General features: G+C 42.9%; 1 long non-coding RNA gene across 1 annotated transcript; it reads right to left on the bottom strand.

Moving 5' to 3' along the window:
- Positions 1-72,612: 72,612 nt before the first annotated feature.
- On the bottom strand, positions 72,613-118,666 carry LOC132884516 (uncharacterized). Its single transcript, XR_009654469.1, has 3 exons — positions 118,463-118,666; positions 72,775-72,884; positions 72,613-72,676 (listed from the first exon to the last, which is right to left on the bottom strand). It is a non-coding gene; the product is annotated as an uncharacterized LOC132884516 (long non-coding RNA).
- Positions 118,667-144,179: the final 25,513 nt, after the last annotated feature.

The raw sequence follows: 144,179 nt of genomic DNA, 5'->3' as shown, positions 1-144,179 counted from the left end.
ACTTCTGGGTCATTTCACTCTGTTAGGAAGCAAAACAGACTATTGGAACACAGCCCTTGATTAAAAATCCAGATCTGTAAATCATGTTCTTGGTCATGTGATGTACTGTCATTTGTATTTCTTGATCCTAGCTCAGAATCATGGGAATTGAAATTTTGCAGCTTCAGCAGTGACAGGTGACATCACATCTTTTCAGTAGCATGCAACTTTAACTATCTCCCCAGTATAGCCATCACTTGGACCACTCACAGCTTTTAACTGACTTTTCCAGCATACTGGCAATGGAAATGCAAATAGGATTGCAAAGGCATTAGCTTTGGCCAAATTATAGCTTGAGGATGAGAAAGTGCAATCTTAAAAGGAAGGATTGCTATTAGTTTTTCATCATGGCACAAGCAGACCAGTTTAGACATTGAACATAAAATTTCAATTGGACTTTGCATTTGCATTTTAATTTTGCCAGCCATTGTACATTTGCCACAGTACAATGATTTGCATAAAAATGCAAATGCAAATTTACACGTTGCAAAGGAATTTTATGAAAGTGACAGATTATGTAAATGAATTTTAAAACATGGTACAGATTATGTGCACTAAATGCAAATACATGTTTTGAATGATCATTTTCTATTTTGCATTTTAATTTGAATAAAGCCTGGAAAATGCTGACTTTGTTACTGATTAAAATAAATAAATAAATAAATAAATAAATAATAGAGGGTCCCATATACGATTCGTACATTGGGGGAGTGCCTGTTAGAGAGCACACTTGTCCTGGGCCATCGGCATAGTGAGGTAGGGTGGCCAGTTCCTTTCCTCGCCGCCTTACTTCCCCCAGTGTTTCCACCAGGTCCCCATTCACTGCTGGGTGGACAGGGAGCGAGCCCCAGATCCCCGTCCAGCCGAGGCTCGAACCGGGGACCGTTCGCTTAGTGGTCAAGCGCTCTAACCACTTGGCCACTTCACCTCCTAAATAAATAAAACTCTGATTGAATGATCATCATTCTGATAATTCATCATATTGTTATGCACAGTCAAAATGCAGATCATTTATTTGATTCATCTTCATTAAATCTTCTTACAATTTCTGTCCATCTCTGATGTTGATATAATTTCTCTATTCAACATATTTCTAATTTTCTAATTCAAGACCCATTTTCAACATTTAATATCTCATCTTGAAAATAATTTATTAATTTAACTTTGAATCAGACACTCTCATTTGAGACATATACAGATAAAATTATAAAACTCCCATATATATATATATATATATATATATATATATATATATATATATATATATATATATAATGTGTGTGTGTGTGTGTGTGTGTGTGTGTGTTTTATTTTTCATAATTCTATATTCCGAGGCAAAACCATCTCTCACAGCTATTACAGCCAATAGTTGTCGTGAACGGTTTTGCGCTCAGGTTTCCGTCGGTGGGGGGTTTATAGCATCAACAAAGCTGACTTTGTTAGGACTGTTAATGTTATAGTCATGTTGTCTGTTGTTGCCCGGACAGGGATGGGTTCCCTTTTGAGTCTGGTTCCTCTCGAGGTTTCTTCCTCATGTCGTCTGAGGGAGTTTTTCCTTGCCACCGTCACCACAGGCTTGCTCATTGGGGCTAGATTAGGGATAAAATTAGCTCATATTTTAAGTCATTCAAATTCTGTAAAGCTGCTTTGCGACAATATTTATTGTTAAAAGCACTATACAAATAAACTTGACTTGACTTGTTTTTGGATTAGTGGCTTTTGATTTTATGACAGAGGAGGTTTTGTTCATTTCTCTTTATAGAACTACTCTATCAGTTAGTTTGGGAGCAGTGGTAGTGACTGTTTTGAGGTATTGCCACACACTTAATGGAATTAAGATTAGATTTGTGATTGATCAACATTTCTCAAATAGGGGGAAAGATTTATACCCAGGATTCACAGTTCCTGCTGCTAACAAAATAAATAAATAAATAAATAAATAAATAAAATTTTAAAAACAAAGTGGCAAAACTATTTTCAGACCTAATAACATAAGGCATCAATTATTTTTTCCCACATTTTTCTAAATTTAGTTATTGACCTGTGTATCCTGCAACTTTCAGTTTTATTCTTTTAAACTTCACAGTCTGACCGTCATTCCCTCACCAGTGTCTGGGTTTTTTTTTTTGTTTGCTTGTTTTGTTTGTTTTTTTCTCTCACTTTCTTGAAAATAAAAAGACAAAAAACTTTACTCTGTCATGCTATGGAGTGAAAGTTACTATTTTGCCTCTGACTGCTACATACGTACACTGAGAGGTGAAGTGAATTACATCGATTATGTTGTTACAATGGCATCTGGCAAGGGGTAGAATATATTCAGTAGGAAGAGAACAGTCAGTTCTTGAAGTTGATTTGTTGGAAGCAGGAACGATGGGCAAACGTCAGGAACTGAGTGACTTTGACATGGGCCAAATTGTGATGACTAGATGACAGGGTCTGAGCATCTCCAAAATGGCACATCTTGTGGGATGTTCCTAGTATGCAGTGGTTAGTACCTACCAAAAGAGGTCCACGGAAGGACAACCAGTGGACCATTAATTCTGGCTAAAACAGAAAGGTCACCAGTTATCCTTCTTTGGATCACTTTTGGTAGGTACTAACCACTGCATACCAGGAACACCCCACAAGATGTGCCATTTTGGAGATGCTCAGACCCAGTCATATAGCCATTACAATTTGGCCCTTGTCAAGTCAATGTTATTCACTTCACCTGTCAGTGGGCAAAATGATTGATATGCTTCACTTTATTAAATAAAGTACATCCAATCCAGGGCGGCACGGTGGTGTAGTGGTTAGCGCTGTCACCTCACAGCAAGAAGGTCCTGGGTTCAAGCCCCGGGGCCGGCAAGGGCCTTTCTGTGTGGAGTTTGCATGTTCTCCCCGTGTCCGCGTGGGTTTCCTCCGGGTGCTCCGGTTTCCCCCACAGTCCAAAGACATGCAGGTTAGGTTAACTGGTGACTCTAAATTGACCGTGAGTGTGAATGGTTGTCTGTGTCTATGTGTCAGCCCTGTGATGACCTGGCGACTTGTCCAGGGTGTACCCCGCCTTTCGCCCGTAGTCAGCTGGGATAGGCTCCAGCTTGCCTGCGACCCTGTAGAAGGATAAAGCGGCTAGAGATAATGTGTGTGAATGTGTGACATCCAATCCACTTGCTGTTAATCTGACAGTATAGATTTAGTGTTTCAGACCTGTCAGTCTTCTGATTCATGTTCTTAGTATTAACACTTGATCTAAATTACAATCTTAGCACAGTATATTGAATGTTCTTAGACTGTAACAGTTGTTCATTATATTCAGCCTTTTCCCCCCAATAAACTATGTTCTGTGTATGTGTGCGCGCGCATGCATAATCTGCACTGTCTAATTCAGTTGAGCAATTTAGAATCTCCCTTTCTCTCTGAACTAAATCAACATGAATTTCTAAATGTAATTACCTTCTGAGACTGAGGAGATTACACATGTAGGAAAAATGCAGAAACTCATTGCACACCATTTTGCAATATTTTTCAAATAAAGTTAAAAAAAAAGAATAAAATTGTCCATGTGTGTGTGGAGTGTGTTCTTTCTTTTCAAGAATATAATTTCATAAGTGAGATTTTCAGTGCTTACAGTCCCTCTGATCTACAACTTGTATAAATTTAACATTGAACATGACAGTCTCCCATAAAATTATACGTGTGGGCGCAGATACGAGCTATTCCAGTGCAAATATTCAACTGTGGTATTTGACATTTTTCTGACACAAATAAGGGGCTATTGAAAACAAGTTGCAGAGGTTGGATAATAAATGTTATAGGTCCTTGTATTTTTTTTTCTTTTGATATTTGAGGTTACTGTAAAAGGTGGAGCTGACGCAATGATTATAGTGAATGGTGGATGTCAGATAAAGATAGGGTAACACTTTAGTTTTAATTAATGCATCCAATATAAGTATATTCCCCCCAAAAGTGGAACATCTTTTTCGGCTATATACTGCATTTGAAGTGGAAGATGTGGACTTCTTGTTAGGGTTTTGCTGGGATTCTAACCTGATTCGCTGGTGTGATAATCCAGCAAACCCCCACTAGGCCACCAGGGGGATAACTCAAATGCAGAGGCATGAGGCAGAAGTAGAAAAGTATCAAAAGGTTTATTTACAATATACAGTCCAAACGAAAATAATCCAAAACGCTCAGAAGATGAAGGGAAAAATAAGAAATATCCAAAGTACAAAACAAAAGCCAAAAAAAACAGAAAAGAAAAGGCAAAAATACCAACGCTCAGAAGATCCAAAAACACAGTAAATACTAGGTCCAAAAAGAAAAGCAAAGTGCAAAACCAAAAAGACAAGGAACACGGTACAGAGGAAACTGGAGCTAAACATAACAGCACAAAGACTCCGTGACAAGAGGACTGAACTCAGGGGTATAAATACACAAACTAATTAAGGACAGGGAGGGGCAGGAAACAGGCAATAAGACAAAAACAAAACACAGAACACAGTGGTGACCTCTAGAGGCCAAAACAAACATGACCAGAAAAGGAAATAACAGTGGCCTCTAGAGGCCAAAACAGTCCCAGTCCTAACAGGACCCCCCCCCCCCAGGAGCGTCTCCTGATGTTCCCAGGATGATCAGGATGGGCCGAATGGAAGTCCTGACAAAGTTCTTTGTCTAGTATGTCCCGAGCTGGGACCCAGCAGCGCTCCTCAGGGCCATAGCCCTCCCAGTCCACAAGATATTGGAGACCCCCGCGAACCCGGCGGGAGTCCAGCAGGCGGCGTATGGTGAAAACAGTCTGACCTTGAAAGATGCGGGGGGGCGGGAGGTTCCTAGGGGCAGGGGCATACGTGGACGTCAGTACGGGCCGCAACAGGGAAACATGGAATGTGGGGTTAATCCTTAGCGTACGTGGTAACTGGAGCCGGTAGGAGATAGGGTTAACTCTGTGTACAACCTTGAAGGGGCCAGTGTAGTGAGGAGCGAGCTTGCGGTTCTCCACCCGCAGCAGAAGGTCCTTGGTGGACAGCCAAACACGCTGCCCAGGGCGGAAAGTGTGAGCAGGTCTCCTATGGCGGTTGGCCTGAGTCTGGTTGGTACTGGAGGTCTGGATGAGTGTCCTCCTGACCTTGCTCCAGGTCTTGCGACACCATCTCACGTATTGGTTGACCGAGGGCACCCCAGCATCCTCCTCCTCGTCCGGGAACAGAGGTGGCTGGAACCCGAATTGGCACTGGAACGGCGACAGCTTGGTGGCCAATGACTGCAGGGTGCTGTGGGCATACTCAGCCCATGGCAGCCAGGTGCTCCACGATGTCGGGTTATCCATAGCCAGGCCTCGCAGGGTGGTTTCCGGGTCTTGGTTGAGCCTCTCCGTCTGGCCATTGGACTGGGGGTGGAACCCAGAGGAGAGGCTGGCAGTGGCCCCGATGAGCTTGCAGAAGCCGTGCCACACTCGGGAGGAGAACTGGGGCCCCCGGTCAGAGACGATGTCCTGTGGAAGACCAAAGACTCAGAAGATGTGATTAAATAGCAATTTAGCAGTGTCAAGGGCAGAAGGGAGTTTGCACAGTGGTATGAAGCGGCAGGCCTTGGAGAATCTGTCCACAATGACCAAAATGACAGTGTTACCTTGAGACTCAGGGAGACCCGTGATGAAGTCGACCACCACGTGGGACCAGGGATGCCGGGGAATAGGCAGAGGATGCAGGAGACCCTGGGGATGCTGTCGCGGGTTCTTGGTTCTGGTGCAGACCTCACAGGACAGGACAAATGACCTTACTTCCTTCTCCATGTTAGGCCACCAGAAGCGTCTTTTCAGGAAGTCCAGGGTCCTCTGAGCTCCCAGGTGGGTGGTGAGAGGGGAAGAGTGACCCCACTGGAGAACCTTGGCCCGGGCTTGACGAGGGACGTACAGGAGGCCCGGTGGCCCTGTCCCAGGATCAGGGTCCCGGCGTTGAGCTTGTCAAACGGTCTCCTCAATACCCCAGTGGACAGGAGCCACAATCCGGGATACAGGGATGATAGGCCCAACTTCACTCTCCCTGTTGTTGGGTGAGAACAGCCTGGAGAGTGCTTCCGGTTTGGTGTTCTTAGAGCCTGGGCGGTATGATAGGGTGAAATTGAAACGGCTGAAAAACAAAGCCCACCTAGCCTGTCGTGGGTTCAGCCTCTTGGCTTGCTGGAGGTACTCCAGGTTCTTATGGTCCGTCCACACCAGGAATGGATGTTGCGATCTCTCCAGCCAGTGCCTCCACTCCTCAAGGGCTCGTTTAACCGCTAGCAGTTCCCGATCCCCCACATCATAGCGGGACTCCGCAGGGCTCAGGCAATGGGAGAAGTAAGCGCAGGGGTGCAGCCTCCCTTCCAAGCATTGAGAGAGCACCGCGCCGACACCACTGTCTGAGGCGTCCACCTCCACGATGAATGGTTGGGAGGTGTCCGGGAGAACCAGAATAGGTGCCGTGCAAAAGCGGTGTTTGAGGTCATTAAACGCCTTTTCTGCCTGAGGGGACCAGACATAGGAACCACCAGTCCTTTTGGTAAGGTCCAACATAGGTGCTGCTATGGAGCTGAAGTTCCTGATGAACTTGCGGTAGAAGTTAGCTAATCCTAAGAACTGCTGAACCTCCTTAACGGACTTGGGAGTAGGCCAGTCCCAGATGGTCAGGGTCTTGGCTGGGTCCATTTGGAGTTGCCCTGTTCATACGATAAATCCCAGGAAGGAGACCTCGGGGACATGAAACTCGCATTTCTGGGCTTTAGCAAACAGATTATTCTGTAAAAGTCTCTGGAGGACTTGGCGGACATGGTGGCGGTGCTCCTGTAAGGTCTTGGAGAATATCAGGATGTCATCGAGGTAGACGAAAACGTATTGATTAATCATATCCCTCAAGACGTCGTTGATAAGGGCCTGAAAAACAGCTGGTGCATTGGTGAGTCCGAAGGGCATGACCTGGTACTTGTAGTGCCCTGACGGGGTGTTAAAGGTGGTCTTCCACTCGTCTCCCTGTCAGATACGGATGAGATGGTATGCATTCCGTAAGTCCAACTTGGTGAAGATGGTGGCGCCTTGGAGCAGGTCGAATGCTGTGGACATCAGCGGAAGGGGATAGCGGTTGCGCACGGTGATCTTGTTCAGGCCCCTATAATCAATACACGGCCAGAGCCCCCCATCCTTCTTGCTGACAAAGAAGAAGCCGGCACCAGCGGGTGAGGTGGAGGGCCAAATGAACCCAGAGGCCAAGGCCTCCTTGATGTACTCCTCCATGGCCTTGCATTCTGGCTGAGAGAGGGAAAACAATCTGCCACGAGGAGGGGTAGTCCCAGGGAGCAAGTCGATGGCACAGTCGTAGGCATGGTGCGGAGGGAGAATGGCGGCCCTGCTCTTACTGAAAACTTCCTTGAGATCCCAGTACTCTGTGGGAACTTGAGATAACTCGGTGAGATTGGGAGGCTCGGCAGGAGACACAGGAGAGGTAGAGAGCAGACAAGAGGCATAGCAAGCAGGACCCCACTCCACAACCTGGCTAGTGACCCAGTCTATATGAGGGTTGTGGCGGGTAAGCCAAGGAAGACCTAGAATAACTGGGAACTCAGGTGAAGGAATCAGGTGCAGGGATATTTCTTCCTTGTGACCTTGAGACTGGAGGAAGACTGGAGAAGTAACTTGGGTGACTCTTCCATCACCTAATGCTTGGCCATCGAGGGCAGACACAGACAGTGGGACTTCAAGAGGCGCACTTGGGACATTGATGCTTTGGGCGAAGTGGATATCCATAAAGTTTCCAGCTGCCCCTGAGTCTAACAAGGCTTGACAAGAGTGGACGGACTCACCCCAGGAGATGGAGACCGGGATGTAGATTCCTTGGCCAGGGAGTCCGGGAGAGAGGGTAGGCCCTGTCACAACCCTCCCTCGGCTGGACGGGGCGGTCCTTTTCCCAAGAGCTCGGGACATGATGCTCGGAAGTGACCAGGCTTGCCACAGTAGATGCAGCACTTGTCCCTCCTTCTGCGCTCCCTCTCGGCTACGGAGAGACGAGTACGGCCAACTTGCATGGGCTCTGGACAGTCACTGGAGGAGGTAGACTGGCTCCAGGTAGAGGCAGGGAGGCCGGGGAGGCTCAGGACTTGGCGGTGTTCTCTCATCCTGTTGTCAAGGCGAGTAGAATGTGAGATCAGAGTTTCGAGGTCACTTGGGCATCCGATAGAAGCCAGACCGTCTTTGATGGGGTCAGACAGACCATGGTGGAAGGTTGACACCAGGACAGTCTCGTTCCATCCACTTACTGCTGCAAGGGTCCGGAACGAGATGGCGTAGTCTGCAACGCTTCCCTCCTGTCGGACAGACATGAGCTTCCTGGCTGCATCTTTACTGATGTCTGCCTGATCGAAGACCAGAAGCATCTCCTCCGTAAATAGCTTGAAGTCAGAACACTCGGGTCCCTGTCTTTGCCAGATAGCTGTTGCCCAAGCTCGTGCCTTACCAGCTAACAAGGTTATCACAAAGGCAATAACAATAACAAGGTTATCACAAAGGCAATCTTGCGGCGATCCGTAGTGTAGGTGGTAGGCTGGAGCTCAAAGGTGAGTTGGCACTGGGTAAGGAACTCCCAGCACTCACCGTGCTTGCCGTCATACCTCTGTGGTGCAGGAAGGCTGGGTTCGCGAGGTGAAGGAGGCAGCGTGGCGGGAGGCACTGGAGCAGGAGCCGGATCAGGAGATGCAGGCAGAGGTGTCAGCTGTGCCAGGGTTTTCCCAATTTGCTGAAGCAGTTCCTCGTGGCGAGCAAGGGCTTCACATTGGCTGGCGAGCGTACGTCCATGAGCATTCCGAAGCATGTCAAAGCTGCCATAATTCCCTGAAGGTTGGCCGGGTAGACAGTTGAAGCAGCCTCTGCTGAGTCGGTCATGACGGAGTCTTTCTGTTAGGGTTTTGCTGGGATTCAAACCTGATTCGCTGCTGTGATAATCCAGCAAACCCCCACTAGGCCACCAGGGGGATGACTCAAATGCAGAGGCATGAGGCAGAAGTAGAAAAGTATCAAAAGGTTTATTTACAATATATACAGTCCAAATGAAAATAATCCAAAACGCTCAGAAGATGAAGGGAAAAATAAGAAATATCCAAAGTACAAAACAAAAGCCAAAAAAACAGAAAAGAAAAGGCAAAAATACCAACGCTCAGAAGATCCAAATACACAGTAAATACTAGGTCCAAAAAGAAAAGCAAAGTGCAAAACCAAAAAGACAAGGAACACGGTACAGAGAAAACTGGAGCTAAACATAACAGCACAAAGACTCCGTGACAAGAGGACTGAACTCAGGGGTATAAATACACAAACTAATTAAGGACAGGGCGGGGCAGGAAACAGGCAATAAGACAAAAACAAAACACAGAACACAGTGGTGACCTCTAGAGGCCAAAACAAACATGACCAGAAAAGGAAATAACAGCGGCCTCTAGAGGCCAAAACAGTCCCAGTCCTAACACTTCTCACCTATGTGCATCTCTTTACTTCCTGTTGTACTGCACCTCATTTTTGCCAGGAAAGTACCCCAACCAACACAACCCATTGGCAATAATTACAAAACAGTCTCTTTTTTGTTTCTACATAATATACTTGAATGTGTTGTGCTCACTCAACACTTCTGTTGTACAATAACCTGCTCAACCAGTACAGCTTCATGGGCAGCCACTCCAAAAATACTACCCTACTGTAGGCACTGTGAAATCTTCAAAAGCTTCCAAGACATCTTTTAAAAACTGAATCTATCGACAACTTTTGTTTCAATAAACCATCACATTGTCCTGATGTCTCCCAAACCTTGACACCATGAAAAATTATCATTGAATATCCTACAAAGTTTCCTGGAGGAGCAAGAAATCGATCCATCCATTATCTGTAGCCACTTACCGGTATCCTGTTCAGGGTCACAGGCAAGCTGGAGCCCATCCCAGCTGACTATGGGTGAGAGGCGGGGTACACCCTGGACAAGTCACCAGGTCATTGCAGAGCTGACACAAAGACAACCATTCACACCTACGGTCAATTTAGAGCCACCAATTAACCTAACCTGCATGTCTTTGGACTGTGGGGGAAACCGGAGCACCCAGTGGAAACCCATGCAGACACGGGGAGAACATGCAAATTCAACACAGAAAGGCCCTCATTGCCTGCTGGGCTCGAACCCAGGACCTTCTTGCTGTGAGGTGACAGTGCTAACCACTACATCACTGTACTGCCCGGGCAAGAAATCCATCAACCGCAATTCAATTTAAGGCCAACAATGGGTCAGCTTGACAACAGTCTAAGTGTGCTATGGACAAAAAGTGCCCCAAGTCGATGCAGCCATAATTAAGGTTTTCATAACATTTAGAATGTAGAGCAAAAATAGTCCAAGGCCAACCAGCAATATATAACACGTGGAACTTTGGTTCTAGTGTCAACATGGCTTTTCATCCACATCAACCCCCAAGGGGCATGCAAGCGGTAAGTTTTGACTAGCAATAGGCACTCACTCACTTACTAATGTCTTCTTCCTATTTATAAGCAGTCTTAGTTGACATACTTTCTCCAAACATGATAGCTACAGCCAGGATGTCATGAATGGTCTTTCTTGAAATATATATATATATATATTTTTTGCAACTAATGTGAGACTCAACCAAGGAACCAGGGAAGCAACATACCAAGAAGATAAGACCATAGATATGACAATCATTAAAAATAAATGGTGCAATATACTATTTGAGGGAAAATTGGTTCTGCTATAATTTGTAAGAAAAAAAAGAAAAAAGAAAGGCAAAATGAATAAACTTATGAGTTTATGACTCGTTTTACGAGTCCCTTTTCTGGGTCCAATGCAGATGTAACTCCTCCTCCTCCGCCTCCTCCTAAACCTCATGCTAGCATGGAAGAAGAAGAAAAAGAAGTCATTGTTTGTCACATGCACACTCAAGCACAGTGAAATTCATCCTCTCCCTTTAACCCATCTGAAGCAGTGAACACATGCATGTACACACACAAGTCAGCAATGAGCACACACACATAACCAGAGCAGTGGGCAGCTATGCTACAGCTAGCTATGCTACAGCACCCCGGGAGCAGTTGGGGGTTAGGTGCCTTGCTCAAGGGCACTTCCGCCCATGTCCGTCCCCACATTAGCCTAACTGCATGTCTTTGAACTGTGGGGGAAACCAGAGCACCTGGAGGAAACCTATGCAGACATGGGGAGAACATGCAAACTCCACACAGAAAGGCCCCTGTTGGCCACTGGGCTTGAACCCAGAACCTTTTTGCTGTGAGGTGATAGTGCTAACCATTACACCACCATGCCACCCACCATTGAGCCCACTAGTGCCACTGAACTCTGCCATCTCTCACAGTCTTGGCTGAGTGCCGGGATGCCTTCCAACCTCAAATTAATCTACTGGAGGTTTTGATGAATTCATCATTCCAACAGGCAACCTCCCCATTGAGATCAATAGATGAAGTGGACTGGCAGCAGGCATCATGAGAAGTCTTTGGAGACCACTCTATAGATGATGTGATATCTCCCTATGCACTAAGCTATGGGTCTACGATGCTGAGGTTTTGTCTGTGCTACTCTACGGTGCCAAGACCTGGCCTCTCAGCAAGACCATGGCCATCCGTGTTCTCGGCTTCAAGACCTGTGCCTTCAGGACCATTGAGGGGATGCACTGGTATGGCCATGTCTCCAACAAGCAGCTCCACCAAAGGACTAACCAACCAAACATCCTCTGCACCAATCGCACAGCACCATTTTCATTGGCTCGGACATGTCCTGAGCTGCACAGATGACCACCCCACAAGAGCCACTTACGAGTTTTATCTGCCAGTGGTGGGATGGAGAATGCAGATGTAAACAGCCAGTAAAATATCTTCTAGTCTACAGAGAGCTACATGTCTAATATGACTAATATTTTCTCCCAACAGAAGGCTTTTCCTACCTAGCTTCCACCTGGGTAGTAATTAGCTCATCTGGTCAACAGGCCGAGGAGTTTATGTCATCATGTCTTGTCCGTCATCCATACGTCATCCACATTTCACAAAAATTGCTGCTTTTCTCTCAGTTCTTCACAAATTTTAATTCTTTTTGGCAGGAAGGTAGGTCTGCCTGGGATGCATATAGCTTCCATCCATCCATCCATCCATTATCTCTAGCCACTTTATCCTGTTCTACAGGGTCGCAGGCAAGCTGGAGCCTATCCCAGATGACTACAGGTGAAAGGCGGGGTACACCCTGGACAAGTCGCCAGGTCATCACAGGGCTGACAGACACGGACAACCATTCACATTCACACCTACGGTCAATTTAGAGTCACCAGTTAACCTAACTGCATGTCTTTGGACTGTGGGGGAAACCAGAGCACCTGGAGGAAACCCACGCGGACACGGGGAGAACATGTAAACTCCACACAGAAAGGCCCTCGCCGGCCACAGGGCTCGAACCTGGACCTTCTTGCTGTGAGGCGACAGTGCTAACTACTACACCACTGTGCCGCCCCAGCTTCTATCCAAATTTGCATAATTGCAATTAATAATGAAGATATGGAGTAATTGAGCCCTAATGAGCAGTTTCCACACAAATCACTTCTTCTCCCTCATTTCTTCACCGATTTTGATTCTCTGGCATGAAGGTAGGGATACCCAGGGTGCATATAACTTCTACCCACTCCAGAAGGAACAATCTAAACACCCAGAGGAAACCCATGCAGACACAGGGAGAACATGCAAACTCCACACATAAAGGCCCCTGTCGGCCATTGGGCTCGAACCCAGAACCTTTTTTGCTGTGAGGCAACAGTGCTAACCACTATACCACCATGCAGCATTATTTATTTATTTATTTATTTATTTTTAATCTATAAAATAGCTCTTGGTACAGCACAACTCGCTTTTAATCTTGTACTTGAGCAGTGATATGAGAGGAATCTGAAGTCTTGGATGAATCTCTGATAATAGTTTGCAAACCCTGAATAGAAACCTCAATTTCTTGATAGTTTGGTGTTGGGATCTTCACTTGTTTGGAAATTGCTACTGAGGAGGAAACAGACTTCTGGAGGTGCACAACTGTATTGAATTTATGTATGTCTTGGGTGAGTTGTTTTTATTTTCCCAGGCTATCAATGGCAAAAATGCAGTGCCCCTAAAGACCAATTAGAAACTTCTAAAAGTCATGAGATCTTTTTTTTTTATCTTGCAGGTTGATAATATAAATATATAGGTACTGCCTAAAACTGGAGCTCCTGATAAGTGTATAAGCAAAATTAACCTGAATATAATAATAATATTATAGAATATGAACCATCAGATTTTGTAGTGTTGTGTATTTCAATGAATAAATTGCTGCATTGTTGTGACAGTGATACCAACAATGAGATACACATCACAGTTACAAATGTATATTTATTGCTTTCTTTGACACCATATGCCATGCACAAGAAACAACACCATGACATTGATTATGGTGTGACTCTGCTGGGTGCCTGGTGGACAGCAGTGAACTAGCACTTTCACTTTACATCATTACTATAGAGTTACAATCAAACACCAAACTTGATGTCAAACAGTTGTCTGGTTACATCTTTCACGTCCACACACTTTGGAGCTTGGAGCATACAGCCACAGATTGTAAAGCGCACACATGCCATTAAGACTAATTAGCATGCACCTGTTACTGATTAGAGCACAATCTCAGTGCATACATATAAGGACTCTTAGTAGCACACAAACTTTGAAAAACCTTGTACCGTATTTTGTATCACTTTTCTGGTTTTGACCCTGTTTGTGTTTTTGGACTTTGAGTATGTATTACCTCTGATATCCTGTCTGTGCCTCGGCTGACCATGGCCTATTTTTCGAGTCTGCCTTTGTCTAAGTTTTGGATCTGTTTGTGAGCGTGTTTTCAATACAACTCTTCCTGCACTTACATCTGTCTACTGCCCTTTTATATGAAACTGTTGTGAATACTTTCTGTACAATGTATTAATAAATAATCCCACATTATTTTTTAAAAGCAAATTAAAAATAAGTGCTGGATGAAAACCCATCTATCTTATGTAAAAAAGCTACAAATTCTGTTGTCTGGTGGTCAGGTGTTTATGAGATATGTTGCCTTGCACTTCTGATCGAGTTCCCTGTGGTGGTACACGGATGTCATATGGTCAAGCCATCAAAAATCAGGTATAGTCAAGTCAAGTCAAGTTTATTTGTATCACATTTTTAACAATAAACATTGCCGCAAAGCAGCTTTACACAATTTGAACGATTTAAAACATGAGCTAATTTTATCTCTAATCTATCCCCAATGAGCAAGCCTGTGGCGATGGTGGCAAAGAAAAACTCCCTCAGACGACATGAGGAAGAAACCTCAAAAGGAACCAGACTCAAAAGGGAACCCAACCTCATTTGGGCAACAACACACAGCATGACTATAATATTAACAGTTTTAACAAGAAGTCAGTTTTGTTGATGTTATAAACTCTTCATTGATGGAAACTTGAGTGCAAAACTGTTCATGACAACTGCAGTCCTAAAGTTAGCAAGTCAACTGTAGTCCTCAGCCATAAAAGCATTACTGTAAGAGTCCAGAGCGACCTCCAAGTGTAACTTTCAACTGTCCTCATGGGGCTGTCCTCCACAGGAGCGATGCGATGAGACTCCAACCAGACACAGGGCACCAGGATGGATCAGGCAGGTCCGAGGAGCAGAAGAAGTCAGCATCTCAATCCCAGGACCAACATGTAACTCAACCAGACACAGGGGGCTCCACTCCAGGCACACTTAGCATGCGCAAGGAGCTCAGCTAAAAACAGTCATTACATTAATGGTATTTAGCAGGTGCACTTACCCAGAGAGACTGGGTATGTACAACATACCCAGAGCAGCCTGGGTTAGGTGCCTTGCTCAAGGGTACTTCAGCCATTCCTGCTGATCCAGGGAATCAAACCAGTAACCTTTTGGTCACAAAGCTGCTTCTCGAACCATTAGGCTATAGGTTCCTGCAATCAGCTTGATGTATATAGACATTTGAGCCACTGGAATTCTGACCTAGAGAATTAAATCTAAAAGAAATCTGTCTTTAATCAATTGTTTTACCTTTGATCCATCCAACCATTATCTGTAGCCACTTATCCTGTACAGGGTCGCAGGTAAGCTGGAGCCTATCTGAGCTGACTATGGGCGAGAGGTGGGGTACACCCTAGACAAGTCGCCAGGTCATCGCAGGACTAACACATATACCCCTTTTCCACCAAATCAGTTCCAGGGCTGGTTCGGGGCCAGTGCTGGTGCTGGTTCACAACTCGTTCAACTTGCGAGCCAGCTGAGAACCATTTTGCTTTTCCATAGCTCGGGGTGCTAAGGGGAGCCACGTCATTACATCACTGTATATGTCAGTTACATCGCTGCGTTTGCATAAACCTTGGCGCGAACATCCAAGCAACAACAACATGGAGAAGAAGAAGCAGCAACAACAACAATGGATGACTTCGTGTTTGTACAGCTGCTGCTTCTGGCTTTATGGTGCTTCATTGGGATCAGAAAACGGCTGATCCAATATGTTTGTCTTGATCGGCAGGTTTTGATTGGACGGCGATTACGTTCTAGGAGACCGGTAATAACCTAATAACGTTTTGACTCTTACTTACACTGAACGTGAGATGGTTATGTTAGCCTTTGTTATGAGCTAACGTTAGCCGGTGTTATGTCCCTGCTGGAATCGTCACAAATTCACAAACATATTACTGGCGATTTTTAAGTCGCCGCTCATATCTACCACAGCAGTAGATATGAGGATGCTTAGCTCTGTAATTAACTTAACTACTGAAGTGAATGTAAACAAACTGCATGGAAATACAAGTGAATGATTTATGTTTAACCTTGTTTCTTTAACCCTTATGCCTCACTAAGGACATTTTTGGCTTGTCAGTTGTTAATTTTCTTTATTATTTTGACTGTGTTCATACATATAGAAATATAATAAGGTCAATGGAATATAAAGTATGGCAAATGTGCTGTACATTAACTCCACAAGTAAATGTAACACTTATGTTTCCAACACTCACACATGCACATTTATTTCTCAATACACATCCCACTCTAATCTAAGGGGAAAAAGAGGCACAAGGGTTAAGTACCATGATGAATATTTGTTTGAGTATTGATGACTCTCCACACAACATGTTTATTTACCTATACATTTTTCTCTTTACAGGTAATCTTGCGACTGATGGCAAGGCGGAGATCACATGTTGTCTGGGCATACCCAAGATCTCGCTACTGGTGGGACACAATTGTTCCTGATTTCACCTCTCACCAGTTCATGCAGACTTTCTGTGTCCCAAGAGTCGTTTGAGTATATCTGCAGTCGGTTGAGGCATGTCTTGGGGAGAAGGAACACAAATTACCGTTTGTGTGTCCCAAACCAGAAGCGGGTGGCTATTGCCATCTGGAAGCTGGCCACTGGCAGTGAATACAGGACCATCAGCCATCTTTTTGGAGTAGGCGTGAGCACCGTCTTTAATTGCGTTCAGGATTTCTGTAACGCAGTCATCAAGGTGCTGCTCCCTGTCCACATGACATGCCCTGATGCTGAGAGGTTAGCAGAAATGGCTGCTCTCTTTCAGAGTCTTTGGAGAGTGCCACAGTGTGTTGGTGCAATAGATGGAAGCCACATTCCCATTATAGCACCAGAAGAGTATCCCCGAGACTACTACAACCGGAAGGGATGGCATTCAGTTGTTCTGCAAGCAGTTGTAGATGGCAGAGGTTTTTTTCTGGGATGTGTGTGTTGGCTTTCCAGGGAGTGTGCATGATGCAAGAGTCCTAAAACAGTCACATTTGTGGGAAGTCTTAAGTGATGGAGAATTTCTAGGTCAAAGCAAAGTGACCATCTCTGGCTGTGAGGTTGGACATTACCTGATAGGTGATCCAGCCTACCCCATGCAGAACTGGCTGATGAAACCCTTTTCTGACACTGGCAGACTGACCCCTGAACAACACACCTACAATTACAGACTCAGCAGTGCATGATTGGTTTTGGAAATGGCATTTGGGAGATTGAAAGGATGGTGGAGGTGCCTACTAAAAAGAAATGACTGCAAGCTGGAACTGTGCAAGAAAATGGTGCTGACCTGATGTGTCCTTCATAACATCTGTGAGGAACACAGTGACAATTTAACTGAGGAGCACCAAGACAGACATGCCAACATCCAGCCTCCTCTTCAGGCATTACCTGAACATGGCAGTCAAGAAGGGGCTGACATTAAAGCCACTTTAATGGCCTACTTTAACAGAGGGAATGAGTAATTTGTTTGGTTATTTTGCTATTTACTTCATGTCAATGTTGTTTAATTGTTCAGTTCGATAAGTTCATAGAAATGAGTCATTTATTTGTAAATAAAGTGACTGAAAATGGTAGCTTGTTGTTCTTTCATTACTTGTTTTCACAAGCTCTAACTAGCTTTACTTGTACTTATTACACAGTTAAAATAATTTTACATCACTAGTGAAAACATATACAAGCAGACATGTCTCTAGAAAAAAACATTTATTTACATAGTGCGTAGAAACACAACATAAAGTGACATGAACAGTGCAAGGGTGCAAAACAAGAAAAGTGGTGTGATTATTTTCTGGCTTGCGTCTCCATTACAGACACCATGCGCCCCATCATACTGAGGAATGCACTGTTGTCTGCCTCCAGCTTGTGCAGCAAGGCATCGTTCATTTCCTTGCTGTGCTGCAGGAACCTCTCGTCCGCCCGCTCAAGGTATTCCAGGAGCTCAGTGCTGTCTTGCTTCCTCTTAGCTGTGTACAAGAACAGAATAATGAGTTTAAAAGTTTTTATTAAGTCATAAGTAAATTAACACAGGTTCAGCAATACAATAAGAAACATGTCGGCTCAGCAATAAGAGCATTAGTTAACTGTTTACGGTTGGTAGGGGATTTTATATGAATGACTGGTCACTTATTACAGCATGTATTTACAGTGGGGCAAAAAAGTATTTAGTCAGCCACCAATTGTGCAAGTTCTCCCACTTAAAAAGATGAGAGAGGCCTGTAATTTTCATCATTGGTACACTTCAACTATGAGAGACAGAATGGGGGGAAAGAATCCAGGAAATCACATTGTAGGATTTTTAATGAATTAATTGGTAAATTCCTCAGTAAAATGAGTATTTGGTCACCTACAAACAAGCAAGATTTCTGGCTCTCACAGACCTGTAACTTCTTCTTTAAGAGGCTCCTCTGTCCTCCACTCGTTACCTGTATTAATGGCACCTGTTTGAACTTGTTATCTGTATAAAAGACACCTGTCCACAACCTCAAACAGTCACACACCAAACTCCACTATGGCCAAGACCAAAGAGCTGTCAAAGGACACCAGAAACAAAATTGTAGACCTGCACCAGGCTGGGAAGACTGAATCTGCAATAGGTAAGCAGCTTGGTGTGAAGAAATCAACTGTGGGAGCAATTATTAGAAAATAGAAGACATACAAGACCACTGATAATCTCCCTCGATCTGGAGCTCCACGCAAGCTCTCACCCCATGGGGTCAAAATGATCACAAGAGCGGTGAGCAAAAATCCCAGAACCACACGGGGGGACCTAGTGAATGACCTGCAGAGAGCTGGGACCAAAGTAACAAAGGATACGATCAGTAACATACTACACCGCCAGGGACTCAAATCCTGCAGTGCCAGACGTGTCCCCCCGCTTAAGCCAGTACATGTTCAGGCCTGTCTGAAGTTTGCTAGAGAGCATTTGGATGATCCAGATGAGGATTGGGAGAATGTCATATGGTCAGATGAAACCAAAATAGAACTTTTTGGTAAAAACTCAACTTGTCGTGTTTGGAGGAGAAAGAATGCTGAGTTGCATCCAAAGAACACCATACCTACTGTGAAGCATGGGGGTGGAAACATCATGCTTTGGGGCTGTTTTTCTGCAAAGGGACCAGGACGACTGATCCATGTAAAGGAAAGAATGAATGGAGCCATGTATCGTGAGATTTTGAGTGAAAACCTCCTTCCATCAGCAAGGGCATTGAAGATGAAACGTGGCTGGGTCTTTCAGCATGACAATGATCCCAAACACACCGCCCGGGCAACGAAGGAGTGGCTTCGTAAGAAGCATTTCAAGGTCCTGGAGTGGCCTAGCCAGTCTCCAGATCTCAACGCCATAGAAAATCTTTGGAGGGAGTTGAAAGTCCATGTTGCCCAGCGACAGCCCCAAAACATCACTGCTCTAGAGGAGATCTGCATGGAGGAATGGGCCAAAATACCAGCAACAGTGTGTGAAAACCTTGTGAAGACTTACAGAAAATGTTTGACCTCTGTCATTGCCAACAAAGGGTATATAACAAAGTATTGAGATGAACTTTTGTTATTGACCAAATACTTATTTTCCACCATAATTTACAAATAAATTCTTTAAAAACCAGACAATGTGATTTTCTGGATTTTTTTTCTCATTTTGTCTCTCATACTGTAGTTGTGGTATACCTATGATGAAAATTACAGGCCTCTCTCATCTTTTTAAGTGGGAGAACTTGCACAATTGGTGACTGACTAAATACTTTTTTGCCCCACTGTATATTATAAAGTCACACTATTAGGTATATATCCATGTTTGCGTAGTATCCAGTGAGACAGACTACTGGATACTCAGCACAACAACTTACCAGGTCTGGTCTGCTGTGATTGTCCTGAGTTGCTGGATGATGCAGGAGAGCTGCAGTGAAGTGGAGACATCAGGTCCTCATCCTCGATGGTGGACAACTCTATAAACCACATAAAAACAGCCAGTGTTGGGAAAGTTCACCTTCTACATGAACTATTTCAAAGTTCAGTTCACAAATGTTAAAATGAGCTAGTTCAGTTCATAGTGAAAAATTTTGAACTAAGTTCACAGTTACAAAAATGAACTAGTGAATGAAACTATGCGTCAAATTTCATTATAACATTATACAAACAAACATTACCTGAAGTAGCTAGTAACGGTCACTCACTAAAAAACTTTATGCAGGGCGAAAATGTTTGAAAAGAAACTTACCAGGCTCTGATTGTGGCACCATCGCCTCCAGCATCGCCGTCGCTGAATTTAAGGCTCCAGTGGCGTTATTTGCTGGTCTATCGCCGAGGACCGAGTCCAGAATATCGAAGTGGGGGTTCTTCCTCGGCCGCCCGTTGCCACTTTGACCAAGGTCCTTTTTTTGGTCCCTGTAGTCTTTCTTCAGTTTCTTTAATTTGTTGCTTATCTGCTCAAGAGTACGTTCATATCCTGCTGCAGCCATCTCTTTTTGTATTTGGTAAATACGGGCTTGGTCCACGTAGCACCCTCCAGTTTCGCCTGGACTTCATCTGTGGACCATATCCCTAGGAGACAGGTTGTCTCCTCCACAGACCACTGCTGCTTTACTGCATCCATGATATATCGTCGCTTAAAAATATCTCGTCGCTTAAAAATGGTGACCTTTCACGGTCTTGTTAATTGTTGTTGGTCTTAACAACTCCGCCCCCCCTGCTGACGTAAGCGGTTCTTTCCTCTGGCCCAGCAAAGAGTTGGTGCTAGCCTGGAACCGTTTTTTCTGGCCCCAGAGCCAGTTCTTTGTCAGAGGAAACAGAAAACCCGGTTCCAAACTAAGCACTGGCCCCGAACCAGCCCTGGAACTGCTTTGGTGGAAAAGGGGCATCAGAGACAAACAACCATTCACACTTATGGTCAAATTAGAGTCACCATTTAGTCTAACCTGCACATCTTTGGACTGTGGGGAAAACCAGAGCACCTGGAGGAAACCCACACAGACACGGGGAAAACATGCAAACTCCACACAGAAAGGAGTTTCTCATCAGCCAGGAGGCTCAAACCCAGGACCTTCTTGCTGTGAGGTGACAGGGCTAACCACTACACCACTGTACCTCCCCATTGCTGCTGATCTGGGGGGGCAATCAAACCCCCATTAGATGTCCTAATTGTAGGGGGGAAGAGGCAATGAATGAATGAATAGCTTTAGCCTTGGCCTCTTTTTGGTCTCAACTGGATGTGATCATGTGTAGGAGGCCCGTATGCATAGCTAGCCCTGTATGCTTGGCTGGTGGGATGCTACTTTGCACTTCCTTATTCTTCCTTTTCTCAGAAGGCTTCCATCGAGATAAGCTTGTTGAAGAGCTACTTTAGTATGCACACAGTTATGCAATCCAGTGCTATTCTACTGAGCAATGATACCACAATGATGATATAATTGATCAAAAAGGCCTTGCATTTCCATGAAAATTCACATTTCTGGATTTTCAGATTACACAGAATAACTCACAGCTGGTTCTCAGGCATGAGGAGTGAGTTAGAGTTTTCTTTTTGAGTGAAAACTCTAATTTATATGTAATTAATAAACAAGAAACACAAGCTGCAGGGCTACAAATATCTCATGATTTATTGTTTTCACACACAAATTGAGCAGATTAAATTGTCAACTCCTCTAATTTTCCAATTTTAGTAAAGAAAACAGAGTCAGGGCTATGTTTCTGAATTTTAATATCGTTAGGCGTTTGTTTCAATTCTTGATGCACTCTAAAAACGATTCTTCAGCCCTGTAAAAATTGCTCATAAAAAAGAGAAGATTTTACCTAAAATGCTGTTATGTGAACTTGGTTCAATTAAAAGAATAAGTGCAGCTCATTGTTTTGTATGTAAGTGTCTTTTAAGATTTTGCATAAACATTGTCTAAAATTTTTAATCAATACCTACGTTCAGGAGATTTTGGAACACTCAACTAAATATTTCAAGATCTTCTGAGACCACACCATGAGACCATACTCCATCAACTTCGAAGCATTTGGACCATTTGCCATGACACTGAAAGGAGGAATTGCACAGGTCAGAGCACATCAGACTGTTAAGTTTAATGTGTTTACAGTTATGAGGGTTTTTTGTTGGCTTGTTTAAAAAAACTGACATGTAATGTTTTACAGGGTGTTGTTTATTTACACCAAAAGGTGTTTTGACTGTAAGGCTGGCTTGGCAGGGAACATGAGGCAGCCTAGGCTAGCAACGTGGAGCTAGCGCTCATAAATTAGCAAATCTAAGTGGGGTCAGTTTTTCAAATAATTAATTCAGTCTTTTACCAGAGATGTTCTTAAATACTTAGAAGTTAGAACTTCTCGGGTTTTATTTGTTTATATCGTGAAGTCGGTCACTGATGTAAGTTTGCACCTGTGTGTTTTTGCTAGATAACAGTACTGTTGATCTAGTTTTCTGGATACGATAATTTGAAAGGTACTAAGTCGAAATGAAACAGCTTAATTTTACTGGCTGGAGAAACCTATATATTTAAGAAAAGACATGAAGTGAAATTCGGATTTTTTTTAGTAAAGTCAGCTTAATTTTATGTGTAAAAATGACACAAAAATGTATGCATTTTCTACATAAAATTATGGATACAAAAATGTTGTACGAATTTTGAAGTAAAATTAGACAATCATTTTTTACAGTGTATGTACAGTGATGAAAAAAGACCACTTTTAATGGCAGCCAGGGGAGAATAAAGAGGTGCCACCGCAGACATACATTAGTGGAGTTTACCATGTGCATGTCTTCTGATTCTCACTTCCTTTCATTGCTCAGGCAACCTTGCCAATCCGAGAGCTGAGGAAACTGAGAACCCTGCACTTTTTGCCGGTGAATGCTCCTGCCCGCTTACACTGCTTCTGGAAGATCGCTGAAAGACCCAGAAACAGACAGCACCCGCCAGCGACCTCGGGGTCCCTGGCACTGGCACTGACTGTACCACTCACACTCCCGGCACTTTCCCATCCCTTATATTTTATTAAAAAAGGCATGTCAGTGTTTCTGGGTTCTTCACATTGCAGCTGTGGGTGTTACATTATATATACAGTGGTGCTTGAAAGTTTGTGAACCCTTGAGAATTTTCTATATTTCTGCATAAATATGACCTAAAACATCATCAGATTTTCACACAAGTCCTAAAAGTAGATAAAGAGAACCCAGTTAAACAAATGAGAGAAAAATATTATACTCGGTCATTTATTTATTGAAGAAAATGATCCAATATTACATATCTGTGAGTGGCAAAATATGTGAACCTTTGCTTTCAGTATCTGGTGTGACCCCCTTGTGCAGCAATAACTGCAACTAAACATTTCCGGTAACTGTTGATCAGTCCTGCACACTGGCTTGGAGGAATTTTAGCCCATTCCTCCGTACAGAACAGCTTCAACTCTGGGATGTTGGTGGGTTTCCTCACATGAACTGCTTGCTTCAGGTGCTTCCACACCATTTCTAACTGGATTGAGGTCAGGACTTTGACTTGGCCATTCCAAAACATTAACTTTATTCTTCTTTGACCATTCTTTGGTATAACAACTTGTGTGCTTAGGGTCATTGTCTTGGTGCATGACCCACCTTCTCTTGAGATTCAGTTCATGGACAGATGTCCTGACATTTTCCTTTAGAATTTGCCGGTATAATTCAGAATTCATTGTTCCATCAATGATGGCAAGCCGTCCTGGCCCAGATGCAGCAAAACAGGCCCAAACCATGATACTACCACCACCATGTTTCACAGATGGGATAAGGTTCGTATGCTGCAATGCAGTGTTTCCCTTTCTCCAAACATAATGCTTCTCATTTAAACCAAAAATTTCTATTTTGGTCTCATACATCCACAAAACATTTTTCCAATAGCCTTCTGGCTTGTCCACGTGATCTTTATCAAACTGCAGACGAGCAGCAATTTTTTTTTGGAGAGCAGTGGCTTTCTCCTTGCACACCATTGTTGTTCAGTGTTCTCCTGATGGTGGACTCATGAACATTAACATTAGCCAATGTGAGAGAGGCCTCAGTTGCTTAGAAGTTACCCTGGGGTCCTTTGTGACCTCACCGACTATTACACGCCTTGCTCTTGGAGTGATCTTTGTTGGTCTACCACTCCTGGGGAGGGTAACAATGGTCTTGAATTTCCTCCATCCGTACACAATCTGTCTGACTGTGGATTGGTGGAGTCCAAACTCTTTAGAGATGGTTTTGTAACCTTTTCCAGCCTGATGAGCATCAACAAAGCTTTTTCTGAGGTCCTCAGAAATCTCCTTTGTTCATGCCATGATACACTTCCACAAACATGTGTTGTGAAGATCAGACTTTGATAGATCCATATTCTTTAAATAAAACAGGGTGCCCACTCACACCTGATTGTCATCCCATTGATTGAAAACACTTGACTCTAATTTCACCTTCAAATTAACTGCTAATCCTAGAGGTTCACATACTTTTGCAACTCACAGATATGTAATATTGGATTATTTTCCTCAATAAATAAATGACCAAGTATAATATTTTTCTTATTTGTTTAACTGGGTTCTCTTTATCTACTTTTAGGACTTGTGTGAAAATCTGATGATGTTTTAGGTCATATTTATGCAGAAATATAGAAAATTCTAAAGAGTTCACAAACTTTCAAGCACAACTGGAATTGTGTGTTATTTTTCTCACTAACAAAAAAGTGTTAGATCTGTTTGTATGCTGCATTGAAACTCTAAACACATTTTTTTTTATCTAGCATCATGATGAATGTAAGCAATAAACAAATCTTTCACAGCAAACTGTCCTTTGTGATGCTTAGCAAGCGATATGGTTCTGTTTGTGAGTTTCAAAACTTTTTTTCTTTCAGAGTAGACACCTATACCATCAGCATGTGAGCATTGTGTTTTGATGTAAGTCATTGTTCAGAGGTGAGCAAAAAAAGAAAAGAAAGTTACAGTATTTCAGTCTCTCTCTTGGGCCCAGCTGTTTTATGATGCATTTTTACCACACGATATTTACTGTTTAATTACATTTAATGGTAATCGGTTAAATAAACTGTCTTTAACCCTCATCCTACCATGCTATTTTACACCTTAATCTTACCATGTGGGGTCCGTTTGGACCTCAATACTTTTCTTTAAAATTAAAGCTTATAAAGACAAAATCACCAGATAAGTTTTGTTCAGAACATCTTGTATTAATAACAGCAATACACTAAAGGGCCCAAGGCATAAAGAACACACTTAACCTTCATCCTACCAGCCAATTTTACATACACAAACTACCAGGCAGGGTCCGTATGGACCCCAGGAGGGAATACCTTGAAATCAGTGCAGTAAGAACCAATTCAATGCAGCAAACAGACATAACTTTATTGAAGAACAAAATCCACTATGGCTGAATATCGATGATGTATTATAAATGCAATAACATTGCAATAATATTGCAATAACTAGCATACATGTAGCAAATTATAGCGCCACAAAAAAAATTGGCATTATATACATGATTTTTGCAGCTCATGCAGCTGTAAAACATTCTGGATTACAACTTAGGTCTTTTCTTACAGAATTTAAAACAAAAAAGTAATTGTAAAATAATTTAGGGCTTTTGTTTTGCAGCCTGTGCTTATTGCAGCAGTGGGGTCCACACGGACCCCAAGAAGGAATGCCTTGGTAGTTTCATTATGGAACATAAAAGAAATAAAAGAAGTTAACTTTCAGTGTGCTATTCAATTATAAAATGAAAGACAGATAAACTTTACTCTGGGGTCCGGTTGGACCCCAGTAACAAATTAATTATACCTTCACAATGCAAAAAGCTGATCTTCCGGTGCTTTAGTGTTTTAATTAAGACATAAATTCCGACAAATTCATAAAACGGTGAGGCAGTATGTCACATATTTTTAAAATGGCAAACAAACATATAGGTGCGGGGTCCAGATGGACCCCACTTGGTAGGACGAAGGTTAATCATAAAGCATTATATGAGCAAATGAACTGGATAAAATAAACACAAATTCTGTTTTATTTGTGTGGCAAGATGGCGGCACGTACACACGCAGCGGCTCCTCTCTGTCCTGACAGAACGGTGTTTTTGTGTTTTTTATGTTTTAAAACAGCGTGTATCTGTTCATCTTTGTCGCGTCCATCAGTCTTAAGTAGGGTGACCAGATTTCCCGAGTCTAAAACCGGGACACTTTGCGTGTGACCATGATACTCGTGCACGCACACGCGTTTTGATGTAAACATGTGCCGGCTCAAACCATGGCTCAGACAGGTGCTTTTATCATTTTATAGAAGCTCACTTTTATCAACATTTCAGAGAATAATCAAGTATTTTCTTGTTATCTACATGTACTTCTATCACAATTCAGTTAAACTAAGAAAATCAGACAACAGATGTGATGATGGGGAATAGGCCAATAGCCTAAATTTCAACTGATTTATTTCACCTTTGTGAAAACGCCAAGAAAATGCATTGCTTGCATATTAATATCAACATTTTATGCAATTAACTTTTTTTTTAAACAATAGGCTATGCATTGTAAGAGGAACGAGCGCATGAGCCTCACCGTTGTCACCTCCGAACCTTTACCCCAAATGCCTCTGTTTAATCTTAACCAGTATAGGCTATTAACTATTTTGAAAACGTGAACCCTGAGTTGACAACAGCATCAAACAAGTCAAGACAATCTGTGATACAGATTAAAGACAGATGAAACAGTCTGCCCTCCCCCCCACCCTGGACCCTTTCCAGTTTGCATATCAGTCCAACCATTCAACCAATGATGCCATCTCCACTGCCCTCCACTTAGCCCTCACCCACCTGGAGACAAAAGACTCGTACGTCAGAATACTGTTCATAGACTTTAGATCAGCATTCAACACAATCATTCCTCAGCAGCTCATTCATAAACTGGACCAGCTGGGACTCAACACCTCCCTGTGCAACTGGCTGCTGGACTTCCTGACAGGGAGACCACAGGCTGTACAGGTCAGCAGCAACTCCTCCAGCACCATCACATTGAACACGGGGTCCCCCAAGGATGTGTGCTGAGCCCCCTCCTCTTCACTCTGCTGACCCACGACTGCACACCAACATCCAGCTCCAACCTCTTCATTAAGTTTGCAGATGACATGACTGTGGTGGGTCTCATCAACAATGGCGATGAGACAATCTACAGGAGTGAGGTGAGCCGCTTGGCTATGCGGTGCAAGGACAACAATCTCCGCCTGAACGTGGAGAAGACGAAGGAGATTGCTGTGGACTTCAGGAGAGAGCACACCCAGCATGCTCCACTAACTGTCAATGGTGCTGCAGTGGAGAGGGTGAGCAGCACCAAGTTTCTGGGTGTGCACATCTCTGAAGACCTGCCCTGGAGCAACAACACTGCATCACTGGCCAAAAAAGACCAATAGCATCTGTACTTTCTCCACAAACTGAGGAGAGCAAGAGCCCCGGCCCCCATCATGCACACATTCTACAGAGGCACCATCGAGAACATCCTGACCAGCTGCATCACCATGTGGTATGGCGCCTGCACCATGTCCTGCTGCAAGACTCTGCAGCACATCGTGAGAGCAGCTGAGAGGATCATTGGTGTCTCTCTCCCTTCTCTTATGGATATCTATAACTCCCGCCTCACCTGCAAAGCCATCAGGATTGCAGGTGACCCCACCCACCCATCTCACAGTCTCTTCAGCCTGCTGCCATCGGGGAGGAGACTGCGGAGTCTCCGGTCCAAAACCAGCAGGCTCAAGGACAGCTTCTTTCACCAGGCAGTCAGGAGGCTCAACTCCCTCCCTGTTCTGCCCCTCCTCCCCCCTCTGCCCCCTGCCACAGATTCTGCCCACACACCCTCCTGCCCCCCCTTCAGCATCTGACATCATGTCACCCTCACAGTTCCTCCCCCAACACACACACACACACTCTCAACATTCATTCACACACTGAACTCAGGGACTGCACGTTTCACTTTACCTCGCTCATTTGCACTATTCCGCACTACCTCACCTTAACAGCCATTAGTCTATTGTTTATACTGTTTAGTTCATGTTTAAGGCCCGGTCCCACTGGCCGATGGACACAAAACGTATGCAAAAAGGACACAGCGGACGAGCAAAATTTCGGGGGTGGCTTTATCCGTTTTCATCCGCTCCAGAAATGGACAAAATTGGCGAAAATTTGCGAAAACAGAACGGAAAAGAACGGACGTGGGTAGTATATAGCGGGGATGTTAAACGCATGTTCATAGGAAGCCTAGCGGATGAAAGTGGATGACAGCTCCGAAGGGGTTACCGGTGATAACTGAGAAGCGGACGCATAGCAGAAAGAGCGGATGCATAGCGGATGAAGGGGATGCATCACGTACGCCTAACGGAAACAAAGGGGATGTTGCGCGGATGTTTATCGGATGCAGACCGTTCACTGCGCATGCGGGGGGTATGAATTGCGTCTGCTCCGCGGATATAAAGGGATGCAGCACGCACACCGTCAGCATAAAGCGGAAAGACGTGCTGGCGGCTACATCGAGAGATCCTGATGATTTTCTCCCATTTTTTATACAAAATATCGATTGTCCGCTAGGTGTCCTTCTACATACTCTAGACATACTCCAGACATCCTAAATATACGAGATACATCCCAGATATAAACGCTTTGTCCGTTTTGAATACTTTATATACGAGATGCATACGCTTACATCCTTTCTATTTCCGTGCTACTAACGATGAATAAACGTTTCATGTACCTTATCTTTCCTCCCTCTTTCCGTTTTCAGCTGCAGCGGATGTGAGTTGCGAGGATGCCCAGAGGATGCAGAGAGGATACAGCAGACGTTTAACGGATGATAACGGACATAGAACGTTTGTTGCTCGTATATGTCGCGGATTTACATCATACACAGCGGAAAGTTCATCCGTTCTAAAAGTTTTGTGCAGCTCAAAACTTTTTGCGCGGATGAAATCACAGTGGACGGATGCTCGATGGATAGAGCGTATGAAGCACGTATGCAATGAGTACACAACGGATGCATAGCGTTTTCCAACGGATGGCAAAGATTTTTTTACGTTTTACATCCTCTTTGCATCCATAAGTGCAGTGGGACCGGGCCTTTACCTGCTGTACCTCAAGTGCCCTTGACTGTTTATTTTATGTCCTTTTGCTCCAATTTATTTATATACACACAGTGTATATATACATATATGTGTGTGTGTGTGTGTGTGTGTGTGTGTGTGTGTATATATACCTGTGAGTGTTTAATCTATGTCTATTTCTTATCTAGAGTGTTTACACTGTTTATATTGTTTATTTCAGTTATACTATTTTTATTTATTGCATTGCCTGTTTGCACCGTGGGTCAGAGAGGACTGAAAGTTCATCTGTGCTGTATGTCGAGCATGTATAGCATATTTGACAATAAAGTTGACTTGACTTGTAGGCCAAAGAGCAGAGAAAAGACTTTGTGAATGAGTCATGTTTTGTTCTCCATTATTGCCTGTTTAAATTAAAATCTGACCCATTATTGTATCTGATGTGACACAGCTAGTCAGCTATTTGTTGACTTCTGATATAGATAGCAACTCTGTTACATTAAAGACATGGAGAATTCAATTTACATTACATTACATGGCATTTAGCAGACGCTCTTTTCCACAGCGACGTACAACGAGTGCAAAAGTCAGGTACACAAAGTGATGAATTTCTAAACAAGAAAGTTCTAGTGCCAACTGAAGAAGTGACAGCAATACCTATTGTAATATGCTGTTGAAATACCAGTACTCAAATGGACAAGAAACCAAAACAACCATATAAAGTACAACTAAATAGAACTCAAAACAACTAACCCCAGAATAGACAGGGGCTTGGCAAAGTGGCTTGGTAAAGTGACTACACCTCACAATAACTTGGATACAATTGTTTGAACTGATCATGGAATTGCAGTTGTTTAGAAATGGCTCCAAGAGACATTCTGGAGTTGTGTATATCTGCGATCCTCTTTCTTAGATCTGCACTGAGCTCCTTGGACTTTCCCATTTTACTGTGTGTTGTTCAATCCAATGAGTGCTATAAACAAACCCTTTTTATGAAGGCACAGAGAAGCTACCAGCTGTAGTCAATCATGATCACTAACAGGAAGTTGAGACCTCAACTTGGGTTGGTCTAGACCAATACGCAGTGACACAGTGGGCAGGGACGCAGGGGAGTGGTGCAGCCTGAAGAAGTAGGTCTTCAGTCAGCGCTTGAAGGTGGTCAGGGAGTCAGCAGTTCTGACCTCAATGGGAAAGTCATTCCACCAACAGGGAACCAGGACAGATGCAGTCTTGAACAGGCTGGGCAGGAGCGGAGAGGAGGAGGGGCCAGGCAACCAGTAGTCATGGAATTTGTTTTTCAAAGAATTCAGGTTGTCTTTCAGCTGTTAGCTTGTTGTCAGCAATATAGTGGGTGTGATTCTGAAGGTCATGCTTAGGCTAGTTCTCTGATAATTTTACTAACTACTTTGGATCCATTCCTTAACATTGCTACTGCAATATCTCCCTGGTAATTGTCAAGAAACACCAGTTGTACACCAGTTGATCATGTCCTCTAACAGGCTGGGTGTAGACTGGAACTGGATAATCTTCAAATAACTGCACTAATTCATTTTGATAAATGACAAACTCTTCTCAGGTTTAGGTACTCAGATCATGTTTTAGGTAATCATAAAGTATAATGCAGTTTATTATATTCCCTTTTACATTTTCTTTGAATATTGGTTGCTATAGTTCAACAGGTCATGCTGCATTTGGTGTTCAAACATCTTAATTTGTGAATCCCTTCCTCTGTTTAAATTTAATATAGGTATCAAGCAAGTCCCCAGATATACAGTAGTGATCAGAAGTTTGCATACAGTACAGTGACATGAATGTCATCTTGGATATGAATGTCATGGCAATATTTGGGCTTTCAGTAATTTTTTTTGAACTGTTATTTTTTCTGTGGCAGAATGTAGAGCATACATCTTTTAATTAAAAAAACACGAGAATTTGGTGCACAAGTTTTAATTTTCTTTGGGTTTTCTGAAATCAACACAGGGTCAAAATTATACATACAGGGTCAAATATTTACATACGCTCACTTAGATTATTAATTCAGAGGTGCTGAAACTTCCAAAATGTCTCTTATCTTGCCAAATCCGAGGTCTCTTAACTTCCTGTTTGTGATCATGATTGACTACAGCTGGTAGCTTCTCTGTGCCTTCATAAAAAGGGTTTGTTTACAGCACTCATTGGATTGAACAACACACAGTAAAATGGGAAAGTCCAAGGAACTCAGTGCAGATCTAAGAAAGAGGATCACAGATCTCAACTCAACTTTATTTATATAGCACTTTAAAACAACCGTAGTTGAAAACAAGGTGCTGTGCATAGACATAAAACAATTAAAAGCAATGAAATAAATAAAACAGACAGTAGAACAGTTGTTTCATTGTTTTTAAAAACAATTAGAAACAATAAATAAAAGCAAACCATAAAACACTTAAACAAGAGTAGAGTCTCATGTGGAGTTAAAGGCCAAGGAGTAAAAATGGGTTTTAAGACTGGTTTTAAAAATGGACAGTGAGGAGGCTTGCCTAATGTGCAATGGTAGCTCATTCCATAATTTTGGAGCAGCAGTGGAGAAAGCTCTGTCCCTTCTGAGCTTCCGTTTGGACCTCGGTACCTCCAGGAGCAGCAGATCGGCTGAACTGAGGCACCGAGCAGGAGCGTAGGGTTGAAGGAACTCAGAGAGGTGGGGGGGGCGAGACCATTTAAAGACTTAAAAACAAATAAAAGAATCTTAAAATGGATTCTAAAGTGCACAGGCAGCCAGTGGAGGGAGGCCAGGATGGGAGTTATGTGCTCCCTCTTACGTGCTCCAGTTAGGAGGCGAGCGGCTGCATTTTGCACCAGCTGGAGACATGCGAGGGAGGACTGGCTGTCTCCAAAATAAAGTGCATTACAGTAATCCAGCCAAGATGTTATGAAGGCGTGGATTACTGTCTCAAAGTGCGTTTGTGCAAGGAAAGGCTTCACCTTTGCCAGCTGCCTAATTTGAAAGAAGCTGAACTTCAATACGGAACTAATTTGCCAATCCAATTTAAAATCACTGTTCATCTTAAAACCCAAGTTTGTGACTGTTGGCTTTACATAGTCTGCCAAAGGGCCCAAATCAATGGGCAAGGGATCAATCACAAGATCCGCTGGGGCCAAACACCATCACTTCTGTTTTATTTTCATTAAAATTTAAAAAGTTCAAGGCCATCCAAGCCTTGATGTCTTTGAGACATGACAGAAGTGGTGTGAGGGAGAAAGCATTTTTTTTTCTTTAGGGGCACATATATCTGACTATCATCTGCGTAACAATGAAAGGAGATGCCATGCTTTCTCAGGATGGAGCCCAGGGGCAATAAATACAAAGAAAAAAGCAGTGGCCCTAAAATGGACCCCTGTGGAACCCCATACAACAGTGGAGCACAGCTGGACTCCAAATTTCCAAGGCTTACGCTCATGCTTCTGTCAGCCAGATATGATTTTAACCATTCCAGAGCAGTACCATGAATACCCACTAGGAGGTGTAACCGAGCCACTAAAGTGTTGTGGTCCACAGTGTCAAAGGCCACAGTTAGGTCCAACAGAACAAGAATTACATGGTCACCAGAGTCATTAGCCGTGAGTATGTCATTAAAAACCCTTAATAAAGCTGACTCTGTGCTATGCAGAGTTTTAAAACCGGACTGAAAGACCTCCAGGACACCATGCTCATCTAAAAATGACTTCAACTGAGCATGAACAACTTTCTCCAAAATTTTTGAAATAAAAGGCAGCTTAGAGATGGGTCTGAAATTGACCAACACACTACGATCAAGGCCAGGTGTCTTAAGTAGTGGTTGCACCACTGCATGTTTAAAACTCAGGGGGACAACACCAGAAGACAGACTGTTGTTTATGATAGCCAGGACTGACTGCCCTATACTAGGAAAAACCTCTTTAAAGAGACAAGGAGAGACAGCGTCACAGGGAGAACCTAAAGGCTTAATATGGCCGACCAGATCTTCTAAAAACAACAGAGACACAGGCTCAAACTTATCAAGAGCTACAGAACAAGGAGGAGAGTCCGAGGGGTCTGATGCAGGAGCTGAGATGAGAGCCCTAGCAGTAGCAACCTTATCAATAAAGAAGTGGAGGAAGCTATTGCACATTTCAGGAGATGCCTCCACGCTGACAGGCTGTGGGGCATTAAGAACAGTGTCAATGGTCTTAAATAGCACTCGTGGGTTTTGATGATTGGACTCAATGATATTTGACAGGTATTGTCTTTTGGTGTTCTGGTAGCATTGCCAGCAGCTTTTTAGGATTTGGAAGGAAACCTCCAGCCTGTCCTTCTTCCACTTTCGCTCAGCTTTGTGGCACTCCTGCCTAGCCGCGTGAGTTTCCTCATTGAACCACAGCTCAGATTTAGTTTTGGACTGCACAGTTTTTATTGGAGCCACAGAGTCCAGTATGGTATGGCAGGAGGAATGAAACCAGGAGTTGAGCTCCTCTGTGTTAACAGAGGCAGGACAGTCACAGAGCTGATCAAAAGCAACAGAGAACTGACCAGCAGTACAAGAGTTAACAATCCGATGTTTCTGAACAGGAGCGCCAGTTTTAACCTCAGCACTGGAAAAGGCAACTTCAAACAACACAGGCATATGATCAGAAATCATGCTGTCACAGATCTCCAAGTTACACACAGATAGACCATAAGAGAGGACAAGATCTAATGTGTGTCCTTGTTCATGTGTGGGACCAGACACACACTGCACCAAATTAAATGACTCAATAAGGCCTAAAAACTCCTTCACCAACAGCTTTTCAGGACAATACACGTGAATATTAAAGTCCCCGAGAAAAAGGGCACAGTCATACTTAGGCATAATTTCAGCCAGAAGAGCAGAAGAGTCATTCACGAAGTCCTTGTTGTATTTGGGGGGTCGGTAGATGACGGCGCACAGCACTGGGTCGGAACTACCCACCTCAAATAAAGTCACCTCAAAGCTGGAGGGTGGGGATGAGATGGTGCACTGTTTACATTTAAAATCGTTGTTGTAAACTGTCGCCATTCCCCCTCCACGACCCGACATCTGCTGGTAGTTGAAGTAAAAACAGTCAGTGGGTAAAAGTTCAACCAGAGCACTGCACTCACCAGCACTGATCCAGGTCTCTGTCACACAGAGGAAATCCAGGTCACAGGAGCTAAAGAAATCCCTCAGGAGGAAAGTTTTGTTCGCCAGGGATCTAGCGTTTACCAAGCCAATCCTGGTGAGAGCTGGAGCCTGTGGTCCGGTGGATTGGGGAGCCTGGGGCAGCGTCCTCAGGAGCCGGTGGTTTACCCCATGCTGAGACAGCTGAAGAGGGCAGCGGATATACACAACTCCAGAATGTCTCTTGGAGCCATTTCTAAACAACTGCAATTCCAAGATCAGTTCAAACAACTGCATTCAAGTTATTGTGAGGTGTAGTCACTTTGCCAAACCACTTTGCTTCAAGTAAACCCAAACTGTCACCCTCAGCTGAAAGGAAATTGGTTTGGATGGTCAGGAACAACCTGGGAACCACTATGGCACAGCCCTTCCAAGAACTGGAAGCTGATGGATCACAGTCTACAGTTCAGATCACCATAGACTAAGAGACTGTTATCCAAGAAATAACCAACTGCTCCAAAATCAACACCTTCAAGCTTAATTAAAGTTTGAAACTGACCACACAGACAAAGAAAAAGCCTTCTGGAGGATAGCTGTATGTTCAGATGAGACAAAGATTGAGTTGTTTGGCCACAATGACCACCATGTACAGAGGGACACTGTACCAGCTGGTGGTGGTGGTAGGATCATCATGCTCTGGGGCTGTTTTGCTGCCAGTGAAACTGGTTCATTACACAAAGTGGGTGGACTAATGAAGAAAGAGGACTACCTCAGAATTATTCAGCATAAACCATCAGAAACTTGAACAGGACTTGAGAGTTACAACAGGACACTGAACCCAAACATGCATCAGAGCTGGTTGTGGAGGATAAAGCAGGCTAATATTAAGCCTAATACAAGTCCTGACTTCAATCCTATTGAAAATATATGGACTGTGCTTATAAGTCGAGTCCATGCCAAGAAAAAAAAAAAGATAAATAGATAAATAAATAAATAAACTGAACTCTACCAATTCTACCATGAAGAGTCATGAAATATCCAACCAGAATTCTGCTAGAAGCTTGTTCATGTTAAACAAAAATGTTTGGTCAAGGTGAATCTTGCAAAGAGACATTTTAGGCAAATATTAGGTGTGCTGTATGTATATTTTTGAGCCTGTATGTATAACTTTGACCCTGTGTTGATTTCAGAAAACCCAAAGAAAAATAAAACTTGTGCACCAAATTCTAGTAATTTTATTTTTAAATTAAAGATATATGCTATACATTCTGCCACAGAAAAAAGAACAGTTCAAAGAAATTACTGAAAGCCCAAATATTGCCGTGGCATTCATATCCAAGATGACATTTACCGTATGTCACTGTATGTAAACGTCTGACCACAGCTGTATCTGAATGGCCCTGCATGTCCGTGACTGTGACCCCATGTGGGTAACCAATAAAAAGGTCATGCTACATCATGCTCGTCTTCTTTCTCATTCTGATCTTATCAATGATTTGGAGAAGTGGATTCAACATACTGAGTATAGTGCATTAATCCTTGGATAATAACCCCAACCTCTTGTGTATTTCAGAACAGGCCCAGTGGAACTGGCAAATGGAAATGGTCAATGTCCAAAGTCCCTGGAACCTGTACCTCAGCAACAGACAACGTCCATCTCTCTGAAACAAAAGCATATGACACAACAGATTGCCTTTAGGCACTCATCTGCACCACCAAATAAATCCTACTGAGGTGGGTATCAAGATCAGATAGAGGGGAAAAAAATGCAGTTTAGTACAAGAGAAGCATATAATCAAGCTTAAGGATTTACTAAAAGTGGTGGTTGATCCCAGGATTGGATCTGAAATAATGCTGCCGATTGCAAGATCATTCTCCTTTCTGTGACTGAAGAATTGGAGCTTGATAATCACACATCAAAGAGCTGGTCTGAAGTCCCTGCAATGGCAGGTACTGTGTACTCCCCTACAGTGTCTTGCAAAAATATTCATCCCCCTTGGTGTTTGTCCTGTTTTGCTGCATTACAAGGTGGAATGAAAATGAATTTTTGGGGGGTTAGCACCATTTGATTTACACAACATGCCGACAACTTTAAAGGTGAAAATTGTTGTTTTATTGTGAAACAAACAAACAATAATTAAGACAAAAAAACAGAAATCTGGAGTGTGCATAGGTCCCCCCCCAAAAAAAATAAAAAATAAAATAAATAAATAAAGGGAAATAATTTGGAAAGCCACCTTTTGCTGAAATTACAACTGCAAGTATCTTGGGGTATGTCTCTATTAGCTTAACACATCTAGCCACTGGGATTTTTGCCCATTACTCAAGGCAAGACTGCTCCAACTCCTTCAAGTTAGATGGGTTGCATTGGTGTACATCAATCTTCAAGTTATGCCACAGATTTTCAATTGGATTGAGGTCTGGGCTTTGATTAAGCCATTCCAAGACATTTACATTTTTCCCTTAAAACTACTCTGGTGTAGCTTTAGCAGTATGTTTCAGGTCATTGTCCTGCTGGAATGTGAACCTTTGTCCCAGTCTCAAACCTCTGGCTGACTCAAACAGGTTTTCCTCCAGAATTGCCCTGCATTTAGTGCCATCCATCTTTCCTTCAGTCCTGACCAGCTTTCTTGTTCCTGCAGATGAAAGAATTTCCCCACAGCATGATGTTGCCACCACCATGCTTCACTGTAGGAATGATGTTCTTAGGGTGTTGGGTTTGTGTCACACATGGCATTTCTCATGATGGCCAAAAAGATCAATTTTAGTCTGATCTGACCAGAGAATCTTCTTCCATGTGTTTGGGGAGTCTGCCACATGCTGTTGGGCAAACTCCAAATGTATTTTCTTAAGCAATGACTTTTTTTCTGACTACTCTTCCATAAAGCCCCACTCTGTGGAATGTACAGCTTAAAGTGGTCCTATGGACAGATACTCCCATCTCCGCTGTGGATCTTTGCAGCTCCTTCAATGTTATCTTTGATGTATTTGTTGCATCTCTGATTAATGCCCTCCTTGCCTGGTCTGTGAGTTTTGGTGGGTGGCCTTCCCGTAGTGGTGCCATATTCTTTCCATTTTGTTTTAATGGATTTAATGGTGCTCTGTGGGATATTCAAAGTTAGGGATATATTTTTTTATAATCCAACCCTGACCTATACTTCTCCACAACTTTGTCTCTGACCTGTTTGGAGTGCTCCTTGGTTTTCATGTTCCTTGCTTAGTAGTGTTACAAAGTCAGGGTCCTTCCAGAACACATTGATTTTATACAGACATCATGTGACAGATCATGTGACTGACTGATTGCACACAGGTGGAGCTTAATCAACTAATCAACTAATATTTGGACCAGCTCTTATTTAGGGGTTTCATATGAAAGGGGCTGAATGCCTATGCACACTCCAGATTTCTGTTTGTTTTTTGTTTGTTTTTTCCCCATCTTAATTGTTGCTGGTGCCATAATAAAACAACAATTTTCACTTTTAAAGTTGTAGGCATGTTATGTAAATCAAATGGTGGTAACCCCCCCAGAAATCCATTTTAATTAGTGTGCTTGTAAAAGCACACTATTGTTCTTCTTAAGTTTTATTTTTATTATTATTATTCCATATCACCCGTTTTTTTTTTTTGGATCCACTAGGACTCCTAGGGCTTTCGAGATAGAGACACCGTTCCAACGCTGAAATGTAGGGCCCGATCTGGAATGGCGTGCTTGTTAAAATGGTTGCACTACCCCTTGTCATTCGTTCGGTAATCCCGTTTTTCGGCAAAATTCTGTGCCATTGAAATGAATGGGTAGAACTTTGGAGTGATGATGTCATCAGGAGCTCCTCCACTCTAGTATGCTAGCTGTTAGCATGTTAGTATGCTAACTGTTAGCATTAGCATGATAGCTGTTCTGCTACAGCTCAGAAAGCACACTTTGCATTTTCTCTGCAGAAATGCAGTCTAGTTACCTCTGCCAAGGAGGTTATGCTTTCGGTAGCGTTGGTTTGTTTGTTTGTTGGTTTGTCTGTTAGCAACATTACAGAAAAAGTTATGAACAGATTGCTCTGAAAATTTTTCCAGAGGTGTGACTGGGCACAAGTAACAATCCATTAAATTTCGGCGGTGATCCGGATCACCGTCTGGATGGATCCCGGAATTTTTTAAAGGATTCTTGGCAGAGGTCTGTGCTCTCTGAGTGCTTTTCTAGTTAGTGTGCTTGAAAAAGCACACTATTGTTCTTCTTAAGTTTTATTTTTATTATTATTATTATTCCATTTCACCTGTTTTTTGGAATCACTACTCCTCCTAGGGCTTTCGAGATAGAGACACCGTTCCAATGCTGAAACGTAGGGCCCGACCTGGAATAGCGTGCTGTTTTTTTTTTGCTTTTGGATCAACACACCTGTTCTCTTGTTCTTGTTGTTTTTCTGTTGTTTTTTTCCATAGAGAATGAATAGGGCTCACGAATCGAATCGTCCTGCTCGGACATGCTTCATCGCAGACACACCAAACCTCATGTGATACCTCTGGCCAAATCCCCAGACACATATATGCATTTAGTTCTGACCCGCACTCATTTTTTCCCTTTCTTTTCATCCCCCACTTTTTCATCCATTCACTTCCATTCATTTTTGGCCCCATTGAAAATGAATGGCGTTTCGGGAAAAAAGCTTTCACTCTCCGTCAAATTTTTTAACTGAGTGACCAAACTTCAAGAGACTTCGTATGATGCCTCAGGGCAAGTCCCCACACATATCCATCCCCTCATCTGAGACCTCCACTCGTCTTTTTCTTGGTTTTCACACATCCTTTTTTCCGTCCATAGGCTTCCATTGATTTTTGGCCCCATTCAAATGAATGGAGTTTTGCTCAGTAACACTTCACCACATATCCACTGATGTAATGTGCTTGTATACAGCTTTTGGATCAATGCACCCGTTAGCATGTTAGTATGCTAGCTGTTAGCATGTTAGTATGCTAGCTGTTAGCATGTTAGTATGCTAGCTGTTAACATGTTAGCTGTTAGCATGTTAGTATGTTAGCTGTTAGCATGTTAGCTGTTAATATGCTAGCTGTTAGTTGTTAGCATGCTAGCTGTTAGCATGTTAGCATGCTAGCTGCTAGCATGCGAACTGTTAGCATGCTAGCTGTTAACATGCTAGCTGTTAGCATGCTAACATGCTAACTGTTAACATGTTAACATGCTAGCTGTTAACATGTTAGCATACTAGCTGTTAGTATGCTAGCTGTTAGCATGTTAGTATGCTAGCTGTTAGCATGTTAGTATGCTAGCTATTAGCATGCTAGCATGATAGCTGTTCTGCTACAGCTCAGCAAGCACACTTTGCATTTTCTCTGCGGAAATGCAGTCTAGTTTTTATTATTCATTTTCACCTGTTTTTTGGATCCACTACTCCTCCTAGGGCTTTTGAGATAGAGACACCATTCCAACGCTGAAACGTAGGGCCCGATCTGGAATGGTGTGCTTGTTAAAATGGTTGCACTACCCCTTGTCGTTCATTTGGTATTCCCGTTTTTCAGCAGAATTCCGTGCCATTGAAATGAATGGGTAGAACTTTGGAGTGATGACATCATAAGGAGCTCCTCCAGTCTAGATGTTAGAGCGGGAGCAGCAGAAAAAAAAATTAAAACTGTGATTTTACAGCCAAAATCCATGTTTTAAACCCTGTAAAACCTCTGAATTAAATTGAAAAACATATAAATGTTAGGACTAGGACTGTTTTGGCCTCTAGAGGCCGCTGTTATTTCCTTTTCATGTCGTGTTTATTTTGGCCTCTAGAGGCCGCCACTGTTCCTGTGTTTTGTGTTTGTGTTAATTGCCTAATTATCTTCACCTGTGTCCTTTATTAGTTTGTCTATTTATACCCCTGAGTTCAGTCCTCTTGTCACGGAGTCTTTGTGCTGTTATGTTTATCTCCAGTTTCCTTTGTACTGTGTTTTTTGATCTTCTTAGCTTTTGAATTTTTGCACTTTGCTTTTCTTTTGGATTATACTCTTTGTTTTTTTTTTTTTTTTGTCTTTTGTTTTGCCCTGTATATAGTGTATATAGTTTAAATAAACCTTTTGATTCTTTTTCTACTTCCGCCTCACGCCTCTGCATTTGAGTCATCCCCCTGGTGGCCTAGTGGGGGTTTGCTGGATTATCACACCAACGAACCAGGTTCGAATCCCAGCAAAACCCTAACAGAAAGACTCCGTCATGACCGACTCAGCAGAGGCTGCTTCAACTGTCTACCCGGCCAACCTTCAGGGAATTATGGCAGCTTTGACACGCTTCGGAGCGACCATGGACGCTCATGGACGTACACTCACCAGCCAACGTGAGGCCCTCGCTCGCCACGAGGAACTGCTTCAGCAAATTGGGAAAACCCTGGCACAGCTGACATCTCTGCCTGCATCTCCTGCTCCTGATCCAGTTCCTGCTCCTGATCCAGCTCCTGCTCCAGTGCCTCCTGCAATGCTGCCTTCTTCACCTCGCGAACCCAGCCTTCCTGCACCACAGAGGTATGACGGCAAGCACAGTGAGTGCCGAGAGTTCCTTACCCAGTGTCAACTCACCTTTGAGCTTTAGCCTACCACCTACACTACGGATCGCCGCAAGATTGCCTTTGTGATAACCTTATTAGCTGGTAAGGCGCGAGCCTGGGCTACTGCTATCTGGCAAAGACAGGGACCTGAGTGCTTTGATTTCCAGCTGTTTTCTGAAGAGATGCTTCGGGTCTTCGATCAGGCAGACATCAGTACCGACGCAGCCCGAAAGCTCATGTCCATCCGGCAAGGAGGAAGCGTCGCAGATTACGCCATCTCGTTCCGAACACTCGCAGCAGTAAGTGGATGGAACGAGACTGCCCTGGTGTCAGCCTTCCACCATGGTCTGTCTGACCCCATCAAGGACGGTCTGGCCTCTATTGGATGCCCAAGTGACCTCGAAACCCTCATCTCACATGCTATTCGTCTGGACAACAGGATGAGAGAACGCCACCAAGCCTTGAGCCCCCCCAGCCTCCCTACCTCTACCTGGAGACCGTCTACCTCCTTCAGTGACTGTCCAGAACCCATGCAAGTGGGTCGTACTCGCCTCTCCGCATCTGAGAGGGAGCGCAGAAGGAGGGACAAGTGCTGCATCTACTGTGGCAAGCCTGGTCACTTCCGAGCATCATGTCCCGAACTCTTGGGAAAAGGACCGCCCCGTCCAGCCGAGGGAGGGTTGTGACGGGGCCTACCCTCTCTCCCGGACTCCCTGGCCAAGGAATCTACATCCCGGTCTCCATCTCCTGGGGTGAGTCTGTCCACTCTTGTCAAGCTTTGATAGACTCAGGGGCGGCTGGGAACTTTATGGATATTCACTTCGCCCAAAGCATCAATATTCCGACTGCACCTCTTGAAGTCCCACTGTCTGTGTCTGCCCTCGATGGCCAAGCGTTAGGTGATGGAAGAGTCACCCAAGTTACTTCTCCAGTTTTCCTCCAGTCTCAAGGTCACAAGGAAGAAATATCCCTGCACCTGATTCCTTCACCTGAGTTCCCAGTTATTCTAGGCCTTCCTTGGCTTACTCGCCACAACCCTCGCATAGACTGGGTAACAAGCCAGGTTGTGGAATGGGGCCCTGCATGCCATGCCTCTTGTCTGCTCTCTAGCTCTCCTGTGTCTCCTGCCGAGCCCCCTGATCTCACCGAGTTATCTCAAGTTCCCACAGAGTACTGGGATCTCAAGGAGGTATTCAGCAAGAGCAGGGCCGCCGTTCTTCCTCCGCACCGGGCCTACGACTGTGCCATCGACTTGCTCCCTGGGACTACCCCTCCTCGTGGCAGACTGTTTTCCCTCTCTCAGCCAGAACGCAAGGCTATGGAGGAATACCTCAAAGACGCCCTGGTCTCTGGGTTCATTCGACCCTCCACCTCACCTGCTGGTGCCGGCTTCTTCTTTGTCGGCAAGAAGGATGGGGGGCTTCGACCATGTATTGACTACAGGGGCCTGAACAAGATTACTGTGCGCAACCGATATCCTCTTCCGCTGATGTCCACTGCTTTCGACCTGCTCCAAGGCGCCACCGTCTTCACCAAGTTGGACCTACGGAACGCATACCACCTCATCCGTATCCGACAGGGAGACGAGTGGAAGACTGCCTTTAACACCCCGTCTGGGCACTACAAATACCAGGTGATGCCCTTCGGACTCACCAACGCACCAGCTGTTTTTCAGGCCCTAATCAACGACGTCTTAAGGGACATGATTAACCTATACGTTTTTGTCTACCTCGACGATATCCTTATCTTTTCCAAGACCGTGCAGGAGCACCGCCACCATGTCCGCCAGGTTCTCCAGAGGCTGCTACAGAACAATCTGTTCGCCAAGGCCCAGAAATGCGAATTTCATGTTCCCGAGGTCTCCTTTCTGGGATTTATTGTACGGACAGGCCAACTCCAAATGGACCCTGCCAAGACCCTGGCCGTCCGGGATTGGCCTACTCCCAAGTCCGTTAAGGAGGTTCAGCGGTTCTTAGGATTCGCTAACTTCTACCGCAAGTTCATCAGGAACTTCAGTTCTGTGGCAGCACCCATGTCAGACCTCACCAAAGGGACAGGTGGATCTTATGGCTGGTCTCCTCAGGCAGAAAAGGCGTTCAAAGACCTCAAGGACCGCTTCTGCACGGCACCCATTCTGGTTCTCCCGGACACCTCCCAACCATTCATCGTGGAGGTGGATGCCTCGGACAGTGGTGTCGGCGCGGTGCTCTCTCAACGTTCGGAAGGAAAGCTGCACCCCTGCGCTTACTTCTCCCACCGCCTGAGTCCTGCTGAGTCCCGGTACGATGTGGGGGATCGAGAACTGCTAGCGGTCAAACTGGCCCTTGAGGAGTGGAGGCACTGGCTGGAGGGAGCACAACATCCATTCCTGGTTTGGACTGACCACAAGAACCTGGAGTACCTCCAGCAAGCCAAGAGACTGAACCCTCGACAGGCTAGGTGGGCCCTGTTTTTCAGTCGGTTTGACTTCACCCTCTCATACCGCCCCGGCTCCAAGAACACCAAACCTGACGCACTGTCCAGACTGTTCTCTGCCACTAACAGGGAGAATGAAGTCGGGCCTATTATCCCTGTGTCCCGGATTGTGGCCCCTGTCCGCTGGGGTATTGAGGAGGCTGTCCGACGAGCCCAACGCCAGGACCCCGGTCCTGGGACGGGGCCACCAGGCCTCTTGTACGTCCCACATCAAGCCCGGGCCAAGGTTCTCCAGTGGGGTCACTCTTCCCCTCTCACCGCCCACCCGGGAGCTCGGAGGACCCTGGACTTCCTGAAAAGACGCTTCTGGTGGCCTAACATGGAGAAGGAAGTAAGGTCATTTGTCCTATCCTGTGAGGTTTGCACCAGAACCAAGAACCCACGACAGCGTCCCCAGGGTCTCCTGCATCCTCTGACCATTCCCCGGCGTCCCTGGTCCCACGTGGCAGTCGACTTTATCACGGGTCTCCCTGAGTCACAAGGTAACACGGTCATTTTGGTCTTAGTTGACAGATTCTCCAAGGCCTGCCGCTTCATACCACTGTGCAAACTCCCCTCTGCTCTTGAAACTGCGAAACTTTTGTTTAATCATGTCTTCCGAGTCTTTGGTCTTCCACAGGACATCGTCTCAGACCGAGGGCCCCAGTTCTCCTCCCGAGTGTGGCACGGGTTCTGCAAGGTCATCGGAGCCACTGCCAGCCTCTCCTCTGGGTTTCACCCACAGTCCAATGGTCATACGGAGAGGCTCAACCAGGACCTGGAAACCACCCTGCGAGGCCTGGCTATGGATAACCCGACATCGTGGAGCACCTGGCTGCCATGGGCGGAGTACGCCCACAACACCCTGCAGTCATCGGCCACCAAGCTGTCGCCATTCCAGTGCCAATTCGGGTTCCAGCCACCTCTGTTCCCGGACCAGGAGGAGGACGCGGGGGTGCCCTCGGTCAACCAATATGTGAGACGGTGTCGCAAGACCTGGAGCAAGGTCAGGAAGACCCTCATACAGACCTCCAGAACCAACCAGACTCAGGCCAACCGCCATAGAAGACCTGCACACGCTTTCCGCCCTGGGCAGCGTGTTTGGCTGTCCACTAAGGACCTTCCACTGCGGGTGGAGAACCGCAAGCTTGCTCCTCGCTACATTGGCCCCTTCAAGGTGGTGCGCAGGGTGAACCCTGTCTCCTACCGGCTCCAGTTGCCCCGGACTCTGAGGATCAACCCCACTTTCCATGTTTCCCTGTTACGGCCCGTACTGACGTCTACGTATGCCCCTGCCCCTAGGAACCCCCCACCCCCCCGCATCTTCCAGGGGCAGACTGTGTTCACTGTGAATCGCCTGCTTGACTCCCGCCGGGTCCGCGGCGGGTTGCAATATCTGGTGGACTGGGAGGGCTATGGTCCTGAGGAGCGCTGCTGGGTTCCTGCTCGGGATGTCCTTGATAAAGAACTATGTCGGGACTTCCATTCGGCCCATCCGGATCGCCCTGGGAACGTCAGGAGACGCTCCTAGAGGGGGGGGTCCTGTTAGGACTAGGACTGTTTTGGCCTCTAGAGGCCGCTGTTATTTCCTTTTCATGTCGTGTTTATTTTGGCCTCTAGAGGCCGCCACTGTTCCTGTGTTTTGTGTTTGTGTTAATTGCCTAATTATCTTCACCTGTGTCCTTTATTAGTTTGTCTATTTATACCCCTGAGTTCAGTCCTCTTGTCACGGAGTCTTTGTGCTGTTATGTTTATCTCCAGTTTCCTTTGTACTGTGTTTTTTGATCTTCTTAGCTTTTGAATTTTTGCACTTTGCTTTTCTTTTGGATTATACTCTTTGTTTTTTTTTTTTTTTTGTCTTTTGTTTTGCCCTGTATATAGTGTATATAGTTTAAATAAACCTTTTGATTCTTTTTCTACTTCCGCCTCACGCCTCTGCATTTGAGTCATCCCCCTGGTGGCCTAGTGGGGGTTTGCTGGATTATCACACCAACGAACCAGGTTCGAATCCCAGCAAAACCCTAACAATAAAAGGGTGGAGAGGAGATTTCACTGTGTGAAGCGCAGTGAAATCTCCCTTCAAAATGATGTGAAAGAGTGTGACGGGCTGAGCCGTGATGCTGACATAGCGCGCAGGCAGCCATTTGCTGGCATTTTTAAATCACTGCTGTCCTGTCCTGTCGCTATTCTCATTGCCACCACCATATGTACTATTTAAGATCTCTTTCATATTGTCATTAATCACCATTTGCCACAGATTAATTACGCAGGGCCAAACTTAGTGTTTAGAGTGCAGGGAAAGGCCTACCGGCACTTCTAGATGGCTATTGTTTGTGCATCTGACTCATTCAAAATATTCGCTTGAAACATATTGTCATTTTCATTCTTCATTTGTATAATATTTGTCTAGTCTCAAAAAGTAAAATAATTCACACTGGCTGTTAAAAACTTAATTTATTGGTTAAAACTTTTGTTATTACAACTCCGGTAGCAATTCACTCACCGGCATTCAAAACATTCTTCCGTGTCTCGTTTGGGGAAACAGATGGACTGTTTCACTGTGGGGGGGGGGGGGGGGGGGATAGAGGGGTTTCCCGGGTTCTTTGTGGGGCAGCCCATTGTGATGGGGGTGTAGGGGTAATGACTTAAAAGCCATTTGGAGGGTTCAGCAAGGTATTTTTGTGCATGTCAGTTATTGTATGTATTTTTGTGTTATGTTTTCTTATTTGATTTATTATTTGGTAATAACTATGTTGTTTAGTTAATTGATTATTTTTGACAGTGGGGCTATCCAGTGGGTGGGACTACAGTTAGCAATGCTCTATATTAGACCCAAGAGCCTCAGTAGGTGAGGGTTGGTGGTGAAGTGAACGTGTCTTGTTAATTGAAGTTGCTCTTGATAGTAGTTCAGGGTCTGAGGACTTAGCCTGGCTATTTATGCTTGTTTATTTTCAGTTTGTACATCTTTTGTATATTTTTTCATGCACGCTTATCACTGTAAATATTTGCACATTGGTAAAAAAAAGCGAAAAAGAAAAAAAATAAACGAAGCCTTTTCATTGAAAACTATTTGGTCTCCTCCGTCTTCTCCGCTGCTGGGGCTATCCTGCCACAAAGAGACTTTGAGCCAGAGAAGGAGTGAGAGCTGTTGACCAAAGCCATTTAAAATGAGGATTTCAGGGCGTGAAAACACATTCTCATATCTTAACCCTTTACTGTTGCTGGCAACATCTGAGCAAGCACACTCCGGCAGTTTCTGCAGAGGAAATGCAATCTAGTTCCAGCTTGTAATGCGACAAAACAGGACAAACACCAAGGGGGATGAATACTTTTGCAAGAGACTGCAACTGGATGACTAGCTTCAACGGGTACAGTCCACATGTGTAATCCATTTCCACATGTGGACTGTAATCTATCCAATCAGTCCACATGTGTAATTTGACTCAAAGTCAAATTGACAAGAAGAGTCAATTCGCTATCTGCCCTCTCATTCAGGCAGCTCTGTTTCACTTCTGGTGCTCATATCTAATTTAAATGGATGAAGTAAAAAAAAAAAAAGACAAGGATCAGTGTCTACTGTGAACTTATTTGAAAGTATGACAAATATAATATTACATTAGCCTTCACATCCAGTCTTCATCATTCAGCCCACATGGTTATATCAGCTATAGATGAATGACAGGTCTTGTAAAGTAACTCTGAGCCCATGTGGTTATTTCAGATATCGATGAATGACGGTTTTTGGTGCAGTGCCATCTGAGGGATCGGAGATCACATATGTTCAGCTTAGGCTTGTGCCCTTGTCCTTTATGCACTCAAATTCCTCCAGATTCCTTGAAAGGTTTAATGATATTATGCACCATAGAGGGTGACATATCCAAATCCCTTTCTATCGTTCTTTGAGGAGCATTGTTTTTAAACATTTCAAGAATTTTCTCATACATTTGTTGACACACTGGAGATCCTCAGCCCATCTTTGCTCCTCAAAGACTAGGCCTTTCCTGGGCACTGATTTTTTTTTTTTCACCAAACCATGATTACAATCACCTGTTGACATCACATCATTATTTTATGTTTTTACCTCATTACTAGCCCTAAATTTCCCCCATCCCAACTTTTTTTTTGGACTGTGTTCAGGCCTAAAATGCAGGAATGGATGTATATTATTGTAACAGTCTGGTATGGATGGGTGGAGCACAGAAGATGGCAGGACAGAGATCAGGTTGATACACCATTATTTTTATTGTCACACTTTTCAGTCTAACTTAAAAACACAGACAGCCACACACACAACCGGCGTCTGGTTCGGGAAAGAGCTCCTCTGCTCTCGCTCTCCCTCCTTAAATAGGGCATGGTCACTGGGAAGACACACACAAACACAGGTTAATTGTCGTCAGGTGTAGTGATTCTGCCACTTACCTTCCCTGACTCCACCCTCCTGTCACAGACCGGCGCTTGACCATGCCCCCACTGCCACATACCCCTACCGCCCGACTCAGGCTGGGCGGCCGTCCGGCCTGCAGCCGACTCCCCCCCCCCTTGACGGGAGAGGAAGTCCGCCACGACCATCTGCGCCCCCGGCCTGTGGACCACCTTAAAATTGAAGGGTTGGAGTGCCAGATACCAACGGGTGATCTGTGCGTTGGCATATTTCATGCGGTGGAGCCACTGGAGGGGCGAGTGGTCTGAACAGAGGGTGAAAGGGCGCCCCAGCAGGTAGTAACGGAGGGCGAGGACCGCCCACTTGATCGCCAGACACTCTTTCTCGATCGTGCTGTAGCGCCCCTCATGCACTGACAGCTTCCTGCTAATGTACAGGATGGGGCGGTCCTCCCCCTCCACCTCCTGGGACAAAACGGCCCCCAGCCCTCTGTCCGACGCATCGGTCTGCAACACAAAGGGGAGAGAAAAGTCAGGGGAGTGTAAAAGTGGCCCCCCACACAGTGCAGCCTTCACCTCAGAAAAAGCCCGCTGGCATTGCTCCGTCCACTGGACCGGATCTGGTGCCCCCTTTTTAGTGAGATCAGTCAGCGGGCTGGTGACGTCCGAATAATTAAGTATAAACCTACGGTAATAGCCAACCAGCCCCAGGAACTGTCTCACCCCCTTTTTGGTCTTGGGCCTCGGGCAGGCCGCAATCGCTGCTGTCTTATTAATTTGGGGACGCACCTGCCCATTGCCCAAGTGGAAGCCCAGATACCGTACTTCCACCCGCCCAATCGCACACTTCTTTGGGTTGGCTGTGAGCCCCGCTCGCCTCAGCGACCTAAGGACGGCCCTGAGATGTTCGAGGTGCCTCTGCCAGTCATTACTGTAGATGATGATATCATCTAGATAGGCAGCCGCATACGTGGCGTGAGGGCGGAGGACTCTGTCCATCAGCTGCTGAAACATCGCGGGCGCCCCAAACAGCCCAAACGGAAGGGTGACGAATTGGTGTAAACCAAACAGTGTGGAAAAGGCCGTTTTTTCTCGGGATAGTGGAGTCAAGGGGATCTGCCAATATCCCTTCATCAAATCCAGCATCGAATAAAAGCGAGCAGTGCTGAGTCGATCGAGCAACTCATCAATACGAGGCATCGGGTATGCATCGAATTTAGACACCATGTTGACTTTTCTATAGTCCACACAGAACCGGACCAACCCGTCGGCCTTGGGTACCAAGACCACCGGGCTGCTCCAGTCACTGTGGGACTCCTCGACGATGCCCATTTCGAGCATGGTCTCAAGTTCTTCCCGAACCACCTTTTTTTTGTGTTCGGGTAGTCTGTAAGGGCGGCTACGCACTACTACCCCCGGGGGCGTCTCTATGTGGTGCTCTATGAGGTTAGTGCGACCAGGCAGGGGCGAGAACACATCTGAAAACTCGGTCTGCAACTGGGCGACCTCCGTGAGTTGGGTCGGGGAGAGGTGGTCTCCACAGGGGACCGGAGAGGTGCGTGATGCCAATGCCCCCTTTTGGACCTCCGGCCCCAGCTCCGCCTTCTCCGGAACCACCGACACCAATGCCACGGGGACCTCCTCATTTCAGAGTTTAAGCAGGTTGAGGTGGTAAATTTGTAGTGCCCCACCCCTGTCCGTTCGCCTCACCTCATAGTCGACGTCCCCGACTCGCCGTGTGACCTCAAAGGGCCCTTGCCACTTGGCGATCAATTTGGAGCTCGATGTGGGCAAGAGTACGAGTACTTTATCTCCTGGTGTGAACTCCCTAAGGCGCGTACCCTTGTTGTACAGGCAGGCTTGCCATTCTTGGGCCTGCCGCAAAGTCTCCTGGGTTAGGTGGGTGAGCGTGTGGAGTTTTGCGCGCAGGTCCAGAATGTATTGGATTTCGTTCTTGCTTTGTGAAGGTCCCTCCTCCCAATTTTCCCACAGCACGTCTAGGATGCCGCGCGGCTTACGCCCATATAATAATTCGAACGGGGAGAACCCCGTGGAGGCTTGGGGAACCTCTTGCACTGAGAACAACAAGGGCTCGAGCCACTTATCCCAATTACGTGCGTCCTCACTTACGAATTTTTTAATGATATTTTTGAGGGTGCGATTGAACCGTTCCACTAAACCGTCTGTTTGTGGGTGATACACACTGGTGCGGATCGGCTTAATCCCCAATAACCCATACAGTTCGCGCAGTCTTCGTGACATAAATGTAATGCCTTGATCAGTCAGAATCTCTTTCGGGATTCCGACTCGGGAGATGACGCAGAAGAGTGCCTCTGCAATACTGCGTGCTGAGATATTGCGCAGAGGCACTGCTTCCAGGTATTGTGTTGCATAGTCCACCAGAACTAATATAAAGCGGTACCCTCGTGCTGACCGATCTAATGGCCCGACGAGATCCATCCCAATTCTCTCAAATGGGGTCTCGATCAATGGAAGAGGGTGCAAAGGCGCTTTTGGAATGGCCGCTGGATTTATTAACTGGCATTCGCGGCATGCTGTACATCACCTACGAACATCGCTGTGAATCCCCGGCCAATAGAATCGGGCCATTATTCGGGCTAGTGTCTTATCCTGCCCCAACTGTCCAGCCATGGGATTAAAGTGAGCCGCCTGGAATACCAATTCCCGGCGGCTCTTTGGAATTAAAAGTTGCGTGACTCGCTCTTTAGTTTGAGTGTCCTGCGTCACTCAGTATAATCTATCCATCATAATCGCGAAGTAGGGGAAGGATGGGGTGGCGTTCGGCTGGAGCGTTTGACCATCGATTACTCTCACTTGGTCAAACGCATGTCACAGAGTCTCGTCTCGCGACTGCTCTAATGGGAAATCTGTGAGGGATTCCCCAAGAGAGAGAGGAGGAGCCGGCGGCTCCTCACTCTGACGCGGAGATGACATGGATGGCTCTGTGACAGCTGCTCCCGCCAGAGCGACACCGGGACCCCCCGCCTGTCAAATGGCAGGACCCACTCTTTACTAAGCGTCTCATTAAATCCCGAAATCCCGGCCAATCAGTCCCCAAAATTACAGAGTGGGTAAGGCGAGGATTAACCGCCGCCTTCACTATAAATTTTTCCCCTCTGAAAAAAATGTGGACCCACACCAAAGGGTAGCTGTGAACGTCCCCGTACACACACAACACCTTCACCCCCTGTGCTCCCCCCAATGCCTCATTTTGAACCAGCCTTTGGTGAATTGAGGTCTGGTTACAACCATAATCCACCAACGCCTGATATGTATCCCCTTGGATACTCACCGGTATGCGATACGCTCCGGCCTGATCGAGGGCGGCCTCTGGCACGTCGGGGATCTGAACCACCGCGCCCACTTCCATCGCCGTGCACTGCTGTTGCAAGTGGCCCGGCTCCCCGCAGCGCCAGCAAACCGGCCTGGGCTTTTCCTCTGCACCGGTGATCTGGGGCTCACTCACCTGAGGTGGGGGAGAGACAGACACAGAAGGGAGAAACGGGAGGGCACCGCGGGTGCGGCAGGCCAGCTGGGGTGGTGCCAGCCCCCGCCTCCACGGTGGGGGAATGGGGCGAGGACGGGACACAGGAGGAGGGGGAGAGAGAGAGAGAAGAGGAGAGAAGAGACGATGCCATCTGCTGTCCTGCCGCCGGGACAGCCACCAAATGGTCCTCCGCCAGCTCGACTGCCTGATCCAGCGACGCCGGGCGGTGGCACTGGACCCACTCCGCAGTTCCTGCTGGCAAGCAAGCGATGAACTGTTCCAGCACCACCTGGTCGATGATTCCCTCGGTGTCGCGGTTGTCGGCCCTCAACCACCGCCAGCAGGCATCCTGGAGCTGCTGGCCAAACACAAACGGCCGGCCGACTTCCTCCAAGCGCAACGCGCGGAAGCGCTGGCGCTGCTGCTCTGGGGTGCGCCCCACGCGCTGGAGGACGGCCCGGTGGAGGTCCGCGTAGGCCAGCCGGCGGTCAGCGGGGAGCTGTAGCGTGGCCAGCTGTGCTTCTCCCGTTAGCAGGGGGAGGAGGCGCGCCACGCACTGCTCCATCGGCCACCCCGAGACTTCGGCGACTTGCTTGAAGAGCGTGAACGCCTCGGGGTCGTCCTGCGGGCCCATCTTGGTGACGGTGAGGGGAGACGGGCCCGCAGTAGGAGCGCTGGTGGACCCCGCCGACGCGAGTTGGTGCCGGAACCCCTCTCAATCTTCTTGCTGGGCCAGCACCAGGGCTTCGAAGCGTCGCTCTTGTTCCTTTCGGAGGGTGACGAGCGCCTGGTGCTGGCTTTGCTGGGCCGTGGCAAGGGCGTGGACCAGGTCGGCGAACGGGGAGGACTCCATGGGGCTGATCGGCTGGTGCTCCACGTCCCGGGTTTCGGCACCACTGTAACAGTCCAGTATGGATGGGTGGAGCACAGAAGACGGCAGGACAGAGATCAGGTTGATACACCGTTATTTTTATTGTCACACTTTTCAGTCTAACTTCGAAAACACAGACAGCCACACACACAACCGGCGTCTGGTTCGGGGAAGAGCTCCTCTGCTCTCGCTCTCCCTCCTTAAATAGGGCGCGGTCACTGGGAAGACACACACAAACACAGGTTAATTGTCGTCAGGTGTAGTGATTCTGCCACTTACCTTCCCTGACTCCGCCCTCCTGTCACAGACCGGCACTTGACCACGCCCCCGCTGCCACAATTATCAACTGAAATGAAGGTGACCAAACAAAACATGAAATATCTTGGGTTCATACTGTCTGTAATGAAATACAAGGGTTTTTTTTTTAATCCCTGCTTTCTTCTATTTTTTTTTTATTTGCATTTTCCATACCGTCCCAACTTTTGTGTATTGAAGTTGTCTCTCTCTCTCTGTTGGGAGATTGTCCTTCAGCCTGTAAACAGAAACACTTTTACAATCAATCTTTGATAAATGTGAAATAATGAGTATTTCCCCTCCCCCCACCTCTCTCTCTATCTCTCTCTCTCTCTTTCTGTTTCACATTCACAGTCTCACCAGCTAAATGATTTATATTTCCACTCTGAGGGTATCGATGTGCAAAGCCAGATTAAGTAAAAAAAAAAAAATGTTCATAAATGTTGTGTACTACTGGTTGCATTAGCAAGATTAATGTAGAGATTTTGCTACTTCATAATATTCTGGAATCTGGAATTGTGGGACAAAGTATAATTATTTCTTGGTCAATTCACATCGTGTAAAGTAGAAATTTAAAAAGAATCATATTGGTATCAGATTATTAGTATGCATGTAAACATATTAATTATTCTTAATTTTTTTTACTATTTTGATCAGAATTCCTCACTGCAAACACAATGTGTCATGTCCATGCGCGTTTGCGCTTGGAATGCAGAGAGGCACACATCGGACTGAAACTCACGTGGGTGCAGTGCAACGCTCAAATTCATTCGGACCAACTACCATGCACCTGGTCCTGATCAGAGCGCAATCACAGCTTGCACATATAAGGACTCTCCTGACACTCTTGCACATATAAGGACTCTCCTGGTTTGCTACCCTGGTTTTGACTTTGTTTTCTGCTTTCCTGTCCATGCCTTGCTGTTTTCCAATTGCCTGAACTCTGCGTGTTTCGTTTTTTTCAGTCTTTGCCTCATGTTTTGAAACTGTTTTCCAGCTTGCTTTCAACAAAACTCTTTCTACACTTATATCTGTTTATGTCCCAATTCAGTGACACAACGGACCTCAAATCTAAAGTGGTAGTTTTTTTCCCCCAAAAGTATTTTATTTATACAAGAAGACTCCCCAAAGAATTCCACTTATCTATTTAATTAATGCCAATTCAGTTTTACCCATTTGACACATTTAATTAACAGTATTTTAGCCAAAAAAAGTGCCATTTGTTGTTTTTTCCACTGAAGCTGCATCACTGTTGTTACTTTTTCATCATCTCTGTTTTTCCAGGAGAGTATAGCAATTAACATTTTTCACATACCGTGTTTCTCTCTCTCTCTCTGCGAATTAAGTCAGATAGAAAAATAGATTTAGCTTGTGCATTCATTATAAATCATTGCTAATCTAATAAACACTGCATGAAAACCTGTGAATCCCACAAACTTCATAAATCCCAGTAGTTAACAGCTGTTTACAGCCTATGATGTCTACGTTCACCTGTGCCATAAATTGTTGAACAAATCACAGGCAGTGGAAATGTGAATGATGCTAATTAGCATCTGAATACCATTGAAACTCCCTGGCTAGAACTTATCTCCCTCTAGCATTTGGATAAAATCAACAAAAAAAATCATGCATGATTGGTTGGTTGATCTGTGCCTACTGATCACCCTGGGCCATTATAATACAGGCTTGGGTAAACCTCTCCCTTATATAATAATAATAATAATAATAATAATAATAATAATAATAATAATAATAAATATTTAATAATGTATTTAATTATTATTATTTACAATATTGTTTTGTGGTCTCAAATGCATGAAGAAGGCAATAAATTCCACTAATTAACTTTTGATGAGGAACAGCTGTTAATTGAAAACAATTCCAGGTGACTACCTCATGAAGCTCATTAAGATAATGCCAATTATTGGGTTTCACATGATGTCACTTCCGTCTCATTAGTTATTCAAAACTTTAGCTGGTGGTCTACCAAAGCTCAGCTGACAAAGTGTTTGTATGGAGAAGGTGAAAAGTGCTTTATGCTTGAGTTGTTTTAGGTTGTTCGAATCGATCGAGCCATGAAACTGATAAAAGTTTCTTCAGGGTTCCCCGTGAACTAATAAAAAAGAGTAAACAAACACAAGATTTCACAAAAAGATGTCGAGAAAGGTGGTTTTTGAACCTCTCACTGAAATCAAAGGGAGCTGAGTCAAAGCATGCTCGAGTTTGCAGTGATCACTTGGTGAAAGGTTTATATATCCCTCTCAGCTATGTCCTTAATGTTTTCCAAGTATTTTTTCTTGCTATGTGTCATTATTTTATGGTACTTTTTTTAGTCACAAAGTCCTTAAGTCCCCAGCTGTTTCTTTGTTTACTCCTCACTCCTCACAAAGTCCATATGCATGAAGATTGCGACAAAATTCTTGCCCAGCCATACAGTTACAATGCGCCGTGATCACTTCTCTGTCTTGTTTAACTAAGATCCAGGTCTTTAAAGGGGTTTCTTATGATCTTTGTGAATGATTTACATAAGAGATAATCAAGCAAACTGTTGTTTGTTCACACTTCAACTTGCAGCGCTTCATTGTAAAGACTCAAACAAAAAGCTTGAAAAAAAACATACTTACATGGGCAAAAACAATACAGGATTCATTTTGCAGTGACTTGATACTGAGGTCCTTTACCCAGCCACATACAAAAAAAGTTGTGAGCCTCCATACTTTTCCACACTTTCATCTGTTTTGCGGTGTAGAAGGATGTCTGCAACACCAGATAGTTCGAGATGTCGGGGAACTCGACTGAAGGGTAGTTTTCAAGATTGTATGAAAAATCCTTCTTTCCCAGACTGTAGGGGTCTGTTCCATTGCACATAGTAATCTTCTGAATATATCTAAACTAAGCAGTGGCTTCTAGATTACGAGCATAATCTGATAAGTTATCACTAGTTGTTTGCACTGCGGCACCCGTTTTGGTTTGCTTGACCACCAGCAGTTTTAACGGAAGTGAAATCACTAAGAAAAGTCACGTGACTGAAACCCAAGAATAGTGTGCAAAGCATCCTCAAGGTAAACACTAGCTACTTTGAAGAATCTAAAATATGAAACATATTTTAACACTTTTTTTGTTCACAACATAATTCTATATATGTTCCATATGTTATTTCGTAGTTTTGATGTTTTCAGTATTATTCTACAATGTAGAAAATAGTCAAAGTACAGGAAAACCTATGAATAATAAGTAGGGGTGTCCAAACATTTGACTGGTACTGTATAGGTTGTATATTCATCTTTTTGTTATACCATGGGCTGCACTGTAATCAATATCATGAATATTAATTTATTTGGGACATAAAGGGAAAACAATTGCAAGGAACATGTTGATTAAACCACATCAGTCATGATGCCCCTCCAGAAGTCCATTCATCTGTAGCACACTCTGCCTTGCTTCAAGCAGCTGTAAACACAATCAGAACATACAACCAGTACTGTGCAGTTGAATCAAATCCAATGAATCTAATCTCATAAATCTTACCCTCTTCCTCTGTCATCTCTGGCCTCAACTCTTCATGCTGCCATGAGCCGTGGTCCTCCTCTACTGACGCACTCAAAGAATTCAAGTGGCTGGACCTATCTCAACAAAGAGAACACCATTACTGTGTCTACATGTATAACAAAGTATCTGAAGATACAGTGGGGCAAAAAAGTATTTAGTCAGCCGCCAATTGTGCAAGTTCTCCCACTTAATAAGATGAGAGAGGCCTGTAATTTTCATCATAGGTACACTTCAACTATGAGAGACAGAATGGGGGGAAAGAATCCAGGAAATCACATTGTAGGATTTTTAATGAATTAATTGGTAAATTCCTCGGTAAAATAAGTATTTGGTCACCTACAAACAAGCAAGATTTCTGGCTCTCACAGACCTGTCACAACTTCTTTAATAGGCTCCTCTGTCCTCCACTCGTTACCTGTATTAATGGCACCTGTTTGAACTCGTCATCAGTATAAAAGACACCTGTCCACAACCTCAAACACTCACACTCCAAACTTCACTATGGCCAAGACCAAACAGCTGTCAAAGGACACCAGAAACAAAATTGTAGACCTGCACCAGGCTGGGAAGACTGAATCTTCAATAGGTAAGCAGCTTGGTGTGAAGAAATCAACTGTGGGAGCAATTATTAGAAAATGGAAGACATACAAGACCACTGATAATCTCCCTCGATCTGGGGCTCCACGCAAGATCTCACCCCGTGGGGTCAAAATGATCACAAGAACAGTGAGCAAAAATCCCAGAACCACACAGGGGTACCTAGTGAATGAACTGCAGAGAGCTGGGACCAAAGTAACAAAGGCTACCATCAGTAACACACTACGCCACCAGGGACTCAAATCCTGCAGTGCCAGACGTGTCCCCCTGCTTAAGCTAGTACATGTCCAGGCCCGTCTGAAGTTTGCTAGAGAGCATTTGGATGATCCAGAAGAGGATTGGGAGAATGTCATATGGTCAGATGAAACCAAAATAGAACTTTTTGGTAAAAACTCAACTTGGTGTGTTTGGAGGAGAAAGAATGCTGAGTTGCATCCAAAGAACACCATACCTACTGTGAAGCATGGGGGTGGAAACATCATGCTTTGGGGCTGTTTTTCTGCAAAGGGACCAGGACGACTGATCCGTGTAAAAGAAAGAATGCATGAGGCCATGTATCCTGAGATTTTGAGTGAAAACCTCCATCCAATTCAAGGGCATTGAAGATGAAATGTGGCTGGGTCTTTCAGCATGACAATGATCTCAAACACACCACCCGGGCAACGAAGGAGTGGCTTCGTAAGAAGCATTTCAAGGTCCTGGAGTGGCCTAGCCAGTCTCCAGATCTCAACCCCATAGAAAATCTTTGGAGGGAGATGAAAGTCCGTGTTGCCCAGCGACAGCCCCAAAACATCACTGCTCTAGAGGAGATCTGCATGGAGGAATGGGCCAAAATACCAGCAACAGTGTGTGAAAACCTTGTGAAGACTTACAGAAAACGTTTGACCTCTGTCATTGCCAACAAAGGGTATATAACAAAGTATTGAGATGAACTTTTGTTATTGACCAAATACTTATTTTCCACCATAATTTGCAAATAAATTCTTTGAAAATCAGACAATGTGATTTTGTGGATTTTTTTTTCTCATTTTGTCTCTCATCGTTGAGGTATACCTATGTTGAAAATTACAGGCCTCTCTCATCTTTTTGAGTGGGAGAACTTGCACAATTGGTGACTGACTAAATACTTTTTTGCCCCACTGTACATCAAGTTTCTCTCAAGGCACAGATTTCACAAGTACAATATGCACAATAAAAATATGCTGAGAACAGTTCAATCCAGCATGAACTAGGGTCTTTTAACATCTCAAATGTTGTGTATACACAACTGGAACTCCTTACCAGATGACGTTCAATCACTGTCAAATATTGAGAAATTTAAAAGAGCGGTGAAAAGTTCATTCATAGTAAATAATTAGGCTTTTTAAAAATATTTATTTTATCGACATTATTGCTTTTGTTATGGTGACTCTTCTCAGTAGCTTCTGTAATAACTTTGAATGTGCTATCATCCTCAGTAACAACTTAACAGATTGGTTTGCAGTGGAGTCTGGAGTAAGACAAGGTTGCATCTTATCACCAATGCTGTTCCTTGTTGTCATTGACTGAGTGATGAAAAACACCATGAAAGACCAGACCAGAGGTATCAAATGGACTCTGTTCTCATTGCTTGAAGATCTGGACTTTGCTGATTACATTGCCCTCTTTTCTTCCAAACATGACCATATGCAAGACAATAGAAACAGACTGAATGACTATGCAAGGCAAATTGGGCTACAGATACAGTGGTGCTTGAAAGTTTGTGAACCCTTTAGAATTTTCTATATTTCTGCATAAATATGACCTAAAACATCATCAGATTTTCCACACAAGTCCTAAAAGTAGATAAAGAGAACCCAGTTAAACAAATGGGACAAAAATATTATACTTGGTCATTTATTTATCGAGGAAAATGATCCAATATTACATATCTGTGAGTGGCAAAAGTATGTGAACCTCTAGGATTAGCAGTTAATTTGAAGGTGAAATTAGAGTCAGGTGTTTTCAATCAATGGGATGACAATCAGGTGTGAGTGGGCACCCTGTTTTATTTAAAGAACAGGGATCTATCAAAGTCTGATCTTCGCAACACATGTTTGTGGAAGTGTATCATGGCATGAACAAAGGAGATTTCTGAGGACCTCAGAAAAAGTGTTGTTGATGCTCATCAGGCTGGAAAAGGTTACAAAACCATCTCTAAAGAGTTTGGACTCCACCAATCCACAGTCAGACAGATTGTGTACAGATGAAGGAAATTCAGGACCATTGTTACACTCCCCAGGAGTGGTCAACCAACAAAGATCACTCCAAGAGCAAGGCGTGTAATAGTCGGCAAGGTCACAAAGGACCCCAGGGTAACTTCTAAGCAACTGAAGGCCTCTCTCAAATTGGTTAAGGTTAATGTTCATGAGTCCACCATCAGGAGAACACTGAACAAAAATGGTGTGCATGGCAGGGTTGCAAGGATAAAGCCACTGCTCTCCAAAAAGAACATTGCTGCTCATCTGCAGTTTGCTAAAGATCACGTGGACAAGCCAGAAGGCTATTGGAAAAATGTTTTCTGGACAGATGAGACCAAAATAGAACTTTTTGGTTTAAATGAGAATCGTTATGTTTGGAGAAAGGAAACCACTGCATTCCAGCATAAGAACCTTATCCCATCTGTGAAACATGGTGGTGGTAGTATCATGGTTTGGGTCTGTTTTGCTGCATCTGGGCCAGGACGGCTTGCCATCATTGATGGAACAATGAATTCTGAATTATACCAGTGAATTCTAAAGGAAAATGTCAGGACATCTGTCCGTGAACTGAATCTCAAGAGAAGGTGGGTCATGCAGCAAGACAACAACCCTAAGCACACAAGTTGTTCTACCACAGAATGGTTAAAGAAGAATAAAGTTAATGTTTTGGAATGGCCAAGTCAAAGTCCTGACCTTAATTCAATTGAAATGATGTGCAAGGACCTGAAGCGAGCAGTTCATGTGAGGAAACCCACCAACATCCCAGAGTTGAAGCTGTTCTGTACGGAGGAACGGGCTAAAATTCCTCCAAGCCGGTGTGCAGGACTGATCAACAGTTACCGGAAATGTTTAGTTGCAGTTATTGCTGCACAAGGGGGTCACACCAGATACTGAAAGCAAAGGTTCACATACTTTTGCCACTCACAGATATGTAATATTGGATCACTTTCCTCAATAAATAAATAACCAAGTATAATATTTTTGTCTGAGTTATTTAACTGGGTTCTCTTTATCTACTTTTAGGACTTGTGTGAAAATCTGATGATGTTTTAGGTTATATTTATGCAGAAATGTAGAAAATTCTAAAGGGTTCACAAACTTTCAAGCACCACTGTAAATACAGTCAAGACCCAAAAGATGTGTTTCAATACCACCAGTGCCAGTAACATCAGCATAGAAGGGACTACCATCAAACGAGTCTGTGATTTTACATACTTGGGGTCAGTAATCAGCACAGAAGATGCAACAAAGAAAGACATCGAGAACAGACTAGCAAAGGCAAGGGCAGCATTTCATCAGCTCAAGTTCATTTGGAAGTCCAAGCAGTACAGCCTCAAGACCAAGATTTGTATTTATAAGAGCAATGTCAAGTCAAGGCCATCCTTCTATATGAGAGTGAATGCTGGAGAGTCACCAAGTCCAACATGGAAACATTCTCCCATTTCCACCATGGGTGTCTCAGGAGGATAATATTTTGGCCCAACAAGATCTCCAACAAAAGATCTCCTCCAGCTCAGCCAGACCATATGCATCATCAGTGAAATACAGCATAGATGACTTTGATGGCTAGGACATGTGCTGAGGGTGTCACAGACAAGTATTGTAAGGGTTGCACTGTGATGGACCCCACAAGGCAAGAGACCAAGGGGCAGGCCAAGGAACACCTGGTGAAGGACAGTTGAAGCAGAACTTAAGCAAATTGAGATCACCTGGAGTGAGGCTGAGACCAAAGCAAAAGACTGTGCTGGATGGAGGGATCTTGTGGAGACCTTATGCTCCAGTAGCAAAGAGGATAAGTAAGTAAGTAATTGTTATTTTTTGTCATTATCATATTGTTTTTTTATTACATTATTTATTACAATGACTTACTCACTGTTTATTCGGCCGGCAAGGGCCATTCTGTGTGGAGTTTGCATGTTCTCCCCGTGTCTGCGTGGGTTTTTTCCGGGTGCTCCAGTTTCCCCCACAGTCCAAAGACATGCAGTTAGGTTAACGTGGGGCGGCCTTGGGTTGAAGTGCCCTTGAGCAAGATACTTAACCCCTGACTGCTCCCCGGGCACTCTAGTGTGGCTGCCCACTGCTCTGGGTGTGTGTACGTGTGTTCACTGCTTCAGATGGGTTAAATGCAGAGGATGAATTTCACTGTGCTTGAAGTGTGCATGTGACAAATAAAGGTTTCTTCTTCTTCTATTTAAGAGTAGGTTTTAATTAAGGCAGCATGGTGGTGTAGTGGTTAGCACTGTCACCTCACAGTAAAAAGGTTCTGGGTTCAAGCCCAGTGGCCGAGGGGGGACCTTTCTTTGTGGAGTTTGCATGTTCTCCCCGTGTCTGTGTGGGTTTCCTCTGGGTGCTCTGGTTTCCCCCACAGTCCAAAGACATGCAGGTTAGGCTAATTGGTGGCTCTAAATTGGCTGTAGGTGTGAGTGTGAATGGTTGTTTGTCTCTATGTGTCAGTCCTGTGATGATCTGGTAACTTGTCCAGGGTGTACCCTGCCTCTTGCTGGGATAGGCTCCAGCTTGCTTGCGACCCTGTACAGAATAAGCGGCTACAGATGGATAGTTTTTAATTATTATATGTATTTTATTTTTATGTATATGTACATATATATTTATTTTTTCATATATAGGTCTTCTGAATAAAGATTTTTCCTCCTAGCTGCAAGGTCCAATTAGCTGTACTGGAAGTTCCTGCATACTGCCTCATAACAAGTTTTATAGGCAGCTGGAAATTAATGAATGTGCTCCTACATTATTTATTTTCCTGAACTCAAAGGATTAATACATTTAACATAACCATTTACATCGCCATTGATGACTGGATAACAACAGTCATATCCCTAGTCCAAGCAATGAATCATGGGAAGTATGAAGATGGATAAAGCACAAGACAAAAAAGTAATAGATATGTTGGCAGATTAGCAGAATCTGCACACTAAAAGTAATGCAAACCTGCTCTTGCACAATAATTATACATTTATGAGCAGCTAAGACAAATGACAGGTATAAACAAAACTGTGAAGTTTATGCATTCAGCTCTCATTGCATCCAGAAAGCACAACAATCACAGGTTTACCAGCTAGACAACTGTAGTGCATGCTGGGAAATGTAATTGATAATCTCTTAACATTTTATGTTTATATTATTCTTTCATATTGCATGATCGAGGAGGAAAGACTACATTTCCTATAACTTTCAGCTCAGCCATGGTGTCTGCGGTGTGATGATGTTGATCCAACCTTGCAGACTGAAGCGATGTGCCTTGAATCTCAGAAATTCAGATTTATTTCTCAGCATATTACTCCCTCCCCCACATGCATATTTATTTATTTTACCTACAATGACCTGAGTATGCCATTATATTAAGTCTACTCAGGGCTCTCAAGTCTCACGCACTGGGGGTGAGACACACACATTTCAAGCAGTTCACACGCCACACCTTGTATCTCTCACGCACAGAAATTACTAAAACAATGCCTACCAAGGTGCACCGCTATTTTTTAACTGTGGATGAAGAGCAGGCATCAAGTGGTTTCCCGCAGAGTTCAGAAATAGCTTGCCACACACCGATCAATAAATTGAGAAATGTAGCTACCCAACAGCCAATCAAAAAATAGCATTGTTGTTGTCACGGCGAACGCCCTTTTTGTCAGCCGGTATGCAAGCGCGTTAATTACTCACCTGTATGGAATCAATTTGGTGCCAAAATGTTCATACAATACTTTTGAAATATCAAACAAAAACGACAAATCAAAATACAAAAAAAGAAAAAAAGTCAATTTTTTTAGACTGGCAAGCAAATTATTCGTGTAATCATGCAAAATATCAGTCTATTACTCTTCAGAAACCTTTTATTTTTGTTCCGCGTCTTTCTCAGTTTTGTTTGACGTAATTTATTTTGGTTGCGATTCCAGCTCTCTCGTTTGCGCTCCCTGACTTTTTGCTTGCAGTTTTGGCACAAACTTCATGTGTGGATGGGCTGTCCAGGAATGCATTCGCATTGGGTAACTTGTGTTTGACTGACAGCTACGCTCAGCCATTCCCTACTCGGATTTTGGCGGACTGTTTGACGAGTGACCGATCCATTGACGGTAAACAAGGATCGAGTGGACTTCAGTGGCGACTATGATATTGAATTAATTCAACAAAGTGTAAATTCAATATCATAGTCGCCACTGAAGTCCACTCAATCCTTGTTTACCATCAATGGATCGGTCACTCGTCAAACAGTCCGCCAGAATCCGAGTAGGAAATGGCCGCAACAGCCTCCGGGGAATGGCTGAGCGTAGCTGTCAGTCAAACACAAGTTACCCAATGGGAATGCATTCCTGGACAGCCCACCCACACGTGAAGTTTGTGCCAAAACTGCAAGCAAAAAGTCAGGGAGCGCAAACGAGAGAGCTGGAATCGCAACCAAAATAAATTACGTCAAACAAAACTGAGAAAGACGCGGAGCAAAAATAAAAGGTTTCTGAAGAGTAATAGACTGATATTTTGCACGATTACACGAATAATTTGTTTGCCAGTCTAAAAAAATTGACTTTTTTTTCTTTTTTTGTATTTTGATTTGTCGTTTTTGTTTGATATTTCAAAAGTATTGTATGAACATTTTGGCACAAAATTGATTCCATACATCTGCGTGCAATCAAGGAGAACAAAGCGACACGCTGACTTCAGGCTCGGGTGCGAGGACTGAACAGCAAAAAATAGGCTGCTGCAGCGCGAAATTCAAACTCGATCACTTGCCGAGCATTTTGTGAAGCTGTGTAGAAGTTTTACCATTGTCAAGATCTGAACAGACAGCCGGTAAGCTCACATTTATTTTTATTTTGTTGTGAATGCGAGGAAATTGTTGCGCTGATGGGGCATTGAGATGCAGGGAAAATGTTTGTGTTTGTAGCGTCTTAAGGTTCAAATATTCACATGGTGCTTTGTGTAATTGTTGGCTGGTAAGGGTTATTGCAACTTGCTTTGTTTGGTCCGGTAAAAGGTGTGGCAACTTGCTTGGTCTCATGTTTGAAATGGCCCAATTTAGATGTGGTTTGATGCGTGGGCTTTATTGTGCTGAATCCTTGGGTGCCAGTGAAGACATGGTTTAAAAGCATGTATCTTTTTCTACTTGCATACAGTGCATGTTTAAAATGAACTGAAAGTATTTCATTGCTAAAATGTTCATGGTGGATATGGTTTGTAAATATGTAGGTTGGCTTGTTACTTGGTAACTCATTTATTGGGTTTAGTAACTTGCTTAATTCATTATGGCCCTTGTGGTTAAAATGTATTTTAATATTTTGATGCATTTACATTGAAATAATTCATTCAAAATCTGTCTTAAGTTAAAGTAAATTCTATCTATTTTCACATACATGTATTTAATGTTAAGCTTTTGATAATCACTTTTTGTGTAACTGCTTTTATAAAAAGGAAAAAAAAACTGTGCAAATTGGTAAATGGATGGTATTTGTCTTTTAAGGTTTTTCACCTGCAAAGGAAAAAGATGGAACAAAGGTCTGGTTTGAGTGAATTCCAGTTTTAATGTTCAGCATTGGTATTACCCTTCAAGTGTGAGAAGCACAGCAAAGGAGCAAAACACTTGACAGTTGTATCCGGGTAAAATTTACGTGAACTTTCCGAAGAAGATGATGCGCTGAAGTGCAGACGGACACACGTTGGAGGACACGGGAGTGCCATATTTGATGAGTAGCCTACAGTACAGTAAATCATCTCATCATATGGTTTTGTATTTCCTGAACGAAATTAGTACTTGCATCACAAAAATTATGAAAGCTGATGTTGGGGAATATTGTCTCCAGCTAATAATGTTAACTATCAGTTTGCCCAGAGTCTGTGAGCTTGTCTAGCCACTTCAATCTTGAATCCTTGCTAATTTCAACAGCTATTTTTGACACCTGTTTTTAGTCCTAGTGTTACATACTTGAATGAAAACTCAGTGTGATTTATTTTTTTAATATCTCTTACTGGGTACTTGCCAAACTGCAAAATACACAGATATAGTAGTACATTGTTACGCGCTTCTGTTTACACATTGCCCTTGATGGAACTCTCTTCTCAATCATGGCTGTTAAAATGGCAGGCCTGGAACCACTGTGTTTCAAGTGGGAGCCCCCTACCCCCATATTGAAGGCCTCTAAATCTGCCACTAACACTTACAACACACAACACCAATCATAACCCCCCCATCCCCCTGTGCGCCGACGACGACACCCCTCACCAGCACCACCCCTGCCCTTCCCGACAAATCTCACTCTGAACTGACTTCAAAACTTGAGGGCCCTGCCACAGTTGTTTATATGCTATCCAGATTTAGCTATTTCATAACACTGATGGCTTCTCTCTCTCATGTGACTGTGGTAAATGAATCCACTTTGCATTTAAGCAAAACAGGAGAAACTGTGACTGTACTACTTATGCCAATCTGATTTAAGAAATTAGTAGAAAGTAAAAGAACTGAATTAATTGGTATGAGCACTAAGGTTTTCCAAATATGTACCTGAATCTTAGTGAAACAAGATGGAGAAGTGATCATGGCACATTATAACGGTATGGCTGGATAAGAATTTTGTCATGACCTTCATGCTTATGGACTTTGTGAGGAGTAAACAAAGAAACAGCTGGGGACTTTAGTGCTCTGTCACTAAAAGAAGTACCGTAAAATAATGACACATAGCAAAAAAAGTACTTGGAAAACACTAAGGATATAGCTGAGAGGGATATACAAGCCTTTCACCAAGTGATCAATGAAAACTCGAGCATGCTTTGACTTGGCTCCCTTCGATTTCAGTGAGAGGTTCAAAAGCCACCTTTCTTGATGTCTTTGTTAAATACTGTGTTCGTTCACCCTTTTTTATTGGTTTACGGGGAACCCTGAAGAAACTTTTATCAGTTTCATGGTTTGATTGATTCAAACAACCAAAACAATGCAAGCATAAGGCATTTTTCATGCAAGCAATGCACCTTCTCCATACAAACGCTTTGTCAACCAAGCTTTGGTAGACCACCAGCTAAAGTTTTGAATAACTAATGAGGCAGATGTGATGTCACGTGAAACCCAGCAATTGGGGAAAGTGGAGTTACCCCTTAATCACCATTGCTCCCAGGTTCGCTCTGACCCAGAGTGGTAGCACCTACCTGGGTTCCAGCTATGGGTTAAATAGTACATCACCAATAAGGTGCTGGCAGCAGGGTGCTTTTCAGTGCGATGCGGCAGATGAACCCAACAGGGTCAACGGCACACAACCAGATGGCATGTGGAAGAGCCACTCAAATGGCCAATGGATGGCATCACTCAGCAAGTCAGTTGTCACTGTGGGGCAACTTCCATACCCATCAGGTTTGTGGCACTTTTGTGCACCACTTGGCATCAGGTCTGGAGGTCCAGAGAGACAACATGATGGGGTCACGACATCATTTGTCTTACCTTCCTGTGCAAGGTGCTTCATTAGGAGAGGAGCTCTGGTGCAGGCCTTGTGGCCCATCTGTTTCTGCGCATCCTAATGAAGCAGTCATCATCATTAGCGATGGACAGCCAACAGATGACGAATCCTGATCGATTGATACCAGAGATCTTCCTAAAATGGAGTTAGTACCTTTTAGAAAAAAGGTGTAACCTTGAGGTCAGTGGTGAGTCAAAATCCACCAACTATCCTGATTTGCATTTGTATATAGCTCACAGCATTTTAATTTACATGTGAAAACCTCTCACAGACCTAGAGCTTGGGGGGTCAACTTCTAAGGCTACATCCACATGACAACGGCAACGAGATGTTATTTAAAAATATATCACGTCCAAATGGGCAATGATCAGTAAAATATCAGGTCCATATGGCAACACAACGCTTGCTGAAAACGATGCAATACACATGCCACACCTCTAGGGGCGCTGTAAGACGGTTCCTTCGGAGACACCAGAACAATAGAAGAAGTAAGGACGCATGCGCATAAACTATTATGCACGAGACTTCATATTAGCCACAAAGTCAGGAAAATCTGTTCGTAAAATTACATTATAATGACCAAATACAATGAAAAGTATTTTTCCAGTCTCACCTGTGAAAGGTAATCCCATGTGATCTCGTTTGGATGGCAAACCTGTTGGTACAGTTAAACGCAGCTAATCTTTATTCTCCGCTTTGACCTATCCAATATGGCGGCGAGGATGACGTATGATTCTACGTGAAAGGCAGCGTCTTTAATGGTCCAGAATAAATTGAATGCTACACGTTGATGGATTAATTTGTTGTTTCTCACCTGTGAAAGGTAATCCCATGTGATCTCGTTTGGACGGTAAACCTGTTGGTACAGTTAAACACAGCACATGAATCTTTATTCTCCGCTTTGACCTATCCAATATGGCGGCAAGGATGACGTATGATTCTACGCGGAAGGCGGCGTCTTTAATGGTCCGGAATAAATTGAATGTTACACGTTGATGGATTAATTTGCTCTTCTACTCCCTTTTTGAGGAATGTATTGTAGGACTAAAACCAACATCTGAAGAGGTGAGATCGCTCCTTTTTTCCCTATTTTTGCTGGCGGGATTGACTCTGCCCTAACTCACTCTCTCTCTCTCTCACTTTGCACCATTACACAATAAATATTCACAGTGAAAATATTTTGTAAGTGCGTTTCATGAACCAAGTTATAGGATTTGTTGACAACTCGCATCGAGTTCGTTACACTTCTACCCGGCGTGACGCACTCACAGTCATGTGGTTGTGACATCATCATAAACAAATCCGTTCTACTCATTCAGACGACTTCACAACGGCAACGTTGCCAGATCTTTCCACTCTGGAACCCGTTCTCAAAAAGATTGCGTTTTGGGCACCCAAAACGCCGGTGCCGTGTGGACGCCAGGCCTAAACGATAAGCAATTGTATCGGAGTCACCTGAATCTGTTGCCGTGTGGACAGGTGCCGTGTGACATTTCCTGGCAGTTCTTCCCAGCAAACACACAACATATATACGTCATAGTGGTTAGGTAGTGGTTTGGTAATGTCGTTACGTAGTAGGCACGTCCTAATACAACATCGTGCCAATACGTAACGACAACGTAGTGGGAATGAATGAGGCCATTTCAATGAAATAAAAGTTTGTAGAGTCATGATTTTGCAGTTAGGCATGTCTTATTAGTTTATCTGCATTGTAACCCTCTAATATAACTATTAGTGGTATTTTTTTAATCCAAAATCATGGTCGGTACACGCAAAACTTTAACTGAAGGGAAGGACTTTCACATGATCCATGATTGCCAACAAATTATTTCCGTGACCCGTGATTTGAGCCTGTTTCTACTCCTGTGATGTGTGATTGAGAATTTTTATTTTTGTGATCCCCAGTGGTGGATCCATAACCCCCACCCCCCTTCAATGACCAGGGGAGGGGGGGTATAAAAGAGTAAACACAACAGAAAGCTTGAAGCTAGCAAAATTATTCAAAATATGCTCAAATTCACTGAATGAACATGTACAGTTTCATTTTCCAGGGCGCCTTCAGGCCGCTCACCAACGCTTTTTGTAGAAATGATCAATATCCCCCCGCTTTCTTTCCAAATCCAATACCTGCCCCTATCCCATGATCCCCTCCACCACCCCACCCTGTTAACTTGGCAGGAGAAGGGCATATGCTGGCTGACCTCTAGCCCATCATGTAGATCACGTTGGTCTTTCAAAACCCATTGAAGGAGCGACTTCCGGCCTCCCAGTTTTTATTTGTGTGAAGGGAAGGTGTTTGGTTATAATTGGAGAGCTTTGATCGACAGAATCTTTCAAGGTAAGAATGTTACCCTTGTTGTCACTATGTGAATGTAAGGTGATTAAGTCTGACGATATATTATATGCAAATGTTATAGTTAAATGTTTATTTTAATGAATGTTAGTGTCTGAGTCTCCACCACAGGAAAGCGCATGCGGTGCCATGTTGTTTGTGGGGGATGATGTGCGTGGTGTTGGAATCCCACCTCCCAGTGATAACCCTGTTATTGAATGTTAGTGTAGATCCTTTATGGGGTAATTTCATTCACCTTTTTAAACCATGGTTTAAAGCTGTGAAGGTTTAACTACCTCTTGATTTCAATCAAAAGATGACTTTGGTCAGTTATTTAGTATTGTTACAATATAAACTGATAAACATGCATCCTAATGCCGCTTTTCCACTACAAACGCGGCTGAGTCGGGCTGTGCCGTGCTGAGTCGAGCTGAGCGGGGCTGTTGGAGTTGCATTTCGACTACAACCGCGCTGAACCGTGCTGGCTGGAAGTGGGTGGACACATTGGGTGGAGTTAGCGAAAGTGGGTGGATGTCAGGTGATGTCGTTAAGCAGCGCAAACAGTGACATCAGTGAGCTTTTAAGCGGTAGTCTCACGACCCGAATAGTAAACAATAAACATGGAGGACATGGAGTCGTTAGTGTTGCTGGGCTTGGTGCTGTGGCTTGTTGTCACCGACAACGCGGACAGATAGTGGCAAGAGCGTATAGATGAGGCGAGGCGCATAAGGCTTCAGAAATTCTCGTAATTCGTAATTATTCTTCTTCCGGGTTTGCGGTGTTTACAGATCCCAGCGCGCTCGCGGGGCGTGTGTGGGCATGTGAGGACACTCCTCCTCACCAATCAGTGCACAGGGGAGTGTCTGCTCACGCCCCCAGCCTCACTTGGCTCAGTTTGGCTCGCTTCAGCCCCACTCCAAAACGGTGCGAGTTTTAGGGGCTAAGCAGGGCTGAAGCGAGCTGAGTCGTGCTGGTTTTTGGTAGTCGAAACGCGAGCTGTGTCGGGCTGAAGTGAGCTGAAGCGAGCTGAAGTGAGCTGAAAAAGGGTAGTGGAAAAGGGCCATAATATGAATGTTTGGTGAAATTTAAAAACTAAATTGTTTCACAAAATTTATTCTGTAGCAACATATGTAGACTACTTATTGGGCTATTTGGAATGTTTCATAAAGCTGTTCCACACTATTTCAGTTTGTTTTACTATTACATGCATTTATTATGCAATCTATAGAAAAATTCACTTGGGTGGAATTTCTTTTTATCTCTTGGGAATATCATTCATCTCCAAGGTTTGCATATTACATTCATTAAAAACAAACAGTAAAATCTTACCATTAACTTAATTCCATTAGTTCTGCAAGATATTAATTGCTTTGCAAATTTCTCTCAGATACAGAGGACCTTGAAGAGCTGTTCAGGCCAAGGAGTACAGAACCATGGCAAAATACCAGATCAGACAGTGAGTTCTATTCTTACTTACAAAAGAGACATGCTAGTGTACACATTTTATGAAAAGATAGAAACACTACTTGAATAAATGACTTACATTTGTGATGTCAGTCTGAATATCTGTGTAGTAACATCTAGTACTAATAATAATACTTTTTTTCGCGGTCCAAATCCTGCGCTCTGATTGGCTGGTGAGCGGGTCCGTATCCTAAGATATGGACCCCCGTTACAGACCTCTGGTGACTCGCTCACTCACAACAACAAACATAGTAGAATTTTTTGTCAACATTTATCTTTTTTTATAAGATTTATTTATAAGATTATCAAAAATCTTATAAATTTTTGCCAGCATTTCTCAGGAGAATAGCATTAATTTTACATCATGGATAGCGATAACAACAGTCTCCACAGCGAAAGTGAGTTTTACTACCCTGAGGAAGAAGAAATAAAAGAAAACATTTCAGGAGAAAGCTAAAAACCCGTAATTTGCTAACGCTGAGCAAAAACATGGCTGAATCCTGAATGACTCCTATTTGTATAAATAGGGGACTACATAGGCAGCAAAATGTAGTTTTTTTCCTGCCATGGAAGTGCACTTGTATACCGAGGAGAAAACAATTTGCATTACAGCTGTGAATGAGGATTCAAAATGGCGGCTCGGCTCGGTTTTCCCTTTCGGGCACTCTCGTTTTCTGTTAGAATTTGGTAAAGAAAAATAAATGTATTATTTACCAGCTTAAGGTCGGTCCGTATGGTGAAATACCGTGACCTCGGCCTTGAATACTGACTTCAGCCCAGAGGGTCTCGGTCAGTACTTTCAAGACCTCGGTCACGGTATTTCACGATACGGACCTCCCAGCTGGTAAATAACATACATTTATTGATGTGTGGTATTTTATCATAAAATCCAACCTTTTTTTAAATTTATGTCTTTAATTCATAAATACATAATGCTCACTCATTTTTATGTGGCCCATGACACTCACCATTTCCTTTTTATGTGTTTTTTTATAGATTATCAGAGAAAGGTTCTGATTAAGACAGTAGTGAGACCAGGTGTGATGTATGGATTGGAGACCGTACCCTTAACAAAGAGACAGGTGGCAGAGTTGAGGATGTTAAGGTTTGCGACGGGAGTGACAAGGTTGGACAGGATAAGGAATGAGCACATCAGAGGGACAGCACATGTGGAAAGCTTGGTAATTAAGCTAAGAGAGATGAGACTGAGATGGTATGGGCATATCCTGAGAAGAGATGCAGAGCATGTGGGAAGGAGAACACAGAGCATGTGTTGAGGATGGAGCTGCCAGGCAAACAAAAACGAGGAAGGCCAAAGAGGAGATGGATGTGGTGAAAGAGGACATGAAAGTGGCAGGTGTGGTAGAGAAGGACGCAGAAGACAGGGAGCAATGGACGTATGCATGTGTGTGTTCATCCTAGGCAAGAGCTGAAAGAGCGGAAAGATCCGCTGCGGCGACCCCTAATCGGGAGCCGCCAAAAGAAGAAGAAGAATCAGAGAAGGGTTCTGATGCACATCGATGAAATTGTGCAGAATTATCAGTAGGTACTTACCTTTTGCAAATATTTTATGTGTACATACATCACTTAATCTGACTGTGGCAGCGGGTGCGTGGCCAAGCAGCAGTCTGTGAATGGAGGGCGGGGTTGGTAAGTAGCTAAGTCATTCCACCTGCTGTCAATTAATGTATGTGTGTGTGTGTGTGTGTGTATATACCCGTGTGTTACAGGGACGGAGCATAAAAGGAGAGAGAGAGCAGAGAAAGGGAGCTTTCTCCTCAACCACAATGCATGAGTGAGTGAGTGAATGAGTGAGTGATGATAGAAAGCAAGCAAGCTGAAAAGCCCGAATAAAAGTATTTGTATAAAACATCAACTCACGCCTGCCGTGCTTCTGTGCTCCACCCACATCAGGAAGTGTTACAGGTGGTGCCGAAACCTGGGAGCACAGAAGAGAACCACCCCATGGAGTCCCTGCCATTCGAAGAGCTCATCCTTGCCCTCGCTACTGCCCAGCAGAACCAGCATCAAGTGCTGATCGCCCTCCGATAGGAGCAGGAGCAATGCTTCGAAGCCTTGATGCTGGCCCAGCAGGAAGATCGCCAGGCATTCCAACACCTGCTCACGTCAGCAGGGACGTCGACCACTGCTGCCGCCACCCTCACAAAGATGGGATCTCAGGACGATCCAGAAGCGTTCCTCTCTCTTTTTGAGCAAGCAGCCAAGGCGTGGGGGTGGCCGCTAGAGCAGTGCGCAGCACGCCTCCTCCCGCTCCTGACTGGTGAGGCGCAGCTCGCAGCACAGCAGCTCCCTGCTGACAGCGGGCTGGTCTACGTGGACCTAACGAAAGCCATCCTGCAGCGGCTCGGCCGCTCCCCGGAGCAACATTGCCAGCACTTCTGGACGCTGGCATTAGAGGAGGTCGACTGGCCATTTGCATTTGGCCAGCAACTCTAGGACGCCTGCGGGCAGTGGCTGAGGGCGGAAAACCGCAACGCAGATGAGATCATTGATCTGGTGGTACTGGACCCTTTATTCAACTACGGATTTCGGTCGATTTATAGTTTAATTTTCGGTGATGATTCATCCAACTTTACTTCCTGTTTTATGTACAACAGGAAGGCTACAAATTAAGCAAAACAGGCTAAATTAAACTAGCTAACAATAAAGCATCGGGGCTCTTGCCTAGGATGAACACACACATGCATACTTCAACCATGAAAGTGAAACTTAATTTATATCAATGTGCGTAGGCTACGTCCTGTTTAATGTACAACAGGATATAAAAATGCATGCAACAATGCACCTCTCCTAATGTCTGTCAAGCTATCTAATGAGGCATAACTTTTAACATTTATAAGGAACAGAACACACTTGAACAAGTTCTTAGAAACATTTTATGATTTATTTATAATTTATAATTGTGGCCTATTCCTCCTGCGGCGCAGACACCTGTACATGGAAACAGAAAAACATAACCAAAATTAATTTGATGCAGCATTGATAAAGAAAGTCAGCAGTAGGCTATGGGTTTCTAAATGCCACCCTACCTCACGTCTCCTCATCCCTCCCTCTCTCTCTGGTGCATACTTAAGCCACTTCTTGATTGCGTCACTAAAAGTAGCGTGTGTGCTCCCTGGCAGCTGCTTTTGTAGAGCATCTGAAAGAAAAAGAACAAAACAACATTGAGACTTTGCATGGTGATAATTGTTAAAGTTTGAGTTGTTAAGACTATGCACGTCACACTCTAGTGGTAGGTGGCAAGTAATGGTACTAGTACAGAAAATGTATGTAAAAATCAGAAACCATAGATGTGAATCTTGTGACAATTTAAACGGGATTAAAAAAAAAAAACATTTTAATTTCCCCATTGACACAAAGCGGAAATAGAAATGCCACTACCGGACCGTTCGTCACTCAGTCAGCCTCCCTGGACTTGCCTGCACACCTGCTTTTTCTGAGTAAGGCGCCTGGTGAGTTTCTTAATCCTTTTTAATCCTTTGCATCTTTCACAATATGTTTGTCGTTGTCGTTATAATCGTAATGTTACAGTTAGTGAAGGAGTTATCAAAGAACGTTTAGAAGTAGTGTGCAAGTACTTGCGACAGCTTACTATTTTATCCTCTTTTACAGCTTTGTGCACATGCATAACCTACCAAACAGGACATCATGGATCTTGGTGTCCTTAAACGCAGTTTTTTCCCCCTTTCCAGCACAGCCCAGTTAAATTGGCTGGCCAAGCTGTTGACCAGGAGGCTACGCAGCATCCGCCTCACTGTGACCCCTACGTCGGTTCCTCCACAAAGGGCTAATGTAACACTTTGCTATAAGTATTAAGTTGTTATTGTTGGGTCAGGACTAGGCTCGTAAGGGAGTAGTTAATTGGCTAAAAGTAAATGACAAGGAACAAAGACCACAGACCAAAAGTTAGATTTATATGCCGGCTTTATCAAAAGTTAGATTTAGAAGTAGTAATTTGAAAATGGTACCTTTAAAACATACATAGACATATAACACAACATCCAAAACCAACTGCATGAATGCAGGGTGAATCAAAACGAATTGGGAATCTTACTCAGTATCCCTTTAACATAAAGAAAAGAATTATTAGTTCTTAATTCTTTAGTTCACTTCAACCCATTTAGTTTCAGTAGTTTAGTGGTTATCTCAGTTGAGCTCTTATCTTAATCTAATTTTAGTTTGCAGTTATCCAGTTATTTTTAGTTATTTTGGTATAACTAATTATATTCTAATTATCCATCTTTAAGCTGTTGATAATCAACATTAACATAAAGATAAACCTAGGTTATTTTTACCCTAATGGGAATCAGACGCATTGGGCATTGCCCTTCTATTACCAGGTTATTACAACCAACCATTGAGCATCTTAATAAACTCAAACAAGAGGTTAACACCATTAAATGCAGTAGGAATCAACGTGACAGTTTTCAACATAGGCAACACAAAGTCAACAATAAATGCCTTAACTGTTCAATGTCCGTTAATCAAAGTTCTTACTGTTAAACAGTCCTTTTAACAGCGAAGGGGTTAATAGTTCCTCAGAAAGCTTGCGCTGTGCCAAGCTTGCTCGGCCGCGCACGTGTTGGTAAGGTAATCCAGAGGGAAATCGAAGAGGTTCGCGGTTTAAACTGTAACAGTCTTACCGCGATTGAAGCTGCTTCTCGTCACGGAAAGGAAAGAAAAGCTGAAACAGTCAGCTTTCCAGTGCGTTGTCCTCTTTCGTCGACGAAGGGAAAAGACGTTTCTTTCGATGTTCAGACTCACAGTTCGAAGCTCCTTTGGGTTAGCTCACCATCTAGCTCGTGTCCACGCGTGGGATGCGTGGCTTCAAAAGCTAGAACTTTTCCTCGTCGTTCACTCGATAATAACTCAAAAATAAAACTGTTAAGCAAAACTACCGTCTATCAACATAAACTGAAGGGTAAAATAAAACACTTACAGAAGGAAAATAAAGATTAATTACAACTTGAATCTCTGCTCCTTTGTTTTACTCGCTGGAGCAACAAAAATGCGTGGCTTCACTCTCTGAATGTTTCTTTGATTCCGCCCGAAATCTTCCGGGGAGAACGACTACCAGCAACGCGACTGGCTGACACATTTGACTTTTCAACTCTCAACCAATGACATAGCAAATTACCAAATACATGAAATAATGTTTTTTTAAACTCTTTTCATCTATTTTAAATGGTTTTATATCCTAAATGTGACTTATTTAAGTAATGAATTTCTGCACAATATTTATTGTTATTTATTTACTATTTATCAACCAAGGGTAATTTTCACCTGGGTTACACTAAGGTAGACACCTGATAGAATAAAATGTAGCATGAAGACAATAATGAGACAATAATGAGGCTACACAAAAGAACAGGTCAGCTCAAAACGACATGCGACCTAGGCCTACATGCTCGATTTAAACGCTAAGTTTTCACACCAACGCTAAGTTTTCACTCCAACAAGACAACTACTTCGACTCGTTTTTTGATTGAATAATGCATCTGCATTGTTGTTGTTTCAAATGGATACTAGTTGAGGGAAATTTCTCCAACGCGTGACATGACTGAAGTTCATCATAACTTCTTAAACTGCTTGAAATTGTATTCGAAATTCCCTTTATTGATAGTGACTGAATAATGGTACGTACCAGATGTCCAGGGATGAATGAAAATGTAGCGTGGTCCAGTGTTTTTCTCAATGTTGTTTCAATGGTCCAAGCGTAACAGCAGGCCGATCCACAAGAGAGTCGCGATCCAACCGAGTGGTGTGGGAGTTTCACGTGCACCCAGGTATATAACGAAAATGACGTCATCCAGTAAACAGCAGTGGTAATCGCACTGCATTATGGGACAGCATGGGACATCCAACGACATATCGCTACGTATACGTACTGGCCCTTTTTTATATCATGCCTTGAAATGAAAGTCAATACAACAGAGATGAGAGACACCGGGTATGAAAGTAACACCAGGATAAGTTGTAACACCACCATTCCCACCAGTTAGGTATAAGATGCAGGTTTTGTAACACTTTCAATCTTCTTAGAATTAATTTATGATCATCTTGGAAATGTTAAGTTATTTGCAAAAAAACTTTCAAAGATAGAAGGTCAAATCCATTGCTGAGTTAAGAAAGTAAACTGGTTTTTGTTCTTTTTTTTATCATTTACTTATCATTATCACTTATACTTATATCATTTACTCGTATCTATGTGTAAGCAGGATAAGACAAACAGTGGAAATTTCAGGCCCGTAGCCAGCATTGTGTGTGTGTGTGGGGGGGGGGGATCTTTTTTCCCCAAAGGTGGACTTCATCTGGCCCCCTACTCCCGTACCCCCCAAATACACGAGCACACTTCAAATCTTCTAATTTAGACATTTAAAAAAATGTTCTACAACACTCTAGCCTAGTGACTTACCAGTAACAAAATAGACTTGAAGTATTCAGATCCGCTCTGCATAAAGCAGCTAAATCCTCTCTCTGTCTCCTGGCAGAAAGCTCCTTGGTTTGCTTGTGTCTCAATCACAGCTGGTATTCTGTAGAAAGACTTCTTTTCACCTTTCCCATCAGCTTTGTTAGAACACCCTAACACAGCACAAAAGTTTACCATTGTAGGTTTTTGATGAACCAAGTGCCTCGTGGGTTCACATACCGCGCGCTGCTGTTATTTTCCCCTAATCACGAGTTTGTTGGTCTTCCAATATGGCGCAGGGTTTGTTTACTTCCGCTTTCGGGTGACGTCAGTGAAAGGGGTCTAATGGGGGCATTACCGCCACCCACTGGATTGGGGTGTAAAGCAGTCTGAACAAAACGTGTAAACATAAACATAGGAGAAATTAACCTGTTTTTCTAACTCGTCCTCACTTAGTCTACTTTTCTTTTTTGATTAGTCTGGATTTGATATTGTAAATTTAAATGTGAATCAATGTATATTCATCGGACATGAACAAATGAATAAATCTTGAGTAATCTTGAGGGGCGTGTGTGTCCGGGGGGGGGGGGGGGGGGGGGGGGGGATCGAACGAACCCTCCGATCCCCCCTGGCTACGGGCCAGAATATTCTGAACAATTAGTTGCTCATCCTACCAATGTTGAAAACTGGCCGGCAAAAGTGACGATGGTTCAACATCGTATATTCGACCTTCTCTGACGGTCGACAGATCAACCTTTACCCACGGTGATTCAACAGTGATAAATCGACCTTCTCCGACAGCGGAGAAATCGACGTTTCACGGCGACGTTTCAGCGTTGATTTTCTGACTTACGACGGAAACCGACCATTCTGACCAAGAATCGGCGCCGTTTCAATGTCCCTCTGCTATCTGGGAATTGAATCTTTGCTTTCTTACTGTCCTTCTCACAAATTTTGCTTGAATTTTAAAACACTTTCCTGTGTCCTTGCTGAGCTTCTCTTTCGCATGCAGTGATTAATTACCAGTATTCATCAAATGTAATTGCAGATTGCTGGGATTCATAAATCACAGAACTGTCTTATTAATTCTTATCTTCCTCCAATAATACACTTGAGATGGTCATCCTTCCAACTTTTCTTTTAAAGGAAGTGAGGCTGGAAGAACAGAGTACCATTCCCTCCAAAATAAGCAATGTTTTATATATATGTGATGTCCCGAGAGGCTGTATCGTCCAGGGGCGCTACATCACATGCAGATGGCTCCAACTTCTGGCAACTATAACTCCATCTGGTGGTGGAATTAGGAACTTCACCCCTCAGCACACAACCCGGCAGCACACCTGTGGCCAATGAGGGCCTAACGAGTAAAAGGACTTTGGGAGAGTTTAATGCCATGTACACACGTAGCCGGGTATTTTTAAAACCGAACATTTTCCCCCCCTCCGTTTATAAAAATGTTTTATCCACACCACCTCGTCTTCGAAAAAAATCCCTTCCACACATAACCGAACATCTGCGTTTTCAATCACATTCATAAGCATTCCAAACCTGTAGATGGCATTATTTCCCCAAATCCTACCCCCTAATCACATCGCCTGTGCTCTTGGAGCAGTAGTTGGGCTTCTAAAATTAAACATGTAAATAGCACCTGCACAATAATTAACGCTTTCAAGGCACTACTCCGATCCATTACTCTTTAGCTAGCCGCACACTACGCCGATTTTCAGCGTACCGAGCCAACTGAAGTCGCGAGTCAGGCGTAAAGACTAGTTTTCGATTGGTACCGACTCATCTCACAGCCGATTCGAAAAACTAATCGGGAGCCAGACTGATCGGCGAGAGTCGCTAGCAATAGCCAATCATATCTTTCGCATATAACACGTGACATCATTAAACACAATTTCTAGCGTGAGAAATACGTGTTGGTAGCACCTAATGCAGGTATATACTGTAATTCCATAGACTGAAGCTTTATCCATAGACACAGTGGGCTGGAAAGCCACTCTGCTCAAGTTGTGTGGCTGAATTCCAAATCGCTTTAACTCCCCTATATAAGTGCACTATTTAAGGTTGGAAATAATAGCTCATGCAGCCTAGATAGTGCGCTACATATTCCATGTTGTGTTATTTGTAATTCAGCCTGTAGCATCTTCAAGTGTTGGATTTAACAGTAACGATATCCAATAGCCAATCACAAAGCTATTAAGTTGTCACGTGTCGCTTCAATCGCGACTGCACTCGTAAACAGTCGGGGGATATGTGCGTGCCCTGTCGGGAGTTGGCTCTGAAATGGGTCGGTTCGGTACCGCGTGGATCGCCATAGTGTGCGGCTAGCTTAAGTCCATGCTTAATCTGGCTTCTGCAGTAAACAAAGGTCGCACGTTTGACGTCAGGGCAGATTTGTTGTCATTTTTTTGGCGCAGATTGTGACGTTCTAAAACGCAAACCTCCGGTTATCTCTGTCTACACGAAAAGGCATACACGGAGTTTTCAAAAATCTTCACTTTGCCCGGAGTTTTTTTAAATATTCGTTTTTGATGTGTTTTCATGTGGATGACAGGCCAAAACGTAGAAAAATATCTTCGATTTAGCAGATACCCGGCTACGTGTGGACGGGGTCTAAAACTCTCAGTGTGAAGCTGGAGGGGAGAGGAGAGAGGTTTGTGGACTCTCATTGCTGAGTGGAATATTTGTTGGAAAGCTTATCTGGAATTCTTACCTGAAGGATTTTGTACTGAAATACTTCTCTGTGTTATGGACGCCTGCTACTGGGCTGCCACCGGGCTAAAGACTACAGGGATTGTTGACTGGACTCAAAGTAAGGCAGAAGATTTTGTTTGTTCTGAGAACGGGATATTGGACTGAAGGAAACCTGCCTATAATTTTGTTGTTTGAAAGCCAGAGACATTATTTGAGTTTGACTTTTGGGAATCCATTTTCGTTTGAACATTGAACTTTGAGTTACCTTTCCTGTTTAATTTCCTGGCATCACATTAAAAATCTTGATTTATTTTGACTTTTGTGTCCTCGCACTGATTGAAGGGTCCTGCCGAGAGCCAGCCAGCCTCTTGTGATATCACAAATATATAAATAAAATCATATTTCAGCTCAGATGAAGACGAGTTTTTACTGGAAGTGGGGAGGGGAAACTAGATGTGTGTGGTCACATATACACTCAATTTGTATGGTGTATACATGTAATACATTTTGTCTGGAAAGTTCCTTTCTGACTTGCATTAAAATAAAATACAGTGAATCATCCACCCATTATCCATAACTGCAGGGTTGTAGGCAAGCTGGAGCCTATCCGAGCTAACTATGGGCGAGAGGTGGGGTAAACCCTGAACAAGTCGCCAAATCATCACAAGGCTGACACACAAGCACTCACATTCACACCTACAGTCAATTTAGAGGGACCAATTAACCTAACCTGCATGTCTTTTGGACTGTGGGGGAAACCGGAACACCCGGAGGAAACTCATGTGGACACAGGGAGAACGGTATCTGGTTATTTAGCACAAATTCTAAAGTCTCTTCACACAACTCTATGTTCTTTAGCACAACTCTGGATTATGGTCACAATAATTGAAAAAAAAAATACTCATCCTGATATAGGAAGGGGTTTATTATGATTGTTTAGGGACTGGAAGCCAGAATTTCTGCTGCTGTGCATCTTAAGGATCCCTGAAACATGAACTGAAAATCTGATTCTTTGGTGTCTTTGGATATTTGTAGTTAAGCCATAACAAACCTTGAATTGTGGGCACCTTCATAGATAACTTCAGTCACTTCTGATCATATCACAAATTCAACTGACTGTCAATAATTATGCATTTGCTGAATTAATTAACCAGGGGATTATGTCTCTTGCCCTGCTTGACATGTTTTGCTAACAGTGGCAAAACACTATTCCTAAAAACTTACTCAAATTATTTAAAAAAGTCCATTTGATATCACATTACTGTTTTCATATATATTTGATGAATAAAGCTATAAAGTCTTTAACTGAAAAAGACCAGTTTCAATGAGAATCATGTCTCCTTAGTAATCAACATTTGCGATATGTAAACACAAAAACTTCCACTAAAGTATCCTAGAACAAATGGCAATTAAATAAAAGTGCAAGATAAACATTCAGGAATGACGAAACAACTAAAATTAATATCAATTGTTTATAATACGCCAATCGTGAAGCAAGATGAAGAAGAGATTATGCTAAGATGTAAGGGTTGTTTAATCATCAAGACAAGTCTCAAAGCTGTGACTAATTTACAGGGAAATTCACTTTGTTGCAGCATGTTTATATTTGATTTCAATTTTTTTTTGTTCAATGCTATCAACCGCTAAAAACCAAACAAAGAAAAAAAAAGTTATTTAACACAAAATTATCAAATAATTCTTTAAACCTGTCATTGAAATAATGGGCTAGATGGCAAAAATTTGCACTTCTCTAATCCTAAACTGTGGGTGGTGAAAGAGAGCAACTGGACTTGAAGATTCTTGAAGACGTTTCACCTCTCATCCGAAAGGCTTCTTCAGTTCTGCCTGACTGGTAGGGAGCATCAGGTATTTATCCTCTCATGGATGAAAAGCTCATCTAAGGTGTCATTGAGTCATCCTGTTGGTGTGGGTCACTGGGGGCTGGTTGTGAACGGCCTTGAGAGTTGTTAGGATGATCAATGGATTGCCCGTTAGGGTGATCAATGGAATGCTGATTCTCTCTGTCCTCCTGTGAGTCACTGAAAACAGCTGGGTTTTGGTGTGCATTCAGTTGTCTGGGAAGTGTGCCAAGGACTGCATTGTAGGTGGCTGATAAATGATGTCTTAGACCCCCACCTCTGTTCAGTGATGGCCGTTCCAGGTTGACAAAAATGGCTTCTTTAACTCCTCGCTCATACCAACGATCCTCTCTGGCTAAGGCCCTGTCCACACGGCAACGGATTCAGGTGAATCTGATAAAATTGTTTATCGTTTTGGCCTGGCGTCCACATGGCACCGGTGTTTTGGGTGCCCCAAAACGATATTTTTTGAGAACGGGTTCCAGAGTGGAAAAATCTGGCAATGGCGCCGTTGCGAAGTCGTCTGGATGAGTAGAACGGATTTGTTTACGATGACGTCACAACCACATGACTGGAACAAGCAGCACTCTCGCTGTTTTGTATGAACCACTGCATTGCATTCACTTTTGTATACAGCTTTTCTTTTAAATAAACAAGTAACTGAACCATTTCTTGAATTTCTTTTTTTATTGGATAAGACTGCTTTTCAGGCGGCACGGTGGTGTAGTGGTTAGCGCTGTCGCCTCACAGCAAGAAGGTCTGGTGTGGAGTTTCTGTGTGGAGTTTGCATGTTCTCCCTGTGTCCGCGTGGGTTTCCTCTGGGTGCTCTGGTTTCCCCCACAGTCCAAAGACATGCAGGTTAGGTTAACTGGTGACTCTAAATTGACCGTAGGTGTGAATGTGAGTGTGAATGGTTGTCTGTGTCTATGTGTCAGCCCTGTGATGACCTGGCGACTTGTCCAGGGTGTACCCCGCCTTTCGCCCGTAGTCAGCTGGGATAGGCTCCAGCTTGCCTGCGACCCTGTAGAAGGATAAAGCGGCTAGAGATAATGAGATGAGATGAGAAGACTGCTTTTCAAAATGTTCACACACAATATAAAAAGTTATATAAATTATATAAAAATGCTTTTCAAAATGTTCACACACAATAAGAAAATTAAGTTATATAAAACTATGCACACTAATAAAACTAATTTGTACACACAGAAGGCACGATTTCCTCGCGTAGTCGCAGCCATCTTCTTCTTCTTCTTGTGTGTTTGTTCCTGTGAGTACTTCATGCCGAGTAGAAGAAGGGGTTTATGCGCATGCGTCCTACTTCTTCTATTGTTCTGGTGTCTCCGATGGGACCGTCTTACAGCGCACGTAGAGGTGTGGCATGTGTATTGCATCGTTTTCAGCAAGCGTTGCGTTGCCATATGTACCTGATATTTTACTGATCCGTTGCCCATGTGGACATGATATTTTTTTTAATAAAATCTCATTGCCGTTGTCGTATGGATGTAGCCTAAAATGCGTACGTTGCAATCCTGAAATGAGTGTCCTTTGTTGTTAAGATGACGGTAGACAGCAGAGTCCTGGCCTGAGGAACTGGCTCTCCTGTGTTGAGCCATGCACCTGTGAAGCGGTTGTTTTGTCTCCCCAATATACGAGTCCGTGCAATCCTCACTGCATTGAATGGCATACACTACTACAAACAGGACAACGTAGTGTATGCCATTCAGTGCAGTGAGGATTGCATGGACTCGTATATTGAGGAGACAAAACAACCGCTTCAAAGGCGCATGGCTCAACACAGGAGAGCCAGTTCCTCAGGCCAGGACTCTGCTGTCTACCGTCATCTTAACAACAAAGGACACTCATTTCAGGATTGCAACGTATGCATTTTAGCCAGAGAGGATCGTTGGTATGAGCAAGGAGTTAAAGAAGCCATTTTTGTCAACCTGGAACGGCCATCACTGAACAGAGGTGGGGGTCTAAGACATCATTTATCAGCCACCTACAATCCAGTCCTTGGCACACTTCCCAGACAACTGAATGCACACCAAAACCCAGCTGTTTTCAGTGACTCACAGGAGGACAAAGAGAATCAGCATTCCATTGATCACCCTAATGGGCAATTCATTGATCATCCTAACGACTCTCAAGGCCGTTCACAACCAGCTCCCAGTGACCCACACCATAAGGATGACTCAATGACACCTTAGATGAGCTTTTCATCCATGAAAGGATAAATACCTGATGCTCCCTACCAGTCAGACAGAACTGAAGAAGCCTTTCGGATGAGAGGTGAAACGTCTTCAAGCAAGTCCAGTTGCTCTCTTTTACCACCCACAGTTTACCATGACCTGGATGACTGAGAATCTTCACAGACATGTTCTCTAATCCTATTGTTTTCTTTTAATTGAGCACTTGGTGAACAGAAAGGCATGTAGCTACTGTATGTACTGTGATATCCACCATAGTGTGGAAATCGATCTATAGCCACAGTCAACGCATGTGCAAGAAACGTGTTGCTGCGACATCAAAACATCAGTTTCACGTGGCAAAGTTAACAGTTTTAATTACCTGTCGCATCTATTACTTGTAATGCGACTTTTTTTCTCATGATAAATTTCACCTTCATAAATGAAAATCATTTTTCTCAACTTATTGGCATGTACATGTACATCTTGGAAAAGTTCATTTCCTTTTTTCTATCAGTGTTCTCTTTTCTTCATTATTTTCGTTCTTCCTATTTTTACACAATCATAAAAAAATCCATCAAACATCTTTAAACATGATCAGTAAATATTCATAATAAAGATTGTTCTTGGATCTTGTGCAAAAGAACAGAGTTGTGCTAAGAGGCTTTGGATTTATGCTAAAAGACTTTTGTGCTAGGTGGCACGGTGGTGTAGTGGTTAGCACTGTCGCCTCACAGCAAGAAGGTCCGGGTTCGAGCCCCGTGACCGGCGAGGGCCTTTCTGTGTGGAGTTTGCATGTTCTCCCCGTGTCTGTGTGGGTTTCCTCTGGGTGCTCCGGTTTCCCCCACAGTCCAAAGACATGCAGGTTAGGTTAACTGGTGACTCTAAATTGACCGTGAATGTGAGTGTGAATGGTTGTCTGTGTCTATGTGTCAGCCCTGTGATGACTTGGCGACTTGTCCAGGGTGTACCCTGCCTTTCGCCCGTAGTCAGCTGGGATAGGCTCCAACTTGCCTGCGACCCTGTAGAACAGGATAAAGCGGCTAGAGATAATGAGATGAGATGAGACTTTTGTGCTAAATAACTGTAAACTGGGAGAACATTCAAACTCCACACAGAAAGGCCTCTGTCAGCCACTGGGCTCAAACCCAGAACCTTCTTGCTGTGACGTGACAGTGCTAACCACTCCACCACCATGCCACCCTGAAAGTGAATCAATGAACAGAATTTAGAATTTTGATGCTGTTTCAACAGCCTTTTAAACTATGTTTCAGTACCCACCACACCACTTTTAAAATGATAAAAGTTTAGAAAAACATTTCCTACTAAGATCTGTGGCAATGTACTGGTGACACATGCCCTCAAACAAGCAAGGACGGCCTTCTGAGAATGGCCTATTTATACACAGCAGAGCAGACCAGGAAGTGAATGCCGGCAAGACAGAAGTCCCGTCCTGGATCCGGATTGTGCTGAACTGGGAGATAGTAAATCTCCGTAGTGAAAGTCCAGGGCAGATCATGACAGTACCCCCCTGTGGCAGCGGGGGCATGGTCAAGCATCAGTCTGTGAATGGAGGGAGGAGTCAGGGAAGGTAAGTGGTAGAATCACTGCACCTGAGGGTCCTCTGCCCCCTCGCCACCTATGCGGCCGCCTACTTAGATGATATTATTATTTACAGTAATGACTGGCCACGGCACTTAGAACACCTAAGGGCTGTCCTTAGGTCCCTGAGGCGAGCAGGTCTCACAGCCAACCCGAAGAAGTGTGCGATTGGGCGGGTGGAAGTACAGTATCTGGGTTTTCACTTGGGCAATGGGCAGGTGTGTCCCCAAATGAATAAGACAGCAGCGATTGCGTCCTGCCTGAGGCCCAAGACCAAAAAGGGGGTGAGACAGTTCCTGGGGCTGGCTGGCTACTATTGTAGGTTTATACCTAATTGTTCGGACGTCACCGGCCCGCTGACTGATCTCACTAAAAAGGGAGCACCAGATCCGGTCCAGTGGATGGAGCAATGCCAGCAGGCTTTCTCTGAGGTAAAGGCTGCACTGTGTGGGGGGCCACTGGTACACTCCCCTGACTTTTCTCTCCCCTTTATTTTGCAGACAGACGTGTTGGACAGAGGGCTGGGGGCTGTTCTGTCCCAGGAGGTGGAGGGGGAGGAATGTCCTGTGCTGTACATCAGCTGGAAGCTGTCAGTGCATGAGGGCAGATACAGCACAATAGAAAAGGAATGCCTCACCATCAAGTGGGCGGTCCTTGCCCTCCACTACTACCTGCTGAGGCACCCTTTCACCCTCTGTTTGGACCACGCACCCCTGCAGTGGCTCCACCGCATGAAGGATGCCAATGCGTGGCTCACCCGTTGGTATCTGGCACTCCAGCCATTTAAATTCGAGGTGGTCCACAGGCTGGGGGCGCAAATGGTCGTGGTGGATTTCCTCTCCAGTCAAGGGGGGGGGGAGTCGGCTGCAGGCCGGACAGCACCCTGGCCTGAGTCGGGGGGTGGGGGTATGTGGCAGCTGGGGCGTGGTCAAGCATCAGTCTGTGAATGGAGGGCAGAGTCAGGGAAGGTAAGTGGTAGAATCACTGCACCTGATGGGAATTAACCTGTGTCTGTGTGTCTTCCCAGTGACCACACCCTATAAGAGGAGAGGGAGAGCAAAGGAAGGGTGCTCTCCCCCAACCAGAACACTTGCGTGTGTGTGTGGGTGCCTGGGAGAGTGAATGGTTGCAAAGCTGAAAAGCTAAAAATAGTGTTTTTTTGAGAACTCAGTTCTGGCCTTCTGTGCTTCTGTGCTCCACCCACCTAGTCTGATTTTACACCCCCTTCAATGAGCGCCTCCAGGTGCTTTAGGAAGAGCATCAGGGTGTTGCTGGTGGAACTCTGTGATAAGTGTTGGGTCCAGTATGAACCTGGTGGTGACCCAACTTCTCTCCTCGGGACCGTAACCCTCCCAGTCCACAAGGTACTAGAGACCTCTGCCTCACTGCCACACCTTCAGCAGTTTCTGAACCCTGCAGGCCTTGCCGCCATCAATGAGCCTGGGAGGAGGAGGGGGTTTGGAAGATGGGAGCAAAGGACTGGAAACCAGAGGTTTAAGCTGTGATACATGAAAGGTGGGGTGAACACATCGCATGGTGAGTGGTAATGCCAGTCTAACGGAACATGGGTTGATTACCTTCTTGATGAGGAAGGGTCCAAGGAACCTGGGTGCCAGCTTGTGAGAGACGGCCCTAAGTGGCAGGTGGCATGTGGAGAGCATAACTCGTTGACCCACTCGGTAGGTGGGTGCCTTGGAGCGATGTTTGTCAGCCTGCTTCTTGGATGCGAGTGCGGAGCAAAGGAGACTTCTCTGGTCCAATGCCCATGTTCTCCTGCAGCGGTGTATAAAGGCCTGGGCTGATGGTATGGTGACCTCCTCCTCCTGGCTGGGGAACAGTGGTGGTTGGTACTTTAGTGAGCACTGGAACAGAAAGAGACCTGTGGCAGAGGAAGGGAGAGTGTTATGTGCATATTCAACCCAAGGTAGGTACTTGCTCCAAGAACTGGCATCCCTGGATGCCATGCACCTGAGTGCAACCTCCAAAGCCTGGTTAGCCCGTTCTGCCTGGCCATTGGTCTGTGGGTGGAAGCCTGAGGAGAGAATACAGGTGGCCCCAATGAGTTTGCAGAAGGCTCTCCAGAATTGTACAGTGAACTGAGGACCCCGGTCAGAAACTATGTCGGTAGGCAGACCATGTAGGCAGAAAACGTGGTGAATGAGTAGTTCTGTGGTTTCTTTGGCTGGGGGGAGCTTGGGCAGAGGAATGAAATGGATAGTCTTAGAAAAATGGTCAATGACAGTGAGGATGCATGTATTGCCACCTGAGTTGGGGAGTCCTGTGATGAAGTCCAGGGCAATGTGAGATCAAGGTCGATGTGGAGTAGGAAGGGGTCTTAGTAAGCTGGCAGGGGGTTGATTGGCTGTCTTGTTCCGGGAGCATGTGTCGCAGGCTGCCATAAACTCCTGGACGTCCTCCTTGATGGATGGCCACCAAAAGCGCTGCTGGATGAGAGCCAGGGTTCGGGCGGCTCCCAGATGACAAGCCAGCTTGGAACTGTGACCCCACTGCAGCACCTGAGTTCGCACATGACAGGGAACAAACAGATGGTTATGAGGAATATTGTTGGAGTTACCTTCATCAGGGTCCTGCTCCAGGGCCTTCTGCATGAGCGTCTCAACTTCTAGAATAACGTGGAGGAAGGATAGTCTCAGGTGGCTTGGACTCCTCTTGGTGGGAAGAGAACATCCTGGACAGGGTGTCGGGTTTGCCATTCTTGGAGCCTGGGCAGTAGGAGAGCATGAAGTTGAGTCGGGAGAAGAAGAGAGACCAACGGGCTTGATGAGAGTTGAGATGTTTGGCAGACTTGAGGTACTCCAGGTTTTTATGGTCAGTCCAGACTAGGAACAGGAGGTCAGACCCCTCGAGCCAATGTCTCCACTCCTCCAAGGCTAGTTTCACGGCCAGTAGTTCTAGGTCACCGATGTTGTAGTTTCATTTGACTGAGGATAGCCGGTGGGAGAAGAAGGAGCATGGGTGGACCTTGTTGTCATTTACCCTCTGGGATAGGATGACTCTGACCCCTGACTCGGAGGCATTGACCTCGATGATAAACTGCTTGGTAGAATCAGGTATGGTGAGAATGGGTGCTGTGGTAAACGTGCTTGAGACTGGAAAAGGCTTTCTCTGTTTCCTCCCCCCACTTGAACTTGGTCTTGGTTGAGGTCAGGCCTGAGAGAGGTCCGGCCACCATGCTGAAGTTGTAGATGAAACGCCTGTAAAAGTTGGCGAACCCCAGGAAGCACTGGAGCTCTTGTCTCGAAGATGGGGTGGGCCAGTCAGCAACTGCCTCCAGCTTGAGAGGGTCCATCTGGATCTTGGCTGGTGAAATGATGAACCCCAGGAATGAGACAGAGCCTTGGTGGAACTCGCTCTTCTCTGCCTTAATGAACAGCTTATTCTCCAGCAGGCATTGAAGAACCTGCCAGATGTGACCCTGATGTTCCTCCAGGGAGTGAGAGAAAATCAAGATATTGTCCAGGTAAACAAAGACAAAGGTATTAAGAAAGTCCCTCAAGACATCATTAACCAACTCCTGGAATACCGTGGGGGTGTTAGTCAGGCCGAAAGGGACTATGAGGTACTCATAGTGGCCTGTGGTGGTGTTGAAGGCCATCTTCCACTCGTCCCCTTCCCTGATCAAAACTAGGTGATAGGTATTGCATAAGTCCAGTTTAGTGAACAACTTCACTCCCTGGAGTTGTTTGAAGGCTGTAGTCATGAGCGGTAGTGGGTAGCGGTTCTTGACTGTGATAGCATTGAGACCTCGATAGTCAATGCAGGGGCAGAGAAACTTGTCTTTCTTCTCCATGAAGAAGAATCCTGCCCCTGCTGGGAAGGAGGAAGGGTGGATGATCCCAGCTGCCAGAGATTCAGTGGTGTATTTCTCCATGGCTTGTCTCTCGGCAGGGGAGAGTAGAGACGTCCCTTGGGTGGTGCAGTCCCTGGCAGGAGGTCGATACTGCAGTCATAGGGCCTATGAGGGGGAAGGGACACTGCTCGGGTCTTACTGAAGACAGGCTTGAGGTCCAGATATTCCGGAGGCACATGAGAAAGGTCGGGAAACTCACTGGCTGAGGGCTGAGGTGGTTTGGCAGGAGGCAGAGCGGAGTTCAGGCAGGAGGTCAGGCAGGAAGGACTCCAGCCTAAGATGGTGTGGTCAGTCCAGTTTAAGTGGGGGTTGTGCTGCATCAACCAGGGTAATCCAAGAATTACAGGAATGTGAAGGTTGTTCATGACATGAAGTTGTATAGTTTTGGAGTGACTGCCTGAAATCCTTAGGGTGAGTGGGGTAGTGAGGTGAGTGATGGTGGTCAAGCCAGTGCCATTGAGTGTCAGGACAGTGAGATGGACCTCAAGGGTGAGTAACGGGATTCCGAGATCCTTGGCGGTGGTGGAGCAGATCAGGTTCCTGTCTGCCCCCGAGTCGATGAGCACCTGAAGATGGTGATGCCGATTGTTGAGAGTGATGATGACGGGGAGCAACAGTTGATCGGCAGGGGACTGGTTCCAAGCATTGCCCACCAGGGCCCCTCGATTCACTGGTGGGCTCGTCCTTTTAGCGGGCAGGCTCAGCAGATGTGTCCCTACTGACCGCAGTAGAAACAAGCCCCCGTGCTCCATCAATGCAGTCGTTCCTCCGCTGACACCCATACCTGATCTACCTGCATGGGTTCGATGGACGAGGCAGGTGGTGGAGAGGGGTTGAAGTTGCGGTGGCTCCTCTCTCTCCTCCATTGTTGGACCCACGCATCAATACAATTGGCAAGGTCCATCAGGCTGGAGAGGTCCGATGACAGTTCCCATGAGATGAGTTCATCCTTGATGGCATTGGATAAGCCATGTAGGAATGCGTTGACCAGGGTACTCTTGTTCCAACCGCATGATGCTGCCAATGTCCAGAACTCGATGGCATAATCCAAGGTAGATCAGGACCCTGCTGCAGCTTCATGAGCTCTCTTGCCACCTCCTGGCCGGACAGAGAACGGTCAAATGTTCACCTCATTTCCTCAGAGAATTCCTTGAAGTTGGAACAACAGGGCGCATCGGTGTCCCAGACCACCGTCCCCCATTCCCTGGCCTTGCCGATGGGGAGCATGATGGTATAGGCTACCCAGGAGTGTTCTGTGGGGAAAGCAAGAGGTTGAAGCTCCAAGATCAGCGAACACTGTGACAAAAAAGATCTGCAGATACCTGGTTCTCCACTGTAGGGCTGAGGCGAAGGGAGTCTTGGTTCGTGGAGAGCGGCGGTGGCGGGAGGTGAAGAAAGAGATGGCTGGGCAGGGGTAGGCATGGCTTGGGAGTGCTGGAGTTGTGTGGCTAGGAGGTTGAGTGAATTGGACAGGGTGGCCAGGTTCTGAGTGATCTGCCTGAGTTCCTGTTGGTGGGTCCTGAGGAGGGCTCCTTGCTGCTGCATAACCATTCTCAGATGGTTAATTTCTGCTGGATTCATGTTGGCCAGAACATACTGTTAAGAGTGGCGAGATGTGGTGAGTAGGATCCAATAGCAGAACACAAACCAGAAAATCCAATGAATAAAAAATGATTAAAGTCCAAAAAGAGTCAACGAACAAAAATAGCAAAATAATCCAGACAACAATGAGGTAGACAAAGACAAAGTGCTAATATGAAAAAAACATGAAAAATAGTTCTGACAGAAACAGGAGACAAAAAACATAGTGCAAAAAACATGAAAAACTGACAAAATGTGAGTGCAAAAAACTGTGGCTAAGACTGGGCAAAACAGAGAGCAAAAATCCAGGAAGCAAAAAATGGCACAGAGACAATGTGAGAAACAGACAAGAACGGCCTATTTATACACAGCAGAGCAGACCAGGAAGTGAATGCCTGCAAGATGGAAGTCCAGTCCTGGATCGCACTGAACTGGGAGATAGTAAATCTCTAGAGTGGAAGTCCGGGGCAGATCATGACAGCACCTGGAGGAAACCCACACAGACTCCACACAGAAAGGCCCTCGGTGGCCGCTGGGCTCAAACCCAGGACCTTCTTGCTGTAAGGTGACAGTGCTAACCACTACACCACTGTGCCACCCAGCTAAACATTCAAAGTGTTTTTAGTACTCTGTTATACACACACACACAGAGTGGATATAAAAAGTATACACACACCATTAAAATGATAGGTTTTTCTGATGAAAAAAATTGAGACCACGATAAATAATTTCAAAACTTTCCCACCTTTACTGTGACCTATAACCTGTACAGTTCGATTGAAAAATGAACAAATCTGTTAGGGGGAAAAAATAAAAAATAAAACGCGTACTATAAGCTGGTTGCATAAGTGTGCACACCCTTAAACTAATACTTTGCTGAAGCAGCTTTTGATTTAATTACAGAATTCAGTCTTTTGGGGTTCACACCTGCCATCAATTAAAATGACTCTGATTAACCCCAAATAAAGTTCAGACATTTACTCAGTTGCATCCTCCAGCAAAAGCCATGGTTCACAGAGAGCTTACAAAGCATCAATGGAATCTCATTGTTGAAAGGTATCAGTCAAGAGAAGGGTACAAAATATTTCCACAGCATTAGATATACCATGGAGCACAGTGAAGACAGTCATCAAGAAGTGGAGAAAATATGGGACAACAGTGGCATTACTGAGAACTGGATGTCCCTCCAAAATTGATGAAAAGACAAGATGAAAACTGGTCAGGGAGGCTGCCAAGAAGCCTACAGCAGCACTAAAGGAGCTGCAGGAATTTCTGGCAAGTACTGGTTGTGTACTACATGTGACAACAATCTCCTGTATTCTCCATATGTCTGGACTATGGGGTTGGGTCGCAAGACGGAAGCCTTTTCTTACAAAGAAAAACATCCAGGCCCGGATAAATTTTGCAAAAAAAAAAATTCTCCCAAAAGCATGTGGGAAAATGTACTATGGTCTGATGAAACCAAGGTGGAACGTTTTGGCCACAATTCCAAAAGGTATGTTTGGCACAAAAACAACACTGTGCATCACCAAAAGAACGCCATACCCACGGTGAAGCATGGTGGTGTCAGCATCATGTTTTGGGGTTGTTTTTCTAAAGTTGGAACAAGGGCTTTAGTCAAGGTGGAGGGAATTTTGAACAGTTCCAAATACCAGTCAATTTTGGCCCAAAACCTTCAGCTGTCTACTAGAAAGCTGAAGATGAAGAGGGATTTCATCTTTCAGCATGACAATGACCCCCCAAAAGTTTTGGAATGGCCCAGCCAGAGCCCAGGCCTAAATCCAATTGAAAATCTGTAGGGTGACTTGAAGAGGGCTGTGCACAAGAGATGCCCTCGCAATCTGACAGATTTGGAGTGCTTTTGCAAGGAAGAGTGGATAAATATTGCCAAGTCCAGATGTGGCAAGCTGATAGACTCCTACCCAAAAAGACTGAATGCTGTAATTAAATCAAAAGATGCTTCAACAAAGTATTAGTTTAAGGGTGTGCACACTTATGCAACCAGCTTTCCACACAGCCTTGAAGAATGTCTAAGAGTCAGCTAAACAATAGATCCTTATCCATGTACATCTCTTCTCCTTTGCGTTTCAACATTGGCTAAGGTAGCGCTCATAATCATGCAGTGTATTTGTGTCTTTACACTTGATAACTGTTTGGCTGAGGACACTGTTAATATAGAAATTTTGAATTTTTTTCCATTTCTTGTTGGTAAAAAATGATTTATTTTTTTATTATTTCTTGTCAGAAAAACTTGATTCTGTCAGATGGGGTGAAAAACAGTGACCTTTTCAAGTGAATGTTTGTTATTTTTTGTCATCTAGGGCCAGCCAGCTCTGCCCTGGAATAAAACAGCTACCACTGATGGAAGGTGAAGGCTGACATGTTTCCAGCACAGCACACACAGAGAAAAGTGATACCCACCAAACCTGCCATTTTTGGGACCCGGGAGTGGTGGCATCAAAGCTGAGAGTCAAGTTCTCATTGGCCAAAAGAAGTTCAAAAGCCTGAAAGTCTGATAAACCCCCTAGTTTTCTGTCCATCAATTCCACTGTATTTCTATGTGGCACTTTGTCCAGAGTTATGGATATGGCATGTGAAGAGGATTCAGAGCATTTCACCTTTACCTCCAGGCAAAACTTATCATTCTCCAAGTCCCTATTATTATTATTATTATTATTTCAGTTTATCTATTAGCTGTATTAAGCCCACATTATTCAACAATGATAACTCACCTTGGTTCACTTTATTCTTTATACATTTGTTTCTTCATAACACATTTTTGTATTTATTTTTTGTTTCATCAAGTTCCATAGCCAGACATTTGAATTCTGCATGCAAATATTCATTTATTTTTTCATCCATTTTGGCAAAGGATCCGGGTTTTTTTTCAAGCCATTTCCTGATTTTACTGGATTTTGCAATGTCAATTTCAACTTTTAGTTTCTTTATCTGAGTTGCATATCTGTCCTTCATTGCATTTCTTGCCACTAAATCTAATGTAAATGCATTTTTCCCCCAGTTTCCTTGGAGTTAGATCATCTCATCTCATCTCATTATCTGTAGCCGCTTTATCCTGTTCTACAGGGTCGCAGGCAAGCTGGAACCCATCCCAGCTGACCACGGGTGAAAGGCGGGGTACACCCTGGACAAGTCGCCAGGTCATCACAGGGCTGACACATAGACACAGACAACCATTCACACTCACATTCACACCTACGGTCAATTTAGAGTCACCAGTTAACCTAACCTGCATGTCTTTGGACTGTGGGGGAAACTGGAGCACCCGGAGGAAACCCACGCGGACACGGGGAGAACATGCAAACTCCGCACAGAAAGGCCCTTGCCGGCCACGGGGCTCGAACCCGGACCTTCTTGCTGTGAGGCGACAGCACTAACCACTACACCACCGTGCCGCCCGAGTTAGATCATATGGTGTCAGATGAACATAAGGTCTTGGGCCTGGTATTTCTGGCTCCAACTTCTCGGGTCCTGTGGGCAGTGGTGCTGAAGATAAAATTGATGATAGATAGATAGATAGATAGATAGATAGATAGATAGATAGATAGATAGATAGATAGATAGATAGATAGATAGATAGATAAAAAAAGATAATATTTGTCAGTGATTGAGAGGGCTAGGATATACAACCCCACTTCCAAACAAGTTGGGACAGTGTATAAAACAGAAATAAAAACAGAATATGAAAATTTGTAAATCATGCAAAGCCTATATTTCATTGAAAATAGTACAAAGGCAACATATAAAATGTTGAAACTGATAAATGTTTTTTTTTATTTTTTTTTAATATGTGCTCATTTTGAATTTGATGTCAGCAACACATTTCAGAAAAGCTGGGACAGAGGCAAAGGAAGACTGAAAAAAGTTGTGTAATGCTAAAAAAACCCCCCAAAAACTAATTTAGTTAATTGACAACAGGCCAGTATCATGATTGGGTATAAAAAGAGCATCCCAGAGAGACAGAGTCTCTCAGAAGTAAAGATGGGGAGGGGTTCACCACTCTGTGAAAGACAGCATGGGGCGAATAGTGCAACAACTTAAGAATAATGTTCCTCAATGTAAAATTGCAAAGAATGTGGGGATTACATAATCTATGGTACATAATATGATTAAAAGATTCAGAGAATCTGGAGAAATCTCTGTATGCAAGAGACAAGGCTGAAAACTGACATTGGATGCCTGTGATCTTCAGGCCCTCAGGTGACACTGCATTGAAAGCAGACATGTGTCTGTAGTGGAAATCACTGTATGGGCTCAGGAACACTTCAGAAAACTATTGTCTGTGAAAACAGTTCATTACTGCATTCACAAATGCAAGTTAAAACCAGATATAAAAAATATCCAGAAACCCCACCACCTTCTTTGGGCCCGAGCTTTTTTACAATGGACAGAGGCAAAGTGGAAAACTGTCCCGAGGTCTGACGAATCAAATGTAGAAATTCATTTTAGAAATCATGGACACCATGTCCTCCAGGCTAAAGAGGAAAGGGACCATCTGGCTTGTTATCAGTGCACAGTTCAAAAGCCAGCATCTGTGATGGTATGAGGGTGCATTAGTGCACATGACATGGGTAGCTTGTATATCTGGGAAGGCATCATTAATGCTGAATGATATATACACGTTTCAGAGCAATATGCTGCCATCCAAACAAAATCTTTTTCAGGGAAGGTATTCCTTCTTTCAGCAAGACAATGCCAAACTGCATTCTGCACATATTAAAACTGAATGGCTCTGTAGTAAAAGAGTCTGGGTGCTAAACTGGCCTGCCTGCAGTCCAGACCTGTCTCCCATTTAAAACATTTGGTGCATTATGAAGTGCAAAATATGACAAAGGAGACCCCGAACCGTTGAGCAACTGAAATTGTATATCAGGCAAGAATTGGACAACATTTCTCTTTCAAAACTGCAGCAGTTGGTCTCTTCAGTTCCCAAAGGTTTATAGAGTGTTGTTAAAAGTAGAGCTGATGCAACACAGTGGTAAACATGCCCCTGTCCCAACTTCTTTGGACATGTTGCTGACATCAAATTCAAAATGACCAAATACTTATATCAGGGCTTGAAATTCGCGGTGGTCTGATCACCCGAGGCGACTTAATTTGTCATTTGGTGGGTAATTCCTGTCACTAGCCAGCCCGGCTGGCTAGTTGAAAATAAAAAATATATATGAAGCGAAGATTCAGACTAGGGCTGTGCGATATATCGAATATACTCGATATATCTCTGAAAATTCTGTGTGAGATACATATAATTATTATATCGTCACTATCGACTATTTTATGGTCATCTGCCGACTTGCGTTTGTTTATTGTTTGTTGCTTTTGTTTAAAACATTTTCCGGTGGTTTTCTCCCTGTCCCTCAGGCAGTAACGTGAGAGGCTGCCTAAGGGTAAAAAAAACAATAACGTCACACACTCGCCAACCAATCCCGGGTGACATCTCGGTGCTGAAAGGAACTTGCGGGAAGATTTTCTAGTTTCAGTTTACAGCACTGACTCAGTTCATGCAATCGCTGGTGTTGCATAGGCTACCGTGTAAGCTCTGTCAATTTCAGCGACAAATTAAAAATGGAAGCGGACGAATTGGTTCCTAAAAGAACTAGTAAGGGGTCAGTCATCCGGCATTTTTTGGGATATTGCGAGGAGGACATAGAACAGCAAATGCCAATTTGTAAAGTGTGCAAAAAAAAAACCTATCAAAATATTCAGGTCTTGAAATAAATGCACATTAGTCATGAACAATGGTAACTACTCTCTTTTGTGTTATTTTTGACAGAAGTAAAATTCATACATGAACAAATTTTGGTGAGTTGATTTTCTGTTTGGCTAGTTACTTTGGAAGGTAACTCCGGCTGGCTGGTGAAAAAATATATGAATTTCGAGCCCTATGTATATATACACACACACACACATATATATATATATATATATATATATATATATATATATATATATATATATATATATACACACACACACACACGTGTGTGTGTGCGCGTGTATGTTTCAACATTTGGTATGTTGTCTTTGTACCATTTTCAATAAAATATAGGGTTTCCATAATTTGCAAATTATTGCATTCTGCTTTAATTTCCAGTTTACACAGCACCCCAAACTTTTTTGGAATTGGAGTTATACTTTTAGGGTTAAAACTGTACTGCAGCCACCCAGTAGAGAACCTTGGCATCACTTTGAATCCTCATTACAATGTCCACTCTTCAATACAACCATTGTTTTGGATTAATACAAAATTATTTTCATTTACCCCAGTAGTTTCCTAGCCTAGCAGTCGAAATTTGCAAAGATTGTATGGATTCCAAATGCAGGTAATTCATTAAATATTGGTCCATTCAGGAACTTCTTAAACTTTAGCATAGAAAGAAATATATTTTTCAATATGGTCGCCAACATACTGCTAACTGAAGAATCTCAGTACAGATGTGGAGAGTTCACAAGTGCCTGATTGCAACAAACAACTAGAATTTGTTACCTAGTTGGACAGAGATTCTTAGGAATTCTGACTATTCTATGGCTAGACCTAACTAGTGCACAAGGTCTTCCTCATATCATCATATTAGTCTTTTATTTTCATTTTTAAATTGCTTATTATTTTTTATATCACATTTGACAGCAATAAAAGATCAATCAATAAAAACACTAATTCCTTTGACAGTCTACTTTTTTTTTTCTCAGACACTTCTACCCAAGAAAAATCTGGCATTATCAGAGGTGTGAACTACATATAATTTGCATAATCTACATTAAGCAGGTCATATCCCAATTCTAAATAAACATAATGTCCCCTTGTAACCCTGAATTTAACCCTCAAGGCACAAAGAACCATGCATAACCTGTTATTTCTCTTAGATTATTCAAAGCATCTGTTAAAAACCAACAGAAAGAGTGTGGAGTGATATCGTAACATGGGAAAAAATACATTCAGACTATCAGTCTTAAATAAATAAAAATCAGTCTTAAAAAGTCTTAGAAGTTTGTTGAAAGTTGAATAGTGTAGCTAATGAAATGGATTATTCATTATCTACTGTTACACTAAAATAACACCTTAGTAAGACAATTAGAAATATATGATATTCATATATACTGTAACTTTTTTGGTTGTTTTGACAATTAGCTGTAGTCTGAGAAAACATTCACGTGATGGGTAACATTTATGCAACTTAAAGATATTTAGCTCCACTTCTAATTTCAGCAAAAGGAACACAAGAGCTACCCATTGAGCAGAAGAGTGTGCGGTGTCAATGACTGTCAAGTTCCTTCCAGTATTCAGGTAAATTTGGACTTCCTGCACAAGAGATTTTCATTCAATTCATTCAAGCAGTGGAGCACATTAATGGACTTTTCTGTAGAAGGGTTTTCTCTGATACTCTTCTTTCTCTTTTTCTTATTCTTCTTTGTTATGAGTGGTTTCTAAGCTGTGGCAGAAAGTTTTTAGGAGAGTAAGACTGGATTCCAGAGAAAGGCGCAGAAGGAAATGTAAGAAAAAAAATCCAGGTGTCCATTCACACTCTATAAAGCTTTTGTCAATTCTACACTTTAAAAAAGTCTGACTTTTTTTTTTTGAGTTTTGAAATGACCCAAGCTCTTCCAACACTTTATTTTCCAGAATGAAAGAAATAGGAGAATATGAATCAGCCAAAAACTTCTGAACACTCAGATGCACAAAGCTGAACAGCTTCCGCAGCTGAAGCCCATATTCCTCTCTGAAGATTTGGTGCACACTCCTGAATACACTGCCACTTCTCTGACACCACTGCCACACTCCATCAGGTCTTCCTCACAGAAGCTCAAATTGCCTTTTTTTTCTTTTCAAAATGTTGGAAATCCAGTTTTCCCAGTACCAGAATGCACTCTCTAATTTGGTGAGGGTGAGTTCACATTCTTTCTGAAAAATTTGATCCATTCAGAATTCTTCCATTTTTCCAGTCAGAAGTCTCAAGTGACGGTTTTGTGAGAAATGGGGAAATACACTGTGTGGGTTAAAATTGTTGAATTTTAGATTTTTGCACAGAGTACAATGTTTACACTTTCATCTTTTGAAATAATTTTGCAGACATCCATATAATTACGACTGTTAAAACATGCTTTTAATGAGATGATTTATTCAAATCCTGGTAGAAATTCATTAAAAAATAGTGAGAAATGCCCTTCAGACTTTGTACCACTGATCTTGTTTTTCCTGGGAAAATCCTTCATGTCTGGTATCAAAACACAGTGGTGATTTCCCAATCACTAGATATTTTTGATTTTTTTTTTATTTTAAGAGATATCATAAACCTGGGTTTTATATTCTCAAGCTTTTGCTCTATGCCTTTAATCTCCCATTTCTTCCAGGTCCAAAATTCCTAAGTGCTTTTTAATCTCCCTATCAGAAAAAAAAGGTGAAGGGAAACTTAAAAAAATGTGATTGGCCTAAAAGGAGTAACAAACCAAATGGTAGAACAATTTCATCCTTGAGAACATCTTAGATTTCAGTATTATTGCAGTGTTTTCAGTAACTGCTCAGGATTGTGGTGAACCACGGGCCTATTCTGAGGCCCTGTCCACACGGCAACGGATTCAGGTGACTCCGATACAATTGCTTATCGTTTAGGCCTGGCGTCCACACGGCACCGGCGTTTTGGGTGCCCAAAACGCAATCTTTTTGAGAACGGGTTCCAGAGTGGAAAGATCTGGCAGCGTTGCCATTGTGAAGTCGTCTGGATGAGTAGAACGGATTTTTTTATGATGACGTCACAACCACATGACTGTGAGTGCTTCATGCCGGGTAGAAGTGTAACGAACTCGATGCGAGTTGTCAACAAATCCTATAACTTGGTTCATGAAACGCGCTTACAAAATATTTTCACTGTGAATATTTATTGTGTAATGGTGCAAAGTGAGAGAGAGAGAGAGAGAGAGAGAGAGAGACAGAGAGAGAGAGAGACTCTGCCCTTAGGGCAGAGTCAATCCCGCCAGCAAAAATAGGGAAAAAAAGGAGCGATCTCACCTCTTCAGATGTTGGTTTAAGTCTGACAATACATTCCTCAAAAAGGGCGTAGAAGAGCAAATTAATCCATCAACGTGTAGCATTCAATTTAATCCAGACCATTAAAGATGCCGCCTTCCGCATAGAATCATACGTCATCCTCGCCACCATATTGGATAGGTCAAAGCGGAGAATAAAGATTCATGTGCTGCGTTTAACTGTACCAACAGGTTTACCGTCCAAACGAGATCACGTGGGATTACCTTTCACAGGTGAGAAACAACAAATTAATCCATCAACGTGTAGCATTCAATTTATTCCGGACCATGAAAGACGCCGCCTTCCGCGTAGAATCATACGTCATCCTTGCCGCCATATTGGATAGGTCAAAGCGGAGAATAAAGATTAGCTGCGTTTAACTCAAACAAGATCACATGGGATTACCTTTCACAGGTGAGAAACAACAAATTAATCCATCAACGTGTAGCATTCAATTTATTCCGGACCATTAAAGACGCCGCCTTCCGCGTAGAATCATACGTCATCCTCGCCGCCATATTGGATAGGTCAAAGCGGAGAATAAAGATTAGCTGCGTTTAACTGTACCAACAGGTTTGCCGTCCAAACGAGATCACATGGGATTACCTTTCACAGGTGAGACTGGAAAAATACTTTTCATTGTATTTGGTCATTATAATGTAATTTTACGAACAGATTTTCCTGACTTTGTGGCTAATATGAAGTCTCGCGCATAATAGTTTATGCGCATGCGTCCTTACTTCTTCTATTGTTCTGGTGTCTCCGAAGGGACCGTCTTACAGCGCCCCTAGAGGTGTGGCATGTGTATTGCATTGTTTTCAGCAAGCGTTGCGTTGCCATATGGACCTGATATTTTACTGATCGTTGCCCATTTGGACGCGATATATTTTTAAATAACATCTCGTTGCCGTTGTCGTGTGGATGTAGCCTGAGAAAACTCTCGAGGCCAGAATTCACTCTCGATGGTCCACCAGTCTAGTGTAGTGCACCATGAACCCATGTTCACCTCTATTTATGGTAATCCAGCATGATTTTGTGAGGTGGAAGGAAATCCATGTGAACATGTGGAGAACATGTGAAACTCCACACACAGTCATCTGAGCTCAATATTGAACTGGAGAACCTGGATATGCGAAATGGTAATGTTCCTGACTGTAATGGTACAGAAATCATGGTTGTGTCCTTGAAATATACAACCCCAATTCCAAAAAAGTTGGGATGCTGTGTAAACTGTAAATAAGCAGAATCCAATAATTTGCAAATCATGGAAACCCTGTGTTTTCATTGAAAATAGTACAAAGACAATATATCAAATGTTGAAACTGAGAAATTGTATTGCTTTTTGAAAAATATATGCTCATTTTGAATTCTGGACCACAATGAAAATAAGTGTTATAAACTTTCTTGTTTTATCCATGTATCTTAATGTACACTATATGTATTTTGTGCATTATTTTACTAAATAAAATCAGTCAAGGCGGCACGGTGGTGTAGTGGTTAGCGCTGTCGCCTCACAGCAAGAAGGTCCTGGGTTCGAGCCCCGGGGCCGGCGAGGGCCTTTCTGTGTGGAGTTTGCATGTTCTCCCCGTGTCCGTGTGGGTTTCCTCCGGATGCTCCGGTTTCCCCCACAGTCCAAAGACATGCAGGTTAGGTTAACTGGTGACTCTAAATTGACTGTAGGTGTGAATGTGAGTGTGAATGGTTGTCTGTGTCTATGTGTCAGCCCTGCGATGATCTGGCGACTTGTCCAGGGTGTACCCCGCCTTTCGCCCGTAGTCAGCTGGGATAGGCTCCAGCTTGCCTGCGACCCTGTAGAAGGATAAAGTGGCTAGAGATAATGAGATGAGATGAGAAAATCAGTCAATCAGTCAATCAATCAATCAATCAATCAATCAATCAATCAATTTGATATCAGCAACATGTTGCAAAAAAAAAGTTGGGACAGGGACATGTTTACCATTGTGTTGCATCACCTCTACTTTTAACAATACTCTGTCAACATTTGGGAACTGAGGAGACCAATTGCTGTAGTTCTGAAAGAGAAATATTGTCCAATTCTTGCCTGATATACAATTTCAGTTGCTCAACAGTTCGGGGTCTCCTTTGTTGTATTTTGGGATTCATAATGTGCCAAATGTTTTAAATTGGAGACAGGTCTGGACTGCAGGCAGGCCAGTTTAGCACCTGGACTCTTTTACTACGAAGCCATGCAGTTTTAATATGTGCAGAAAGTGGTTTCACATTGTCTTGCTGAAAGAAGGAAGGCCTTCCTTGAAAAAGATTTTGTCTGGATGGCAGCATATTGCTCTGAAATATGTATACTGTACCCAAAGAAATTATCTAGATGGTCTTCCATTCACATTTCCCTCACCTGACTTCCACTAGTCTTTCACCCGTAGTCAGCTGGGATAGGCTCCAGCTTGCCTGCGACCCTGTAGAACAGAATAAAGCAGCTAGAGATAATGAGATGAGACTTCCACTAGTGAGGCAATGCTATCATTACAAACACATGCAAGCCTTTGTTCCTGAGCCCTACAAGGACATAATGTGTCCTAAACCAGATGTGTTACCTCCAGATGGGTTAGAAGATGAAGAAAGACAGGTGCAGGTAAGTAAAGGACAAGAAGGACAGAGTCAAGGTAATAGATGTGGGTGTGGACATGCATGTGGCCATAAAACTGGGCATGGTCATGGGTATGATTGAAGCAGGGGGTCTTTTGTTGTTATTCATGAACTACGGTATAGACATTTGCAAGAAATTTAGAATTTTGGAATTCCAAAGCCACTCCCTGAACCATTGTCCTTCCCCATTTTCCCACACCCCCTTGTGCCTCTGTGCCAATGCTGCCACTAACTCCCTTGCTGTCTCCACAGGTGGAAACATCTGTGCTCACAAGAACTGGGACAAAGCCTGGGCAGGTCTGCAGGCATGGTGGGAAAGCAAGGCATTTCCAGGATCAGTGTCCCCTTAATGAAGCAGGGATTATGATCTGCATTCCTGATGAGCCATGGACCTCTCCCAGTCAAATAGGAATATAGCAAGTGGCAGAGAGTATTCAAATGAATACATATCAGGCCTTGGTGGACTTGGGGTGTAATAAGACCTCAGTTCATCAAAGTCTGATTAAATGCTGGGCATTGGGAAATGCACAACTGGTAACAGTGAGGTGTGTATACAGGGATGTTCATGAGTATCCACTGGTGCTAATATGTATCCACTTGTGAACATCACTATTTATGGGAGAAAAGTATAATGTGGAGGCAGTGGTTATTCCTCGCCTTATCCACTAATTATGGGAACAAATTGACTGGGGTTCCAGACATTGGGAAAGTGTGAATTTGTTGATGGGTCCTGCAGCACTGAAACTCAAGGAGTGCAGCCTTTTCTGGGGAGGCAGTCCCAGGGCCATCTGTATCAGCTCAGTGTCAGGGGGACATGGAGGGTGAGGAGGGCACTTCCCCTCAATTCTCTATGGGGATATGCCTTTAGGATTTCCTGCTGGAGCAGTCATGAGATGAAACACTGAGGCCCACTTTTGACCAAGTGAGAGTAATCAATGGTCAAAACCTCCAGCCTAATGTTGCACTATCCTACCCATATTTTTTGGCTATGAAATATTGGTTATACTGAGTGACGCAGAACACTCAAACAAAAGAGGAAATGACCCAGTTGTTGGTCCCAAAGATCCATAAGGAACTTTTCTTCCATGCAACTCATCATAATCCCACAACATGACATTTAGGACAGGATAAAACACTGAAGGATAAAACACTCAAACACTCATGGTCTGTTTCTATTGGCTGGGCATTCAAGGCAATGTTTGTAGGTGGTGCGCAGCATGTCATGAATGTCATCTGGTGAATCCGCCAGTCACCATTAAAGCACCATTGCACCCTTTAACATTAAATGAGATCCCCTTTGAAAGAATTGGTATGGATCTCGACAAGCCATTAGATAGGACTGCATGAGGTCATCACTTTGTATTAGTTATGGTGGATTATGCAATGTGATACCCAGAAGCAGTGCTTCTACACAACATTTATGCATGCAGTGTTGCGGAAGCAGTCTTCCATGTTATCTCCAGAATTGGGGTCCTGAAAGAGATCATAACTGATCAAGGCATGATGTTCATGTCATGCACACCTCAAGAACTGTACAAATTAATATGGAGTAAATTGATTTGTACCAACATATACAATCCACAAAGGGATGGCTGGTCCAACAATTTAATCAGATGCTTAAGCAGCTGCCCATGCCACATACACACACAAAAAAAAAGTAGTTTGGGAGGAACTCAAGACTATGCTCGACATGCATGGGGGTAATCAAGTTGTCACAGAGCGAAAGGAGCAGCACAGTGGTTTTGGTCCCCAAAACTGATGGGTCAGTCTTGTTCTGTGTGGACTAGAAGGGTTAGTGCAGTGTCTCATATCTGTTGCTTCACATTGATGAACTGCTTGATTGGTTAGGCACAGCTCACTTTTATGCAACACTGGATTAGAATAAGGGATATTGGAAGATTCCCTTGACTCCAGTGTCTCAAGAAATAATGGCCTTTTCCATTCTGTTTGGGTTGCACCAGTTTGTCAACCTTCTGTTTGGGTTGTTTGGAGCCCCAGCAACATTTCAATGGCTCATGGACAGAATCCTCAGCCCACACAGCGCATATGCTGTTGCCTATTTAGATAACATCATTTTCTCTAATGCTTGGCAGCAGCATTTACAACATCTGAGCACTGTCCTGAGATCCTTGAGACAAGTGGGACACCATAGCAACTAGAGAAGGAGTGTCTGGCCATCAAATGGGTGGTTCTCAGTCTCTGAGACTACCTGCTAGGGCACCCTTTCACTCTGTGTTTTGATCATGCCCCAGTCCATTGGCTCCACTGCATGAAAGATACCAATGCATAGAACACTTGTTGGTGACTAGCACTTCAGCCATTTAAGTCTGAGGTGGTCCAAAGGCCAGGGGCACAGTTGGCGGTGGCAGATTACCTCTCCCACTGGAGGGGTGGGAGCCAGCTCCAGGCTGCATGACTCTTGGCCTGAATCAGGTGGTGGGGGTATGTGGCAGCAGGGGCATGGTCAAGCTTCAGCTGTGAAATTAAAACACTCATGAGCACCAGCTCACACCATTTTCACACACACACACACACACACACACACACACACACACACACACACACACACACACACACACACACACACAGTGAATTAAACCTGAGAACATGAATAAAAGTATTTTGATTCATTTGTGCATTGTGGGCAGCACAGTGGTGTAGTGGTTAGCACTGTCACCTCACAGCAAGACGGTTCTGGGTTTGAGCACAGGGGCCTTTCTGTGTGGCGTTTGCATGTTCTCCCTGTGTCTGTGTGGGGGTGCTCCGGTTTCTCCCACAGTTCAAAGATATGCAGTTAGGTTAACATGGGGCGGCCTTGGGCTGAAGTGCCCTTGAGCAAGGTACCTAACCCCTAACTGTTCCCTGGGTGCTGTAGTATGGCTCCCCACTGCTCTGGGTGTGTGTTCACTGCTTCAGACGGGTTAAATGCAGATGATGAATGTCACTGTGCTTGAGTGTGCATGTGGCAAATAAAGGTTTCTTCTTCACTGTGATTGCATAATAAACATATATGCTTCATTATCAATTTGATTAATGTTAATGGGGTGCTGGCTGACATCATGTCATTAAAACATTTATCAGTTAATTTCTCTAAAACTGTTTGAGCGCACAGCTTTTACTTTGTGTGCATAAACAATGCACAAAAGAATGGACATACTTTTATTCACATTGTTCTCATATGGGGCGAAAGCCAGCACACAGAAAGCTTTGCCACAGGACCAAAGGCAATGCAAAAAGAGGAAATGTGTGTGAGATCCAGACACAGAATGTGTGTGTGTGTGTGTGTGTGTGTGTGTGTGATATCCACCAGTTTCCAGACTGTGAGTTAACTGTAATGCATCTTTCCTGGGTTGTGACCCAGGTCCTTTCGGAATTGTTATGACAAGGGGTTAACCAGTGCTGACTCTCTTGGTTTGAACTGACAAAAGAAAGGTTGAACAGTGGTCAAATAATCCAAGTCCAACCCTGGTCTTTGGTATGAAAGTGGTATGAGCTAATTTAAAGATCATTAACAACTCTGACCAGGGAAGTTTCTGTAATATGCTGACCTCTAAAACCAGACTAATAAACATCAAACAAATTATTATTAATTATTAAAAATGGTGATTGGTGATTGGGTTGCTCATGCGCATTCTGTGCTACGCACTTCCTGGTTCCCGAGTTGTTTGCGACAAGTCTTTTTTCCGCGAGTGTTGACATTAATTACTAATCTTTTTTATTTTTTCTACAAATAATTTTCCAGTATCCTCTTTATTTTTTTAAATTGTACTTTCGCTTTCCTTTTTGTACTTTCCACTTTTGCTTTCCTTTTTCCGTTTTTTCTCTCTCTTTTTTCGGAAGAGCGCCGAGACCAGAAGCTTTCTTTTTTTTCTCCTCCTGTGTAAAGACCACAAGCAGAGGCCATCCACATTGGATCTGCTTTAATATCAACAGATCTTCGATTAAGGTACATGAATCCTTTCATCATGGCACACTTTCAGCCTGTTCAGTGTGCTGAATGCAGGATGTTTAGTCATTCTTCCTCCATCGCTAGCGATAGCTTTATTTGTGATAAGTGCAGATTAGTTAGCTCTCTGACGGAGAAGATTATAGTGTTAGAAGTGCATATCCAGGCTTTAGAGATGGTCAGTGAGAATGAGAACAGTGTAGTTTCTGTAGGGGAAAGTCTGGATGCCCTAGGTGGAGTTAGTAATCCCCCAACTCTGGCATTAGAGCCCTTAAAGGAACAGTCCACCGTACTTCCATAATGAAATATGCTCTTATCTGAATTGAGACGAGCTGCTCCGTACCTGTCCAAGCTTTGCGCAACCTCCCAGTCAGTCAGACGCAGTCAGACGCGCTGGCACTCCTGTTAGCAATGTAGCTAGGCTCAGTATGGCCAATGGTATTTTTTGGGGCTGTAGTTGGATGCGACCAAACTCTTCCGCGTTTTTCCTGTTTACATAGGTTTATATGACCAGTGATATGAAACAAGTTCAGTTACACAAATTGAAACGTTGTGATTTTCTATGCTATGGAAAGTCCGCACTATAATGACAGGCGTACTAACACCTTCTGCGCGCTTCGGCAGCACATTGATATGGAGCTCAGATATCAATGCGCTGCCGAAGCGCACAGAAGGTGTTAGTATGCCTGTCATTATAGTGCGGACTTTCCATAGCATAGAAAATCGCTACGTTTCAATTTGTGTAACTGAACTTGTTTCATATCACTGGTCATATAAACCTATGTAAACAGGAAAAACGCGGAAGAGTTTGGTTGCATCTAACTACAGCCACAAAAAATACCATTGGCCATACTGAGCCTAGCTACATTGCTAACAGGAGTGACAGCGCGTCTGACTGCGTCTGACTGACTGGGAGGTTGCGCAAAGCTCGGACAGGTACGGAGCAGCTCGTCTCAATTCAGATAAGAGCATATTTCATTATGGAAGTACGGTGGACTGTTCCTTTAAAGTGGGGCGAATGGGTGATGAGTCGGCGGCATAAGCAGAGAGCCAAAGCTACCGCTGAGGCTCGCCCACGGGAGCACCACTCCTCTCCGTGTTACGTGTCAAACAGGTTTGCTCTCCTTAGTGATGCACCCACTGAGAAACCTGAAAGAGCTCTGGTTATAGGGGACTCTATCATACGGCACGTGAAATTAGCTCAGCCTTTAGGGGCACCAGCAGCTTTAGTCAGGTGTATACTGGGAGCCAGGGTATTTGACATAGCAAGTAATCCTAGGTTCTTAGGCAAGCACAGGTTCTCAAAGATAGTTATCCATGCAGGAACGAATGATATATGCCTTCGTCAGTCTGAGGTTACTAAGAGTAACTTTGTAGAGGTGTTTAAATTAGCAAAGGTGATGTCCGATGCTGTAGTATGCTCTGGCCCCATCCCAATGTGGTGTGGCGATGTAGCTTACAGTAGGTTATGGTCGCTGAACTGCTGGTTGTCCAGGTGGTGCTCTGAAAACAGTGTGGGCTTTATAAATAAATTGGCTAATTTTGAGGGCACTGCTGGCCTATTAGGCCAGGACGGTATCCGTCCCACTCGGGAAGGTGCTGCTCTAATTTCCTGCAGCATAGGTCATAGTCTCAGAACAGGCCTATTAATTCCTGACAATCCAGAGCCAAGGCCAGGGAGCAGACGAACAGGCTAAACCAACTGTCTGCTAGCTGCACAGAGTCGTCACTCAGGGTCCACTACACTGAGACTGTGTCTGTTCCCCGGGCTAAACAAAAAGGTAGAAGATTTCAGAGAGTTTGCTCCAGTAACCAAATCAATATAAAATTAGATCATACTGACTGTACAGCTGCTGCCAGGACCTTTGATCTAAAGGTGGGGCTATTAAATATTACCTCTCTTACATCTAAAGCGCTAATGGTTAATGAACTCATTACTGATCAGAAGTTTAATGTACTTTGTTTAACTGAAACATGGATTAAGCCAAATGCATATATAACATTAAATGAAGCAAGTCCTCCTGGATACACTTATATACACCAACCTCGTCAAACTGGCAGAGGAGGAGGTGTTGCGGTTATTTATAATGATTATCTAGGTGTAACACACAAACCTAGTTATACATTTAATACATTTGAAGTTCTTCATACTCATATAATGTATGTAGCCTTGAAAAATAAGTTTACCCAGTTAATTCTGTTACTTATTATTTACAGGCACCCAGGGCCATATTCTGAGTTTCTTTCTGAATTTGCAGATTTTATCTCAGATCTGATTATTTCCTTAGACAAAGATTTAGTTGTCGGAGATTTTAATATTCACTTGATAACCCAGAAGACCCTTTGAAAACAGTGTTTGTGTCCATTTTAGATTCAGTAGGGATTAATCAGAATGTCATAGGACCGACCCATAATGGTGGTCACACCCTCAATCTAATACTAACATTCAGGTTAAACATAGAAAATATAGTCATACTTCCACAGTCTGAAGTTATCTCAGATCATTATCTCATCTCATCTCATTATCTCTAGCCGCTTTATCCTGTTCTACAGGGTCGCAGGCAAGCTGGAGCCTATCCCAGCTGACTACGGGTGAAAGGCGGGGTACACCCTGGACAAGTCGCCAGGTCATCACAGGGCTTCATTATCTCATCTCATTCAAAATATGTCTGAGTCATAATATATGCACCTCACCACGCTACTGTATTAAACGTACATTCACATCAACTACTGCACAGAGCTTTATAAATGATCTCCCAGAGTTATCAACTTTGATTGGGCCACTGTCAGCCCCTGCAGAACTTGATCAGGCAACTGAATGCTTAGAGTCAACGTTCTGCCATACTTTAGATAATGTAGCTCCTTTAAAAGGAAAATGGTCAGAGATAAAAAATTAGCACCCTGGTATAATGATGACACTAGCACTTTAAAACAGACCACTCGAAAAGTGGAACATAAATGGCGTCAAACAAAATTGGTAGTGTTCAAATTAGCGTGGAAGGAGAGCTTCCTGAAGTATAGAAAAGCTCTTAGTACTGCTAGATCAACATATCTCTCCTCCCTAACAGAAGATAACAAAAATAATCATAGATCCCTATTTAATACTGTAGCAAAATTAACCAGGAGTAAGTCCATTATAGACACATGCACACGTGCAGTATGTAGTAGCAACGACTTCATGAAATTTTTAATGACAAAATTGAGAATATCCAACAAAAAATTCAAACTACTAATTTAAGGTCAGACAATGTAAGTGACCCTGTAGTTAACAATATAACTGTATCAGATCAGCAATTAGAATGTTTTACTCCTCTTAGAAAAACTGAATTACTTTCATTAATCTCGGCATCAAAAGCCTCAACTTGTGTACTAGATCCCTTACCTACACGTCTATTCAAACAGATAATACCTGAAGTAATTGAACCACTTCTAAAAATAATAAATTCTTCTCTTAGGATTGGCTATGTACCCAAATCCTTTAAACTAGCAGTTATCAAACCCCTGATTAAAAAGCCTGGCCTTGATCCCTGTCAGCTGTCCAATTATCGGCCAACAGGGTATCTGCACATTTTTCAAGTACAAATTTAAAGACTTTTAAGAACTTTTCAAGACCTCTAAATGGGAAAATTAAGACTGTACAATGGCAAAGAAAATGATAAATACGACAACTTAAAACTGTTTTCTGCAATAGTTTTTTTTACTAACTTTAAGAAGAATGCACACAATTGGTGAACAACAGGGTGCATCAATGGCAACTGTTAGACATGCAAACAGCTGAAGCAAAGTCGTGTGTTTTGGGCCTGCAGAACTACTGTAGCAGCAAGGAGAAGACTGGTGTTTACTGGAGAAAACACCATGAATCATTTCAAAAACGAAAACAATAAACGGCAAGTAGAACCAGCTGAACAACCTTAGCCGGCATTATTTCAATCCCCAAAGATTATCTTTGATGATGTGTGATTTTGTGTCCGACAGCAAAATCAGTCTGAGTGTCGTACAGTATTGAGGTATTTCACCTGACGTCACAGGGTCACGTGACGCCCCGGTGTCCACCATTTTGGACGGCAAGCTAGTTAATGTCAACAACAGTAGCTAGTATGTTACTGTAGCAATATTTACGTTCAGTCATTTGGATGACTGTTAAAACCTTTCAGTCTCAAGTTTTTCCTTTACTGGATTTACTAGTTTACTGAGCGAGCGCGCGATGGCTCCCGGCTCGGCCGGAGAGCGCGCGATGGCTCCCGGCTCGGCCGCCGAGGGCGCGATGGCTCCCGGCTCGGCCGGAGAGCGAGCGATGGCTCCCGGCTCGGCCGCCGAGGGCGCGATGGCTCCCGGCTCGGCCGCCGAGCGCGCGATGGCTCCCGGCTCGGCCGCCGAGCGCGCGATGGCTCCCGGCTCGGCCGCCGAGCGCGCGATGGCTCCCGGCTCGGCCGGAGAGCGCGCGATGGCTCCCGGCTCGGCCGCCGAGCGCGCGATGGCTCCCGGCTCGGCCGCCGAGCGCGCGATGGCTCCCGGCTCGGCCGCCGAGCGCGCGATGGCTCCCGGCTCGGCCGCCGAGCGCGCTAGCTCAGTAAACTAGTAAATCCAGTAAAGGAAAAACTTGAGACTGAAAGGTTTTAACAGTCATCCAAATGACTGAACATAAACATTGCTACAGTAACATACTAGCTATGATGTTGTTGACATTAGCTAGCGCTAACAGCTAGTTGCTAATACACTGCTACAACTACACCGACCCTAATAATACAGTTCTTAGTCATTGCCTGGTGACAGCAAATTTATAACGGGCCATGTCTCAACAGACTAAGAAGTTATTTCAATGCCATTTAATAACATTTTGTTTATCCTGAGGACAGAAAGTAAATGAAAATGTGAACAAACCTTAGCTGTAATCAGATGGCGACCACCGGCTCCAGGGACGACCCGCTGATGTAGGCATGTTACCCAGCCTGACACAAAATATTTGTAGGCATCCAAACTCGTATACGCTTTCAGATCAATACCTGTGTATGGCGATGGGTTTTTAACGACATAGGCATAGAGATCATGTGGGCCGAAGTCAGGTAAAGACGAGGGCTTCGTGTACTTCCGTACGTCAGTGAACAATCCTGGTGGAAGCAGGTAAACGTCGTTCTCTAAGCCTGCTAACCTCAATTTTTGCAAATACCTCTCCCTCTGCTCGCCCTGTAAATGCCCTACGTCGCTGGATAGTGAAGGTGTTTTCTGCATCTCGCTCCTTTTTCTTTTATGTTTTTCGTTTGTCGCCTTCCTCGCATTCAAACTGATTCGAGCCGTGCCGTCCAAAATGGCAGCATCACATGACTTGGTCACGTGAGTGAAATACCTCAATACAGCTGGCTGAGGAAGTTCTCGAGTATCTTCTGCATTATAGCAGGTAACAGCATAAACCTGTTTATGCAGTCATACAATCATCAGAGCGTTACATTAAACACAGAAAAACAACTGTCACCTTTCATAACCATTATCAATATTAATCAATGTGTTGTAATAATGGTAAACTAATTATCAGTGCAATTGTTATATCAATGTTCATTATTCAAAAATAATCATTAATTATTATCTATAATCCATGAATAATTGTTTGTATTACTACTACTACTACTAATAATAATAATAATAATAATAACTACTTTTTAATAATAATTTAAAAAATTAACTCAATTTTATAACATTTTAATAATCACTACTTATTAGCTATATTAATTAATAATTAATAGAGTAGCAATTATAATTCAGTATTATTAATTACTACTTAATTAATAAGCAGTGATTATCAAAATGTAATTTAATAATAAGTAGTAATTATTATTATTATTATCAACTACTAAATTATACTAATAAATAAGTAGTGATTATTAAAATGCTATAAAATAGAGCCCTGCACTCCCGCGGGAGTCCCGCGGGACTCGCGGGACCCGCCGCAAAGCAGTGCGGCGCGGGACAAATTTTGAAAGCTCATTGCGGGCGCGGGCGGGACCGGAAGTGCACATATGTGCGCGCAGGCAGGAGCAGGAGTGCACATATGTGGCACGGGTAACTAAAAACGTGCCTGAAATAAAATTTATAAATTATTAACTTATGTTTATCATATATACAGTTAGGTCCATAAATATTTGGACAGAGGCAACATTTTTCTAATTTTGGTTCTGTACATTACCACAATGAATTGTGAACAAAACAATTCAGATGCAGTTGAAGTTCAGACTTTCAGCTTTAATTCAGTGGGTTGAACAAAATGATTGCATAAAAATGTGAGGAACTAAAGCATTTTTTTTAAACACAATCCCTTCATTTCAGGGGCTCAAAAGTAATTGGACAAATTAAATAATTGTAAATAAAATGTTCATTTCTAATACTTGGTTGAAAACCCTTTGTTGGCAATGATTGCCTGAAGTCTTGAACTCATGGACATCACCAGACGCTGTGTTTCCTCCTTTTTAATGCTCTGCCAGGCCTTTACTGCAGTGGTTTTCAGTTGCTGTTTGTTTGTAGGCCTTTCTGTCTGAAGTTTAGTCTTTAACAAGTGAAATGCATGCTCAATTGGGTTGAGATCAGGTGACTGACTTGGCCATTCAAGAATATTCCACTTCTTTGATTTAATAAACTCCTGGGTTGCTTTGGCTTTATGTTTTGGGTCATTGTCCATCTGTATTATGAAACGCCAACCAATCAGTTTGGCTGGATTTGAGCACACAGTATGTCTCTGAATACCTCAGAATTCATCCGGCTGCTTCTGTCCTGTGTCACATCATCAATAAACAGTAGTGACCCAGTGCCACTGGCAGCCATGCATGCCCAAGCCATCACACTGCCTCCGCCATGTTTTACAGATGATGTGGTATGCTTTGGATCATGAGCTGTACCACGCCTTCGCCATACTTTTTTCTTTCCATCATTCTGGTAGAGGTTGAGCTTGGTTTCATCTGTCCAAAGAATGTTCTTCCAGAACTGTGCTGGCTTTTTTAGATGTTTTTTAGCAAAGTCCAATCTAGCCTTTTTATTCTTGAGGCTTATGAGTGTCTTGCACCGTGCAGTGAACCCTCTGTATTTACTTTCATGCAGTCTTCTCTTTATGGTAGATTTGGATATTGATACGCCTACCTCCTGGAGAGTGTTGTTCACTTGGTTGGCTGTTGTGAAGGGGTTTCTCTTCACCATGGAAATTATTCTGCGATCATCCACTACTGTTGTCTTCTGTGAGTGTCCAGGTATTTTGCATTGATGAGTTCACCAGTGCTTTCTTTCTTTCTCAGGATGTACCAAACTGTAGATTTTGCCACTCCTAATATTGTAGCAATTTCTCGGATGGGTTTTTTTCTGTTTTCGCAGCTTAAGGATGGCTTGTTTCACTTGCATGGAGAGCTCCTTTGACCGCATGTTTTCTTCACAGCAAAATCTTCCAAATGCAAGCACCACACCTCAAATCAACTCCAGGCCTTTTATCTGCTTAAGTGAGAATGCCATAACGAAGGAATTTCCCACACCTGCCCATGAAATAGCCTTTGAGTCAATTGTCCAATTAGTTTTGGTCCCTTTAAAAACAGGGTGGCACATGTTAAGGAGCTGAAACTCCTAAACCCTTCATCCAATTTTAATGTGGATACCCTCAAATGAAAGCTGAAAGTCTGGACTTTATGTCCATGTCCATTATATAACTATAACTTGAATATGTTTCAGTAAACAGGTAAAAAAACAAAATTTGTGTCAGTGTCCAAATATATATGGACCTAACTGTAATTTGTGCTAGATATCTTATTTGGCATTAATAAAAACATTTTAAGATGCCTAAATTTGCAGAGAAAGTCAGATTGCCAGATTGAGTGAGAAATGACATCTTAAACTTGCCATTGATCACCCTAAGGGGAAATTCTTTATTCATGCTAATGACTCGCAGTTCACACCCAGCTAGCAAGAGAACCATGAGTGAATTGATTTACCTGTTGCGTTAGTCTACAACTTTAATCAGAGAGACAGGTTACACAGTGACAGTAGGCTTGACTCAATGCTATCCCAGAAATCCTTCCTGTAATATGCAAATTTGGCTGTCCAATCAGAGGCGGCAAAATTTGCATATTACAGGAAGGATTTCTGGGATAGCATTGAGTCAAGCCTACCGTCACTGTGTAACATCTCTCTCTGATTAAAGTTGTAGACTAATGCAAGCAGTGAATCAATTCACTTCTTTTACTAGCTCTGCTTTGCAATAAAAAAAAAATTGGTACAAAGCAAGTCCATTCACTTTTTTATGCTGATCAGAAAATTACAATGGTTTCTCATGTGATAAAAATGTGTGATTTGTGATTAGATATTTTAATCGTTTGACAGCACTAATTATTATTAGTGATACTACATGCTGAATTCAGAAACAAGGTAAACAATAATAAATGTGAGCTGTAGATATTTATGCTCAAATCCACTCAAAGTAGGGGGTGGGGCACCATCACGCTGTGTCAAGACAAGAACTTTCCTGAGAAATAACGTGAACGTCTGCATCATGCGGGATTTGCGGGCGGGAGCGGGACAAAATATGGCAGGCGCGGGCGGGAGCGGGACTGAAAATCATAATTTTTTTGTGGGCGCGGGCGGGAGCGGGACTGAAAATCATAATTCTTTGCGGGCGCGGGCAGGAGTGGGACTGCACAATGCGGGCGCGAGCGGGAGCGGGACTGAAAAATCCAACCCGCGCAGACCTCTACTATAAAATTGAGTTATAAGATTAGTTAAAATTATTATTAAAAAAGTAGTAATTATTATTATTAGTAGTAGTGATACAAACAGTTATTCATGGATTATAGATAATAATTTGTTTTTAATAGTGAACATTGATATAACAATTGAACTGATAATAATAACATTAACAACAAGTATTACTAGTAGTATTATTGTTTATTATTATTATTAGTAGTAAGGCAAGGCAAAGCAAGTTTATTTATATAGCACATTTCATACACAGTGGCAGTTCAATGTGCTTTACAGAAGTAAAAGCAAAACAGTAAACAATAGAAAATAAAATTACATAAAATAAATGGGGAAGAAAATAATAAGAACTAAACAATAGTAGAAATAAAATAATCAAATGAAGTAAAAATTCAGTTAAAAAACAGCAGAATAAAATAGAATAAAAGTTAAGTAAAGTTTAAAACATGCAGAGACTGTAAAAGTTAAGAAAGTTTAAAACATGTAAAGATGACAATATTAATCAGTTAGCAGAAAGCATCTGAAAACAGCTTGGTCTTTAGTCTAGATTCGAAGCTGCCAACAGCAGGAGCATTTTTAATGTCCTCTGGGAGTTGGTTCCATAGCTGTACTGCATAGTAGCTAAAAGCTGCTTCACCACACTTTGTTTTAACAACAGATTTTACCAGTAAATTTTGCTGCTGCGATCTGGTAGATCTGACTGGGTTAGGCTGCTGCAACATATCAGAGAGGTAATTGGGCCCTGTACCATTTAGAGATTTGTATACCAGCAGCAACACTTTAAAGTCAATTCTGTAGCTTACCGGAAGCCAGTGAAGGGACCTTAGAATTGGAGTAATGTGCTCTGTTCTTTTTGTTCGTGTGAGAACCCTAGCCGCTGCATTTTGAATCACCTGAAGTCGTTTGATGGTCTTTTTTGGCAGGCCTGTGAAAAGGCCATTGCAGTAATCAACCCTACTAGAGATGAAGGCATGTATAAGTTTTTCCAGATCATTTTTTGACATAAGTCCTCTTAGTTTGGAAATGTTTTTTAGGTGATAAAATGCCGTTTTAGTGATTGCTTTCATGTGACTGTCAAAATTTAGCTCGCTGTCAATGAAAGCACCAATATTTTTAACCATATCTTTTGTTTTAATCCCCTTTGTGTCAAGAATAGTGGTAATCCTTAGTCTTTCATCTTTTTTCCTAAATAGAATTACTTCTGTTTTATCTGTATTCAGCTGAAGAAAATTTTGTGACATCCAGTTGTTGATTTGGTCGATACAGTACAGTTATTTTATATCAATGTTCACTATTTTAAAAAATTATCTATAATCCTTGAGTATTTGTTTGTATTACACCAATTACTACTTTTTAATAATTATTTGTAATAATTTTAATAACTTAATTTTATAATATTTAATAATCCCTAGTACTTATTAATCACTAATTCATAAGTACAGTAGTAATGATTAATAATCAATAATAATTACTATTACGACTAATTATTATTAGTGGTTGTTAATATTATTCTTATTATTATACTAAACACACTGCTGTAGACGATAAGTAATAAAACTAAAAAAACTTTTTGTACAAATTATTTATATTGTACTATATTTAGAATTATTGTATTTTCTGGAGTTCTTTTTAATTGAGTTTTGAAATAAAGGTTGTTTATATATTTATATTAAACTTGGTACAATAACAATATCTGTGAAGATAGTCATCCAGGTACATAGTAATCTGTGGTTGGTTGAAGAGAGCAACTGGACTTGCTTGAAAATTCTTGAAGACGTTTCGCCTCTCATCCGAAAGGCATCCTCAGTTCTGTCTGTCTAATAGGGAGTATCAAGTATTTATCCTCTCATGGATCATCATAGAATCCGAATCAGAATGCTGATGGCTGCATTGTAGGTGGCTGATAGATGTCATATGGCCCTTTTCCACTACCCTTTTTCAGCTCACTTCAGCTCGCTTCAGCTCACTTCAGCCCGACACGGCTCGCGTTTCGACTACCAAAAACCAGCACGACTCAGCTCGCTTCAGCCCTGCTTAGCCCCTAAAACTCGCACCGTTTTGGAGTGGGGCTGAAGCGAGCCAAAGCGAGCCGAGTGAGGCTGGGGGCGTGAGCAGACACTCCCCTGTGCACTGATTGGTGAGGAGGAGTGTCCTCACATGCCCACACACGCCCCGCGAGCACGCTGGGATCTGTAAACACCGCAAACCCGGAAGGAGAAGAATTACGAATTACGAGAATTTCTGAAGCCTTATGCGCCTCGCCTCATCTATACGCTCTTGCCAGTATCTGTCCGCGTTGTCGGTGACAACAAGCCACAGCACCAAGCCCAGCAACACTAACGACTCCATGTCCTCCATGTTTATTGTTTACTCTCCGGGTCGTGAGACTACCGCTTAAAAGCTCACTGATGTCACTGCGCTGCTTAACGACATCACCTGACGTCCACCCACTTTCGCTAACTCCACCCAATGTGTCCACCCACTTCCAGCCAGCACGGTTCAGCGCGGTTGTAGTCGAAATGCAACTCCAACAGCCCCGCTCAGCCCGACTCAGCACGGCACGGCTCAGCCCGACTCAGCCGTGTTTGTAGTGGAAAAGCGGCAATAGACACCCACCTCTGTTCAGTGATGGTCGTTCCAGGTTCAAGCAAGTCCAGTTGCTCTCTTCTACCAACCACAGATTACTATGTACCTGGATGACTGCGTATCTTCACAGATATGTTTCTACGCACTTTGGGATGAGTTCCCTTCGACTGGTGCGGGAGTGTGAGAGGACTTCCAGAAAACTGGCAGACATCTTAGCCAGAGAGGATCGTTTATTTTTGTCAACCTGGAATGACCATCACTGAACAGAGGTGGGTGTCTATGACATCTATCAGCCACCTACAATGCAGCCATCAGCATTCTGATTCGGATTCTATGATGATCCATGAGAGGATAAATACTTGATACTCCCTATTAGACAGACAGAACTGAGGATGCCTTTCGGATGAGAGGCGAAACGTCTTCAAGACTTTTCAAGCAAGTCCAGTTGCTCTCTTCTACCAACCACAGATTACAATAAACAATGTTAATTATGTAAAAAAATGATGCTAATCATTATTATTATGTCCTATAAGCCCCATTTTCCACCTGACTCTTGTGCGCATGCGCAAACCCCCCTGCGTTTCACTCCGGAGTGCTTGACCTCTAACACACACACACGCACGCGCGCGCCTCGTGTCCGTGAAAAAACAGTTTCATAGTCCGCCATGTCCCCAGCGCTGAGTTATCGTCTTTAAACACATTTGTGGCAGATCACAGGATCCAGGGACACATGTCTGCCCGGGGGCATTTTGAGTTATTGACAGATTCAGAAAGTACAGTTTCTAAGCTTTCCAATGATGCCTTCCATGTGGAGATCTGACAATATTTGAAGAATGTGTGGCCTTTTGAAAGTGTATACTTCTTAAAACAGAAAAGGGAGAAAATCGCCCTCAAAGTTTTCCATCTCAGCTACTCTGGGTGTAGGGCGGGCACATAATGCTGCTCATCTGCATGACATTAAGGAAAGCCCTACCCCCTACGAGCTAGCACGATGCTACTTTCATGTAAACAAAGATCACCACGTGAATTTTCCTTCCATGCAAAGTATGCCCAACACAATTATGAAGTACAAAAATAAGTCCTAAAGTATACTTTAACGTTTTGTGGTTGAAAAATTACTCACACCATAAGAAAGAAAGATAGCACGATGATGACACAGCTAACACAACACTAGTTTCATGTAAAGCCTCGGTCACAACCAGCCGTACAGTATGTGCTCCTACGGCCGGTCTACATGCAAAAAATGCAAGAAACACACGGAGAGCGCGCATGAAACGCACGAGAGCGTGCGTGTGAAAAGCACGAGAGAGCGCGTGTGATGTGCTGATTTTCAAGCTGCAGACCGGCCGCAGAGGTTCTTTGTCATGTCAAACAAACTCTACAGGCGCTTACGTTTTTTTCAGGTTGCAAGACAAACTTACGGCCAACGCGCGTCTTTCTCCGTGAACAAAAAAAAAAAAAACGCAGCGATTTGGGAAACGCCAAAAATCACACGGCCAAAAAATCGTACGCCAGGTTGTGACCTAGGCGTAACCAAACCACAACACTCTCCGTTACATGCAAAAATAACCAGACAGCCTTAGATTAATAAACTTACCCCATCAGAAAGAGAAACGTCGCCTTGCACACATCAATGCCTCCGATGGAATGTAATCCTAGAACGGTCCGTGTATCATCCGATCATTCAAGTATTCCATTCAATCTGGAAAACGAGGTTGCGGGGTTTTTTTGCTAGAAATGGTGATCTCCGATGTAAATACCGTGTGTCTGTTTGCTTCGCGGTTTTCAGCTCCTCTGCACTCTGTTTAGCTTCCTCATTCCATAGTGAAATCACACGCCTGTATGCAGGGGCGCAGATAGGATTTTTGAACTGGGGGGGACTGAGCTGTCAGCAAATGATTCCATTTTGTGTATATATATATATATATATATATATATATATATATATATATATATATATATATATATATATGTGTGTGTGTGTGTGTGTGTATATATATATATATATATACACACACATATATATATACACACACTACCGTTCAAAAGTTTGGGGTCACTTTGAAATGTCCTTATTTTTGAAAGAAAAGCACTGTTCTTTTCAATGAAGATCACTTTAAACTAATCAGAAATACACTCTATACATTGCTAATGTGGTAAATGACTATTCTAGCTGCAAATGTCTGGTTTTTGGTGCAATATCTCCATAGGTGTATAGAGGCCCATTTCCAGCAACTCTCACTCCAGTGTTCTAATGGTACAATGTGTTTGCTCATTGCCTCAGAAGGCTAATGGATGATTAGAAAACCCTTGTACAATCATGTTAGCACAGCTGAAAACAGTTTAGCTCTTTAGAGAAGCTATAAAACTGACCTTCCTTTGAGCAGATTGAGTTTCTGGAGCATCACATTTGTGGGGTCGATTAAATGCTCAAAATGGCCAGAAAAATGTCTTGACTATATTTTCTATTCATTTTACAACTTATGGTGGTAAATAAAAGTGTGACTTTTCATGGAAAACACAAAATTGTCTGGGTGACCCCAAACTTTTGAACGGTAGTGTGTATACATGTTATTTCACCTCCCTCACTGCCATCACCAGGAACTACCTGCAGGCCAGGACAATGATAACATTTTAACATAGCCTATGGAAATCCAAAGTTTACACATTATCATCACACACAGAAATTGCAAAACTAGTTTTAAAACCGCTAAGTTCCAACTGTTAAACATAGCGAGAGGCTGGGCTACGTGTGTGTGTGTGTAAAGTGTAAACCAGTGCATCCTGACTTTCTAACTATGCCTGTGTGTTGCATGAGCGGCAGTCAGTCAACAACTCTTCGCAAAGTTTCCTTATGAAACAATATGCTCGCTGAAATTATGGCAGGGAACGCCAGATTAAACATTAAAACTGCCTTCTGAGCACTGTATCTACAGGCTACCACCGAAAGAAGGAGGCTACCAGAAAGGCATCTCTACTCCGTACGATTTTACTTTCACTACAACATTACTTTGAACAGACTATCAAAAAATTGCAAGGTGATATGATAAAGTAAGGCACAGTTTACTTACAGTCGTTTTTTTTTTAAACGATGCAATCGTTTTGTCTTTTGGCACCCTTCATCATGCCGTGTTGGGGTACTGAACTAGGAGGAGCTGTCCCCGATATGCCTGTCAAACTTGTTGTGGGTAACCATAGCAACCAAGCTCGAGCTCGCAACCTGTGCAGTCTGCGCAGTTGCAGCTATGTATGAACTGCCGTGCACCTCAATAAACCGAATGGTAATTAGTCTTTTGATTTTTCTGTGAGGTTTGCCTTATGCAAAGAAAGACAGCATAGATGTTTTTTCCTCCCTATAAGTGGGGGGGACCGAACGAGGTGAATTTAAATCTGGGTGGGACGAATCCCACCCGTCCCACCCTCTATCTGCACCCGTGCCTGTATGCAGTTAAGTAACCATGCGCTCAGCCCGGATCATACAGCTGATTCGCAAAAAACAAACAAACAAAAGACTTGAATCATCATGTGAATGGCCCATATGGTAATTTACCCACACCCCCCAGCAGGCTACAGTCTTGACAAAAACGAGACAATTTGCAACAAAAAATGTATGCTTTTCCAACAAAACAATCTATTATCTGAAATACTGATTGCATTCTTCAAGATCTCAACTTGCACATGATGGAAAAAAACAAAAATCACAAATTTCGAAAAAATATGCTTCTTTTGCGATTATCTCGGATTCGTTTCGGCCGACATGTGTCCCTGGATTCGGTGAGGGGTCACATTTGTGTGATCCAGCGCTTTTTATCGCAAACAATTCTTCTCCTTATTTTGGGGGTATTTGTCATCTCCCAACCACTTGTTAAACAGACATCTTCCCATAATTATCAACGCTTTCTAGCGCCCACGTAAGCTACCTGCGCATCTCTCACTCTTCACAACCACCGCACCACACTACACTTCCTCCAATAGCCTCCTAATGTTAGTTCTTGTTCTACAGAATGCACAGAACAGAATGCCCCCAAAAGGTCACTTTTAAAATTACGGTTAAAAAAATACCCCAAACCGGATGGAGACATTTCACTCGTTCGGTCCAATATTAAATTTAATACCTCCCTTTCGAAAATTCCAGTCATTCCAAACAATTTAAGATGTTTTTAGGCCTTGAAAACTGAAAGTTGTATTTAAGACTTTTTAAGACTTTTTAAGGACCCGCGGGAACCCTGGCCAATATCAAACCTCCCCTTTATCTCCAAGATCCTTGAAAAAGCTGTGGTACAGCAGTTATGCTTATATTTACATAGGAATAACATCCATGGAATGTATCAGTCAGGATTTAGATCTCATCATAGCACAGAGACAGCTCTGGTTAAAGTAGTAAATGACCTACTGTTGGCGTCTGATCAGGGCTGTGTCTCGCTGCTTGTGTTGCTTGACCTTAGTGCAGCATTTGATACCAGTGATCATTACATTATTCTGGATAGACTAGAAAATGTTGTGGGAGTTAAGGGAACGGCCCTCTCCTGGCTCAGGTCTTATTTAACTGATCGCTATCAGTATGTTGATGTAAATGGTGATTTCTCTAGACATACTGAAGTAAAGTTTGGTGTTCCACAAGGTTCTGTCTTGGGTCCACTGCTTTTTTCTCTATATATGTTGCCTCTGGGTGATATTATTTGTAAACATTGTATTAGTTTCCACTGTTATGCTGATGACACACAGTTGTATGTTTCTGCAAAACCTGATGAGAGACACCAGCTTAATAGAATTGAGGAATGTGTGAAGGACATTAGACACTGGATGCTTATTAACTTCCTTTTGCTTAACTCTGACAAGACTGAAGTACTTGTACTCGGACCACATGCAGCTAGAAGTAAGTTTTCTGATTACACAATAACTCTGGATGGCCTGTTTCTTCACGTGCAGCAGTAAAAGACCTTGGAATGATTATTGACCCCAGTCTTTCATTTGAAACTCACATTGATAGCTTTCTTTCATCTCAGAAATATTGCTAAGGTAAGAAATTTAATGTCACTACATGACGCGGAAAAATTAGTTCATGCTTTTGATACCTCCAGGTTGGATTATTGTAATGCCTTACTGTCTGGATGTTCCAATAAGTGCATAAACAAGCTCTAGTTAGTTCAAAATGCAGCAGCAAGAGTCCTTACTAGAACTAGAAAATATGACCACATCACTTCTATCTTATCCACACTACATTGGCTCCCAATCAAATTTCGTATTGATTATAAAATACTACGATTGACCTTTAAAGCACTGAATGGTCTCACACCACAGTACCTGAGTGAACTTCTGGTCCTCTATGACCCGCCATGCCTACTTAGATCAAAAGGTGCAGGCTATCTGCTGGTACCTCGTATAGTGAAGGCTACATCAGGGGGCAGAGCCTTTCCTTACAAAGCCCCACAGTTATGGAACAGCCTTCCAAGTAATGTTCAGGAATCAGACACACTCTCAGTGTTTAAGTCTAGGCTGAAAACATATCTGTTTAGTCAAGCCTTGTGTTAATGGTGTTTATTTATTTATTTATTTATTTTATTTGACCTTTATTTTATCAGGGTGAGTCCCATTGAGACATTCAGCCTCTTTTACAAGGGAGCCCTTAGTGAACTTCTGGTCCTCTATGACCCGCCACACCTACTTAGATCAAAAGGTGCAGGCTATCTGCTGGTACCTCGTATTTACCTCATGTGTTTATGAGGTAAAGGTGTAGATCTGGAGGGTCCTCAGGCATAGAGTGTTTTGGTAAACTGGGATGTATGGATGCTGTCAGTCCCCCACTCGCTTGCTCACTCGAGTTTGTTGATGGTGTAGTGGCTGCCTGCTTTATGTCCCGGGGCTCCCTCATGCCTGTGTTACCTTCTGGCTCTCCCCTTTTAGTTATGCTGTTATAGTTAGTTGCCGGAGTCCCTGATTGTACTCCGTGCAATATGTATACTGTTCTTACTTATTCAGGTGACATTGGGCATACCTAACAACCTGGGTTTTCTTTCTCTCTCTCTCCCCCCCCAAAAAAAAAAATCTGTCCCTCTGAGTTACATGTCAATCCTGAGATTGAGATGCTGACCTCTTCTGCTCCTTGGACCTGCCTGATCCATCCTGGTGCCCTGTGTCTGGTTGGAGTCTCATTGCATCGCTCCTGTGGAGGACGACCCCATGTGGACAGTTGAAAGTCACACCTGGAGGATGCTCTGGACACTTACAGTGATGCTTTTATGGCTGATGACTACAGTTGACTTGCTAACTTTAGGACTGCAGTTGTCATGAACAGTTTAGCACTCAACAATGAAGAGTTATAACATCAATGAAACTGACTTCATGTTAAAACTGTTCATGGTATAGTCATGTTGCCTGTTGTTGCCTAAATGAGGATGGGTTCCTTTTTGAGTCTGGTTCCTCTCAAGGTTTCTTCCTCATGTCATCTGAGGGAGTTTTTCCTTGCCACCATCGCCACAGGCTTGCTCATTGGGGATAAATTAGGGATAAAATTGGCTCATGTTTTAAGTTGTTCAAATTCTGTAAAGCTGCTTTGCGACAATGTTTATTGTTAAAAGTGCTATACAAATAAACTTGACTTGACTTGATACATCCACCAATCAGCCATAACATTAAAACTACTGACAAGTGAAGTTAATATCTCATTACAATGGTACCTGTAAAGGGGTGGGATATATTAGGCAGCAAGAGAACAGTCAGTTCTTGAAGTTGATGTTTTGGAAACAGTAAAAATGGGCAAGCATAGGGATCTGCAACTTTGACAAAGGCCAAATTATGATGGCTAGATGACTGGGTCTAAGCATTCCCAGTATGCAGTGGTTAGTACCTAACAAAAGTCATCCAAGGAAGGACAACCAGTAAACTGGTGACAGGGTCATGGGTGTCGAAGGCTTATTTATTCACATGGGACAAAAGCTAGCCCATATGGTCCAATACCACAGAAGAACTACTGTAGCAGAAACTGCTGAAAAAGTTACTGCTGGCTAAAACAGAAAGGTGTCAGCATTAACCTTTTCAGCAGTTTTTGCTACAGTAGTACAGTATTGTAGCACAGTCAAGGGCACTTGTTAGATGGTGAAGCAGTTTTGGGGCTAGAGTTGTTGCACAGGGATCTGCACCTTTTGAATATTACTCTGCAGTTTTCTTCAGCACAACTTCCATTCAGCAGTGGTGAAGGTGTCATTGGTGGATCAGCCAGAGGAGCAAGGAGGTGAGACAGTTCCAAGTCAGAGGCATCTTCTTGGAAGACAAAGAGGAAATGAACATCTCTTTTTGCCCTTAACCTCTGAGGCTCAGGTGGAACAGCCAGGAGATGGGTTTACTGTATTGTGTAAAAAATAAGGTGTTTAACATTTTTTGGTGAACTGGTGAACTCAGGGGGCGGCACGGTGGTGTAGTGGTTAGCGCTGTCGCCTCACAGCAAGAAGGTCCTGGGTTCGAGCCCCGGGGCCGGCGAGGGCCTTTCTGTGTGGAGTTTGCATGTTCTCCCCGTGTCCGCGTGGGTTTCCTCCGGGTGCGCCGGTTTCCCCCACAGTCCAAAGACATGCAGGTTAGGTTAACTGGTGACTCTAAATTGACCGTAGGTGTGAATGTGAGTGTGAATGGTTGTCTGTGTCTATGTGTCAGCCCTGTGATGACCTGGCGACTTGTCCAGGGTGTACCCCGCCTTTCGCCCATAGTCAGCTGGGATAGGCTCCAGCTTGCCTGCGACCCTGTAGAAGGATAAAGCGGCTAGAGATAATGAGATGAGATGAGATGGTGGACTCAGGTCATGCCAGTGAAACTAGCTGGGAGCTGACCTCAGTCTCTCACTGGAGGAGGACCAGGATGAGCTGCTCAGTGGATGCTAACTCACCCTTGATCTCAGCAATAAAGGAGAAAGAGACCATACTTGGAAATACATCCTCAGTTTCTCCAGGAATTACATCAACAAAGACATGCAAATCTAGGAATCAAGTCAAGTCAGGTCAAGTCAAAATCCCTTCCACACCAGGATCTGGTCTTCCTCGGCAGTCTCCTGTCCAAGTACTAACCAGCTCTTTGAGGCACATGGGTGTGGTGCCGATCTCTATTTCCATAGCCCTCAGCTAGGGTTACAGCGGGGGGGCTAGTCCTCTCGTAACTGTGAGAGTTTGACTTCCCTACTTGCATCTGTATTGTAGTGTGCCTTGCCAGATGATAGTAGGTACCATTTTTATGATGGTCTTTGGTATGACCCAACCATAAATAGAACTCACGATCTCCCGGTTGAGGGGCAGACATGCTAACTACTAGGGCAGCTTGTGGTAATCCAGGGATAGAGAGAATTAAATTAATAATAAGAAGAACAAGAAGAGAATAAAAGTGAATACAAGCTTAGAGTCCACAACGAATGGAATGTTAAAAAGAAACTGGCAAGGCTACCCATTAGGTTAAAACCACAGCCATAATCACACTAGCATCGTAGAGTAGAAGTATGCTAGCTCTTGGCTAAAAACAAACCATGCTATCCCAACAAATCACTCTGATTTGAATCACAACAGGACCAAACTTCAGTCGTAGTGATCTGCTTCCCATTTGCTCTGTTAAAAATTGCTTCTCAAAGTAAAATAAAGTTGTTTCTCAAAGTAAAATAGCTAGTTCTTCATTAAAACAAACTACACTATCAAAAGCACAACAACTTGGTACTCAGGACAGTAGGAGGCCAGACAGCCTGTGATGTGTGCACAGCCTCACAGTATCTCATGCTCATCTGTCCTTGTTATTAGTATGCAATATTATGTATTATGAATAGACAGTTTGCAGCTCAATTGATTGCTTTGTGAGCAAACAGTGAAAGAAATGCTGTGGTGTAAAGTTCTGCAGCAGGAGGAGATGGAATCAAGGGACAGGACTGCCTATCTCAGGATGGGGCAGGTGTGTTCTGGTTTGAAGTGTGTGAACATTGATGTCAGAGTCTTGGGGATTACATCACCCTCTGTTTTATTGAGCATTTTCTCTAAAACAGAAGCTAAAATCCAACAGAAAACTGGCATGTGACACATTATGTAGAGGCTTCTTTCAGATTTCACATACAACGTGATTTTATTAGCTGGAGTTTCATTACAATTTCTTTTCCTGAAGTCCTTTTTCTGATGGTCACTGAATCCTCCTACTGGCTTCAGGTTTATATGATTACCTGTTATCTGTCTTCAGAAGCATCATGTCCACTGAGTATTCTTTCCAAGGTTTACAGCATTGTAGCCAAGTTTCTTGGTCACAAACACAAAAGTATGTGATACAGTCACATGTAGATGGTGAAACACTGGAAGTTACTATGATTGTTTCTCAACACTGTTTGGCAGTGGTAGAATTCATCGCAGTTAAATGCTGACCTTTCTATTTCCAGAAGGAGTTCTGTTCTCTTGTGGTTTTTGTTATGTACATTCCTACTAGCGTTGATGCTAAGCAAGTGCTTGCAGACCTGTATGACGGCATCAACAACCTGCAAACTGCCCACCCCAATGAAGGTTTTTTTGTTTTTGTTTTTTTTAATATTTGTTGGTGGTTTTAACCATGCAAACCTTAGTTGCAAAGTTAGTTCTGCCAAGATTCTACCAGCATATGAGCTTTGAACAGGGGTGATAACTGTTTAGAGCAACTTCATTCTTTATTTGATATAACCACCAATTGTAGAAAACATAGACAGTGTATTGTCTCTAAAAGCAAAGCCACTGCACGTCTAGCACCCCTGCTGGCTAGCTGCAGTACAGTTTTTAGCACTGCCCATCCCAGTGTGTTTCAATGACAAAAATAACCTATTTTCCATGTCACTTTTCTCATTTAAACTATCTTTCCACCTACAGTGTCAAATTCAGTCAGTTAGATTTCCCTATGCTGATATATGCACATTTTCTTTTTTTTTATTTCTCCCAGAAATTAGTTTGTAAGGCAGTCAGGTCCAAAACAAGAGACAAAAAGTCAAAAACAGGCAAAAGTTAAGCAACTGGCAAGCAACGTGAACCAGGCAAAATATATAAAACAAAACCATGAAGAAAAGTGTGGTCAGAAGCCAAAATATTAATCAAAAAATGCAAAGACTTGGTAAGTCAGGTAAAGGTGCATGGAGTGTTGCTTTGGAAAGACTTTTGGCACGGGGTGTACTTATATACGGTGTGAGCATGATTGGACTAGACATGTGTAATCAGTCGTCAGGTGATTGTCAGCATGCAAATGTGTGTGTGTGTGTCTGTGTTTTGAGTTGTAGTCCATGGTGGCCATGTTTGAAGACTGTGGTGCTTCTGGGAAATGGAATTCTGGGTGGATTCCAGTAAATGCATAACAATCCTTGACTTTCAAGTGACGTCAAAGCAAAATAGAAACCTGGATGTCGGCCATGTTGCTGGATATATATATGCGGGGTCAAGTGACATTCCACACAAAACATAGTCATGCATGCGCAACTCTCTTTGTTTTTCCACTGCTTTAAGTGTTCTTTTAACTATGTCATATTTTTGTGCTGTATATGGTTGTGGTCACATCAGTACTTGTGACCGTGGCATGTTTCGATTTTTTAGAATTCTGAATGTAATTCGGAAAGAGGGTGAGGAAACTCTGAGGCTTAGTATAGAGAGGAGACGAGCATGGCTGAACAACATTGGCAGGGCTGATCTAAAGGAGGCTAAAACCAGAACAACTCGTGTTTGCAGTAATCATTTTATCTCAGGTGAGATTCAAAAGCTTTCTCGATAATATCATGGAAGAATTTTATTGCATGTTGCTGGAATTTTGCTATAAAATGAGCATTTTCTTGTCATGGTTCAGTCAGTAATTGTTATAATTTTAACACATGTATTACCATTTCGTTTCAAGGAGCGGTAGCAAAATTATATGATAGAAACAATCCAGACTGGGTATCCACTCAGAAAATGGGCTATGTTTTGTCCAAGGTCAGACTTGATTCTTTGGCAGCCAAACCAGATAGAATGCGATATCTGGGTACCCGATGGTAGGTAGAAGCATCTAATCTTCAGAAAAGTCTGACTTTATTAAATAATTTGTGTCAAAACCACATGTACCTATCTTCTCTTTGTATGAATCTTTGCTTGACTGTTGAATTCATGGTAATACTGAGAAAATTCAGCACTGTTTACAGACATGCTTTCAGCGTCTGCCATCCTAGTTGCTTTGTATATCCACCATCATGGCGGACATTCATGACGTAGCACATTTTGATCACGTGGTTGCAAGTTATTCTATACACTTGGGAATTAAGTGATTAACAGGTTTGACTGGAAGAGACTAGCTGCAGCCAGCCAGCTAACTAACAGCACAGAATTTAGTGTCATATCCCTACCTATTTGAACTTTTCTGGACACATGCAATAATACAAACTGTTAGCCATTTCTAATAAAAATGTTGAAATCATCGAGGGGTTTCATAGGAAAAGTCTAGTTTAATCATGCTAGTGACCTAACTATACAGTTACCTTGATTGCTATATTATTTTAGGATTGATGATATAAAACCAACCAGCTATCAAAATTTGTGCAAAAAACATTTGTTTGGAAGTGAACGCATATACTACCAATAACATTAGAGCAGATTTTAGAATGAGCTAGTTAGTTTACAATGCACTTGTAATAGCCATGTGTCCCAAATAATGAGTTATTTACACACACTGCACTGCCAGAGCATTCCAGACCAGTATAATGAATTAATTTCCAGTTTATGTGATAAATGTCCTTTTTAGATGCATCTGTATGCATGAAATATCTCCAGTTTAAACTATTTATGCTGTCTGGATTGACGTAAGATTGATTTCCACAATGAAGATATTCTGTAATGTGCTGGGTATACCAGACTTCGACTCTCGTCTCTACTGTGCAGAATTTGGCTCTAACTTTGACAACATGGCAGAGGAATTTTAGCTTCATTTCTATAGAATGGAAGGCAATAGAGCCACCATCCATGTTTTCAACAGTTGATAGACATAACTCCTGCTCAGATGCTGTCAAAGACTGTTCATATGCAATATGATGACAACCAGTGTACTGCTACTCTATCTGTTGTCTATGTAGTACCACACTTATCATCCTCTTTATTCTTTATTTTATATAACTCCTACTCAAATACTGTCAGTGACTCTTCATGTGAAATATGATGACAACCAGTGTACTGCTTTGTCTTTTGTCTGCATTATACCTAACATGCACTATTTGCACATTGTTTTTCCGCACACTGTATTTTGTTGTATGTTGCTATATTTGCATCGTGGTCCATGTAGACACACTGTTTCATCTCACTATGTACATGTACATAGTTGCTGATGACACTAAAGAAACCTTGAATTTTGAAATTTGTTGGTATTGTAGTTTATTGATTGTAATCATTTTTCAACTGGGAAAAAAGTGATAAAGAAGGTACATCAGACTGAGCTTTTTGTCCATCAAGAAACATCAAGAGGATGTCTCTATTTGCTTTTCTTTCATCCCAGAAGGAACTTCTGTACAGATCCCCCCCCCCCCCCATTACAGAAAGTCAGATCAGAACAGTTCTGATGGATTTGTCTTTAAATAAGTCATTGCATTTGATAGGGATCATGCAGGTTGCTGCTTTCATTGAGGCTGTCTCAATATACTTTAGTTCATATTTATTACTGATCTCTCTGCTCTAACCTCCTAACTGACTGGGATTCCTTCATTAATTCCTTAAAATGTGTCTTTGTGTTTGAGTTTTCGTCTAAAAACAGAGGAATGTGAAAACAAATCAAAATATACTGTATGATTAAAATTTATTTTAAAAGCAAATATCAATAAAAATGAACCCTTTTTGACCAAACAGATGTACTTGACTTCCCATTGACAGCAACTATCAATAACTGTTAAATAATTACCTCACCTGTGACGGAGTAAGTGGGGTGAGGTATTGTAATCAGTTTGTTTGTTTTGTTTTGTTTGTTTGTGCTTGTGTCTGTCTGTTAACAATCTAGCGTTTCGACGGTTGCACTGATTGACTTCAAATTTTCAGGGTCGGTGGGCAATGGTCCGTAGATTACCTGATTAAATTTTTTGGGTAATTGAGTCAAGGTCAAAGTCACCAGAAAGGTCAACCTTTCAGTCAAAATAACATATTTTCCATTAGAACTCAAAAATGGTTACCAATAGACATATGTTTACTACTATGAGCATATAGGAACTCTCATATGGCCTTTAATTTGGCACCTTGATCTTTGACCTTGAGTGACCATGAAAGGTCAAATTCAAGGTCATGGATTGTCATAGGGCTGTAACTTGAAAACAGTTGATGGTAAGACAGATATTTACCATTATCAACATATAAGAAATCCCATATGGGCTTTCAGTTGCCACCATGACCTTGAATGACTTTGAAATGTCAAATTCAAGGCCATGGATTTTCAGAGGACTATAACCTGACAGCTGATAATTACAAAATATTACCATTCACCATATAGGTATAAAATAAGTGCTGCCAGGTGAGGTTTATTTTGCCTAGAACCACTTGTTTTACAGTGTTTGTTTATCATAAAAAATCCCAGAAAATTAGGATAAAGTTATTTCAACCATCTCAGTGAAGCTGTATTCAGAGCTGAGGAGATGAGACACACACGTGCAGTGAAAATGTAACATGGAAATCGCACCCATCAGTATTCAGACCTCAGATGTAACACTGGATGGAAGTGCTGTTCAGAAGTCACAGGAGAGTTGCACATGCAGGGTAGAACTTGAATAAACAAAGGTTTGTCTAAGGTACATGCAATTCTGAACTTAAAGGGGAACAGAGGACAATATATAGAGTAAATATAACAATAAAACACACATTAACGAACCTTATTCAAGACTTACAAAAGTTTTTTGTTCTAAGGTTGGAAAGTTATAGTGTTTTGAACGTAGCTCGAGCAAACTATTTCCGCAGTTTGAACAGCCCACCATGATATTAATTTTATCCAATCAGAATGCACGTTCATTTTCTCTGTGTAACACTCATGACATATGTATGTGCCCAGTTGTGTTGGCTCATTGAGGTTGGGACTAGTACATGTGAATCGGAAAGTAGGATGAATTGTAAGTGATCGGCTACACAATGCCACAGTGTGTTGCTTTCGGGTGTAATAACAAGACCGATGGAAAGCATAACGATCCTCCAGATGTGTCTTTTCACTCGTTTCTGCTGAAAAACACCAAGCGAGTTCGAGCATGGCTACGTATGATCAGCAGAAGCGATTTCAAGCCATCACGAGCTTCAAGGCTATGTTCAAAACATTTCCTGCCCTCGGCATATGAGGAGGACTTATTTGCCAAATACGTTGGACTACAACCAGGGAAGAAGCCTAGGCGAATTCTGAAGGATGATGCCGTACCAACGGAATTTTGTCATAGGCCAAGTGCAAGTGAGACGGCGGCGAGCGAGTTTTCTGCACGTTCTGTGAGGTTGAAAAAGCGTCGAAAGGAAGCGAAAATGAAAGAGGTAGGACTCGTCTCGCATTGAAAAGTTGTAATATGCAAGAATAGGAATAGTATTGTAAGTGTTGTGTATTTGATTGATTTTGCAGATGAAAGAGATGCTTGTATCTGCTACTTCTACTTCACCTGGCTGTGCTCTGAAGAAGGTAAATATATGGTATTCTATGATTAATTCATCAGTTAGCAAATAAAGCTAACCAAAATAGAAACTTTACTTTCGCTTGTGTTTTGAGTTATTTATGATTGCAGCTTTAGATGATCATGTATACAAGATGTAGTAATACATTCTTTTTCAAATGGTTGCTCATGTACAGGTTTTTGTAAATACATATTTTCTTTTATATATGTTAGAACCAAAAGTAATTTACGAGACATTTTTTATTGAAAAGTAAACTTGAAGTTAAAATAAATGATGTTATTATTCCTTAATGTCAGACAAACTCAAAATTGAAAGGTATAGATCATGATAGATTGTAGATGCATCAGCAAATTTTAACATAAATTTTGATATGTAAAGTCTGTATGACTTGAATATAGGAAAAGCATGTTCTAACTTGATACAACTAGGTTGCTGAACCACCGGTGAAAAAGCGAAAAACTGAGACAGTAACTCTGGCTTCTCTGCAGCAACAGCAGCAGCATGAAGATGTGGTGTCAATACACACTGACAAGCCTCCACTGCATTCATCTTCACAACAGGTATATATTAGTATTCTCTTTATTGCCATCTGTAGTTCAATATTTATAGTATATTTTTATTCATAATCAGTTAGAAAAAGAATGTTTCTAAATATAATTTTTAATTTGCTTATCTCTGTTTTGCAGTTTCACATGTATATTTATATGTTCTTTTTAAAAAGGCTGTACAAAGAAATAGATATTGTCTTCATATTTCAAGTCACAAAATGATTTATCAATCTTGTTTAGAAATAAAAGTGAATATGGTATATCATATGATGTTATTATGCCTTTAATAATGTAAATGTTGTCAAACATATGGGAAAAGTAAAGGTATAGATTAGAGATGCATCAGTATTTTTTAAACATATATCAAAGTAAATAAATGTAAGTGCACCTGGAATATATGAAATGTGTATGTTAACTTGATACAACTAGGTTGCTGAACCACCGGTGAAAAAGTGAGACAGTAACTCTGGCTTCTCTGCAGCAGCAGCAGCAGCAGCATGAAGATGTGGTGTCAATACACGCTGACAAGCCTCCACTGCATTCATCTTCACAACAGGTATATTAGTATTCTCTTTATTATCCGCTGCAACTTCAGTGTTAAGAGTATGTTTGTAAACAAATGGAATCTGGTTTATCATGTTTATGCCATTCCTAATCTGTTTAAATAGTAAACACATTTAATAACTATCATGTAAGCACTATTGTACAGTATCACACCTGTCTGTGTAATTATTCCATATGATGTGAGAATATGCATACTGCATTCATAAACAGTTGGCCTCTGTGTGCTAACTTACACAATCCTCACATTTTCATAAGGAAGATACTCTTTCTCATCATGATCAATGCGTAATATGCAAAATTAAAGCATGTCTTAAGGGAAATTTTAAAATGTCCCAAAATGCCAATAACTTCCTATATTTTAATGACAAAATTTGTGCAAGTTTCAGACTGGTTTTAGTCATTGTTGTAATTTCATGCAGATACATGTACATGACGTAGAGAGTTACTTTGTAGGGCTGGCATCATCAAATGCAATGGTTATTGGTGGTAGGAATTTGAAAGTATGGGGAAATATTAGTCCTATGCTTGGACATTTGCATGACAATTTTGATAATTTCATCCAAAACCCTGGGGTGGGGTGAGAGTGATGAGGGCAGCTTCATATCAATTGAAATCAATCTTGAAGGAATGAAGATATTTCAGTGAATGTTAGTGATAGTATTGAACTACCCTAGACACATGATATATGTCTTGATCAGTCCTCTAGGGTATGGATACAGGGTGGGATTGTTACATGATACTAAGGAATACAGATATTTTATTATAATTTCATGTATGTATTGGTCTGTCTAACTCAAATTATTTATGGAACTTTATTGATATAACAAACACCTTTTTTGTTCGATTTCAGTGTCAGATTTTAAGGTTTAAATTTGAGACAAATGATTAGGGAGGGGATTTGACATCCATCCAATATATCATTTCCAGTTCAATTTAAATGTTCTTATATGGTGATTAATGGACAACTATTTAGAAGACATTTGAACTACATATATTTAAAAATGTTTGAATCCTCATGTTATGACTTCTTATGCTTCAGGAACCTGGAGTGCAACATTATGTATATGGAACTCCACGTAGAATGCGATTAGACCACCCCTATTCATGCTTTGGGAAAACCAGAACAATTGGGACACAGACCACCAACACACAGGAAGTGGATGCTCCTGTTACTCAAACTGCTTCCGTGGAGTCTCCATCTGAATCATCTCAGTTTTCGGGTAGTGAATTATCTGAAGAAGAAACTGGCAACATTTCAGCAGAGTACCTGCCCTCAACAGCCAGTGAAAGTCTCAGTGAAAGTGATCATGAAGTAGTGCCTACAGACTTCACAGAAATGAGGAAATTTGTTGTGTTTGAGGACTGTTTGAAAGACCTCATGAAGTTTTGTAAAGAATGTGGCAGTCCTGTGGTTGAGAGTAAGCAGTTCTTCTTGGGATCCATGGTAGGCTACATCATGACTTGCCAAAAACACCACACCCATACATGGAGATCACAGCCACTGCAGAACAAACAACCTCTGGGTAATGTACTCATGTCAGCAGCAATTCTTCTGTCAGGGAACACATATGCCAAAATCCACAGTTTTGCAGAAAAAACTTAACTTGTTACTGATTTCAGACAATGTCTACAATCAAATTCAGCGAACTTACCTCTTGCCTGTTATTCAAGAGGAATGGCAGAAAGAGAAGGACAGGGCTTTGGCCAAGGTGAAGAGTCAAGCTGGGGACAGCATTGTTGTTAGTGGAGATGGGCGTTGTGACAGCCCAGGACACAATGCTAAGTACGGTTCATATGCGCTCATGCATGGATATGCAGGGCAGAAGTCAGGAACAAGGCAAATTGTTTCCCTCAACTTAGTTCAAGTTTCTGAGGTATGTAAATGACATAAATTTATGGGTCTGTATGAATGTAATTTTTATTGTTTATGTGTTGATTTACTGTATGAATCATCTGTATTGTTTATGAACTTTTTTTATAATAATTACAAAACTTAAATTTACATTCATGTTTGCTTTATCCAGGTGAAAAACTCACACCATTTGGAGCCAGAAGGCATGAAGAGGTGTCTGAAAGATCTGGAGAAAACAAACACAAAAATTTCCATTCTGGCTACTGATCAACATAAGATGGTGTCAAGCATCATGAAGAAGGAGTATAAAAATGTAGGTTCTATCTCATTTCAGTTTAAATTGATTCAAACATGTTGATAATCCATTAGAAAAAAAAAACTAGAAATGGTTAATTCGATGGCATGGCATCGCTAATCCCCGCACTGCCAACCATTCTCAGATTTACATCTAACATTTCAAAACTTTAACATTACAAAAAGTTTTTGAAGTGTCAATATGTTATGTGTTTAAGACTAGCCAAGACCCTCACCAAATTTCATTGAAAAATCTTCATATCTTCCTGAGTAATTTCACTTTATGTGAAATCCACCCTCACCTCTCTAGCCCCACTCCTGGGGACTGACCTATGGGCAGTAATCCTAAACCTGTTCAATATGTTACATACAGTCCCCTCCAAAAGTATTGGACCGGCAAGGTCACTTCCTTTGTTTTTTTTTTTGTACACTGAAGACATTTGGGTTTCAGATCAAAAGATGAATATGAGACAAACGTTCAGAATTCCAGCTTTTATTTCATGGTATTTACATCTAGATGTGTTAAACAACTCAGGACAGAGCACCTTTTCTTTGAACCCACCCACCTTTCAAGTGAGCAAAAGTATTGGAACATGTGACTGATGGGTGTTTCTAGTTGCTCAGGTGTTGCCTTTTAGATTGATTGCTGAAACTTTACATAGTTCTTGTTTTTGGCTTTGGGTTTCACCTGTGAAAACTGTATTTGGTGCTAAGCAAACATGAAGACCAGAGAGCTGTCAATGGGAGAAAAGCAAACCATTTTGGAGCTGAGAGAAGAGGGAAAATGGATCAGAGCTATTGCACAAACATTGGGCATAGCTAGTCCAACAATTTGGAATGTACTGAAAAAGAAAGAAACTACTGGTGTACTGAGCAACAAACATCGAACAGGTCGGCCAAGGGTAACAACAGCAGTTGATGACAGAAACATTGTGAGAGCTGTGAAGAAACACCCAAAGACAACAGTCAGTGACATCACTGCCAAACTCCACAGGGCAGGGGTGAAGGTATCACAATCCACTGTTCGAAGAAGACTTCGAGAGAAGAAATATAGAGGCCATACCACAAGATGCAAACCACTCATCAGCAAAAAGAATCAGAAGGCTAGATTGGATTTTGCAAAGAAGTACAGAGATCAGCCACTGAAAGAGGCTGCAGTAAAGGCCTGGAACAGCATTTCAAATGAAGAATGCAACAGCCTGGTGAAGTCAATGGGTCGCAGGCTCAATGCAGTTATTGCAAGTAAGGGTTATGCCACCAAATATTAAATGTTATTCACTTTAATAATGTCTGTTCCAATACTTTTGCTCACTTGAAAAGTGGGTGGGTTCAAAGAAAAGGTGCTCTGTCCTGAGTTGTTTAACACATGTAGATGTAAATACTATGAAATAAAAGCTGGAATTCTGAACTTTTGTCTCATTCATCTTTTGATCTGAAACCCAAATGTCTTCAGTGTACAAAAAAAAACAAAGGAATTGACCTTGCCGTTCCAATACTTTTGGAAGGGACTGTATCTAGAACTGCCCAAGACCTTCATCATCTTTCATTGAAAAGTCTTCATATCTTCCTGAGTAATTTCTCTTTTTGTGAAATCCGCCCCCACCTCTCTAGCCCCACCCCAGGGACCTGGATGAAAATTTCAAAAGTGTCATGCAAATGTCCATGCCTAGGACTAATATTCCCAAATTCCTATCACCAATAGCCTAGGAGGAGATGCAGTGAATTACGCATGGACGGAAGGACGCACGGTCACAACGACAATATCCCTGCATGTTTTTCCAAAAAGTGCGGGGAAAAAAATAATAGAGTTGCACAATACTTTGTTTCCTCATATACTCGCATATTGTAATATGCGAGTATGTAGTTGCTGCCATTATTACTGATTGTCACTAAATTATATTTATATGCAGATAGAACATCAGTTGGATGTGTGGCATGTTGCCAAAGGTGTGGTAAAGAGATTGAATGCCAAAGCAAAGGCTAAAGGGTGTGAGGAACTATCTCCTTGGATACAGAGTATCTCCAATCATTTGTGGTGGGCTTCTGCAACATGTGATGGGAAAGACCAGATTTTGAGGTAAAGAAATTAATTTAAAACTTTGTATACTGGTAAATTAAAGTTTTCAAACATAAATGTCTAAAGATGATAAATTGTTTCTAAATATTATGAATATTCCGAATATATATATAATGTGTGTGTGCGTTGTGTTTGTGCTAGCTTATCTTCATTTGTTTACACGGTATATTCATTAATTACAGAGAAAAGTGGCTGTCAGTACCCCATCATGTCACAAACAAACACAAATGGATGGGAAACACAAATTTCCACAAGTGTGGTCATCCACCTTTATCTGCTGCTGAAAAGAAGGACATAATATGGCTGAAGAAGACACTCAAAGCAGTGGTGACAGATGCTTCCCTGTTGAAATCTCTGAATGGTCTCACAAAGTTCTGTCATACTGGTGAACTCGAGGTCTTCCACAGTATGTTGTTGAAATACTGTCCAAAACTACAGCATTTTCACTATGATGGTATGTATGTAAGAACTGTTTTGAAGAATAAGTAAATAAAAGCGGATTTTGATAATTATGAAACCTATTAATTTTGCATGTAAAAATAGTATTATTTTTGCCCTTTTAGATCATACTAAACTGTAATAAGACATTTAGAATTGCACAGAAGATTATCAAATTCGTAGCATGGATTTTCTTGTAAACAGGTGTCATTGTACATCATTAACCAATTTAAAAGAAGACATAACTGTACTGTTTGGGCCTAAATTCCACTGTATTTTGTGTTTACTATTCTAAACACATTATATTTCACATGATTAAACTCAAAGTGGATAATCAGGTCATTTCTTACATTATCCTAGCAGTATTACCAGTAGTAAATCAATTTGACTTTTTCTGGATGATAAATGACAGAAAATCATCTTTTATTCCTTTTGCAATTTATGGATTTCTTTTTAAACAGTCATGTCCGCGAGACTCATGCTTGCAGCTATTGAGTGGAACAACACAACACGTGAGCAGAAAGTTGACAAAACTGGGAAGCCAGCAGCAACAGTGGAGTATTCCAGAAGGAGGAAAGCCTTTGTGTTGAAAACAAAGTACAAGAGGACTGCATCTACCCGCACAGCAGAAATTATGCAGCGAATCATCACTGTGCACAAGAACAATCGGAGTCTCTCACCCTTCAAGCGCCCATATGACATACCAAAGAATGTTGCGCCAGTTCCAAAGCCTACAAACACTGAATTACAGGAAAGGTTTAAATCTAGATTTAAGTGAATATCTTCAATCTGCACAGATTCATTCTTCAGAAAAATGGCATCTACTCCAATCATTTAATTGTCTACAAAATCAAATATCATCTTGACCAGGAATATTCATATATATCAGCTCCCAGATAGAAACTTTTTTATCAACTGGTGTAGTAATCGAGGCAGGCAGAGGAGCATGCTTACTAGTCTATGCAAAAGAACACTTCATAGTGGGAACTTCAGGTCATCAGCTAATGAAATATCAATTTAAACACAAGACATATTCAAACTCCATCATTTATTGTTTTATAACAATTATTTTAACTTTAAACAAATATACAGGTCATCTATTTTAAGTTTTTGAAGTACAGTTATTTATTCATCTGTTCCGGAATGGTATCCCTCATAAACATTATCAGGAGACAGGAACTTATTCCTTATTGTGTGTGATGCACAGGCGGGCAGAACTCTCCTCTTGTTGGGTCCGAGCTTTCCATGAACCCACCACGTGAATTGGCGATAGGATGCATAACGCAGACTCCTGAAAATATGCAATGAGCATTTAAGAATTTTTAAAATGCTCAAGAGATAAGCACATGTATATGTTAAAAGTTGTATGATTTCAAATGTGACCACTGAACTAGCAGATTTCACTTTTTGGTAAATGATTAAGATATAGATCTACTGATACTTAGAAATAATTGATGTTCAGCTGATTTCATAATGATTCTAGTTATGTTCTCGTATGATGTCAGAGTATTTGATAACATGATATTTAAAGACAATCAGTATTAGGTCTTTACAATTTTTGTATAGGAAGTAACTTTGTGATAAAATAAAGGATTCATGTTGTTAACACTTGTTATGCAAAGGATTTATTGAGTCACAATTCCAGTCTTGCTTTCTACATTACCTGTTGCATGGAGGGTTGACTGCCCAATTGTCACACCAGACATTATTTAAACAAATGAGCACGTTGCGGAGTACCACATCTGTTAAACTAACAATCATGAATTCATCATTGTTAGTGACGCATGTTGAGTCATCTGAAAATATAAATTGTTTCATATTATATTTTTGTATTTCTTACTGTTTTGCCAATGAAAAAAAAGGTATATCATATTGTGTTGATTTAGAGAGAGAGCATGGAGAGAGAATTTTATATGAATGTGAATTACTAGAAATAAAAGACTAAATGTTGCTTTATTCTCATTCATACATAGCAAAAAAATATATATATATATAAAACAAATTCTTGCTTGTATGAGTAAAATGCCTGTGTTTATAGTAAATTAATTGTCTAATAGAACTATACTTGTAAACAATATATAGTTAAAAGGATTTAATTCAGTATACCGTAACCTCCTTGGTTTTTTTTTGTTTTTTTTAAGTGGCAGGGGATTTAATTTCTACAAAACAAATTGTTAAGTGCTAGAAGTAGAATAGATCTAGTTTTCTATATATGATTCATTAAAATCGTAGATGTGGTGATAAACGTAGTGATTACATATAGCCCTACACGTATTTTCAGATCTATAGATCTAGTACTAGTAGTAGTACTAGTAGTATAGTCTATTATGCCACTGTGTGTGTGTGTGTGTGTTATTTCAATGGAAATACCTGTTTCTGCCTCTTGCGACGATTTCGCAAGTCCACGGGTGGCACCTATCTCATCTCATCTCATCTCATTATCTCTAGCCGCTTTATCCTTCTACAGGGTCGCAGGCAAGCTGGAGCCTATCCCAGCTGACTACGGGCGAAAGGCGGGGTACACCCTGGACAAGTCGCCAGGTCATCACAGGGCTGACACATAGACACAGACAACCATTCACACTCACATTCACACCTACGGTCAATTTAGAGTCACCAGTCAACCTAACCTGCATGTCTTTGGACTGTGGGGGAAACCGGAGCACCCGGAGGAAACCCACGCGGACACGGGGAGAACATGCAAACTCCACACAGAAAGGCCCTCGCCGGCCCCGGGGCTCGAACCCAGGACCTTCTTGCTGTGAGGCGACAGCGCTAACCACTACACCACCGTGCCGCCCCGGCACCTATCTCATTGCAGCAAATAAATTCTGCTGGACTCGTGAGCAACTCCACGTTACATTTTCCGCACGAGCACCATGCCATGTCACCTGCACGCATACGCTCTGCCCCACGCTCGCCATGCCCATGGTCAGCATCAGTCTCATCCTCGCCGTCATCCGAGCTTTCTTCTCTTCTTTCTTCATCACCGGAGTCAAGAGTACCTCTCCTAGGTTCAAACTGGTACCCTTATAAGCCATAGCCTGCTTGCAGTGTGTCTTGCGGGATCTCTTCGTATGATTCGACAGAGCTGTCGCTTTCACTTGATGCGCCCGACGCCATGATTACACACTTCTCTCCTAGTGCAGTGGGTAGGGCTGACGTCATGGTCTTTTAAAAATGGCGACTCTTGTGCCGTTTAGCGTGCCGACTATTATATTTACAATTACCAAGATATTTTGTTGTTTTCTAGTATATAAATTTGATAGAATACTTAAGAATACGTTACTTTGTCACATCAGCAACTGTATATATTATATTTGGTACCCCTTTAAACATTTTCCTTGCGCAAAATTGGCTTAACTGATTAACAGCTTCACTTACTAAAGCTCCACTCTCTGACAATTTGATGGAATACACAATATTGGAACACAGGACTCCCAGAGACCATGACTATGGTGGCCAGGAAGTGCAAAACAAAATTGCAAAATGTGAAACACTTTTACATTTTATAAAACAAAAGTATATTAGCAAAACGCTTTTACCAAGGATTACAAAAATTTAAAACTTAGAAAACAAATTGACAAGCTGTGAAACACTTTTACAAGCACTGAGACAAATTTACAAGTGGCAGAACACTAACTAGTCCTGAAACAAATTTACAAATGAAAATCTTCAGGGAAGGGGAATGTACCAAATGCCGCAAGCGACCCGGAAGTGATAGAGTGAGTGGTCAGTTTGTGTTGTCTTCTCTGGGGTTTATGGTGATGGAACGTCGACTGTGACTGAATGATGTTTTGTCCTTTTTGTGGAAAACACATGAACCACTTAACGCAGTTCATGTGGACGGTCTCTCAAATTTTTAAAGGACACAGACCAGACAGAAGGACTAAGCTCATTTCATTGGCTGTGTCTGAAATCACTCACTCATTCACTAATCCCTACTCACTATATAGGGAATTCCATATAGAGGACTATATGGTGAGTAGTGAGTGATTTCGGACACAGGGAACACAAATTGACCACTTACTCTATTGCTTCCCAGCCACCGTACTTCTGGCATTTGGTACACTCCTCTTCTATGAAGATTTTTGTTTGTAAATTTGTTTCAGGACTGATAAAAGTGTTCCGCCACTTGTAAATTTGTCTCAGCACTCGTAAAAGTGTTTCACATCTTGTCGATTTGTTTTCTAAGTTGTACATTTGTTCTGTCCTTGGTAAAAGTGTTTTGCGAATGTAATTTTGTTTTATAAAATGTAAAAGTGTTTCAAATTTTGTAATTTTGTTTTGCACTTTGTGGCCACTGTATATGACAGAGCAGGGTCAAAATTCCAAAAAAATCAGAACACAAACATGTCCAATGTGTTGGGAAGAGATAAAAAATAAAACTAGGCAAAGCAAGGTCAGGTACAAGACGGACATTAAAAAAAAATACATAAATAAAATAAAATAAGGGGCGGCACAGTGGTGTAGTGGTTAGCGCTGTCGCCTCACAGCAAGAAGGTCCGGGTTTGAGCCACGTAACCAACGAGGGCCTTTCTGTGCGGAGTTTGCATGTTCTCCCCGTGTCCACGTGGGTTTCCTCCGGGTGCTCCGGTTTCCCCCACAGTCCAAAGACATGCAGATTAGGTTAACTGGTGACTCTAAAATTGACCATAGGTGTGAATGTGAGTGTGAATGGTTGTGTGTGTCTGTGTGTCAGCCCTGTGATGACCTGGCGACTTGTCTAGGGTGTACCCCGCCTTTCACCCGTAGTCAGCTGGGATAGGCTCCAGCTTGCCTGCAACCCTGTCGAACAGAATAAAGCGGCTAGAGATAATGAGATGAAAAAATAAAATAAAATAAACTTGAAAGAACTCATTAGAATGGTAGGCAAACTGTAAAGCAAAGTGTCAGTGTCCATGTGCTTTGTAAAGAAACTTAAGGTGAGGGTTAGGGTGAACCAAAGTTCAGTGGCAGCTGCATCATGAGTTGGCCTCGTGGTTAGTGTGTCCACTTCTTGACTAAGAGATTGTGAGTTCTACTTGCGGCTGGGTCATACCAAAGACCATCATAATAATGGGACCTACTGCCATTTGGTGAGGTATGCCACAATAAAGATGTGAGTAGAGAGTAAAACTCTCTCAAGGGTCAAGCTCTCCACCCCCGTAACCCTAGCTATTTAAGAGGCCGAGGGCTACTGAACAGAGAGCGGTTCCACCTGATGTGGCATGGGAAGGACTTTTGTAGGGCAGTTGTTTCACAATATGCCCTATGTCTGGCTGGCGTCTCATCACATTGCTCCTGTGGAGGACAGCCCCAAGGGCAGTTGAAAGTCACACTTGGAAGATGGTTCTGGACACTTACAGTAATGCTTTTATGGCTGAGGACTACAGTTGACTTGCTAACTTTCAGAGTGCAGTTGTCATGAACAATTTTGCACTCAAGTTTCTATCAATGAACAGTTTATAACTTCAACAAAACAGACTTCATGTTAAAACTATAAGGGATTTCCTGTTTTCACAGTTATACTTTGTGACTATATCGGACACTGTTATAGAAACAAATTATTTATAATCAGTATCTGTTACCACCAGATGAGGATGAGTTCCCTTTTGAGTCTGGTTCCTCTCAAGGTTTCTTCCTCATGTCATCTGAGGGAGTTTTTCCTTGCCACCATTGCCACAGGCTCGCTCATTGGGGATAGATTAGGGGTAAAATTAGTTCATATTTAAAGTCTTTAATTTTTCTTTAAAGCTGATTTGCAGCAATGTCTATTGTTAAAAGCACTATAAAAAATAAACTTGACAATATGTTATGCATAAATTTATGCTTCTGCACTAATTTGATTTACAGGACCACGCATTGAATTAACACAATTGCTGGCATTAATTTAATTACTTATTATACTTTTTATTTCTACAAGTCAAAATAGTGAATTAAAAGTATGATAAAATAATATACAGTTTCCCAAGGACATGATTATGATTTCATGATCTCAGTGGGTGTCTTGCATCTTCTTTAAATTGTGTGCATAAAGTAAATGTCAGGGCACAATGTCTCATCTCATCTCATTATCTCTAGCCGCTTTATCCTGTTCTACAGGGTCGCAGGCAAGCTGAAGCCTATCCCAGCTGACTACGGGCAAAAGGCGGGGTACACCCTGGACAAGTCGCAAGGTCATCACAGGGCTGACACATAGACACAGACAACCATTCACACTCACATTCACACCTACGGTCAATTTAGATTCACCAGTTAACCTAACCTGCATGTCTTTGGACTGTGGGGGAAACCGGAGCACCTGGAGGAAACCCATGTGGACACGGGGAGAGCATGCAAACTCCGCACAGAAAGGCCCTCGCCGGCCACGGGGCTCGAACCCGGACCTTCTTGCTGTGAAGCGACAGTGCTAACCACTACACCACTGTGCCGCCCCAGGGCACAATGTAAATAATAATAATAATAATAATAATCACAGTGGTCTATATGTTTTTGAAAAACCTTCTCTCAGCTGCTTAAAATCAACAAAAATCTTGCAAGCTCTAAGCCATAAACTATACCCAACAAAAAACTTGCAACCTCTGAGGCATAACCTATACCCATGTGCTTTGCTTCATCTAAAAGGGGAACCCTTTTAGACTTAAATCTCCAACTCTGAATATGGCCCTGTGAGAGAAGTAAATGTTCAGTCGAGATTTGAAGAGTGTTATGGACTGGATTCCTTCCTCTAGAATAAATGTAATAAGAAAATACAGTGAACTATTGCTGTTCTCCACTGAATTACTGAGGCCAATCTGATTCATATTATTAAGAATAGCATAGGTCATCTTCAGAGTCAAGTTTCTGACACCAATATGACCCCTTCATGCTCTAACACCTCCTCAGTGCATGATGGCTAATCAGGCATCTGCAGCTCCTTGAACCTTCATCCATCCATTATCTGTACAGGGTGGCAGGCA

Source organism: Neoarius graeffei, chromosome 4 (genome assembly GCF_027579695.1).
Source record: "Neoarius graeffei isolate fNeoGra1 chromosome 4, fNeoGra1.pri, whole genome shotgun sequence".
Classification (NCBI taxonomy): Eukaryota; Metazoa; Chordata; class Actinopteri; order Siluriformes; family Ariidae; genus Neoarius; species Neoarius graeffei.
This window is presented reverse-complemented; position numbering and strand designations above follow the sequence as displayed.